Raw genomic sequence first — 122,750 nt, forward strand, 5'->3', positions numbered from 1 at the left:
ACCCACACTTTGGTCCCTGGGTCTGTTCTTAGGGAGAAAGGGACGCTGAGTGATCATTGCGACCTCTCCCTCTCTGCATAATGATCCACAAGGACTGGCATTCTGGAGCTCCGGTACCACGTGGAAGGAACCATGTTCTGGCCATCCACAGGCCTTGAGTCTGCACAGGATGTGACTGGCATTTTTTTTTTTAACATCTTTATTGGAGTATAATTGCTTTACAATGGTGTGTTAGTTTCTGCTTTACAACAAAGTGAATCAGCTATACATACACACATATCCCCATATCTCCTCCCTCTTACGTCTCCCTCCCACCCTCCCTATCCCACCCCTCTAGGTGGTCACAAAGTACCCAGCTGATCTCCCTGTGCTATGGGGCTGCTTCCCACTAGCTATCTATTTTACATTTGGAAGTGTATATAAGTCCATTCCACTCTCTCACTTCGTCCCAGCTTACCCTTTCCCCTTCCCATGTCCTCAAGTCCATTCTCTAAGTCTGTGTCTTTATTCCTGTCCTGCCCCTAGGTTCTTCATAGCCATTTTTTTTTTCTTAGATTCCATATATATGTGTTAGCATATGGTAATTGTTTTTCTCTTTCTGACTTACTTCACTCTGTATGACAGACTCTAGGTCCATCCACCTCACTACAAATAACTCAATTTCGTTTCTTTTTATGGCTGAGTAATATTCCATTGTATATATGTGCCACATCTTCTTTATCCATTCATCTGTCGATGGACACTTAGGTTGCTTCCATGTCCTGGCTATTGTAAGTAGAGCTGCAATGAACATTGTGGTACATGACTCTTTTTGAATTATGGTTTTCTCAGGGTATATGTCCAGTAGTGGGATTGCTAGGTCATATGGTAGTTCCATTGTGACTGACATTTATTATAGTCATTGCTGATATGGAAGGGTGTGCCAGAGCAGATAAACTCAGGTGGGACAAGGAAGGATTTAGAAGGGAAAAAACCACATGTGGGGGAAGGGTTTCATCTTCGGATAGGTCAAGACTTGTCCAGCACAGGGAGGGGGAAGGGTAAGCTGGGACGAAGTGAGAGAGTGACATGGACTTATAAATACTACCAAATGTAAAATAGAGAGCTAGTGGGAAGCAGCCCCATAGCACAGGGAGATCAGCTCGGTGCTTTGTGACCACCTAGAGGGGTGGGATAGGGAGGATGGGAGGGAGACGTAAGAAGGAGAAGATATGGGGATATGTGTGTATGTATAGCTGATTCACTTTGTTGTAAAGCAGAAACCAACACACCATTGTAAAGCAATTATACTCTAATAAAGATGTTAGAAAAAAAAAGCAAAACAAAAAACAAAAAAAAAAATGTTTAATTAAAAAGAAATAAAATAAAATCATATGTCAGGAAATAAAGCGTAAAGAAAATAAAAAACAAACAAAAAAAGACTGTCCAGGAACTCCACAAGACCCAGAGCTAAGACGGAGCTCAGGCTTGGATAAGAGGCAGCTGACCTCTTGGGACAAAGTTTTATGGAGAGCTAGGGCCCAGGAGACCAATGGAATAAAGTGAATTTTCACTTGCACATTTGTCTGTTTTCCCTTTTTACTCAATTTCTAAGCCAGCTCAGCAAACCTGGAATTTAAATTGTGTGAGCTCCAGGGTTATGACTTTAGCCATTGGCAGGGGCAGGATTTACCCTGAAGCCGACGGGCCCCTCCCTTGAGCAGCCCCTTCCAAAGGCCAGGGAGGGGCTCAGGTAGAGCTAGAGTTTGTGGTACCTGAAACTCATTCAATATGGGGCCGGGGACATTCTTTAGAAAAAGAATGTAGTAGTGTGAATACAGATTGCTAAGGTTTGGAGAAAAAAAAAAAAAAGATTAAAATCAGCAAAGGAAAAATGTGCGCACGGCAAGGTCAAGGAGAGACCAGGTGCGAGCTTCCAGCTGCCCTCTCCCAGTGGAGAGTTTAATGGGCCAAGAACTAGAGAAGGGTCAGTGTTGAATTCTCCCAGTAACAACGTGGGACAACATTCGAAGTATTGCCAAGCAGGGAGATCACTGAGCCTTGTGTCCAGAGTTGTACTGGGGGTCAGTCTTGCAGGCATGCGTGTGGCACCCACATGGCTGATCTTAGTTACTCATCCACAGCCTCCCTAGAGGCCAGACTGATACAGTGCGGCCAGGGCCCCCGGTGAACAGAAGCAGGTGGTCACCAAAACCATATCGCTGGCAGAAACTCGCTGGTGGGACCAAGGCCCCAGGGGAACAAAGACACTCTATCAAGAAGGATGTTCCGGGGACTTCCCTGGTGGCGCAGTGGTTACGAATCTGCCTGACAACGCAGGGGACACAGGTTTGATCCCTGGTCTGGGAAGATCCCACATGCCGCGGAGCAACTAAGCCCGTGCGCCACAGCTACTGAGTCCGCGTGCCTCAACTACTGAAGCCCAAGTGCCTAGAACCCGTGCTCCGCAAGAGAAGCCACCTCAATGAGAAGCCCGCACACTGCAATGAAGAGTAGCCCCCGCTCGCCGCAACTAGAGAAAACCCGCGCACCGCAACAAAGACCCAAAGCAGCCAAAATAAATAAATAAATTTATTAAAAAAAAAAAGAAGGATGTTCCGAAGGCCCAGGCATTAGCTCCCTGGAGCTGGTTAAAGCCAGTTCTCTCTTTGGCTTATGCAGGCTTGGAGCAGCCTGCTTTCCGCTTTTCTGCTGAGTTAAGCCTTTACTGCACAGGGCCCCTGCTGCATAGGTGGAGTTAACATGGAACAAGTTCTGCCTGCTGGAAAAACCGCAACTGGGTCCAGCACGACGGCAGGAGGGGATTGCTGCTGCTGGAGTGAAGGGGTTTTGCGGGGGTGACACTCACAGGGACGGGAGCTAGCAAGGCCCTTCCTCCTCCAGCCTCGTAGTCACTCCCTCTAACATCGTCTGTTGTCAGGGTCCAGCGGGACCAGAGTCTCAGCGAGCGTCACACCATAGAAGAGGACAGAAGGGTGGATTTGAAGCTGAAAGACGCTAACTTGATGACGGGCAAAGTGCGCCCTTTGCCTACTCAGCACCCATATACCCCCTCTGTTCACACTTGTACTTCCGTACAACAACAAAAATTACTCTATGGTAACATAACAAGATGAAATGATCCTTCACACAAAAGCAATCTCACCCTCTCCCCCAAATGGGAAGATGAAAGTCCCAACAGTCAGTGCGTTCATCCCAGGAGGCTGTAATAAGGAAGAACCTTTTGTATTCTATTACCAGTTAATCACGGAAGGCACGTTGCCCGTGAATGACTGCAGGGAGGAAGGAATTAACACATCCCGTCTGTCCAGAGGCTGATGGGAACCAGGAAGTGTTTGACTTTACTCCCTTCCCCTTTTAGTATAAACAGAGCCTGAATTCTAACTCAGGCAAGATGGTTCTCTGGGGCACGAGCCCCGCGTCATCTCAGTTTGCTGGCTTTCTGAATAAAGTCGCTATTCTTTGCCCCAGCAACTCTCTCCTATTATTGGCCCGTCTGCGGCGAGCAGTACCCGCTTAGACTCGGTAACAAGGCAAGCACACCCTCCGTCTCCAGGACACGCTAATTTCTCCTCCAGTTCATTCACCACCCCATCTGAAAATTCTGCTACCTAAATTGTAAATTTGACCTCCAGCTTGTATTAAATAATGATAAAATCAGGGAAAGGAGGAGAGAGAAGGAAGAAACATGCATTACAGAGCAGGAACCCAATGTCCCCTTGGTGACCAGTAACCTCAGGAGCAGAGTAACCCCCTTTGCCTGTTGGTTAGTGGGTGGGGCACCCAACAGGGCCAACTCAATCCAGTGACTAATCATGTCCCCTGGAGGAAGCAGTCCCTCCTTAGGAACTAAAGCCTCCAAACCAGCAGAGTTCAGAGTTGCCAGGAGGAGAAGCAAAAAAATCCCTGAGTGGGATATTAGGGGTGATGAGGAAAGCTACTCTCACCCCACCCCTTGATTCCTGGACCCATGTGTTCCAGACATGGAGAAGCAACCCCATTCTTTGGTCCCGGGTTCAAGTGGATACAGCATCCTGAAGGGAGAACGCCATCCTCTCGAGATCATGTCTAAGTGAGTCTTCAGGAGGCCATCCCACTGTCCCATTAGGCAGCTGCTTCAGAGTAGTGTTGTATTTGGTAAAACCAGAGACTTCCACGAGCATAAAGCCATTGCCACACTTCTTGAACTCCTTGAAATGAACTCCTTGATCAGAAGCAATCCTGTACCACGGCAGGAAATGAAGCACCCGCAGAGTCCGCGGATGGGGGCACCGGCAAAAGCAGGATGACCAGAGAAGGCAAATCCATCTCCAGAATATGTGTCTCTTCCAGTGAAAACACCATGGCCACGGTGAACATGAACTCAGCAAGCCAGCACCAGCTGGGGAAAGAGGCCACCAGACATCCACGCAGAAACCCTTTCCTTCACTCCCACGTCATTCCATCCACCTGATTCCTGAAAGCTTCGTCTGCAGTGGGGATGCCCCTTGGGGGCCGTCGGGGTGGTCTGCCCACTCTGAGAACTCCCACCACTGATTTCTTACCCACACCTCTTTGTCACCTCTTCATCACCCATCTTCCAGTTCTGTTCTTTCCAAATCCCTGATCATTCTGCTGGACCAGGGCTCAGCAGACCTTTTCTACCAAGTTCTAAATATTTCAGGCTTTGTGGGCCGTATGCTCTCTGTCACCACTACTCACCTGTGTCGTAGTGACATGAAAGCAGCAGAGACAGCCAGTAAACAAAGGGGTGTGGCTGTACGCCAATAAAACTTGATTTACCAAATCAGACGCTGGCCAGATTTGGCCTCCCAGAGCTAAACCATTAGGAGCTGCCCATGAATCACTGTAGGTCCGGAGTTCTTGTTTTCCATCAGGCCAAACAAAGTGGAAAACTCAATGTTTTGCTTGAATGCCACCTGGAAGGATTTCCCTTCACCATGTTCTTCAGGGCAACCCTGGATGGGGCTACAACGCTGCAGCCATCCACTACCAGTCAATGCCAGGATATCAGGCAGAATCATCTATAAACCAGGTCCGCGATGTTTTCTCCTCGATCAGATGTTCATAAGGCCACAGGTGCAGATCTGGAGAGACCGAATCCGGGGTCAATGTGTACGGAGCCTGACCACCTGCTCACGCAGCGTCCTCGTGGTGGAGCTACCGTATCCCCACTCTAGGGCAGGTGCTGCTGCAGTGCTACCTCCTGGTTCAGCGGCTCTGATGACAGCCAGTTTCCAACTGGATGCTCTAGAGGATGCTGAGCTGCTCAGCAAGGCCCCCACCTCCAGGACTGACACCCCTGTTCCCCAGTCGCAGGGACGGTGCCCTCTGATGGCTTGCAGTTGAGTCACTCTGGGCCTGGCCTCCACCCAAAGACACGGCCCCACCCTGGAGGAAGCCTGCTTCTGATGGCCAGGCCAGTGGAGGGGGACAACAACGCAGCTCCCCGGCCTCAATGTGGGACCTCACTGAAGGGCCAACCCAGTTCCCGAGCTCCCCTGGGACTGGCGAGCCCTCTGTAGCAGCTTCGTCACAGTTCAGTGTCTCCCTCTGCCCAATGCCATCTCCTTCACTCCTGTACAGAGGTTTATTTCTAAGAGTACTCCCCCAAGAAGCCTCCTGCCCACAAATCTCCACCCCAGAGTCTGTTTCGGGGGCACCCAGTCTGAGACAGAAGCTCAGCTGCATGGTCACTGGATGCCCGGTGTTCAGCCTCTACCAGGCCCACGGCCAGCCAGGGGATGTTTCTCAAAAGGAGAACAGGGCGTTGTAGAAGAGGGCGTGGGTTTGCTCCCAAATCCTGGAGGTCGGTGCCATGGCCCTCCTGCCGATGCTTGCCAGTGGCTCCGGCAGCATCCCCGTCCTCACGCGCACCCCGAGCGCCATGGGTCGGCTGGGTCTCAACACGCAAAGGGAGAGCAACTTGCAGTGCAGTCTGGACGTGCCACAGCGTCTTCTCTTAATCTGGTCCCCACTCAAAACTGACACCTTCTGGCTTACTTACTCAGTAAACAATTGGAGTAGCTCAAATGTGGTACATATTGCCTCCGGGTTCACCAAAGAAAATCTCCATCCTTTTAGTAAGGGGTGGTGCAAGGTGCAGCAACTTGTCTTTCACCTTGGAAGGAATATCTTGACGTGCTTCAAACCCCTGGACCCCCCCCAGAAACCTCACTGAGGCAACTGGCCCCTGAATTTTGATGGGGTTGGTCTCTTCCATCTCATTTGCATATGTCTTATTAATGCATCTAAAAAGCACTGGCTCAGGAATTCCCCGGCCATCCAGGGGTTAGGACTCTGCACCTTCACTGCTGAGGACCCGGGTTTGAACCCTGGTCAGGGAACTAAAATCCCACAAGCCGTGAGGCGCAGCCAAAAAAAATAAAAACCATAAAAAGCACTCGCTCCCCAAGCCCAATCAGCACACCGCCATCCAGGTAGTAGACCAGCATGTTGTCCTGTGGATCATTAGAGATGGAGATCTTTGCTGATCACACAGTGGCAGAAAGCAGGAGGGCTGACGTGGTGCTAAGGCAAGACTGGGAAGGGGAGAGGTAAGAGCAAACTGCCACAAGTGGGCCTTGGGAATTGGTATAGAGAAAAAAAGCATCGGGCAGGTCGAGCACTGCATGCCAGGAGCCAGGGGCGTGCTGCTTTGCTCCGTGAAGACACTGTACCTGGAAGAGCTGCTGCGGTTGGAGTCGCCACCTGATGAAGTTCCCTGAAGCATCCAGTGATTCCCCAGGATCCACCCACCTTCCCGGCAGAGTGACAGACAAGGTAAATGGAGGTGTGCTAGGAATCACCTCTCCTGCAACCCTCAAGCCTTTGATCTTGAAAAGCTGCCCAGGGATCCAGCACTGATCTGGTTTACTGTCCCAGAGGCAGAGGAAGCTCCAGAGACACCCATATCTCCCTCCATCCTCACGGCTCTTCCTTCACAGGTCGGAGGGCCAAGGTGGCGCATCCACCTGTCCCCAGGAACATCTCCTCCAACTGTATGTTCAGGAGCCGGGGAAATAACCACAGGAGTCCACGCACCCACTGGCTCCACCGCGATTGGAACTCAGGCCAAAACTCCATTTATCACTTGACCTACTTTAACTGGGGGTCTGTAATAAAGAAAAGATTTTTCAAAAAAAGAAAAGCTCCATAACACAACAAAGAGTGTAAGACTATGCATAGAAGAAAAAGAAAGGACCAAGGTGGGTTTTTATATTTAAAAACCTCACTGGGCCCACAGGAAAGCCCCAGTTCTCAATCCTGGCTGCTACACTCGTCTGAGAAATTTATTAAGATACTGATGTGCTCCCCTCCCCCACTCCCACCCCAGATGGATTCATCAGAGTCGCCTGAAGTGGGACCTGAGCAACGGTATAATTGTGATTCCAATTGCTGCTAGAGTTGGGAAGGTCAGTGGGGAAAGAACCATGGGTGGAAATAGACACTGGAAGCCTGACCCTCTGCTGCAGACACAGGAGGGGCAGAAAGGAAGGCTTCTGCTGCCGCTACAGAGATAACACACATTACTCAAGTCCCAGGAAATTCAGAAGCCCATGGAAAAAACACATTCCTGCCCCAGGGCCTCTGGGAACACCAGCATTCGGAAGCCTCAGCAGCTGATTTGGATCAGGAATATTCCGCGGTGGTCCTCCCGCTTAGACACCTGTGGGAAGAGAGATGCTCAGGCCTGGGGGAATTCCCAAGTGAGCGCAGCTGCTGGAAACCACCTGACCCGGGGGCCGGGGGACTGCAGAAAATCAGGGCCACTGCTCAGGGAAGGGCCTGCTGCACGCTGGGGCGGTGGGTGGGGCCTGTCTCACAAAGAAATAAGAGGTTTCGCATATGCTGAATGCACACAAAGAGGGGGGCGGGAAGCTTTAGGTGAATTCTGGAGACCAGAGTGACTTCACTGCAAACTTTGAGTTACCCAAGAAGACCAAGGTGTCCCCAATGCCGCTCACTCTCTGAGAGGAAGCTGTGAGCCCAAGTGGGTCTGGGGAGCAGGAGATACAGTTTGCCTCTCGTTGGGCAATTTCCCCCAGTGGCGTTTAAATTCATGGCTTATGGGCCCTGGGTCTCCTGGTGAAGCTGAAACATATTTTCTCTTTTCCCTCCCCATTTCTCTGTCTGCCCTCTTTTCTCCAGCTGACACTGTCTCCTCTCTGGCCTGCGGCTGACCACTGATCCAGACAGAATTCCAGGAATGTGTGTTGCTGGGTTCACAGCTGGGCTGATGGAGGGGCTGCTTTTTGTCTTTTATATTTTGTGCGTATGGGGCTGGTGCTAATAACACTTCATGTGTCTCAGTGACTGTGGCTCTGTGGAAAAGTGGGGCAGGTAGGAAATCTAGGATTGGATTAACTTCACTCTGGCAGTGGAGGAGGAACTGTGTCCACTCCAACGGGTGTGGCCAGGTGGCAGCTGCCACCCAGGGAAGCCAACTCCAGAGTGTGGCCCTCGGTCTGGAGCCCAACATATAAGACACCAAAGAGGGAAGGATTCCTGATTCTGATTCACCTGGGCTTTACTTTAGAAGGGAAAGGTGTTCCATTTTTGAGCTTTGATAATGGGGCTTCTTTTTCACATCTGGGCCGTCTGTGTTGTAGGTTTGACATGTTCTCAATGTGCAACTCCCACCAGGGGCTTTATTGAACAATGTCATTTGGCCTAATTTAAGATGGGAAATAGAATAGGAAGTTAATTTTCTTCCTAGGGTGTCACATGGCTGTAGCAGCTAGGAATGCTTTTGGCTGCGACAGAAAATCCACACGGCAGAGGCTGGAACAACAAGAAGTGGGGATGGATGGTGCCCGGTTTGGAGTTCAGAGCTGTCATCCGGGAGCCAGACCCCTTCTGTCTTTTTGTTCCGCTCAGCTTGCAGGCTTTTGGCAGGAAGAAAGAGCTATTCCTCTTATAAAGACAAAAAATATTTCCCAGAGCCCCCCTCCTCCCTGCAGAAATGTCCTTACGTCTATGTGGCTAGAACCACACCACGTGGGCACCCCTAGCTGCAAGAGGAACTGGGAAGGTGAGTATCTGGCAAGTGGAAATCATATGGTCATGAGTGGGGGGCTGGGCACGTTGCCTTCCCAAACAAAATCAGGGTTCCAGTGGCAAGAAAGAAGCAGGACTATCTGTCACCGTGGTTATTAACGTCCTGTGCTGTCATCTTTCCAAAACTTGAGGATCTCAACAATACAAAAGATATAACCCAATCATATATTTAAAATAACACAATTTAAAAATGGACAAAGGCTCTGAATAGACATTTCTCCAAAGAAATGACCAATAAGTACATGAAAAGATGCTCAACATCATTAGTCATTAGGGAAATGCAAATCAAAACCACAATGAGATACCACTGCACACCCACTAAGGTGGCTTTAATCAAAAAGAGAGACTGGGAATTCCCTGGTGGTCCAGTGGTTAGGACTCAGCGCTTTCACTGCCATGGCCCAGGTTCAATCTCTGGTCGGGGAACTAAGATCCCATAAGCTTCGCAGCAGGTGTGGGGGGGGTGGGGCGGCAGGGAAGAGCAAGGGACAGTGGAGAGTCAGTTCTGACCACAGTGTCCAACTTCAGGGACAGTAGGGGCTGCAGGGTCAGGGTGGCACCTGGGGCACAGAGCCAGAGGCTATAGCAGGGCCAGACGTGGTGCCCGGTGTTCAGCGGTGGCCTCGGCAGACAGGTCCTGTGTGTGATTTTGCCCTGGGTCCTGGAGCCCCCATTTCTACTGCCTGGTCCTCTAGCCTCCTGGGAACTTACGCCCAGAAGAATCCCTTCCAGCCCGTGGGTGAGGTCAGGCGCCCCCCTCTTAGTGCTCCCTGGTACCACTTCCCCGCTGCCCTCTCAGCTGCTGTCTTTGTCTCCCCACCAGACTAGCAACCCCTGAGTCAGGGACCACGTCCATCTTGTTCGCTTCTCTACCCCAGCCCCCAGCCTCCAACCCAAGAAAGGCTTCTATTGTTGAATGAGTGTCTGATTCTTTGGAAACAGAAACAACCTGGGAGGGTGTTGACTCAAAGGTCCCATCCTGCAGGGAGACTCAAGGGGTGAAGTGTGCAGGTTTTGAGAATCCCCCAGACCCAGCAGTGCCCAGCACTACAGAGGTAAGGCTCTGAAAACGGCCCCTGAAAAGAAATCAGGGGCTCTGAAAACGGCCCCTGAAAAGAAATCAGGAACCAGATAGGGATGAACTTTCTAAGACCTGCCTGAGATTTGGGACCCTCTGTCCCCTCCCCATCACCCAATGACCTGCAAGAACCACACAGCAGCAAGAGTTCTGGGATAACAGTCTCTCTCCCAAAAAGAAATCCTAAGAAGCAGAGTGGTGGCTACTGCTTTAAAAGGAAAGGCTGGGGGACTTCCCCGGTGGCGCAGTGGTTAAGAATCTGCCTGCCAATGCAGGGGACAGGGGTTCTAGCCCTGGGCCGGGAAGATCCCACATGCCACAGAGCAACTAAGCCCGTGCGCCACAACTACTGAGCCTGCGCTCTAGAGTCCGCGAACCACAACTACTGAGCCCACATGCTGCAACTACTGAAGCCCATGTGCCTAGAGCCCGTGCTCCACAACAAGAGAAGTCACCGCAATGAGAAGCCCACGCACCGCAACGAAGAGTAGCCCCCGCTCGCCGCAACTAGAGAAAACCCGTGCACAGCAACAAAGACCCAACGCAGCCAAAAATAAATAAATAGATAAATTTTTTAAATAAATAAATAAAAGGAAAGGCTGGTCTCCCAGGCTTGTGGGGGAAGGGGGAAGTGGAGGGCTGGCCAGGGCCTGAGTGACACAGGATGACGGTGCACACATGGCCTGAGGTACAACAGGCCTGGCTTGAGCCTCAGTCTTGACCCATGCTGCAAAAGATGAACACTCCCTGTCCTCAGTTTTCCCACCTGTAAATGGGGCTCCGTGAGACCAACCACAGGCTGAAAGCAGATGACATCTGTAAGGTGCATGACATACAGCAGGTGTTCTTACTGCTTTCTGCCTTCAGGTCACCACGAGGTTCCCAGATGGTGCCACCTGAGGAAGGATATGTAGGAAAATCCCACCATGAAGGGTGTGTTTAGCCACTGCCTGCCTGCAGAGAAACAGACTTTGCCAAGAATGCCGACCCCCTTTCTCCTCCTCAAGTTCCCCCAGGCAACTTCCGAGCTATTGCTGGCCTCTGCATTCAATTCCCCTGCCAAGAGGGACTGCCTTGGGCAAATGGCTGCCATTGACTGATTAGGTGGACAGAGATAGCTGCCCTGTAGATTAATGAATTGGCTCTCCAGCCCATAAATCACCTCCTGTGACACGCCTGGTCTGTTCCCAAAAGAATGTCCAGCCTTAGAGCGAGCCACATCCACTGCAGTTTCCCAGACCACATTCCAGGGAACCCTGGTACTCCACAGGTATTCCTGGGAGTCGGGGGCGGGGGAGTGGGGGGGGGGGATCCCTGAGTCAAACAGGCTTTGGGATGCAGGACTTCTCAGAGCCTTGAATATACTAATGAACTTCATGACTTTCCAAGATGGGGCAAAGTAGACAGGGGATGACAAAAGCTTTTTACAGAACATCTATTATTTCTCACAAATACCTTGAACTTTAAGGAACACAGTTTGCAAAGAGCTCATTTAAGGCAGTTTGCCACTACTTCCAGCTGAGGACACTGAGTTTCCACCTCCTGCTGGGAGCAGTGGAGAGTCAGCCTGTTGTCCCCAAGCTGAGGCTCTACCCATGACATGAATTTTGGGAGCCCGCTGAACCAAAACGCAGGCCTGGTGTGTGAATTGGCCTCTGCCTTCTCCTCTGGGCCCTCCCTTGCGTCCCCTTAGCTCCAGCCAGGACACAGAGGCACAGAGCCCCCCAGGCTCCATGGCCACCCACCGACATTCCCCCTCCTCCCAGCCAAGTCCTCTCTCCCATCCTTGCCCTGCCCCCTGCAGGCCACAGGAAGGTCCCTCAGCAGCACCCACTGAAGGCTGGTAAATGAAGAACCCCACCCCCTCGGAAATCCCAACACCATCCAGGGACCTGCCCATCACACCTGAGGATGGGCCAGGTGCAGTGGAAGGAACCCAGCCCCACTCCTGCCTGTCAGCTACCTGCTGGGGCTCCGGGCCTCTGTGCTGGCCAGTGCCCACGTCCCGTCCCACAGCTGGGCCAGGCTTCCTTGGAACCTCTGCCATCGCTGAGCCCACTCCCTCTGCCAGCTACACACATCTGCCAGCATGGGACTTTTTTTAATGGACATAACGTCGTCTATGGGCTCTAGACAGCGCTGGGGCTCTGTGCTTCCTTGGCCATGGCTGGTGGAAACACGGGAGTGGGTATTACACGCACAGTGACTTTGGTCAAGGCGTGACCTAGAATGGGCTTGGGCTGTGGAGGGACAGAATGGACGCCTGTGAGAAAGTCGGGCTTTTTTAAGATGGTGTAGTGGGAGGCAAGGACGCTGAGTAAGCTGTACGTGTTAAATGAAATCACACATCCAAGGCGCTTGGTGCTGGGCCAGGTTCAGAGTTGACGCTCATAGATCAGTAGCACTTTTATTGTATTTAAACAAATATTTTGGTGAATAGTGAGCCCATTTTCCTTTGATGCTAATAGTTTGGAGGGTGGTGGAACATGATAAAAACAAAAAGCTCTGATTTCTTTTTTTCTAATTGGTAGAGACCAATCACCGCCCACAGCATCATAAGCAAGACCCCACCTTAGATTCTCCGTCTATAAAATGAGTATTAAAATAACTCAGAGGAGAGACCAGGCTTTATAAACTGCAGAGAGGTTGGCTGTTATACTTCTGACCCTCGCTGCGTGTTTCAGATCCTTATTATGAGCAATTGGCAAAGGGATGTTTCTGAGGATGGAGTCCTTTGGCTAACGGTAAGCCAAACGGGGCTGCTTGGACTGAGGTAGAAGTTTTTGCTTTAAAAATGAAAGCTGGGGCTTCCCTGGTGGCACAGTGGTTAAGAATCTGCCTGCCAATGCAGGAGACGTGGGTTCGAGCCCTGGTCTGGGAGGATCCCACATGCTGCGGAGCAACTAAGCCCGTGAGCCACAACTACTGAGCCTGCGCGTCTGGAGCCTGTGCTCCGCAACAAGAGAGGCCACGATAGTGAGAGGCCCGCACACCGCGATGAAGAGTGGCCCCCGCTTGCCACAACGAGAGAAAGCCCTCACACAGAAACGAAGACCCAACACAGCCAAAAATAAATTAATTAATTAAAAAAAAAAAAGAAAGCTGTTTTATACCTTTAAATACATTCGGTTGAATTGCTGATTGAATAAGCAAATACAGAACAGACTAAGAAAATTTGATGTGGGCTCCGAGACAGCAAAGAGTGCTGTGAACTTCAAGGATCTTTATGGAGCAGTTGCTGAAACCAGCTTTGCAAAGGGGTAAGTCTCCACCAGGTAATAAGAAGGCTACCACATTGGGAGCCCGGCAGGATTTATTATGTTAATTAAGTTCATCAGATTCCAGCTCCGTGTATAACCCACTCAGCTGTCTGAGGCTATAAATGAAGTCTTTTCCATACCCACGTCTGAATTGCCAAGCATCTTAGCGTCCAGCTGCACACTTGCAGGACCACAGCCCACCTCAGAGCCTTCTCGGGTGTTTCCTGTGTGCTCGGGTACAAGCCCAAACCTGTCTTCCTCCCTGGCCTCATCCTATCTGTGTCCCCTGCTTCTGCTGACCCGCCCTCCAGGAAAGCAGCCTTCCACTGCCAGCCATCAGGGCTGCCCTCCACCATTTCCGTGATGCAAGACTGCTCAGAGTCAGGTCAGGCTGGAGTTGGGGGCAGAAGCGCAAGGCTTTGTGCCCTCCCCAGAGCTGTCCCGTTCTTTGTCACCCAGGCCTGGAGGGGACAGTGCCCGGGCCCAGAGGCTCACCACCTCTCACGGAAACAGCTCCACAGGTCTCTAGCCCCAAGCCCTCCCCTCCTCACTCATGCTCTACTGTTCTTGCCTGCCCCTCCTCTCACTGGGCACTTCTGCACCAAACGCCTTCATTCTCCCCTTCCAATCCTAAGAGATGAAACCACATGTGTGTCCATTCCTACAAAGAGGACCAGGCCAACACAAGCCCCCAGGCCTGCAAAGTGTAGGCTCTGCCTCCCGATATACACAGCCCAGGGACACCCTGCTACATCCACATCAGACTCCTCTTTATTCATGAATAGAGGTGGGAAATTGGTATCAGTTAAGAATTGCACCTGGCTATAAGTAAAGAATCAAAATAACAGCAGCTAGAATAAGATAGAGGTTAAATTTTTCTCTCAGATAAAAAGAAGTCTAGAGGTAGCCAGTCCAGGGTTAATACAGCAGCTCCATAGCCATCCATGACCCAGGCTCTTCTATCCTGCTCTCAGCCATCATTAACATGAGGCTCCCATCCTTGAGGTCACCTCATGATCCCAAGATAGTCACTGCAGCTCCAGATATCATATCCACATTCCAGGCCACAGGGAGTGGAAAGGGGCAAGGGCAAAAGGGCAGGCCTCCCAGCTAAGTGATCCTGCTTTAAAGAGCATTCCCAGAAACCTCACCCAATAACTTTTGCTTACATCTTATTGGCCTCTTTCTGAGAGGCAAGGAAATGTGGCATTATAAAAATCCCATTGACACACCCAACACTATAAGCTTTCTGTTGCTAAGGAAGACAGGGGTGTGGATTTTGGATAAACAAATAGCAGCCCTGGACACACTTTCTTGAGAGTTAAACGAAAGTAAGGGAATAGAGCCTCAAACTAATTTCTTACCTGGTTTCTTGTGGAGGGCCACAGATGAGAATAATACAAGTCCATAAACAGTGATTATGGCATCAAAAAAGAGGCCGTGTTGGGTATTCTCAGTCCATTCTACACCTGAGATGGGACACTGTTTTGTGGTGCTTACCTTAACAATTCTACTACCATATTCCACTGCTAGGTAAGTATTTAAAACAGCAGCTAACCTACTAACACTCAGCTAGTGGTCTACTAGGACCTCATGGTCTTTGTTTCCTATACTTTTTCAGAACTTGTTCCTCCTCATCCATCTTTTGTTCGTGTTGTTTGCTTTTCTCCTTGAAATGACCTACTCAAGGACCCTGTTTCTAGGCTTTCCAGACCACAGTCTTCACATGGTGGTACAAAGTTGTTGACCGGAACGGAAAACTGAGCTTTGATGAGGGACACCGCAATGTCACGTGATGACCGACGTGATTTGTTTCTAAAAGGGCCGCTGACATGTCTGCCTTTTTGAGCTGGTGCATCTGCCTCCAATAAAGAAAGTCCAGAGCTGGCATTCATGGCGCTTCAGGCTCTACAAGTTGAGGCAAGAACCAGATCCTAGGTGCAAAGAAAGCTAAAACTTTTAGCAGAGGGAAGCAAATAAACACACATCTGTTAGGGGGAACCGTCTTAAAGGTAGGAGATAACTTTGGGACACAGTTTAACATTATGATTAAGAGCTTAGCGGAGAGACCTGGGTGCCGGGTCCCACACCCCTGGATGTGGTTGTGTGACTGGACAATTTATCTCTCTGAGCCTCATTTTCCTCATCCATAAAATGGAACAGTAACAGATAATAATAATGTAAGACCTATTCATGAAATGAACTCATCCATGCACAGTACTTGGCCCAGTGCCTGGCTCCTAGTACAGGGCAAGTGCCCAAAACATCAGCAATTACTATCATTTGTCTAACAACAATAGTGATAATAAGGGTATTGACTTGTTCTGTATGGCACGGAAGGTTTTAGCACAGGGCCTGGCACATAAGACTCAATAAATTGGCTCAACATCATAATTACCCTTGTCGGTGATAAAGGAAATATCCAGAAAGTGTCTCCTCTTTCCACAGGCAACAAAAGACACCGCCTCCTGGACTTTCCTGGTGGTCCAGTGGTTAGGACTCCACCCTTCCACTGCAGGGGGCATGGGTTCGATCCCTGGTCGGGGAACTAAGATCCCGCGTGCTACGTGCGCGGCCCAAAAAAACCCAGAAAACAAAAGACACCACGTCTGGATCTGGTTCCCTCCAAGAAGAAGAACCTTCTGGTGTGAGCCTTCAAGCCTCAGGCGGGGGAGAAGCAGGACATGGCAGCCCCTGTGGGTAAGCTTAAGGGGCGCCAAGCTGCGGAGTCCGCTTGTTGTCTGTGACTCCGCCCTACTGACCCAGCAGTGCCCATCTGGGTTCATGGGCTCAAAGGCAGCTTCTCCCGATTCCCTTCTGTGTCCAGCATCCTGCCAGAAGCCTGCCTTGTGACAGGTTTTCTGGAACATCTGTCAGCGAGCAGGGACTGTTGGTCCCCAACGGGCAGGAAGACAACACACAGAGGATGGGGGCAGGGGGCACGGCAGACGCCCCTACCCCACAGACTACCCTCCTCCCAGTAGAGTGGTGATGGCCTGAATTTCTGGCAGAGGATACTGGTTTCTGAGAGCTCCTGCCATAAAATTGGATCTGCGTCCCTACAGAAAATTCCACGGTACAGAAAGCAGGCCCAATGAGGCGGAAAACTCAAGCCGGGAGCACAAGGAGACCCAGCTTTGCCCTTCTGCAGCCCTGTGACCGTGGCTGAGTCCCTTCCCCTCCGTGTGCCTCGGTCTCTCCGTCAGGAAAGTTTAGGGGTTTGGTGAGATCCGTGGCTCTAAACACTGAACGTGCATCAGGGAAGCTTGTTACAAAGGCAGATTCCAAGACCCAATCCCAGAAATTCAGATTCAGCTGGACACAGAGGGCCCAGGAACCCACACCAGCCTCCTCCCAGGGAATGGGGCATCTCAGGCAGCCACTCAGCTGGCAGTTTCAGGCGTCCCAGAGTATCGCTCTGCACATGACTGTCTCCTGAGCCCCAGGGAGAGTCAGAGGGTGTGGACGGTCCAAGAGGGGAGCAAACGGGAGGCAGAGGGTCCCAGAGGCCCTGGCCTGTTGACTGCTGTCTGCATACCACCCGCAGCAAAGCCCGGCCAGGTACCGCCCACCCACCTGCCCCGGCACCAGCAGGGCAGCTGCCAAACGCAGGCACTGCTGGGAGATGCACCTTATTGAAATCAGTCTCCTTGCCTTTCCTGCTGAAAAGTCCTTACCTTTGAGGTTTTCAGAAATCTGAAAAGAACAGCTGTCTGGACTCCATGGGCCCTTTAAGCAAAGAAGCAAGGGTTTTCTTTCAAGAAAGATGTGGCGCAAGACCACACTCACAGGCAGGTGTGCACCGTGCTGTGGGAGCCAGCCTGGGTCTCTGGTTTGGATGGCAGCGACCTCCCTGCCTCGCCCCCAGGGACGCCTCTGCCCTCTGCCGACTCCCCAACCCCCACTCTGCTCCATCATTAGCATTTAGTGACACCTGGGAGGTGTTCCGTAGGCTTTGTGTGTTTCACCCCCATCTAATCCCCACCACAAGCCCATGAGGTAGCCAGTATCATTGTCCCCGTTTCACAGATAGGGCTACTGAGGCACAGAGAGGTTCAGTAATTTGCCCAAGGTGACCCAGCTAAGAACTGGTGGAGCTGGGCTTTGGAATCAGGCAGTGAGGCTCCCAGAGGCTGAGCTCTGAGACCCGTGTGGGCTCAAGAGCTCACCTCTGCAGCCCCACCCAGGACCATGAGACCATCCATCCCGCTGGGGGTCTGAATCCCACACATCCCTGTTGTTAATAAAGCACATCCGGGAACCTGGCGGCGGGGGTGGGGGGGTGATAAACAGGAAGAATAAGGTAGTTGCTGCAAAGCTTCTACCCTGAGGCTATGTGCCTCCCTAGGAAAGCCCGGTGAGAGCACACTCACACTCACACACACACACTCACACTCACACACTCATATGTTCATGCTCTCACTCACATATACTCAAACTCACACAACACACATTTTGCTCACACGCATACACATTCACCCTCACACAAGCTCACGCACCCTCACACTCAAACACACTCACAACACATTCATGGTGCCCAACACACACACAGCCACACACCTGTGCAGACACACTTGCACATGTTCACACGCTCTCAGTGCACACACATCCTCACGCTCACACACATATGTCCTCACATGCACACACACATTCGTGTACTCACACGCACGCGGCTGTGTTCCCAACCCCCACCCACGCCCAGCTGGTTGGCTTGTTCTCAAGCTGCTGACAGTACGGCAGTCGGGAAAGCTGAGAGCCAGACTCACACTGGCTGGTGAGCAGCAGGGGAGGGGCCCCCATCTGGTCCCCACACCAGGGGGAGGCAGGGACCCCATCAGCCCTGGTGGAAGCTGCAAGGAGGGCCCTGGGGGCTGCTGGGCAGGGGCTAGGGAGACTGGAGGGCGGGGAGAGCATCCCCACTGCCTTGCCGGGACATGGGTCCCTGTCGTGGGTGTGCCTGAGCGGATCCTCATTTTCCCTGGGTTCTCTTAATTTCTTTTCAGTTAAGCTGCTGTTTGTGGAGGGCTCACAGTGTGCCCGGTGCCTTGCCAGGGGCCCTGCTGGACACCCCGCGGCTCTCCGTGGTGGGTGCTGTTCTAGCCCCGCTTCACTCAAGCGACAGTGCAGTCCCGGCCCGGGTGAATGACTTGACAATCGCATGGCTCGGCTCCCAGGTGTCCCAGCCACACCCCGCCTGCCCTCACCGCACGCCAACTCCCTGGGACTCCGTGGGGTTCACTGCCACCTTCTCCACACAGACGTCCCCGCCCATCCCTGCATGGAGAGGAGAGAGGGAGGAGCTCCCCACCATCCCGCTCTGGGGCCTCACGTCCCCCCACCATCACAGCCCAGCCAGAATCCAGGCAGAGGAGAGAAGGGCCCCCCTGGTGACCTGAAGGAACTCTGCCGAGAAAAACCCGGGCAGGCAGTCAGGCAAGGACTCACTCGGCTGGTGAGACGCGTCCTTTCATTTTCAAGGAGGCAGCGCGGCTTGGATCTTGCCTGTGCTGCTGCAAGCCATGTAAAATGGTAGGATCTTTCTGAAGGGCAGTTTGAGCATATATATGGAAAGCCTTTAAAATGTGCACGCACGGACACATCCTTTAGCCCATTAATTCCACTTCTAGGAAATGTATCCTAAGGAAATATTTGGACAGGTGAGCAAATATTTGACAGGTAGAGGGATGTTCATTGCATCACTGTTTAAAACAGCAAGGAATTGGGACTCCCCTCGCGGTCCAGTGGCTAAGACTCCACGCTCCCAATGCAGGGGGCCTGGGTTCGATCCCTGGTCAGGGAACTAGATCCCGCATGCATGCCGCAACTGAAAAAAGATCCCGCATGCCACAACAAAGATCCCGCATGCAGCAACTAAGACCCGGCGCAGCCAAATAAATAAATAAATAAATATTAAAAAAAACCAAACAAACAGCAAGGAATTGAAAACAGTCCAAGTAGCCAAAAATAGAGAAGGGTCTAAATAAATCATAATATACCCACGCAATAGAGTATTATGCGACTACAAAAAAAAGTTTCATGTAATTATTGACATACAATCTATTTCTGAGTTTACGACAGGCCATAACAACTTATTTATATTTGATACCATTTCCATTAAAAATCTCTATCAGTAAAACTCAGAAAGTGAATACATCAAAATGTTAACTAACACAGATTATCTATGGAGAGTTATGCCACCAATTCGTTTTCATTTTTTCCTTTTTGCATTTTCTGATTTTTTTCTAAAATTGACATTCAGTGATGGTGAATTTTTTCAATCATATGTACATATTATTATATTGGTTTGACTATACATGAAGTATTCCTGAAAGACTACATAAGAACTGGTAACATTGATGCCTCTGTTAACAAAAGGTTGGTGGCTAAGGGTCAGGATGTATGGAAGAAAATTTTTTTCACTATGTACCTTCGTAGCCTTTGAATTTTGAACCATATGAGTTTATTTATGGAAAAACCCAAACAAACTTTTTGGCCAACCCAATACAAATATAAACTAAATTTAAATTTTGAAACAAACAAAAGATTTATGGGGCATCTTCGACATTTCACAAACCACATTTTTGTGTAGCAGTGAATGTGGAAGGAGACTATTTATATGAGAGTTGCAGACTCAGATACCTAGAGGTTTCAGGAAGATAAATGAGGGACTGAGCTGGTATGGGCAATAGAGAGTGGTGGGGACTGGGGCCAACCAGAAAGCAGGGGCCCTCTCTATGTGGCAACACGATTCTCCTTTGGCTGATCAGGCCATCAATAAAAGTCAAACATCCAGGCCCCCAAAAAACAAGTCTCTATAGGCCAGGCACTGGCGCCAGTTTGCAATCCCTACTACATTATTGTGGAATATTCTTGTTGAGAGGTGCAGGGGATGTTAAGGAGGGGTCAAATGGTGGTTGCAGGGCACAGACTAAAAGCAAGCACCCCGACTTCAGTTCTAACAGCAGCTGGTTAACAATGACTTGGAGGGAGGTGAATGTTTACGGGCTGCCAGGCCTTCTCAAGGGCATCAGCATTTTAACAGAGCTGGGAGCCCGAGCCTACCCTCTGAGACCATTTAAGAGTGGAATTAGAGGCTCAATGCAGAAAGGTGAGCCCTTCCAGCTCTCCCGGAAGAGACAGCCTCCACGTAAGGCTGGGCTGGTCAGAGACCAAAGTCAAGGTGTAGAAGCAGGCTGCCAGACCTCAGCCCTGATCACTTGCCTCTGGGCTCCCCACCTCCCTGCCTGTGGCCACCCTCTCCCCGCCCACTCTGCTTGGTCACACTCCGTCCAGCTTACAGCCCAAGTCTCATCTGTCTCCCCTGCAGGTTCCCTGACCACTCGGGGTAGAGGCAAGACTCAGATCAAGGCTGCTCATTCCTCTGAGCCACAGCCCCTTCCATCCAACAGTCTCCCTCCTTGGGGTCACTCCCATCCTCTGAGTCTCATGAAATGAGACTAGGAAGACCTCTTTCTTAGGGTGGCTGTGAGTTATGTGGGATGAAGGGTGAGGAAATAGCAGATAAGAGACCACTGTTTATCCATCAGAGTAGCAAAGGTTTTAATCACTGAGTGATAACACTCAGTGCTTGTGAGCATAAAATGAAATGCTACATTTTCATACCCTGCTTCTGAGACTGTATGCTAGTATATTTGTGAATGGCTGTTTGAAAGTATATTTAAAAGTATATATCAAAGTATGTAGGCAAATCTACAAAACAGGGTTTAGATGATGGTCGTCTAGGGCTGGAAGGTCCAGGGGGAAAGGCAGAGTGACTGCCAGTGGGCACCGAGTTTCTTTTGGAGGTGAAAAAAGTGTTCTAAAACTGGACTGCAATGATGGTTGTACAACTCCGAATATTCTAAAACTCATTGGGGAATTCCCTGGCGGTCCAGTGGTTAGGACTTGGCGCTTTCACTGCCCGGGCCTGAGTTCAATCCCTGGTCAGGGAACTAAGATCCAAAAAAAAAAAAAAAAAGGCGGCCAAAATATAAAATAGCTTTACTGAGATATTTTTAATTGAGGTATAATTTATATACCACATTATTCACCCATTTGAGAGGACAATTCGGTGATTTTTTTTTTTTTTTTTTTTTTTGGCCCTTCTGCGCGGCACGGCTTGCAGGATTTTAGTTCCCCGACCAGGGATTGAACCCGGGCCCCAGCAGTAAAAGCGCCAAGTCCTAACCACTGGACCGCCAGGGAATTCCCTCAATAAAGCTATTTTTAAATTTTTATTTACTTATTTATTTTGGCTGCGTTGGGTCTTCATTGCTGCACGCGGGCTTTCTCTAGTTGCCGTGAGCTGGGGCTACTCTTCGTTGCGGTGCACGGGCTTCTCATTGCGGTGGCTTGTCTTGTTGCAGAGCACAGGCTCTAGAGCACAGGCTCAGTAGTTGTGGTGCAGTGGCTTAGTTGCTCCACGGCATGTGGGGTCTTCCTGGACCAGGGATCGAACTTGTGTCCCCTGCATTGGCAGGCAGATTCTTAACCACTGTGCCACCAGGGAAGTCCAAGCTATTTTTTAAATGCACAGATTTATGTACAAACTTGTCTCCGCATCATTTATGATAGAAATAAAGTTTTAAACATCCAGCCTTGGGGTAAAATTAAAGCCCATCCTCACTACAGAACTCCTATGGTTGAGGGAAGTCTGGAATCAGACCACCAGGATGGAAGGCACTTCTAGCTGAGTGACCTTGAGCAAGGTGCTGACCTTCACTGAGGCTCACTTTTCCCCTCTATTAAATGGAAATGGTGTTTTCTTCATCAGCTAGTCGTGGGGAGTCAATGAGATAAGCCGTGTAGTGTTCAGGGCAGTCCCTGCACACTGGAAGACCTCAGTAAATCCCAGTAAATACTTGGTCGTTAAATGACCCCACTCTCACATGTGTTCATTCTCTAGTTCATCCTGACAGCCATATGACTCCCTCTTGACCAATGGGGAAGCCTGGGACTGTTAGGTGACTTAAGTCACACGATCAGTAAAACAAGAGTCAGAATCAGCGCAGCTTTCCCCTCCCCTCCCTCCGACCTTCTCCTGGGCACCCCTCTCCTCCCTCAGACCCATAGGATGGGATACAGTTGGGTGTTCCCACACCCCCCCGAACTGCCCTTGATCCACACCCATGGGGTCCCACCTGCCCACCAGGCCCACCTGGCTTTGCCCTGACTTCAGCATCTGTGGGGCCCCAGCTCCTGTCCCCAGGCCTCCAGTTACCTCCTCTTCTAAGAGGCAAACCTCAGAACAGGAGGGGAAGGTCCACCCTGAGATGACCCCACAGGGTGGCTATGGGGAGAGAAGGCCTGGAGCAGCCCAGAGTAGTGTCCAGGCAGGGGGTTGGGGCTCTCAGGACATCTGCACTATACAGACAAATAGCCCTGACCTAGGGGGGCACAGAGGTGCTCAGGCCAAACGGCCCTATGGGCACAACCACCCGGTAGAGATCACACAAGGGCAGTCTCACTCCCCCTGAGAGGGGTACGCTCTGATCACTGCCAGAGCCATGGGTATGAGCTGCTCCCCTTCTGCTCTCCCTCCCTGACAGGAACCAAACCCTGTCCAACTGACCTCTCTCTAGGGACCACCCCTTCTCCTGCTCTCCACCCAATGAGCTTGCAGAGGGGAGTCTAAGATCCAGATCTAAGCCAATCAGCACACTGCATCCCTGGCCACAGTGATTGATTCAGGGTAGGCACTTGACCTAACTGGATCCAATTGGAGTACATCTCAGGATTCCTGCCAGGAATGCTAAAACAAAGACTCTCTTTATCACCAGATTTCAATCTGTAGTCCCCTGGAGCACCTGCCACCCATCTTGGGGCCAAAAGGAGAGTCCTCCAAGTCTGCAACAACACCAAAAAAACCCACAACAGGATAAAAAGCCGAGACTGGGGAGCTGAGTCCTGATCGTATGTTTGCATCCTGATCAGGTCTTGCCTGAAGCTACCCCTGGGTTGTGTAGTTCAAAAAGCCTAAAAATCCTGTTCTGCTGAAGCAAGCTTAGGTTGGGTTTTCTATTACTTACAACCAGGAGAATCCTAAATGATACATGGCAGAGGTGTCAGATACACACCCAAGATAACTGTTTGACCCTCATGTCAAAAGCCAAGGACAAAGGGTACCATCTTACCCAGAAGGGTCTGCCCTGTCCCTCCTCTTTGAGGTCTCAGGCCCCGTTGGCCGGAAGGTAGCCCCAGGATCTCTGCCCATACATACCCCCAACACATACACACACACATGCCACACACAGCACTGGGTAGACTTTTATTTTAAAGTCAAAGGCACAGCCTGGATGGGCTGAGGCAGTGACTGTGGATGCCCACCCCAGACCCCCAAGGCGCCACCCCCAGCTAGGGGCAGCTGTGCCAAAGAGGAGGGGATGGGTGAGAAGGGGGCCTCCCCTTTTAGGGGGTCGTCTACCTCCTTCCTTAGCCTCAATAGGGGGAAGCAGGTGACATGAAGTGAGGCAGAAATGCTTCAGGGGGTCCCCCAGGGCCTCTCACTGAGCACCCCCGACACAGGTCTTTGGTGGACGTAATTGCACAAACAGTCCATAAAGTGACAGCTTGAGGGGTGCCCCCTCCCAAGAGCAGGACCTCAGGGGAGGGCAGGGGAGAGGTCCCAGTTTCTCCCTGTGGCAACTCAGTGCTTAGAAATGGAGAAGGAGCCCTTCCCTGCCAGGGCAACCCCCTGGGGGAGAAGTGCCTTCCACCAGATGAGGCAGCATCTAGGCAGAGGGCCCCCCACTCCACTCCTCAGCAGGCCCCCTCCCTCCCTGCATCTCTAACTCTATCTGGTAAGACATTAAAAAAATTCTCTGCTTATAAAAATACTTCTGCTCTGTCTGGGGGTGGGGTGGGGGGAGGGGAGAGAAGGGTAACAATCCCTGGGGATGGGGCGGAGCGATGCAGGAGGCCTGGGGGCAGTGAGCCGGCCTCCTAGAACACAGCCCCGACTGGGGAGGGGGTCACAGTGACGGGAGCTAGGAGGGGGGCAGGGGACCGTTGGCTCGTCGGGGGGCTCCCTTGGCGGCGGGTGCCCGGCCCGGGACGGCGGGCACGGGGGAGACGCGGCGGGATGTGGCGGCGCTCCGCAGCTTCTGTTTCCGCCGCTTGGCCAGCGGCGCGTTTTCCACGCTCTTCAAGAAGAAACCCTCGCGTTTGCCCCGATTGAACGCCTGGCGGAAAGGAGGCGGTAAGTTCCACCGGCCCGGCCTCGACTTCCAAATCCTAGCTTTGGCCCCCATCCCAGGCCTTCCTTCCCATACCACTAGGTCAGGGCCAACAGGTCTTTGGCCTCCAGCCTCTCAAACGGTCAGGGTCCCGACAGGTCAGAGGCCTGGACTCGGCTGAACTCAACCTTTCAGGACTCTGCGGAGTCGCCTGCCGCAGGCTCCGCCTCTCCAGTCTCGGTCCCCCACCCCTCGCAGGCCCCCCCCCCACTCACCAGAAAGGTGGCGTTGAGCCCGGAGCGCACAGCTGGCCCCGAGGACTCCAGCACGTCCGGCGTCCGTAGCGGAGGCGAGGAGCGCGCGCTGCCGTCCTGCAGCCACGAGCTGCCCCGCAGTCCCTCGAGCTTCAGCCGCTTGGTGGGATCCACAGTCAGGAGCCCTGGAGGCAGGACGGGGGAAGTGTTGGGGGGCTGTGTGTAGAGGCTGCGCCCCAGAGACATCCTAGCAGCCCCACTCTCCTCCCCACAAGTCCCCCACCAGGACACCTGACCCAGTTGCAATCCCTGTCCCATCGTGACCCCATGGCCTCCCCCTCCCCAACCATGATCTGTGACCTCCGGCTTCGCACCTCGGACCAGCTCCTTGGCTTCCTCAGACACGCCTTGCCAGGCCTCCCCGTCAAGGGAGAAGCGCCCCTCGCGGATCTTGCACATTATCTCCGCCGCCTGGCTCTGCCCGCCCTGGCCTGAGGCCCCCTGGAAGGGGACCTGGCCTGACAGCATCATGTACTGGGGGGTGAAAAGTGAGACCAGTCCAGACTAGGGGGCCAGTGGAGGCCAGGAGACTGACTTAAGCCACTGCAGGACCATTCACCCTCTCCAAGAGGCTAACCCCTGAGGCCCATGGGTTAAGAACTCTGACTTCCAACTCCTAAAACTAGGATGCCCGGACCCCAGCACCAGAGAGACCTCGCCTCTGTATTAGGACGACTTCTGACCCCAGCCTCAGACCAAACCCTGCCACCCCAACAAGAGAACTCCTGTCCCTAGGCTCGGAGGACCCTGACATCTCCTCGGAGACCCCGTCCCATACCAGAATGACGCCAAGGCTCCAGAGGTCGCAGGACTCGTCGTAGCCCTGCTGCGCCAGCAGCTCGGGGGCCGCGTACTGCAGCGTAAAGCAGGGTGTCTGCATGGGCCCCGCTGGGCTCTGCGGGCGCAGACGCGCGAACCCGAAGTCGATGATCTTCACCGGGGCTCCGGGCGTATCATCGGCGTACAGGATGTTCTATGAGGGCGGCGAGGCGGCCGTCAGAGACTGGCCCTCCGCGCCGAAGCCCTCCCAGTCCGCTGAGGCCCCGCGCCCACCTCGGGCTTGAGGTCGCGGTGCACCACCCCCGCCTCCTCGTGCATGAAGCTCACGGCCGACACGAGGCTGCGCAGGATCTGGCTCGCCTCGGACTCGCTGAAGTGCCGCTTCTTGCGGATGTGCTCCAGCAGCTCCCCACCCTGCAGTAGCTCCAGGACCAGGTACGTGTGCAGCTGCGGGCGGCGCGACGGGCCAAGGTCACCACCTGGGTTACTGTCACCACCTACCCAACCGGGCCGGGCCCCACCCGCCAGCCAGATCCTGCCCCTCGGTCAACATCAAGCTCCGCCCCCGGCTTCAGGCCCCGTCCGTGTTCGAACCCTGACCTCAAGACCACCCCAAGAACCACCTTAGGACTCGCTTCAGTTTCTACCCCGTACTTTTTTCCAGGCCCCCGTCCCTTTGGCCACCTTAAAACCCGCCGCCCTAAATCCTCCCCCTGCCCCGTTCCCTTGGCCATCCTCAGCTCCGCCTTCCGGTCCTCAGGCCCTACTCCCCTGAAATCCCACTTCCCTGACCTCCGGGTCCTCAGGCCCCCGTACCTATCCTCAGGCCCCGCCCATGGCGCTCTCAGGCCCCGCCTCCTGTCCTCCTCCCCGCCCCCCACGGGCAGGCTCTAGCGCCCCTGCGCTCCGCCCTAGCCCAGGAAGGCGTCACCTGGTCCTGATGCACTTCGTGCAGCTTCACCACGTTGGGGTGCGACTGGCACAGCCGCAGGGCGGCCACTTCGCGCTGCGTGTTCGCCTCCAGCCTGGGGGCAGGGCAGGCAGGGTCAGGACAGCTGACCTCCGGCCCCGCCCTCCCCGAATCCGCTCAGCAGAACCCCGCCCACCCCGGGCCCGCCCACCTGCGGCTGAGGATTTTGACCGCGAACTCTTGGCCGTTCTGTAGCTGGCGGCAGCGGCGACACACGGAGAAGCTACCCTGGCCCAACGCGGGTTCCCGCAGGTCCAGTTCGTACTGCTGGAAGAAGGGCGAGTCCTGGGGGCAAAGGGGACGCGTCAGAGGTCCTACCGGGAGCCTTGCGGCCATGCCACGCCCCAGTTCAGAGAGGCTACGGACCTCACCGGAGCCACAGCGTGCGCCTGCTGAAGCCAGATCTGGAGTCCCCAAGCCCAGATGCCCCCAAGCCCACTTCTCCCCACCCTGGCCCAACCCACCTGCATCATGGCGCTCCTGGCCAACGCTGCCCGGCCAGGCCGGTCTCCAGCAATAGACGCTTCCAGCACATCGGTCATCACCGCGTTGTTGTGGTCAAACAGGATGGACGGTGCCACGAAGGAGTATCCCTGGCGGAGGAGGGGTGTTGTCAGGGGTGGATGGAGGTGCAGATGGAGTCCCCGAAGGCCCACACCCAGCGGGAAGGAGGGCGGGGGCAGAGGAAAGACCCAGGAGTAGAGGATGTTGCTTTTGCATCCTGGTGCACAAAGGATGTGTGGACATTTTATTCCACCTTGTTCTATGATCTCTTGGGACCATGTCTGTCCGCCCACCAGTCTGTGACTCTACCTTTCTCATCACAGTGATTCCCCCCAAGTGCCAAGGGCATCATCTGGCACAGTGTAGTGGCCCAGAATATGATAGGCTGAATACACGAAAGAACTGTGGCCTGGCGTCACACACATACTTAACTTAGGAGAATTCAACTCTACCCACTCAGGACAAAAGTCTTTATTCCTTCCCTTCAAATCAAACTGTGGCCTCCTCTGCAAGGGGGGCTACTGAGGAAACGTAAAGAGAAACCAAAGTTAATTCTTTGCCTTTCCTAACAATCCACATCCTGGCAATTCAAGGGACTCTCAAGGGTAATTTTAACAATGTGTTGTTTTCTCCTAAAAATGCAGCGCCACTGTGCGCTAGAATGCAAGCTCCACGTGGGTGGGATTATTGTCTGTCAAGTTTATTGTTACGTCCCCAGTGCCCAGGTCAGTGCCTGGCACATTGAAGGCACTCAATACATATTTTTGAATCATTAAATGAATGAATGAAAGGAACCACTGATTCACAAGAAAACTTGCTCATTAGGACTGTGAGATCGAGGATGCATCGCAGTAGATCGAGGGATATTCAAGCACAGAGCTGTCCCTTGTGAGAGCTTCATACAGGGGAACTGATCCGTCCATACTTGATATTGGCCTATTCTTATTTAATATTTATGGACCATGTCCTATAGGCCAGGCCCCCAAGCTGGACTCAGGGACACAGAAATTACAAGCTGGACTCAGGGACACAGAAATTAAACACGTAGTCCCTGCCCTCTGGGAGCTTCAGACCAGGTGAGGCAGTCTCAGTCAGCGTCGGGATAAAACCTGACAAACTGTTTAGAAGGAGATTTTGTCTGTAGCGGGCTGGTGCACAAGGAAAGGGTGACCCAGGGCCAGAGGAGCAGGGAAGACTTCACATGCGGACAGCACTGGACAGCAAGGCTTGAATTTTGCCAGGTGAGCTACTATTCCCTCCAGGTTGAGGGAACCACATATGCAAAGGTACAGAGGTGTGTTCTGGAACCTCTGAGCAGTTCAGAGGTGCTAGAGCACCGAGTGGAATAACAGAGTGCTGAGGCTAGGGCGCTGAGCAGAGATCACATCATGCAAGGCCTTGTATGCCGGGCAAAGGAGTTGGGACTTGTCCAACAGGCCTAAGCTTCTAAAACTGGGTGGAGGGGGCCTATGCCCCCAGGAATGTGATATGGTATGCCAAAGGGACATGCAAAGCCGCAGTATAAACAAGGCATCTCTTCCTAAGTGTCCCCTTAAGCAAGTGAATAATTTAAAACAATATTTTTACATAACAATAAAGAGATATGATAGAGACGAAGGGAAATTAACATGAAATTTCAAGATAAACCAGGAAATTCAAAGGCATGTCCTGCCAAGGCGGTCTCTATGACTGACAATTCTAGATTCTGCACGAGTGGAGAGATCTAGAGGAGATGTTGAGTCCTGATCAGGACACGGGGCCTATGCAGTGCCCATAGGTCAGCCAGGACTGAGGCTGGCAGCAGCATCCTGCCTCCCCCGCATCTGTGGTTCTATGAACGCTCACTCACCTGGAAGATGCGAGGATCCCCAGGTGGGGGGCTTCCAGGGGGTGAGTAGACAGGCTCCAGCCGGGTAAATTCCTCTGCAAAGTTGCCCACATCCAGCTCTGAGCGGATCTGGGGTCGGAATGGGGCTGGAATCTTCCTGGCAGCCAGAGCAGCCCATTCCAGACCCTGGAGAAAAGGAATGAGAGATAGGGGGTCAAAGGGCAGGAAGTGGAAACCCCTGTCCACTCAGGCCACCCTCACCAGGCAGCTCCTCAGTGAGGCAAAGGTCTCACTGGCATTTGTGTGGGAAGCTGTTCTTCCTGCCTCCTCAGCTTCTGTTTCCCTTCCTCTGATAACAGAATCCCTATTTCTCTTGGAGAACCACCCCTCCACCACACTCAGCCAATTCTGGGGCTTTTAATAGAATTGATGTGCAAAAAAACCCAAATCTCTTTCTCCTACTGGACTTAAATCTGGGAGGATATGGGCCTGGAACTGCTGGGGACCCCCTCAATATCTAATGATGAAGTACCTGTGCAGAAAAGCAGAACCCAGAGACAAAGAAAGAAATTCCTGATAACATAGATTCAGCACCTGGATTCAGCCTTGCCTGAAGTCAGACCACTTTTCCTTGGACTTTTCATTTATGGGAGCTAACACATTCCTTTTTATGTTTAAACTAGTATGGCGGAGCCTGTTCGTTGCCTGCCCAACATCCATTCTCCTGGTCTTCCTTAGTACTATAGCCCCAATTTTATTTCAGGAACCAATGTACACAACTGAAAAATAGTATTTTATAAACTTCCTTGCAGCTCGCAGTGACCAATTACTTGTAAGCAAAAATTACGAGGTAGGAATCCAGGGAAAGAGCCTGAAGAGGAGGGTGAACGGTTGGTAAGGTGCCCTTTTTGCCCTTCCACTCCTTCTTCTTTGTGCTTCCCACCTGGAGAGCAACCTAGATAGCAAGAGCTCCAGCAGTCATCTTGTACCACGAGGCAACCTTGGGGACAGAGGCTACGTGCTAAGAATAAAGGAGCATTTAAAAAGAAAAAGAAAAAAATTGAACTTGGCTTCATGAAGACACCACAGCAGCCCCAGCCTGCCAACTTCTGGATTTCTTTTATGTGAGAAAATAAATAAATAAATAGACGTCTATCTTGTTTAGACCACTATTCATTCCTATCTCTGTTCTTAGCAGCCAGGCTCTGTTCCACAGATTTCACCATCTTGAGTTGGACTTTTTGTCACTTGCAGCCTAGAGGCCTGGCCTGGGCTTGAAGGCCCCAGTTCTGGCACCAGGGACCAGAGCATTGCTATCACCAAAGAGGCTGTCTCAAGAGAAGGGGGAATAAGGGCACCATCAGGCCTCGAAAACCTTGGGGCGCCTCTCCAGTGTGACTACTGGCCCACCTACTCCCAGCACCTAGGGCCTGGCATGTGCTCAGGGTGGGTTGAGGAATTCACTTAAGGAAACTGACACTGTTCAGTCACTTCGGCCACAAAGGGACATCTTCACCGCAGAGACTTAGACTCCTGTCTGAGAAAGCTTCTCTGAGGGCCCTTCCAACCAGTACTTGCTGGGAAGATTCAAGGAGATGGCGCTCATAGCAAGGGTAACTGGGTGCCTGGCCCACTATAAGTGCCCAGAAGTGGATGCTTTTGTTTCTACGTCAGACAAGGCAAATTTAATACCCACATGTAAACAGAACATAACAGTTAAGAGCATGGGCCTTCAAGCCACCCAGTTGCGGGTTTAAATCTGAGCTCCATCACTTAGCTCAGTGATCTTGGGCAAATTACTTAACCTCTCTGAACCTCAGTTTCCTCATCTGTAAAGATGAAGATAATCAGGAAGGTTCTGAGGCTTACATGAAATAATGCAAGCAAGGGGCCAAGACACAGGTGCTCACTGTTACAGGGCCCTGCTAGGCAATGATGCTGGCCAGGCACAGTGCCTGAGCCAGTGAGGTCTCACAAGGACAGAATTCACTCTGCACTGCACCCTAAACTGTGTGTGCTTTTAACAAGTGAACAAAACCCACGTGGTTGATTCAGACATGTCCATCTGAAGAACAGGCACACAGCCTGTACAGGTACAAAGACCAAAACCCTGAGTGGATGCAAGAGTCATAAGATTTGGGCTGACAGCAGACCTGGGATCTGTTCCCAGCTCTACACTTTTACTGTGTGATCTTGGGCGAGTCACCTTGCTCCTCTGAACCTGTCCAGTGAAAGGACTGATGAATTCATTCTCAAGTCCCTGCCAGCCCTACCAGGCAATGAACCTAGAATGCTTTCCTGCAAGAACACATCTTCCAAGTTTCAATAGAGACGGCTGAGGAGACAAGCCTGGTTTCTTTATCTGAGAGGTTTTCCACATCAAGTGAAACTGGCCAGCCTCAGACCATCCCTCCAGTGTCCCCCAGCCCAGAGCAGTAGCCCGGCCCCGGTGTGTGCAGACAGGTATGGGGGCGAGCCAGGAGCCTCACCTGGAAGAAGGGGTGGTTCTTAACTTCCTGCGCCCCCTGGTGTCCTGCACCCAGCCGCTTCTTGGGGTCCTTGCAAAGTAGCCGCTGCAGTAGATCCTGTGCCACTGGCCCAATCCGGGGGGGGAAGGGAGGGGAGCACTTCAGGATCCGTCTGGGAGGATTGGTGGGGGGGCGTCAGGGGCAGCAAGCCCCCCCCTCCAGCCCTGCCCAGGCCCCTCGGCCGCCCTCTGCTTCCAACCCTGCTCACCGAGACACCTCTGCCTGCGTGTTCCTCTCGCCCTCCAGGGTGAAGGGCGAGGCCCCCGTCAGCAGCTCGAAGAGCAGGATGCCCAGGCTCCACCAGTCCACAGCCTGCGGGGCAGAGGCGGGTGAGCGCCCGCGGCCACCCCTGCCGCACCACACCCACCCCTCCGCTCCCCTGCCAACCCACCTTGCCGTGGCCCGACTTGCTGCGGATAATCTCAGGGGCCATGTACTCGATGGTGCCACAGAAGGAGAAGGTCCGCTCTTTCTGGGAGGGCAAGAGGACCCGCCCAAGGCTCAGAGTAAGACTTGCTGGACTTGTGAGGGTCGGGGCAGTGGGAACTCCCCGAAGGCAGGGCCTGGATCTACTCACCTCTGCACCCCCAAGAAACGCAGAGCCAGGCATGGAGCAAGAGGCGGGAAGGGAAGGCCGGCATGGGGGTGCAGGAGGCCGAGACTGCCCTTCACTCACCTCCTCTGTCAGGAACTCCTTGCTAAGCCCGAAGTCCGTGAGGACGATATGGCCCTCGGAGTCCAGGAGCACGTTCTCCAGCTTCAGATCTCGGTAGATGATGCCCAGCTGGCAGGAGCAAGAAGGCACTGAGGGTCCCTCCCCCGACACCCTCCGCTCCTGCAGCTCCTGTCCCTGCACCTGGTCCCTGGGGAAGGGGACCTCCAGTGCTGGTGGGGGGCCGGGGTGGGACTGGGCCATTGGATAGGAAAAGCCATTTAAGATGTAAAAGCAAGGAAGGAGGACACCGCGGAGAGGCCGCAGGGGAGCAGGCCCCAAGTTCCCAGGGAGAGGAGCCCCATCTCATGACGGCTTTGGGAGCCAAGGCATGAGGTCTCCGTTTGCAGAAGTTCTGTGAACGTGGCCCCAGGAAGCAGCCTCGAGTTCCCTGTGAGAGGAAAGCCCCTTCGAGGAGACCCCACCAGGCAGCACCGAGGCCTTCCTTCCAGGAGGCCTAAGGGAAGCAGCTCCCGTCCCCACCAAGGCCACCAGCCCTCAGAAAGCCCAAGGCCGCTATGTTCACAGGCCCCTTCTAAGGCCAAGGCCCAGGCCCAGTCCCCACGGCCACAGCCAGGTGGCCAGGTCCTCACCCACCTTATGCAGGTGTTCCAGGGCCAGCACGATCTCGCCCCCGTACACGCGCACCTCAGCCTCCTTGAAGTACTGGCGCTGGTAGAGGTGGGTGAACATTTCGCCGCCGTTCACATAGTCTGGGGGCGGGGGGTGGGTGAAAGTTGCGAAGTAGCCCCCTTGGGTGGCCCCCCCGCCTCCATGGCCCCCAGGGTTGGAAGGTGTCTGCCCTTACCCAGGATGAGGTGCAGCTTGGCGTCCGTCTGGAAGGCGTAGTGCAGCGTGACCAGGAAGGGTGCCTGGCGCACCAGCTCCAGCACGGAGCGCTCGGTGCGCGTGTGCTCCTGCGTCTTGGCTCGCTGCACCAGCGCCGCCTTGCGCAGCACCTTCATGGCATACAGCTTCCCCGCGTCGTGCCCGCCTGCCTTCCGCACCAGGAACACCTTCCCGTAGGCTGTGGGAGCAGCGGGTGGGCGGAGGGTAGGCCATGAACAGGAGGGTGGTGCAGACTGGTGAGGGTGGGCATGCGGCCAACCCAGGAGGGTGTGCAAGTCGGGGGAGGGAGCTGGGGTGAGAGGCAGGTGTGCAAAAACTGGCAGAGCCTTCTAAGGAAAAGGTGTGCACACCCCCGGCAGGGTGCTCAGCAAAACCAGGGAGGGGACGTGCGAACCAGGCTGGGGGGCACACAACTCCGGGAGGCCTGCAGCGGGGGTGGGGGTGGGGTGGAGGGCGGGTCATGTGCAAACCTGTGGAAGATGAGACAGATGCAAGAGGATGCAAAGCCAAGGAAGGGAGGCAGAGGTACATGCAGACAGGGGAGGGACGGTCAAACCCGAGGAGGGGAGTTTGCAAAGTGGGGGAGAAGGCTCTCACATCTCGCAAGGGGAGGAGCTGTGAATCACACAGGAGAGCTGCAAGCCCCCAAGAGTGTTGGCAGATCCGGGAGGACCTTCCAGGGAGGAGCAACGTCAACGTGGAGCAGCCCTGGGTGTTGGCATGCAAACCATGGCAGGGCAGGGCAAAGCAGGCAAGGCAGGGAGAGGCTGGGGGGCACTGCCGGTGGCCTGGCCCAACCCAGGTGGGTGTGCAAGCGGGAGGCCCGGGGCACCATGCCTGGGACACCTGCCGGTGGATAGGGTTCCTCACCTCCCGTGCCCAGCACCTTGAGCAGCTGGAAGTTCTCCACTCCCACCTTCTCCTCGTGCCCGGTCAGGTTGGCTGCGGGCACAGGGGGCAAATGAACCCAGCCAGTGCATGAACCCTCCCAGCCGGCCTGGGCAGCCATCACCCAGCCTGCACCCCGGGCCACCGCTGCCCCACCTTCGGTGATCTGCAGCTCCACCGCACAGCCCTCGTCCTCGTCCTCGTCCCCCATGGCCGGCGGGTCGCTGGGGCCCGCGAGGCTCAGCTCCGGGCGGCGCCGGTTACATGGCGGCTCCGGCCGGGGCGGGAGCTTCCTGGTGCCGCCTCCGGGGCTGAGGCGGGCGCCGGCGCCGCCTCCCGGCTCCCCGCCCCGCGCGGCCTGAGTCAGGCGCTGGAACGTGACAGCGCCAGGCTGCGGGCGGGCGGGGCGGCCCCATCTCCCGCAGGCGCAGGGGGCTGGTGCTAGGGCTGTGCGCTCTGGGCCCCCAGGCGACCATCCTGGGGACCTGGGAACACCCCTTAGGAGCCATGCCTGGGGTCCGTGGACAACCTGGAGCCTCTGTGGGGCGGACACTCCCAAGCCAGGTTTGGCCCCAGGGCGGTAAGTCCACATCAGGCTGTGCCCCAAGGGGGGTGGGGGTCCTACTCAGGTACTTTAGAGCCGCCTTCCCCTCCAGGGTGCCAGCCCTAAGGGCAGCCAAGCAGCTCTGTCCAATTCTTAGCCGCCAGCGAAAGTGAGGGATTTCCTAAAAATCACAACCCACTTGCCTCGTTTTTGATCACTCCTTGACCTCAGCAAATAGGGGAGGGGATCTGTCCGTCCCCTTGACAGATGAGCAGCCTGAAGCCACGCGGCCACCCTTGTCCAGCTACTGCCAACACAGCCCCAGCCCTGCACCTCTCACTCAGCGTGCCTCTCGCTCTTGGTGCTGGGCAGGCTAAGAGGGTCCCAGAAGCCGCCCAGCCCAGCCCAGCTCCCTGTCTATACCCCCCCACAGCCAGCAAGACCCTCTCCCCTGTAGACTTGCCTTTGCCGGGGAGGCCTGGGGGCACAGGCACCCTGAGGACCAAGCCCTGTCTCTGGGCTCCCCTTACCTACAAGGGGCACCGAGAGGGAGCCCAGCCCGACCCCCAGCAGGGAGGGACAGCCGATTTTCTGACCGAATCTCTCTAAAGCAAGCGGACCTATAAAAGCACCTCAGCCCCCAGCCACCCTCCACAGCCCACCCAGTGCGCGCACCCCGATGTGGCTCTGCCCCCTGTGGTTCCCCAAGCCTGGCACAGAGTAGACCTCGAAAAGGGGTGTCAGAGCCACATAGGGGTGGCCTGCTCTCCCCATCAGGCCCGGAGCCTTGTCCCCCTCCCTGACAACTGACAGGGGCCACCAATAGGGTGGGGCAGCCATCAAAGCCCCCCGCCCCGAGGCCTATAGGAGGGGCTTCCGGCTGCTCAGCCCCACTGGAGGCCAGGGGGGTCCACTCCCATGCCACCAGCCTCAGAAACTCAGGCTGAGAGGAGGCAGGCAGAGCGGTGGGTTATCCCCAAGGGGAGGGCTGTGGAAACCCTGAGTCAGGCTGCAGTAGGTCACCCTGGGGAGGCTGGCCTGGCCACCCCTCCCAGCTCTTCCCACCCCCAGATTCAGGTTGCCTCACCTCAGCCGGGCAGCCCCACCCTCCTCTGGGCGGCCCCAGGTGCCTTGACTCACATCCTGCCGCCCAGTCTAATGGCCCCCTTCCCGGGCGTCAGTCATCCCAGAGGCCCTGGTCAGAGACCCCGGGCGTCCTTCCCACCTCGTGTGTCCCTCCACAACAGCCCCTGGCACCAGGCGACACCCCAAGGGCGGTAAATTCCCTGGGGAGGGGCTCAGCCCCAAAGGCATGGAGGAGAGAGGACGAAGAGGCAGGAAGAAATAAAAGGAGAGAAGAGGGTACAGGGGGCAGGCGCAGGCCCTCTGGGTACTTCTCCTGCCCCACACTCGGGAGCCCAGACCCCACCCACTCTGCCGTCTACCCAGAACCTCCGCCCCCTCCCCCCACCACTGGGACATCCAGGCCAGCCCAGCGGGCCCCTGCCCTGAAGAAAGCCCTTTGCTGCCCCATGAAGGGCAAGGAGGCCAATGGCCACAGGCCTCTGCCAGCAGAGAAGGATTCCAGGCCACATGTGTCCCTGGCACCTAGTGGCTCCTAGATGCGGCTGGTAGACACAGAGCACAGATTCAGGTGGTTGCATCCCAGCTTTATTCTCGTGTCCCTCACATCCCAGCTAAGGCTCAGAGATGGGCCCGGGCCACAGTCCCCAGGAAATGGTCCTTGGCTCGCCGTCTGGACCGGGCAGGGGGCTCTCTTGCCCACTCCTGCCTGCCTCCTTCAGCTGGGGGGTTTCCCAGAGACCACCTCCTCAGCAAGGGCCGCATGGCGGAGCCCCAGGCGGGAGCTGTTTGTGGGGGCCGGCCATCGCCCCTGTCCACAAAGTCACCCCAGCTCCAGCTCGGGGCCCCAGTGCAGGCTGTGGAGGATCTGGGGGCCCAGGCCTCCTTGTCCAAGGATTCGCCACAAGTGCCCTGCCTCCCCAAATTCTTGGGCTGCCTGGGGCCTCCGGTGAGACTCCAGGGTCGAGAAGACTCCACTCCCAAGCTCCCCATCCACGCGGTGTCACTGGCTGAGGGAAGGGGCGAGAGCCCGTTTCTCCGATTCCTGCACCTCGACGCCTGGAGGGAAAAGCTCAGCTCAGGCTCACTCCCTCGGGGGACTCCCGGCTGCCCTACCAGGCCTCAAACATGCCAGGCCTTCGCTTCGGCTGTTCCCTCTGCCTGGAAAGCCATTCCCCAGATATGTGGACAGGACATACTCTCACCTCCAAGCCTCTGCTTCTGCTTCACCTCCTCCTGGAGACCTGCGTGAGCGCCCTCATTAAAACTGCCACCTGCCCACCCAGTGTTCCTGGTCTCACTCACCCTGCTCTCCTTTTTTCCCAGAACACTGTCACCTCCTAATATCCTAGGGCTGAGCTGCCCAGTGTAGGACTGGGCACGTGAGATGTGGCCGGTCCGAACTGCAATGTGCTTGGGTGTAAAATACCATTGGACTTCAGACTTAGTGTGAAAAAAATAATATAAAATACCTCATTAATGACTTTTACACTGACTACACATTAAAATGATAATAGTTTAGGCATACTGAGTTAAACAAAATATGGTATTAAAATTAATTTTACATGCCTCTTTCTACTTCTCCTGATGAGGCTACTTGAAAATTTTAAATTACACGTGGAGCTCACATCAGGTTTCTATTGGATGAACTGTTGTAGGTAATTATTATTCTTATGCATATTATTTGCTGTCTCCCACCTCCCCACACCAGAATGTTCCCTGCTGTATCCCCAGCTAGCACATCACCTGGCACGTCGTAAAGGTTCATTGTCAAATGAGTGAATGGGTGACTGAGGCCTGCCAGGGGCCCCAGGCAGGGCAATTACCCGCCCTCCGTCCCAGGCCCCCACTCACCCTCTCTGTTGGCATCTGCTTCGCTTTCCGCCAGGGTCTCGACAGAGCCATCCCATCCCACGCCAGGTCCTGGGGGGGGGCACAAGGCAGCCACTGGGCCATGAGGACCAACACAGAGGCAACAGGGCTTGTGGGGAGACATGGGAGACAGGAAGGAAGCCCCCTCCCCCATGGAGCTGGTGGGTCCACAGGGAACCGGGGGGCTAATGGGAGGAGGGACCCTTTCCCTCACCTTTGCCATGGGAGCTGGGTGCCCCCAGCGGGCCTGGGCGCCTCTGTCGGAATCTCTGCCGCGGGGTGTCCCCGGGGCTGAATGACTCAGAGCTTCGCCCCACAGGGAATCTCGAGCTGAGTTTCCGCCGCTGCCCACCTGCCAGGGTCTCATCCCGCAGGCACAGGGAGCTCTGGGCCCGGCGCATGGGTGCCGGTGAGGGGGACCCTGCAAGAGGCACAGGCAGGGAGGGTATCGGAGCAGTGCCAGGAGGGGCTGGGCAGAGTGGAGGGGCCAGCAGGGAGAAGCTGCACAAGGGCCACAGGGGACAGGCGGCTGCAGACGTGGGGGCAGGAAGGGGCGCAGGGTTGGGTGAGTGAAGGCGGCGACAGGAGGCTGGACCCTGTGCTGGTTCTGACACTAACTCACTGTGTGACCTTGGGCAAGGTGCTTCCCCTCCCTGGGCCTCAGTTTCCTCATCTGCTGACTGGGATAAATGACTTCTCACTAAAGTCCCCTGCTGCTCCGAGGTCCTAGGTACCGCTGTGGTTGGGTAGGATGGCGTGGGTGGCAGCGCAGGCAGAAGGGAGGTGCCAGCCAAGAGGGACACAGCAGGGATGCAGGGCAAAGAGCTACTGGAACCATCTGGGGGAGTGGGGAGAGGGTGCAGCAGGGAAGGCCAGCGGGGAGCACGTGTGCAAGCCACGCAGGAAGACCAGAGGCATTGGCAAGCCCTGGGGGCAGGGGGTAGGGGACATGGGGTAGGGACCATCTTGGTCACCTGACCCCCAGACCCACCTGTCCCATCTGCCTCCCTGCCCTCGGAGAGCTCCGTCTCTGGGGGGCCCCCTAGGCTCTCGGTGCTGCCAGCCCCATCGGCCCCCAGGCGCGGCCCCCCATGGGGGCCCCCCTCCCGCCGGGGCCGCATCAGCCTCTTCACCTTGTCTGCCAGCCAGCTGCCCTTCCTGGGGGCAAGAGGGCACAAGAGGGGGTAAGGCCAGGGAGGAAGGAGGGACAAGAGGGCCATGTCTGGGATGGCAAAGGCCAGGCAAACCCTCACTGGGGCCTGGACCTGGGCTGGGCCAGGGCTCGAAGGGCAGGGCAGGGCAGGGCAGGGGCTAGGTAGGGAAGATCCCAGGCCCACCAGGATGGAGGGGCTGCTCACTTGGTCCGGGGCAGGGGCCCAGGCTCCAGCACGCGGTACTGGTCCATGATCTTCTCCACCAGCTTCTGCTTCTCCCGGCGCAGGGCATTGAGCTGGTCCCTGGGAGGATGGGGAGGGAGGAGGTGGGCTTGAGGCCTGGGCAGGAACACGGGGTACACCCTGGTACAACCCCACCCGTTAACACAGCCTGACATACCCCAGGATGGGCTGATAAATCCCCACTGCCCCGAGCCCCTGGGGGTCAGCCTCCGCCTTTTCCCAGGCCCTCCCAGAGCGTCTCCCCATAAACAACCCAAGGGACAGCCACGCCGGCCCCCGCGGCCCCTCACAGGTACTCGCGCTGCTCGCGGTGCAGGTGGTCCCGGCTCTCCAGGCTGCGCTCCAGGAGCTCCCGGTTCTCCCGGCTCAGAGCCTGCACCTCGGCCAGCAGCTGCCGGTTCTCCTCTTCCTGGGCGCTCCGGAGCTCCGTCAACAGCTGTCAGGGGCAGGCATCAGGACAAGCGGGGGGGACTTAACAGGGCTCAGGGCCGCCGCCTTCCACTCCCTCCACGCTCTTGCCAGCCCCCAACGCCCCCTCCAAGCCACCCTTCCTCCCCAGCCACCACCCACCCCTCACCACACCTCACACTGTGTGGCCAGCCGGCAGGCGCTCAGGTCCAGCTGCTGGTTGGACTCTCGCAGTCGCAGGCTCTGCGCCTCCAGCTGTGCCCGCTCCAGCTCCAGCCTCGCCAGCCGGCCCCGCAGCTCCCCGCGTTCCCCCTGCAGCTCACCTCGCTCCCGGGACACCTCCGCCAGCAGCATCTGAGCTCTGCAGAGGCAAGGAGAGCTGCTCTCCAAGGGGACTTGCCCCACCCCACCCCCAGGCCCCTCATGAGGGCCAGAGGAGCCTTGACGGGGAGAGGAGGCAAAGCAGGACCCCACGGGGAAAGCGACCAACTCACCACCAACCCACTTCACAGATGGGAACACTGAGAACTGGCCCGAGGGGCGAGGGGCTGTGCCAGGGCTGGTACCTGTCATGCTCACTCTGCAGCCTCCGGAGCTCCTCCTCCAGGCCCCGCTGCCGATGCCCGTCCTGCATCAGGCGTTCGCGCTCTGCCAGCAGGGCCACCTCCTGCGCCTCCACATGGGCCCTCTGGGCCTGCAGCTGCTCGTGCCTGCAATGAACAAGGAGCTAAGAGGGCTGCAGGGACCGAGGCCAGGGCGTGTAGATAGCTGGACCGTCTGGACCTTAAGTCCGTCGTCTCCTAAGCATAAGCCCCGGGGCAAAGCCACAGGGCAGAATGCTGTGCCAGGCGCCCACCACTCCCGACCACCGATGAGCCCCAGGGTGAGCCCGCCCCGGAAGTGTAGAGAGCCCAGCCACACAAGAGGGCACAGCAATGGAGCTGGGTCCACTGGTGGCAGTGCTGCCTTGGTGGCAACAGACCCACCCAGGGAATCTGCTCTGGGCAGGTAGGGGGTGCCCAGGAGAGGAGCTGGGAGTCTGGAGGAGGCTCACCGGCCCTGCAGCTCCCGGTGGGCCAGCTCCAGTGCCCGCATGTTGGCCTTGAGGTCACGGTGCCGGGCCAGCAGTCCCTCTAGCTCAGCCTCCTGCCGCCGCTGCAGCTGTGCCAGGGCCTCGTGATCCCGAAGCAGGGCCTGCTGCTGCCCACGGGTCTCCTCCTGGGAGCGCCGCGCCGCCTGCACCTCCTCCTCCAGCACCCCCAGCTTCCTGTGCAGCTCCTGGCCCTGCAGCTCCAGTACAGACTTCTCAGCCTAGGCCAGAGGAGGGAGCAGGGGCTGCTGGGTGACGTCCCAGGCCGGAAGGGGGGTGAGGGACAGGGGCAAAAGGCAGAGGGCAGGGCAGAGGAAAGGAGAGAGCGGTCTAGGGATCCGAAGGCAGAGGCAACCGTGGAGGGGAGGGCAAGTGGCACAAGGCAGGGATGGCACAGATGGGGCTGGGGTCGGGACAGGGAAAGCAGGAGGGGCTAATGGATGGCTGTGGAGGAGAGGGCTGGTGACGGGGTGAAAGGGCACTGACGTGGGGGCTAGAGGCAGGCAGAGGGGGTACGGACAGGGGGAAGTGGCAGGGTCGGGGGAAGGGGCAGGAAGTGAGCAGCGACGGGGCAGGGGACAGGTACGCAGGCCGTCACCCACCTGCAGGCAGCTGCTGTGCTCCTGTGCCCGCTGACTCTGCAGCAGCAGCTCCTGGGCGCGCCCCTGCAGGCTTCCCAGCTGCCCCTCCAGGTGCTGCAGCTGCCCCTGCAGAGCGGCCTTCTCGGCGGCCAGCGTTGCATTCTGCCCGGCAGGGAGGGGGTTAGCCGGTGCCAGCCCTCTGGGGCACACCCCCCAGCCCCGTGCCCACCACAGCGACACTCACACTGCGCTCCACCTCAATGAGCCGCGCGCTCTGGGCCTCCGTGACCCTCGGCTCAGCCTGCTCCTCAGGCCCCTGTCCCACAGCACCCTGGCGCAGCTGCAAGGACAGGGGGAGTGGCAGTGGCCTGGGCACAGCGCAGCGGACCCTTACCCCCTTTGGCAGCCCTCCCCCGTCACACTTCCCCCCACTGCCCCGAATCCCGCCGCCCTGCCCTCCTTGCTCCGTCACTCTCCACCCTGCCCTTTGCACCTTCTCTCGGTTCTGCAGCAGAGCCCAGCCTCTGCCCGAGCTGCTGTTTCTGCACACCCTACTCCTCCTCTGGGCCCCAGTTTCAACACTGCTTTCTCCAGAAAACCTCCCCCGATCAATCCCACACCTGCCAGCTACGCAGTCTGCTGAGGGCCCGCTGGCTATGGTCGCCTGTGTTCTTGCCTCTGTCCCAGGTGGGCAGTGAGGGCGGTGGCAACCTGGTAGGGGGCCGCGCCAGAGCGGCGCTGAGCCCGCGTGCAACGGGGCTATCAGAAACGATTCCCCACTTAGGACAATAGCCGTTGAGCTCAGGAAGTGGCGGAGCCCACGCGTGAGGGACACAGCAGTTGCCCCAGAGTAAAGCCGCCAGGCTCTGCCCATTTGAGGAATGGGGGAGACGAGGCCCGGGCAGAGCTGCCTGGCTCCCAGCACAGGGCCCCCTCCTCCAGGCCCCAAATCGGGGCACAAGGCGAGCAACTGGCCAAGACTGAGGGGCAAGACCGAGGGGGCGCTCCGAGTGCGCGCAGCCCTGGCTGTCTGCGTGCAGGATGGAGGGAGGAGCGGGCGGAGGCCCCGGCAAGCTGGGCAGTGGCCTCACCTGGAACAGCTCCTGCTCCAGCTGCAGGGCCCTCTTTTTGAGTGCCATCAGCGCCGCCTCCTTGCTGGTGGCCGCCACCTGCAGCTCAGCTTCCAGCCGCTGCTCCAGGCCCTGGTACCTGCCAGGAGAAGTCTTGGCACCCAGCCCTCCCCAAGTCCTCGCCTGCCCCTCTCTGCCCCTCGGGCAACACCCCACCTTTGCTGCTGGAACTCCTGTTCCCGCAGAAATTCCTGGTGCTCCAGAGCCGCCCGTTCCAGCTCACTCTGCAGATGCTCCAGCCGGGCCCCCAGCTCCTGGCCCCGCACCGTGGCCTTCTCTAGCTCCTGAGGGCAGGCAGAGAAGCCTCAGGGCCAGAAAGGCAGACCACCACCTTCACCCAGGCCTGAGAGTCAGGAGACCCGGCTTTCTGTCCTTGCTTTGTCACCCTGGGCAAATATCTTTAACCCTTTGGGGCTCTACTCCCCCATCTGTAAAATGGGAACAAGGCCTGGTCGCCTTGTAGAGTGGGTATGAAAGAGCTGGGGATTATAAGCCTGCCAGGGTGTGAGGGAGGCCCCTGGGCCAGGAGTCAGAGACACTCGCTGGGCAAACGTCTTCACCTCTCTGAGCCCATGGTTCCTCACGTGCCCAGTGACAGTTGGATTCACCCTACGTTCTGAGGCCACACAGGCCATGTGAGGGAAAGAGGGGCTCGGAGGAGCTGGGTCTGGAGAGTACCCTCAGCCACAGGAGGGTGGCCACAGAGGGCAGGAACTTGGTGAAGGCCAGGCCTAACCACAGTGGGAGCTGGGAGCGGGAGGGCCAGGATGCCGCTGGCCAGGCAGCCTGTGGCGGTTGGGCCATACCACTGCGGAAGTGGATAGGAGACCCACTCTGGCCTGTGGGCCCCGCGAGGTAGGTCAAACCATTCTGAGGTATGGGGGGTGGGGGCCCTGGCAGGATGAAACCCTGGGGAAGGCCCGACCATGACAGCCACCCGCCAAATCCTGCCCTTGGAAATGGGGTCTACCAACCCTTACTCTGATCTTCCTGGCTTAGCAGCCCCACCCGGACCACCGCCCAGGGTCACTGCACTTCTAGACAACCTTGGCCACGGCCTCTCACTGAAAAACTAAGAGTCTCATGAGTCCCTGCTGCCTGCAGCCAGCAGCCACAAGAGCCCCAGGGCGGAGAGTAGGAAGAAGAGTGGTGCCCAGGAAGACCTGCATCTTGGGCCAGACCCCTGCCCTGCCCCCTGCAGGCTCTGGCCATAGCCTTCAATGCCCCATCCACCGTGCCTCCTGCCCTCCCCCTAGCCGGGAGGCCCACTTGGACAACCCCCTTGGCCCCTGGTTCCCTGACCTCCCTCCCCTGGCCAGCCACCCCCGCCTGTACCACACCCAGTTACCACCAGAAACTGCTCCACCAGGAAATCTCACAAAATTCCCCTTGGTCCTCAGCCTCTTCCACCCTCTTGGTCCTCAGAGCCGGCTCCTGCAGCCGGCCAGCCCTACCCCTACCTTCACTGCCCACCTGCTGGCATTCCCTCTCTACGGATTAAGCCCATACTGAGTGCCAGGTACTGCCCCAAGCTCTCTACGTTCATTACCTTACAGGATCCTGTGACACAGGTATTGTTTTTATTCTGGTTTCAGGTAAAGAAACTGAGACTCCGAGAGGTTAAGTAACTGGCCCCAAGCCACACAGCTGAGTAGGGGATCTGAGATATAATCCAGGTCCATCTGACAGCATCTCTCAATCACCTCCTACAAAGTGGACCCCAGAGACAACCTCTTGGCCTTACCCTCTCACCCACACCTCCAATTCTCACACTCCCCAGGCCAAGCCAACAGCCTGTTCCTCACTCCTCTCCATCAGGAGGCATCTCGGAGCAAATAACATCCTCTCCGGATCTCAGTGCCCTCCTCTGTGCAACAGGGATGAAACTGGAAACTGCTCAGCCAGAACATTTGATTCCTGATCTGCAGCACACCTTCCCCTCAGCACTGTGCCCCACTGGCCCGAACACCCATCCCATTGCCTTGTGGTCTCCTCTGCTTCCCCCAAGGGGCCTTCAGACCCGCAGACCTGACCACTCTGCTCACTTTAAACCCTCCAGTGACTCCTCATTGCCCTCATGAAAACAGCTGCAACTCCTTCCTTTGCTCATAAGGAAGACGAAGCCCTGCCCTATAGGAAACCTGCTTAATGAAGTCTTAGTCTCACCTCCCTCCACTCCCCGCCTCACAATCCACCCCTACAAACTCGGGCCTGTACCTCCTCCTGGCTCACTGCCGTTCTCTCTCCTCCTCCAGGAAGCCTTCCCTGACGTGCCCCAGCCTGAGTCCAGTGTGATTCCTGGAACCCCACGGCTCCCCGCACGGTCCGGTCTCCACCCCAGACTGTGAGTGAGCGTCTCCCGAAGGACACATGCACTGGCTGCCTGGTACAGGGCCTGGTGCTAAGGAGATGCCCGCAAACATGCTTGACTGAATGAATAGAGGGGTTTCCAGGTCTTCTCTCTCCTCCATCCAGCTCCAGCCAGCCTCACCTGCCACCCTTTTTTTTTTCTGGCCGCACCACGCGGCTTGCAGGATCTTAGTTCCCCGACCAGGGATTGAACCTGTGTCCCTGCAGTGGAAGCGTGGAGTCCTAACCACTGGACTGCCAGGGAATTCCCTCACCTGCCACCTTGACCACTGGCACTGCCTCCTTATGGCCCCAGGTTCCCCTGTACACCAAGGTGACCCTCCCCGAACTCATCCTCACACAGGTCTGCCCACACCCTTGGGTGAATTTCCCTGCCTGGGGATGGAGTACCAACACCTACAACGCTGGTCCAATGTACTTCTCCACCTTCCCCCACATCTCCTGGGCCCCTGAGCAACTCTAATGCCTTCAAGTCTTTGCACATGCTGTTCCCTCTGGATGAAATATCCTTCCCCGCTTAGCAAAATCTCGATCTTTCCTTAGAACGCTCCCCGAAGCCTCCTTGCCCCGACCCTGGCATCAGCTCCCCTTCCCATGGGGCTCCCAAAGCACTTTGCCTGTAACAACCAACGTATCTTGAGCCTTTGCCCCGCATGAACTAGGCTCTTCACACCATTATCTCCCTTGGTCTTCCAAAGACCCGCTGAGGCAGCTACGAAGAGCACCCCCATTTTACAGAGGGAGGCACCGGGGCAGAGCTGAGTAAAGCACCACAGTCAGAGAGCCAGGATTTGCACCCAGGCCATCTAGCTCCGTGCCCACCTGCTACAGCCACCCCATCAAAGGCAGGGGACATCTGCCCCTCTCCCAAGCCAGGCATGCATTTGGGAGGCAGGAGGGGACTTCGCATTTCTATTTCTGGCCCCAGCTCAGTGCTGGGCACTCAGCAGCTGCTGATGGAATTAATAACCCAAAACCCCAGCAACTGGCCTGGAACCCTGTTTCCTGACCCTGGCTACGAGCCCCGACATACCTCCTGGAGGGCCTGCCTCTCCCGGCGCTCCCTCTCGGCCTCCTCCAGGTGCCGGCGGCTCTCGCTCTGCAGCACCTGCAACCGCTCCTCGGCCGCCTCGGCCGCCTCGGCCCGGGCCCGCAGCCTGGGCGCCTCTCGCTCCCACTGCCTCCGCTCGCGGCCCGTGGCTGCCAGCACCTCCGCCAGCGCCTCCCGCTCCCGCGACGCAGCCTCCAGCTCCCGGCCAGCAGCCTCCACCGCCTCCCGCAGCCGGGCCAGCTCCCGGGCCTGGGCCTCCACCTCCTGGTGGGCCTCGGCCTCTGCCCTCCGAGCCTGAGCCAGCTCCTCGGAGAGGCGGGCAGCCTCCGTGCCTCGGGCCTCCAGCCTCCAGGCCTGGGCCTCCAGCTCAGCTCGAAGAGCCTCAGCCTCTCTCCTCAGCCGTGCCATCTCCTCCTTGAGGGCCTCCTGCTCTGGGACACCACTGGCCAGGATCTCCCCTGGGATCCTCCCCTCCCAGGTCTGGGCCTCAGGAGCCCCTTCCAGCTTCTGCTGTGGTTTTTGTTGGGCTGGGTCCCCGACCATTCTCTCCAACTTCTGTTCATGCTCTCTGGCCTCTGCTTGCCCCTTGGGTAGGTCCAGCCTCTGGTCTAGGGTCTCCTGCTCCTCCAACCGCCCACAGAGGCTGGGCTCCAAGAGTCCGGGTTTGCTCTCAGGGTCCTCCTGTCTCAGCCCCAAGGCCTCGGGCACCGACTCTCCAGTCTCTCCTCCCAGCGACAGCTGGGCCTGAATTTTGATCTCTGGACCCTGAGGTGGGGCCACAGAGGCAGGGGTCTGGAGAGGGGCTCCAAGGCCAGCCTTCTTCAGGGACTCCTGCGCCTCTACAGCGGGGCCTGACTCCTGGGCCATCGTGTCTACAGGCGCCATGATGGCCGCCTGGAGGGGCCTCTCCACCACCTTTGGGTCCAAATCAGATGCCTGAGGACACTCAGCTAACCCGTCGGGGGCTGAATCTGACGCCAGGGGAGCCGGGTCCAAAGCCTGGGGGCCTTCATCCCCTGCCTGACCAGCCAAGCCCTGGGGGCCATGGTCTGAGGCCAGCCGAGTCTGGGGAGCTGAGTCTGGCTCTGGAATCACGGAGTCCTCGCTCGGCTCCTCCAGCAGGGGGGGCTGAGGGCACATGAGAGGGATGGTCAAACCCAGAGGAGGATGCAGGAAGGACGTGCTGATGCTTGGGGGAGGGGACTCACCTGGCCGCCGGGCTGCCCCTGCAGCGCCCGGAGCAGGCCTCGAAGCTCCTGATTCTCCCGCTCCAGGGTCCGCAGCCGCCCGGCCTCTGCCTCCCTCACTTCGTCGTGCAGAGAGAGAGCCGCTCCTGGCAGGGGCGCTGGGGTGTGGGAGATGAGGTCAGGACCCCTCTGCTCCCTTATGGTTCCTCACCCACACACCCCACCCCCCGACACACCCGGGGGAAGGGGATGAAATCAGAAGCTGTCCCCACTAAGGTGCAGGAAAACACAGGCAGCCTCCCACCCACAGCCCCTCCACTGGGGTCCCACTCACCCTCCCCAGGAGAGCCCGGGGCTGGCTCCAGGCTCCGCTGAACCTCCAACTCCAGCTCCACGTTCTCCTCTGCCAGCTGGTCCACCTGATGCCGCAGAGAGTCCAGCTCCTGGGGGGAAGAGCAGGGTCAGAGAAGCCCTCCCCGCCAGGGCCAGGCCAAGTGTGTGGGCTAGAGGGTCACTAGAGGAAACAAGGAGTAGGAGTCACAGGGATCACCAAGGAACCCTGGGGACCACTGGGGTCACAGATCACTGCGTGACCAGGGGTCACTCTGGGAATCTCACCGCATGGGCCTCGCCCAGCCGGGTCCGCAGCAGCAGGTTCTCCCGCTGGGTCTCATGCAGCCGAGCACAGCGCTCCTGAGCGGCCTCCAGCTGCTCCTCCAGCAGCGCCTTCGAGGCTTCCAGAGCCCCCGAGAGCACCCGCTCCTCCTGGTGGGGGAGCAGAGAGAGCCGGTGGTGCGATGCCCCCAGCACTCCGGGGCCACAGACCCTGGCTCCCCTCCCCCAACTGACCCTGCACCCCTGTTGCTCTCCAGGCCCCGCCTCTCCCCTCCATCTGCCCCTCCCCCTCCAAGGTTTCTCCAGGTACCACTTCCCTAGCACCTGGCCCCGCCCTTCTCCTATGTAGGCCCTGCCCCTTCTCCCCAGGAACTGCCTTCCAAGGTCCTTCTAAGCCCCACTTAGCCCCGTTGCTGGGTGCTCTCTCCAGACCCTGCCTCCCCTACAACTGGCCCCACCCTCCTCTCCAGGACCTACCCTTACCTACAGCCTCCACCTCTCCCCTCCATCTGCCGCATCCTCCAGAGGGCCTGTCCCCAGACACCACCTGACCGCGTTCTCCGAACGATGCCTATTCCCTCCATCAGGCCTGACCCTTCCCTTGGCCCAAATTCGCTCCTCTCGAGGCCCACCCTGTCCCCGGCAGGCCGCGCCCCCCATGCCCCGCCCCCTGCAGCCGCGTCTCCCGCCTCACCTCCAGCTGGCCCTTGCAGGCCTCTGCTGCCTGCAGCCGCTCCCGGCAGCGTCGCAGTTCCTCCTGCAGGCGGGGCAGGCGGCCGGCCCGCTCCCGCAGCGCCTCCGCCTCCTCGCGGTACAGCTCGGCCCGCTTGGCCTGTCCCGACAGCGCCTGGGCCTGGGCCAGAAGATGCGGAGCTAGGAAGGGCCACCCGCTGGCCAGAGGGATTAGGACGGGAAGGAGCCGGGTTGGGGGAGGCAGTAGGCTGGGGAAGGTGCGGGGAGCGGGTTAGGGAATGCGGCCATGTTTGGGGGCATCTGAGCGCACCTCCTGGCGGAGCCTTCGAATTTCGGCCTCCAAGCCCTGCACCTCCACCTGGGAATCTAGCAGCAGCTCGGCTTTCTCCTCCCTGGAGGGAAGGGACGCAGGAGGGGTCTGGGGACCTGCACCCTCCAGCCCTTGCTAGGCCTGATCCCCATCTGGACCCCATCCAGACCTAACCTGCGCTCCCTGCCCGCCCCCCCACCCAGGTCCTTCCCAGCCAGCGGCGCTCACAGCTCCTGCCGGACGCGCCGAAGTTGGGCCTTGGTGTTGGCCAGCTGCAGGGCCAGGTGGTGTGAGGCGCCCTCCGGGGGAGTCCTGGAAGGAGCCTCAGGCAACAAGGGGGCCGCCTGCCGCTCCAGCAGCAGTTCAGCCAGCCGCTGGGGGACATCAAAGGTCAGGAGTCAGGAGTAACCCATCCCAAGAGCCCCACATCTGCCCCCAAGCACCACAAGATGCATGTGACTGTTGCAGCGCTCCACCCCCAACCACACCTCCGGCACACGGCTGGGTCCCCGTGGTCCTCCTCTTCCTCCTCCTGCCGCCTCTTACCTGGGCCCCCACGTCCCGCTCCCGAGCCAGCCTCAACAGTGTCCCCACCAGGCTCCGGGACAGCATCTCCAGCTCCGGAGGCGCCAGCTCCCCAGGCTCAGGCCCAGCCAGCGCCAGCACCAAGCCGGCCCCGGGCTGGGTCACCTGGAGGCACAGGGAGAGCAGGTCAGCCAAAGAAGTAGGGGGCAGGGTGTCCCAGACGGCCGACCAAAGTTGTACCTCCTGGATGGCGGCAGCCAGCTCACTCTGGACCTCGAGGCTGAGGCCCTGGATGTGCCGGATGAACAGTTCCCGGTGCTCACACTGCAGGGGGACGAGGAGCAGACGGCGAGGCTCACCCCGGAGGCTCCCACCTCTGCGGCCAAAGCTGGACCCTGCCCTTCCCTCCCCCGCTCACCTGCACCGATGCCCCCAGCAATAGCCTAAGGATGCCTTCCAGCTCCTCCACCGCCTCCTCTGCAGGGCACAAGCCACAAGGGGTTAACGGGCAGGGATAGGGGGAAGAAGGAGGAAGGGGTGGTGGGAGAGAGCACCTGAGAAGGGGTCAAACCCCAGCGCCTGGAGGTCTGGGGGTGGAGACAGGATCAGCAACTGCAGCTCCTCCTGGGGCGGACGGGGTGGGAGATGTGAGAAGGGCCTTCCCGCAGGGGGCTCCCAGGCTCAGCCTCCCCCTCCTGACCCCTCACCTGGTAGAAGTCCCTCAGTCGGCCCCACAGGTGGTTCAGGTTCCACACCCGCCAGGCTGCGGGACCACCATGGCCCCTGATCATTCGAGGGCCGCCTCGGGAATTGGGGGCACTGTGGGCACAGGGGACGATAGGTGGGAGGGGTAACTGAGGACCCACCTCCCCTAAACCAGGCTCTGCCAACCACCCCTCAGGCTCTTCCCACCAGGCTGCCTGGCCCCCCTCCCCTCAAACCCCTCCGCAGCTGCCCCGGGTCATCCTCTGATGCCCCTTACATGATGCCCAGCACCCGGAGGAGCAGGGCCCCGTCGCTGAGACGTGAGAACCTCTTCTCCGGGCAAAGAGGCCCCTCTCCTTCCTCCTCCTCTTCCCCCTCTGGCTCCTCCGCCTCCCCCACCAGCCCGGCCAGTCCCAGCGCCTGTGGGGACACAAAGGAGTCAGCTGGCCTGGGTGGGAGGCCCGCAGCAGCAGAGTGAACCCTGAGCCCCTCTGACCTGCCTCCTGAGCCCACGCAGCCCCCTCCTCACCAGTCCCCTGAATGCCAGTGGCCACGGGCCTGGACCCCTTTTCCTGCCGCACAGCTGCCTGGACTTCTCCATCCCCACCTGAGCCCGCCCCTCCCCTCAGGCCCCAGCTCTGCCCCCTCTCCCCCCACCCCACACCAGCCCCTCCCTGCTGCTCATTTCCCCTCCCCAGACTCCCTCCCACTGCCCCCTCACCCAGGTGGCCAGGCTCCCACTCAGGAAGTCTCTGATCCTGGGCCCCTTGCCCCCATCCATGACGGGGTCAGGGTGTTGGTCCCACTGTGGCGGCTACACCTGCCCTGAGAGGAAGAGGAAGTCCCCGAGTGGGCCCAGGCCCAGCCACAGACACCCTGTGCAGCTTCCTCCTTCCGGGTGCTGGCAGGCCCGTGCACCCCCGGAGTCCTGCCTCAGCCCCCGCTTCGCCTCCCCGCATCCTCCCAGCATCTCGGGCAGGGCCAGCCCGGAGGTTAGCAGGGGAAGGTGGAGTCAGGGCCACCCAGGAGCAAGGCCCACAGCTCTCCTGGCTCGATGGACAATGGCAGGTGAGTCCTCCCTGTCTCTGGGCCTCGGTTACCCAACTTGAAACCCAAGAGGGTGACCTCGGCCTTGTACCTTCCAGGGCCTCAGAAGGGGCCTTACACGGGGCATCTAGGTGCCCACACCTGCATCTTCTGATTTGCCTGGCTTCCCTTTCCCCTTGATGTTTCCCAAACTTACCCAAATCACCCTCCCAACCTATGAGGCTTGGGAGGTGCCGCCTCCCATGTCAAGCCTCCTCTGAACCCCGACCAGAAGTGAGTACCCCCTCCTTGGACCCCCCCCCATACTCTATATACACTGGACTGAGACAGGACGTCTAGCCCGTGGGCTAGTGACCTCACAGGCCTCAATTTCCAGTCTGTGAAAGAAGTGAGTTAGAATCCAGCCTCTGAGGGACACAGTTCAATGCAGAGACCAGCGACACGTGTCTCGTAGATAAACCAGGAGGCCAGGAGGACACCCCAGTTCCCCCACTGCTCACTACTGGGCTCCGTGTGGGACACTGTTGGGTACTGAGATGTAGTAAAAAGCCACATAGTCCCTGCCCCCGTGGGATGCACAGTACACTGGGGAGACAGCTACGCAGAAAATCACACACACACACACACACAAAATGTAACATTGCAGCTGTACTACGTGCATTGACAGGGAAGGGATTTGACTTCAGTGGGATGATCAGGAAAGACATGGGGGGTGGGGTCGGGGGGTGACCATGAAGCTGAGATCAGGGATAACTGGGTGAACTAGGCAAAGTGGGGAGGAAGGAAGGGCATTTCAAGCAGCCGAGGCAGAATGTGCAAGCGTCCTGTGGCAGCTGGAAGCATGGCCTGTGTAAAGTTCAGAAATTATTCATGTTTCATCGATTCCCAGACCCTTTGTTTCTCACATTTAAATCTCTAAAGTCAGGTTACGTGGTAGAGTTGCTGGCTAGCCAGCAACAGTCCTGACATCATTGTCATTGCCTGCACGTGCCCACACTTCAGAAGCATCAAACCCTGCAGGAAGGGCGTCAGCAGCTTGGGAGAAAACCCCAGAGACAAGAGCGGAGCATTCTTAACCCCAGGCCCCAAATGGTGGGAGCTCCCAGGGGAGAGGAATCAGACTTATCAGCAACGCTCCCAAAGCAGAAATCCAGAGTCAACTTGCTCTGCAGTCCTGCAAAGTTGGCTTAGGACTCTGATGGCTGCTGGTGGCTTCCGGTTGTCTTATGAATTTCCGGGGGGAGCACCGCTCTCCCGAACTCTTGACTCCTCACAGGAGGGGGTGGCAGGGAAACACACAGACATCGCGCCTCTGTCGGATTCCAGATGTGAAGGAGTTTTCTGAACAGCGTAAACGATTTATTTTGCTTATATTTTCCTTTTTATGTGTGCATCAGAATTATGTATGATGAGAATCTATGTCTAAGTCAAAAAGAGCTCCTTCGGGAAGTATAAAATAAAGAGTCTAGTGATGAAAGAGCCTTGGGACATAGTTAACTGGCAGCATTCCTCTTTTAGTGGCATTTTCTTTAGTGGCATCTTTTACAATCGTTGACATCTTAGATTTGCTGAAAGATAGGGCAATATTGCAAACACAGGCTTATCATGAGCCAGTCCTGGTTACCAATGCTTTACACTTACTAACTTATTTGCATAGGACTAGGTTATGAAATAAGGACTATGGGTTATCTCCAATTTATAGAGAAGGAAACCGAGACTCAGAGAGGTTAAGAACTTGCCCAGAATTACACAGCTCTGAAGTGGTAGCCTGACCAGGCAATGGGAAGCCGCACGGGGTTGTTAGCAAAAGAGCACATCCAGTTGTTTAAGCCTCCCTAGACGCATCTGGAAATGCAGATAATCCTCTCAGAGGGTTGTTATGAGGATTCCACAAGCTGGTGCCCGGCTTAAGCGTTCATTAAATGGTCTCTAGTGTGGTTACTATCTTTAGTATTAATAATATCAAGGGTCCGTCCAGATTGGACTCTCTGCGTATCTTACGCCTATTTCCATCCCCACCCCCACACCCCGGGATTCCAGCCCAGGAAGTACTCCGGAGAACCCGCTCTGGGTTAGCGAAGAGTGGTGACAGGGCCTCACCTCCCAGCAGCCAAGGGCCCCTGCCTTGCTCCGTGGCTTCCGAGTCACGCCCTTCCTCCAGCCTCCTCGGAGGCCTGGGCCGTGTCGCCCCATTGCTCTTGCTGATTGCTTTCACATTCATCACTCCAGACATGCCCGGCTGCACCTCAATCTCTCAATCTGGTTCTATGACTTGGTTCAGCTGAGTCAGGCAGAGGGAGGCTTGGTGGGGGGTGGGGGGGGGGGGGGAGGCTGGGGAGGGGCTCCCTCATCAGCTGACACCAAGATGCTGGGATTTCGAGGCTCAATTAACTATTGAGGGATGTTCATCAGGGGCTGGCAGTGGTCCCTATCCTTAGGCTAGATTTTTTCCTTTAAAAAATTGTTCAGGGACTTCCCTGGTGGCACAATGGTTAAGAAAACGCCTGCCAATGCAGGGGACACGGGTTCGAGCCCTGGTCTGCACATGCTGCAGAGCAGTTAAGCCCGTGAGCCACAACTACTGAGCCCGCGTGCTGCAACTACTGAAGCCCAAACACCTAGGGCCCGTGCTCTGCAACAAGAGAAGCCACCGCAAAGAGAAAGCCCACTCACAGCAACGAAGACCCAACACAGCCAAAAATAAATAAATAAATAAATTTATTTTTAAAAAATTGTGCAGATGCATGATCAAAAATGTCAAGAGTGCCTAAGGATATAGAGAAAAAATCAAGTCTCCCCCTCTTCAGTCCCAACCCCAGTCCCCAATGCCATGCCCTGTTAGCATTTTCTGTGTCCTTCCTGAGTTGCAGCTGCCCAAGTCTGTCTGTCACAAGTGGTTGCAACCACACACACACACACACACACACGTTACGTGTGCATCTCCATGCTTTGAAATATATTTCACAATCTGCTTCATTTCTGTTCAGAACCATTGGCCTTGGCCTTTTGAATGGCTACATCGTATTCTACGGTGCGCTATCCCATCATCACTTTGTCTCTTATTGACAAAGATTTTAAATATTTGCATCTTTTGCTATTACTACAGTGCCATAATGACTGCTCATCTCAGAGATCTTTTTCTGGAAGTTTTTAAGGTGGTGATGGGGGCGGGGGGGTTGGTGCCCATTGCTGCCAACATTTGGATTCAGGAGGCAGGCAAGAAGCAGAGAAAGACAGACAGACAAATGGACAACGTCGTCAACTGCCTGCAGCCTCCTACCTCGGGGCTTAGCTTCCCCAGCTGCACAGGGTGGGAGCAAGAAGGACTCCCACTTCCCTTCTGGTTTTGAATTCTCTGGGTAGCCCTAGTCTGACCCCAAAGACCAGAGGCAGGAGGGCTCTGGGGCTCCGGGAAGTAGAGTCCAGGGAGGCCAGGGCAGGTGGCAGCTGGGTTCAACCAGAGCCCAGGACCAACCAGGACTGAGTCAGACAGTGGCTTTTTCTCCCTGCCTGCGGCAGGCCCCACCTGGCACCCCAGCGGCTTGGCTGGGGGCCAGCTCCCTAACTAGATGGTTCAGGGCCCCAGGCTCAAGAACTAAAACCCTAAAACAGCCTCCAGGGTTTTCTGGGCACCTGACCCTCTGGCGCTGGGTCTGAGGGACTCCCTCCTCCCCACCCAAGTGTCTGAGAAGGGGTGTTTCTCCTACTTACCATTTGGGGGTGGAAATAGCCAGAGTTGGACAAGAGCAGAAATGCTCAGCCCAGTAGCCCAAACGAGCTGCCCAGGTGGGAGGAGGCAGTGGGAAGCCAGAGCCAGGGAGGGTGGGGCCCAGGGCCATCTGCCGAGTGCCAAGCCAGGTGCCCAGGGGCTCAGGATGCGGCCTGCAAGGCCTGGGCCCAGCACTGAAGAGGGCCCAGTGCGGCCCAGCCGCCACTACCTGACACTGGGCCGGCTCTCCCTTCCTGCTCTCCCCAGGGCTCCCCAACGTTCCTGGGAGCCCTGCCTCACCCCAAGCCTCTCACTGAGCCTGGCACCCCGGCACCAATCCTTCTCCTGGTGGCCTCCACCCAGTGCCCAAGGAGTTGTTTGGAAACATTGACTGACTCATGACCCTTCTGTGCTTAAAACCCTCCAGTGGAGGGACTTCCCTGGCGGTCCAGTGGTTAAGACTCCACACCTCCAATGCAGGGGGTGCAGGTTCAAGCCCTGGCTGGGGAGCTAAGATCCCACATGCCTCGCAGTGTGGCCAAAAACAAAAAACCCTCCAGTGGCTTCCCCCTGTACTTTGAATCAAGTTCCAACCTCTCACCATGACCACCCAGGCCCCGCAGGACGACCCAGGCTCGCCACCTGACCCTTGCCCCCCACACACACCTCCTCAGCCTCACACCCCCTCCAGCTTCCTCAGTCTCTCTTCTGCCCTCAGCACCTTTGCATTTGCTGTTCCCCAGCCTGGAACACCCTCTCCAACCCACACACATGCACAACCCGCCTCCCCCATCTAGCTCCATCTCACCCTACGGGTGTGCCTAATGGCCTCTTTCTCAGAAAAGATTTCCGCTTTTTTTTTTTTTTAAATAAACCTGTAGGTTACTTAAAGTTTTGTTTTGTTTTTAATTTATTTATTTTTGGCTGTGTTGGGTCTTTGTTGCAGCGCGCCGGCTTCTCATTGCAGTGGCTTCTCTTGTTGCGGAGCACGGGCTTTAGAGGCGCGGGCTTCAGTAGTTGCTGCATGCAGGCTCTGTAGATGTGGCTCGTGGGCTCTAGAGCGCAGGGTCAGTAGTTGTGGCGCACGGGCTTAGTTACTCCGCAGCATGTGGGATCTTCCCAGACCAGGGATCGAACTCGTGTCCCCTGCATTGGCAGGCGGAGTCTTAACCACTGTGCCACCAGGGAAGTCCAAGATTTTCCCTTTCTAAAGGAGACTCCAGTCCTTCTCCCCTCTTAGTCTTAAGCCACTCTTCATCTTCCCTCTTTTGCTTCATCTGCTCCCCACTAGAGTGGAAGCTCTGTGAGGGCAGGGATGCTGTGGGGTTGTCCAGGGCTGCAGTCTGGGCCAAGGAAACCATGAGAGTGACACCGACACCGTATGCTGACCACTTGCCCATGCCAGCTCTGTCCTTCACATACGTTAGTCACTCAATCCCCTCTACAGCCGTAAAATACAGGTACTGTTATTACCATCTCCCTTTTATGATGAAGAAACTGAACACAGAGAGGCTAAGTCACTTGCTTCAGGCCACACAGCCAGGAAGTGCTGGAGCCACGATCCAGAGGCAGCTGAATTAGTGGTTTTGAACAGATGAATTCCTACTTCAGGGAATTCCCTGGTGGTCCAGTGGTTAGGACTCTGCACTCGCATTGCCAAGGGCCCGGGTTTGATCCCTGGTTAGGAAACTAAAATCCCACAAGCCACGCGGTGCGGCAAAAAAAAAAAAAAGAATTCCTATTTCAGAGATGAGGAAAGTGAGGCTCAGAGGGGTATGAGGGTAAATAAGACAACTGAGGGTAAACCCAAGTCCTCGCTCTGAGAGCTGCATCTCCTCCCGCGGTCCCCACGGCCTCTTTGCTGCCTGCTGGGAGGGTGAGGCTGGAGCCCAGAGCCCGGTTAGCTAGCATGGGGAGACCCGGTGCCAAGCCCCGAGGTTGCCAGCCTCTCTCATAATTAAAGACACACATCAAAGACAGCTCCGAGGTCCATTAAAAATCCATTAAGCGAGCAAAAAATAAATCCAGAAGGTAAAACTCGGGTTGGCACACCGTGGGGAGAGGAGCACATACACATGTCCCTGATGGCCCTTAAAACAGCCTCAGGGTTTTCAGACACCAGTAAAACCGCCAGCGCCCTTTGACCCAAGCACTCTCGGCATTTGGGAACACGCCCTGAGGAAGAAGCCCAAGAGGAAACAAAATCAGAAATGTGTCTGAAGCTGCCCCTAGCCAAACCGTGGACATACCCAGATGTCCACCGGGAGAACCCAATCGTGCTGTGGCTTGTGGACAAAATCCCCTCTCTGCCCTCACCTGGGCTGCTCAGTCCATTCTCTCATCTGCCTCACCTTTAGCCTTTACACAGGCTGTTCCCGCCACCTGGAGCACCCTTTCCACCTCTGCTCACCTGGCTATCACCTATTCATTTCTCGGCCGCAGCTAGAAGTCCTTTTCTCCCTTCCTTTCCCCCATGGGAGTGTGGGGTAGTGGGCAGGGTCCTTCTTCTGTGATACCCCAAATGACCAACCTGTGCTTCCTCTTCACATCTTCACCACACTGATTGTAAGCACTCATGCGGCGTCTGGCGCCCCCACTAGCCTGGGAGCGCATGGAGGTGGGACCAGAGCTGCGCTGGTGCTGCCCTGGCCGGGAGACCCGTGGCGCCCGCAGGGCCCATGCCCAGCGTATTCACTGCTGTGTCCCAGAACCCCGCACAGTGCCTGACGCGTAGATGACTCTCAGCCAACAGCCGCCGGATGCAAGATACTGATGTGACTGTGGGAAGCGGAGCCCCCGGAAGTCCGAATGAGTCTTCACAAGCACAGGACACGCGCACACGCATCGCAGTGCTGGGCGAGACAAGCAGCAGCCTCCTCTTGGCAGAGGTCACTGAGATTAAAAATCCACCTCAGGGACGCCCCTGGTGGTCCAGCGGTTAAGACTGCGCGCTTCCACTGCAGGGGGCCCGGGTTCCATCCCTGGTCGGGGAACTAAGATCCCGCGCGCCCCTTGGCGCAGCCAAAAAAAAAAAGAAAATCCATCTTAGTAGTGGTGATGGCTGCACAACTTGGTGAATACACTAAAAACCACTGACTTGTTCACTTTTATTTATTTATTTTTAAATTTTATTTATTTTATTTATTTATTTTTTACTGCGTTGAGTGTTCGTTGCTGCGTGGGGGCTTTCTCTCATTGCAGCGAGCGGGGCTACTCTTCGTTGCGGTGCGCGGGCTTCTCATTGCGGTGGCTTCTCTTGTTGCGGAGCACGGGCTCTAGGCGCGCGGGCTTCAGTAGTTGTGGCGCACGGGCTTAGTTGCTCCGCGGCATGTGGGATCTTCCCCAACCAGGGCTCGAACCCGTGTCCCCTGCACTGGCAGGCGGATTCTTAACCACTGCGCCACCAGGGAAGCCCTGACTTGTTCACTTTTAAAGGGTGAATTTTATGATGTGTGAATTGCATGTCAAAAAAAAATACTCCATCTTTGATGAAGCCAAGGGTGCAGTCCACATGGACTGGTTCAGAGAAGGGACCAGGAATGGACTGTTGTCCTCAGCAAATGGGATGGACGTGGAGTCTCGAAGGTTAAAATGACTTGGGCAGGGGTAGGAAAGGGACAGGCATCCCAAGTAGTGAACATTGCTGGGAGATGCTGAAGAGGCAGGAGCTTGGAGCACCCACAAGCTAAGGAATCGGGGTGACTGCGGAGGCCAAAGTGGCAGAGACAGAGCTTGGGGATGTGAGGCAACCACACAAGGATCTGGGACGGCTTAGTATGTGCCCCTGCCAACACTGATGGGAGCAGCAGGGAAGTGACACTGTCCCTTGGGAGGCCGTGGAACCCAAGGAGCCATGGAGCTTTTTTTTTTTTTTTTAATTAATGAATTTTTATTCTTGGCTGTGTTGGGTCTTCTTGCTGCGCACGGGCTTTCTCTCGTTGTGGCGAGCGGGGGCTACTCTTCATTGCCTTCAGTAGTTGTGGCTCGCAGGCTCTAGAGCGCAGGCTCAGTAGTTGTGGTGCACGGGCTTAACTGCTCTGCGGCACGTGGGATCTTCCCGAACCAGGGCTTGAACCCGTGTCCCCTGCATTGGCAGGCGGATTCTTAACCACTGTGCCACCGGGGAAGTGCCAGCAAGTCTAGTTCTAATTCAGAACCACTATGGTCAAGTTTATGCTGGAACAATGGGAACCAATATCCAAGAAGCTGGAGAGAAGATAGCTTTCTGTCTCCCTCCCTGCACTTTTTACTCCTTCCCAAAACACATGTTGAATATTTCCCACATTCCCTACCCTGAGCAGGGCACCTTACCTGTGTTAAGAAAAAAATATGATTCCCAGCTCAAGCAGGCAGAGTTGGTGCAAATATTAATAACATAGCAGATTGATATGCATGTTTATTAGCACCAAAAATCTGTGCATTCACACAGATGCTACCCAAACTTCTCTAGCAGTTATACAAACACATGTATGTACACACACACACACACACACACACACACACACACACATACTTTCTCCGCTGTCACTCCTCTATGCCTGTGCAGCCAAACCCAAACCAAGACCAGCAGGGTGTGTTCTCCTGGGGCCAGCAGCCTCCAGGGCTCCCAATCATGGTGCCTGCATGGCTGCAGCCCAAACCTAATCTAGGCCAGAAATGCTGGGACCCCTTCCAACCCTCTCTTGCTCTCAGAAGCCCAGATTTGATTCTCTAGGAGATGACAGAGATTCCCCTGGAGATGTCTTCCCAGCTCGTTCGGGTGAGGCTTTGGGTGCCGGACAGCATAAGGAGATCCTTGGAGCCTAGAGACATTGGATGATAAGAGAATCACTAGCCCCATTACACTGATGTGGAAACTGAGGCCCAGAGGGGCACAGAATGGGAATCACCAAGGACAGGTCTGAGATTTGGCCTCTCTCCTAACTCCTAGCTCTTTCCCTACCAACATGAAGGCTGCATGGTGGAGAGCAGGGGTTCTTATTCTTTTTATTCCAGCCGTGTATTGGGCACTTACTGAGTTCTAGGCACTGCCAAATGCTTTACACAAACTGTCTCATGCATTCCCCACAATGACCCTATGAGGTGGGTTGGATTATTCTCACTCTAAAGATGAGGGAAGTGGGGACAAGGAAAACCAAATAGCCTACCCAAGGTCCCCAGCTTCTTAGTAGCAGGCTGGGACTCACAGTCTGGTGGTCTGAGCCCGAAGCCTGGCAACCCCACTCTGCTATGATGCCTCCCAGGTCGGGGACGGGGCTCACCTGGAACTCTGGTAGGACTTTAGGAGTTCCTTGAAACTTTTAAAGAGCATGTAGGTGTCCATGTGTGTGCACACGTATTCAGACATGCATTTTCTAAGGAAAGGGGCATTGCTCTTAGCAATACTTCAAAAGAATTTCTGACCCAGAAAAGGCTCAGAATCGCTGATACTGAGCAAGAACCTTGACCTTCTAGGTAGAAGTTGCTGTGGCCTTGGGCAGGTCAGGACATGCCGAGGAGTTTTACTTGCAGATGTGTCGGGTGAATGTTTCAGGGTTGGTTGATTGATTTTAATGTTGGCCCTTAGGCCACCAACAGCCGTCCAGTGCTCTGTCATGTGTAGCCCCAGGCCTCCAGAACCTGCTGGTCCAGGCCACAGTGGCCTGGCCTGCCCTTATCTATAGGCCTGAAATCTGACCTGTCCGCCCTGGAGGGGGAGATCTGCCAGATGCTCTTACCATGAGATGGTTGATCTTGGGCACTCCAGCACCTGGAGCAGCTCACAGGACACCCAGCACACCAAAGCTGAGCCACACGGCCAGCATCCAGGGCCACTGAGGCCAAAGGCCCACCTCCACCCACACCCAACTCCCATCATGCTGTCCAAAGGGGCCACCCCGACCCTGGAAGCCCCCTCATCCTGCCCTAAAGGCCCAGCCAGTGGCAACAGGACCCTGGAGGGGACACTTCCTCTCAGAGGCCTCACTGGACTTCAGCCAGCCCAGACATGAGGCCAGGAGCGGAGGAACAGAGGCAGCTGGGTGGCATGCATGGAGACGGGGCTTGTCCTGAGAGTGGGGAGCTGCCAGAGTGGCCCAAGTTCGGCTGGGAAGAGGAATAAGGGTGCCAGCCCGCAGGGGGCCCATTTGACCTGCCGTCTACGCTGGCAGACACCAGGCTCTGAGAGCCCAGCTGCTGACTCCGATGCTCCCTCTACCTGGGGCTCCCAGGGGCTCCAGACCACTCACCGGTGTGCGCACAGGTGACCATGGGGGAAACTACATACGCCTCAGTTTCCTCATTTGTATGATGCGAGGATTGAGAGATGGTGTCCGGGAAAGAAAGGGCCTTCCCACCGTCCGGTCCAGGACAGCACTGTGACCCAGGGCTTGGCAGGGGCAGGTTACAAGGGCTTGGGAAGCTGGAGGGATGGTCAGCCCCCTGCCCCACCCCAGCCCAGGACCCCTGAGGGGTAACAGACAGTGGGAGAGAACTGAAAGGACAAAGGTCAGTGGGCTGGCCATCTCAGACAGGCTGAGCAGCTGGGACCCCTGCAGGGAGGCTGGCCCCCTGCTGAGGGCCCACCCACGTGGACACCACCCCTTAGACCTCCAGCCGAGTGGTCCCCTGGACTCACCCTTCCCTCCAACACCCACAGGTCCCCCCGTTCCAGCACCCACCTCCTGGACGTCACTCGGTCATCAATCCTGCCCCGCACTGGCCTCTCCCCTGCTCCCTGCTCACCCCGCTCCAACTCTACGTCCACACAGGAGCCCAGGTAGGAATCTGACCGGTCACTGCCCTGCAGACATCCTTCACTGGCCTGAGGGGCCCGCAGGGTGAAAGGTAAGCAGCTTACAGGGCTGCCCTCCCGGCATCCTCTCATTCAGCTGCCCCAGCACTGCGGCACCTTGGGGCTGTTCCACTCTCCATACCTGCGGTCACATTGCTCCCTCCATCTGGAGCACTGGTCCCACTGCCTCAAGGGCTGTCCTCCAAGAGGCCTTTCCTTGACCTTCTCTGAGACCTCTCAGCCCGCCCTAGGCAGCTCTGCACCTGCCCTGAGCCTCCGCAGATGGCCAGGCAGGGCACGGAGGGCCCCTCGGAGCCTGGTGCTGACAGGGCACATGGCAGGGCGGTGCCACTCGTGAGTAAAGTTCCCAGGGGCCAAGTCCAAAATCCTCTGAAGTGGCTGCATGAGCCAGGCCTACCTACCTAACCTCTCTGTGCCATAACACAGCAGTAAGAGCTCACACCCCACAGGCGAGGGGTCGTGGCGAGGATTTGTAGTTTAACTCGAGTACCTGCCTCCCTTAGGCTGTGAGCTCAACGCGGCAGGTGTCTAATAATCACTGTCTGCTGCCAGACACAGGGCTTCCCAGGGACAAGAGGCAGAGGCCCAAGGGGGCAGGGCCTGCAGACGGCCGTGGACCTCAGCCCCAAGCCCCGCTGGCCTCCCTGACCCCCAGCCCCTCACAGTACACCCACTGCTGGGCAGGTCTCACGAGCATCTCCTCCCCTCTACAGCTCACCTAGACTCTGGTCCCAGGAAGCCCCCGGACTCAACCGGCACTGCCTCCACTGACGGAGCCCTTTCTGCCCATCAGATGGTCCCACGTGGCCAGGGGCCCTTCTTGGGATGTGGGTGCTCCCAGAAGGGGTTCAGCAGGATCTGAAAGAATGGTGGGGCTGAGGTTTGGCCCAAGTGTTGGGGGGGGGCGCTTGGGACAAAGTTTCTACCCTGAGGTCTACAGTCAAAATGAGATCAGCCATCACCCAGATATCAGATGCAAAAGGTCACGGGCCCTAGGCAAGCCCAGGTCTGCCCAGGGCCTTCCCAGGTGAGCTCCCCCTGCACAGGTGAGCGCCTTCCCTCACTCTTCAGACCACTGGCCCTTTCTCAGCCTGCAGATGGAGGCTTCATAACACCTCCTTCAAGGGACTTTCTCTGACTACCTCCTAAGTTAAATCAGGGTCCCCTACTAGTCCCCCCTTCAGCACCTGCCCACTACCCTCACAGCTTGACTGTCAATGAGGCCTGGCCCTGGGAAAAGCAGGAATTCGAAATGAAGGAGACAGACATGAACCAGAAGTGTTTATTACAGAAATCTGGCCCTAAGTTCCAACTGAGTAGCCCCAGCTGAGGCTAGGCTGGCGCCCTCTGCCCAGGGCTGGGCAGATGAAATAGGAAAGAATAGAAGGAGTACATCTGGGACCGAGGCCTCAGAGCTGTGAGATGATGTTGGAGGCCAGACTGCAGGTGAGGCCCGTGCCATCTGGCTCCACGTTCAGGGACTTCACGATGCCATCCTCTATCACCATGGAGAACCTGCCAGAAAGAAGGGCCGGGCCAGTTGCAACAGCCTGGGCCTGGAGGCTGGAAATGGAGACAGGCAGGGTAACAGGGGAACCGTGCAGGAAACCCTCCTCCTTTTACCTCTTCAGCCGTCGATTCCCAAAGAGGGACACCAGTGAATCATCTAGTAACAAATCTGTCTCCTGAAAGGAGAAGCAAAGGAAAGGTCAGGAACTCCCAGACCTGGCTGGTCCCCACACTGGCCATGTCCCTCCAAGTCCCTGCTTCCAAGATGGAGGCTAGGGGGGGCGGGTGCACTCACCTTTCCAAAGGCCCCAGTGGGGTCGGCCAGGAGCCGAACCTAAGGAGAAAGTAAGGTCACAAGAAAAATCTCCTGCTTGGCCCCTGATCCCCCGCAGGACCAACACCTCACCTTGCCTTCTGTGTTGTGCGCTCGTCCCCACTCTTCAGTCACAAAGACATCATTAACGCTCAGACACGCCACCACCTCGATCCCCTTGGCCTTCAGAGTGCCAGCCTGCTCCACGTACCCTGGCAGGTGGGTCTGGGGAGGGGAAACAAAGAATCAGAAGATGGATAATTGCCTCTGCTCCTCAGCCTACCCTTCATCTCTAGGCCCTCCTCACTTCTCTACTTCAACAGCTCTGATCAGACAATGAGAACTGTGTAAGCCACAGTTCCTTTTTGCCTTGGCCACTAGGAAGCTCGGATCCAAACTTAAGTGTTCCTTGGACAAGACCGTGAGCTTCCCATGGGCAGGACTATGTCTCATTCACCCAAGTCCCAAGTTCCTTCCACAGTGCCTGTCACCCAGCAGGATCAATGAGAAGTGTTGGATTTCATTGCATCACCTTTTCTCCTACATTCCTGGTACCTGTTCACAGCCTCAACTTATTTTTTAAAAACCCAATAACGGTTTTTTAACTGTCACATCATCTACATCCTCTTGGTACAAGCTACCCCAGGACTATGTAAAGGACTAATGAACAATACAAACATGTACACAAGATCCCAATTGCTGAGCCCCAGAAGGGCAGCCCTCACCTTGGAACAGCCGGGGGTAAAGGCCCCAGGGACTCCAAAGAGCACCCCCTTCTTGCCCTTGAACAGCTCTGCCAGGTTCACCTTGTTCCCAGGCTTCCCTTCAAATACCACCACCGATGGGATGGCATCTCCCACCTAGAGGGAATGACACCAAGGTAAGGAGTGAGGGGGGGTGCAGGAGGCCAAGGCCAGGGCAGCAGCGGGTGGTGGATGGCACACAACGGGCCAAGTAGCCCTGCCTGGTCCGGTGGAGCCAGGGTTGACACCCAGCGGGAAAGTCCAACCCTGTCAGAGTTTCCAGAGGTCCCTCCCCAGCAACCACCTGGTTACCCCACATCCTCCAGGTTTCAAGGTGGCCCTATTCCTCTTAAGGGCCAGTTGGTGACCACAGAAAACGGGAGAGTCCTCTCCAGGTGTCGCAAGAGGTTGAGTAAACAAGCTGAGTTACAGGAAAGGGCTGGGGTAGATGGGCAGGAGGAGGAGGGGAGGAGGAGGCCCTGACAACACGGAGGGAGGGGATCCCGACCATGGCTGGGTGTCCCACCCTCAAGAAGAGAAAAAGGGAAGGCAGCAGAAGGTGGGAAAGTTGGGGAGTGGGGTGCAGGTTCCTACATCCAGAGGGTAGAGAATAAAAGAAGGAATCCCTTGAAGGGGGAGGGATCAGTCTACCTGGGAGTGTGTGAGGGCTTCATGGGGCCAGAGAAGGTAGAGAAAAGGGGGGAAAGTCAGGGGTGAGGGGAGTGCCTCTGAGAAACCCCGCAGTTGGTTGTAGGATGAAGCAGAAGGAGGGGGGAGATCTCAAAAGACTGTGGGGCAAAGGGGACTCCCAAGGAGCTGGGGATGGTTCCAGAAGATGAGAAGGGTGAAAAACTCAGAAGTGTGGGAATTGGCCACGAGTGGAGTGCAATGGGGGTGGGAAGGTATGGAGGAGGGCACGTACGGGGATTGAAAAGGGTAAAGGAGATGGTTCCATAAGGTGGGGGAAGCCACGGTACTCAATCAATCTCCTGAAAATGGTGAAGACTCAACACAGGTGTCCCAAGGTGGATGCGGAAGGGAGACGAGGAGAAGGCCCAAAAGCCTTGACTGTCGCAGGAGATGGGGCACGAGGCCCCTAAAACTGGCGACAACGTTGCAGCCACAGGGTCTTGATGAAGGAATGAGGGGGGACAGACGGCGGGAGGAGCCTCTAGGGCAGCGGGGAGGGGTCCGGAGGGTAAGAAAGAGGGTGACTCTCCCCCAGACAAGCGGGACGAAGGGGCTTGGGCAAACAGGCGGGGGGCCGGGGGGGCCGCGAAGAGGTCAGGCCTGGCTGGGCCAACGGTCACCTTGATCGGGGCCATGCCTACAGCAGCGCTTCTGAAACCTCGGACCCCGCCAAGCGTCCACTCTAGGCCTCCTTTCACGCACCCTCCAGCTCCCGCTGCTGCCGCTGCCGCACACTCAACGACGGCCACCCGAGAGACCGCCGAGCCCGCTCTACTGCCCAGGGTGCACAGCCACGCCAGCCGCATACCGGGCCTCGAAGCCACAATTGCCCCGCCCCTGCCTCACGGCTAAGGTAGAAGGCTGGGCGGGACAAAGGTGCTACCACGCAATCCTGCAAAAGGCGGAGCAAAAGGCGGGGCGTAGGTCGCCCCGGCCCACTGCGAGGCGCCTCCACTGCGCAGGCGCGGGCGCCGCGCTCAGGGCAGAGTCTTCGACACGGCTCGGCTCATCTGCATTAGGGACTGGATCACTTGCGCACTTGCAAATGGGCGGAGCTTTCGGCTGCCGGGCAGCTTATTTGCATGCAAGGATAGGGTGCTGCTGTTTTGATTGGCATAATTTACGGATTGGGGCAGTATTTCCGTTCCTTAACCGAGGAACGATGGTGTCAGGCGCCTGTGTAGGAGTAAAGCATATTTACTTTGCATTCCACGAAGGCCCCTGCATTGCAGCTGTTTTACATATTTGCATTGTACACGACTTGTAGCAATTTGAGGTTTGCCTCAGCCAAAACCACTGGGCCTGCGCCGTAGCAATCCCCTGCCAAAACGCTTCCGGGAGCAGCGCTTGATCCCATCCGACCTCCGCTCCGGCGAGCACGGGAAGTTTAGTAAGTTCGCCGTTTCCGCTCCTCCCAGCTGTCCAATAGGATAGAGCGGAGCAGCCCCGGAAATGACGCGAGGGGAATCTGGCCTCCTTCCGGTTCCGGCTTTGCGAGAGCGCGTAGCGTCGACATGAAGCTGCTCACCCACAACCTGCTGAGCTCGCATGTGCGGGGGGTGGGGCCCCGTGGCTTCCCCCTGCGCCTCCAGGTACCGGCCGGGGGCGATCTTGGGCCCCTCTCCTGGGGGCGGCGGTAGGAGAACCAAGATCTGGTCCCTGCCTAACTAAATCTCTCCACCGCGCAGGCCACCGAGGTCCGCGTCAGCCCTGTGGAGTTCAACCCCGACTTCGTAGCTCGTATGATACCCAAAGTGGAGTGGGCGGCGCTTCTGGAGGCTGCCGACACCGTGAGGACCCTCGTTTTCTCCCGTGCACACCTTGGGGGGGGGGGGGTCTCACCGCAGCCCTTTACACCAGGCCAGGGAGCCTGGCCTCAGGGCGAGTGACGGGGATACCCAGAGATGATTTAGGCCTCTTGCCCACAGTTGCATCTGGTCGAGGTGCCCAAAGAGCCGATTCAGGGATATGAGCATGACGAGAGATTTCTGAGACAGATGCACCACGTTCTGCTGGAGGTGAGAACCGGCCCGTTACTTGCTTCCTGGCCATACACCCACACCTGGAGGCTGTCAGTGCTCAGCTCTCTTCCCCTCTTCCCGCAGGTGGATGTGTTGGAGGGCACCCTGCAGTGCCCAGAGTCGGGACGTCTGTTCCCCATCAGCCGTGGGATCCCCAACATGCTGCTGAGTGATGAGGAAACTGAGACTTAAAAGCGTGCCAGGCCCGTTTTTCATTTTGTGAGCGTGTGTATCTTTGTTTACGTATATCCTGTTTGCTACTTCTATCCTGTGTATCCCCAACCCTTGGTCCAGTGACACACCAAACACACGGTGTTCTTGAGCTCGGTATTATATTTTTTTTCTCATTAAAGGTTCAAAACCAAAAGCGGTTTCTCTTTGCAGCAAATATACATTAAAATAGAGTCTCTGTACAGCCGAGGGCTCTGGGCCCTGGCTTGCCCCATGTCCCTGCGCCTCCCTGGCCAAACCCAAAAATAAATATAGTGTTATTGCTCTGCAGGGCATAGAGACAGTGCTCTCCCTACCCCGTGAGGAGGCTGGGTGGGAGCTGATGGGGGCGCCCTGGCCACCCCAGGGGCCCAGGGGCCGGAGCCTGCTTGGAGTTATTGCTTCAAGGGGGGGGCAGTAATGCCCAATGCAAATGATGAGGAAAGGAGCGAAGGGAGCAGGGGCCTTTGCTCTCCAAATCCCTCTCTGTTCTGGAGAGGAAGTCAGATTAAGCAGCAGCAAAAGCATCACCCACTGGGAGACTGTGGCCTCCACTCCCTTCCCTCCCTGAGATCAGGCTTCTGCCCCCCACCCCCACCCCCACCCCCACACGCGCACACACACACACACGTCCCCTACAGCCCCCTATGGCTTCCGCAAGGCCCCCTACACCCTGGGGGCACGTTATGGCTTGCGAGGGGCAGCACTGTGCCCAGAGCCTGGGCATGCACGTTCCCAGCTTCTGACACCCCCCTGGGAGGGGGGAGGGGAGGGCGTAGGGCCTGCTCCGGCTGATGGTGTTGCCCTGGCCCTGCCAGCAGGCTGTGGCACTGCCCAGACCCCAGCTCTGCCCCACTGGGGCTGACCCCGTGCTGGGCGGGTCCTGCCAGCACCCCCACCCGTGCCCAGCCCTCGCCTCAGTCCATCATGGCCTCAAGCATCTCCAGGAACAGCTTGTGCATGGGCACCTTGCCCTCCAGCTTCACCCCATAGAAATGGGCCAGCACTTTGCCTGCCGTCTGGCGAAGGAGCGGTAGTGTAAGCAGCAGCCTGCCTGCCCGCCTCCGCTCAGCACCCCCTCCGGGGCCCGCCCGACCAGCTTCGTACTCCAGCAGGGCCTCGTGTAGCGCTTCTCGAAGCTGCTCCACAGCCTCAGCATCTTCAATGTGCACAGAGTCTGCAAGGAAAGGCGAGAGAGCTGTTCACATGGGCCGTCTCCAGAAAGGGCAGAGCCGCATCTGCCTGGGCACTGCTGGATGGGTCCCAACCAGGAGCCAGACAAGGATTTGCTGAAGCACCACCCACTGCCCCTGCCCATGAGCCAGGGCCCACCCTTTCTCCCTCGGCTATGGCCACCTCCCGTCCCCATCACCTTTTCTCTCACTAAATGGTTCACCTTTCCACAAATGGAAATGGACACTGGGGCTCAAAATGCTGCATGCAGTTCTTGGACCTGTCCTTGCCTGGCCTTGTGACTTTCAGGAAGTCACTGTTCTTCCCCTAAGCTACAGTTTTCCTTGTCTGCAAAATGGGACTGTGCCACCATCAGAGTTAAAAACCAGAGGGCCTTATAAAGAGACCTGTCGCACTTGGCCAGGCTCACCTGAGTTGGCGAGGGCCAGGGCCTTCAGCAGGACGTACTCCTCGCGCTCCAGCCGCAGGGCCTGCAGTCGCCGCACCAGCTGCAACAGGGCAGCCCCCAGTTCCCCCAGGCCAGCTGCTCGAGCCCCCTCTTCATCCAGGACCAGGTCCTCGGCAAAGGCCAGCTCATCCTGCAGTGGCAGTGAGCGCTGGGCCACGCCCAGCACCAGGACCTCCATCCACACGCTCTGCAGAACTGACATCTGGTCAGACAGCGACAGTGACGAGAAACCTGGAGGGCAGTGGGGGGCAGAGCTGGCTGAGCAAGCGCACCAGAGCAGGCATGGCCCGGCCTACCCAGGGAAGCCCCACATCGCCTGGGCCCTTTACCTGGGATGCTCTTGGCCCAGCTGATGGTGACCACGATCTCTCGGTCAAAGAGGTCACAGAGGGTAGCCACGGCTGGGAGGTGTCCGTCAGGGCCCGCCGGGTCGGGCATGGCATACAGCTTCTCAGGCTCAACCACCAGCAGGTGGGACACCAGTGCATTCACCGGGGCTGCAGTGATAGTTGGAAGAGGCACTCGGATTCATCACCTTGCCAGCCCTTCAGGGTCAAGCATCTTCCCAGAGTCAGTCCCCCTGTGGCCTTCCTCAATAGCCACTGGCCAGCCAGGCTCAGACACCTCTCTCCGGGAAGGGCCGCACTATCTCCCAGGGAAAGCGTCTGTTTGTGGACAGGTTCTGAGCGTTAGAAAACCTTCCCTGCTCCCAGCTGTACTGCTCAAGGCCTGACATAGAAAAGGGTATTTTTGTAAATACTTCTTGGGGGAAATGAGTAAACGAATAGATGAAGGGAAGATTTGGGTCCCAGTGCCCAAGATAACGATTATCCCGGGTGAATGACGTCAGCCAGGTCTCCCATGTCCGAGCTCCACCCCAACCCCAGAGCCCCCAAAGACCCCACTGTGCTCTCACCTGTCTTCCGAGGGCCTCCAGCTACCGCCAGAGGTCCAGCAGGAAAGGGGCCTGGGAAGGGCAGCGGGTCCACCTCTGGCCGCCGCTTGTACTTCTGTCTCCCACCCCGGACACGGTCCAGACGTACCCCTTGAATTGTAGGACAGGGCTGTGTTCATGGGGCTGGGGCTGGCCTGCTCTCCAGAGCCCACCTGCCCAGCCCAGTCCGCCAGAATTTCTCAGGCCTTGCCCAGCCCGACCCCATGCGCCCAGCGCCCCCGCCTTGCCCAGGACCCCGCCAGCGCTCACCCTCCTTGAGCATGCCCACCCGCAGGCACTTGGTGAAGCGACAGGCCTGGCAGGCCTTGCGTCTCCGCTTGGTGATCTCGCACTCGTTGGAAGCCGGACAGCTGTACTCGATGCTCCCTGCCAGGAAGAGGCAGGGCTCCAGTGGCGGCCTCCCGGGGCCCAGAGGAGGCCCAGTGGACAGGAGTGCCCTGACTCACCCCAGGTAAGCACAGGTCTGGGGAGATCAGGAGTGCTGTGAATGGGGCAGGGAAGCCCGAGCACTGAAGGGAAAGGCCACTGGGCTAGGGGCCCCGGCCTGGGCAAGGGAGGGGCTGGGACCAGAGGAGTCGGGCTGCACCTGGCCCAAGCTTCTTGTCAAGTCACGTTTCTGGGCTGTGCTGCTCTCATCAAGGGCCACAGCGGCCTCCACATTGCTACATCAAGCGGTCAGTTTTCATCCTTATGTCATTTGGCCCAATGGAGCATCTAATGCCATTGATCCCTCCTAGAAACACTTTTCTTCTTTTGTTTCTAGGACACCACACTCCCGGCTTTCCTCCCACCTCACTGCCACCTTGTGGCTTCTGTGCATCGGCCCGCGCTCCTTCCACTGAAGACCCCTAGGGTGGCCCTCCGACCTGTCTCCACTGACTCACTCCAATGGTGACCTCACCAAGTCGTGGGCTTTCAAATCTCCGTCTCTGGCCTAGACCAGCCTGAACTCTAGACGTATCCCACTGCCTCCTCCTGCGTGCCTGGAAGACACTACAAACTTAACCAGTTCTAGATGGAGCCCCCAACCTACCCCTCCAAAACCTGCAACCCCATTTGTCCAGCTGCTCAAGCAGAAATCTAGGAGACATTTTTAATTCCTCTCTCACACCCCAAACCCAACCCACTGACAGATCCTGGTGGGCTTCACCTCCTAATATGTCCAGAAGCGCCCCTCTTCTGCCCCTGGCAACTGTTTCTACCCTTGACCAGAGTCACTGTCACCTCCCCTCCTGCTCTGTCTTTGCCTCCTTTGGTTACTGTCAACACAGAGGCATCCTATTAAACCTAAGACAGGGAGTTCCCTAGCGGTCCAGTGGTGCATTTCTCCTCACAGCCTGCTTTCTCCTACACCCTACCTGGGCTTCTTCAGCTCAAGACACCTCTTTAGGGAGGCACTCTAGAGTCCCAGACCCAGCCAGGTTCCCTGGCACACACCCTGCTCCTCGCCCTCCGGCACTCACCACAGCTGTACTGTAACAGCTGTGTGCGGTTCATTGTTTCCTCTCTCTCGCCTCTGCTGGAATGTAAACTGCTTGAGGACAGGAGCGATCCTGCCTTAGTCCCCGCTATGCCCCCACACCTGGAACAGTGGTCAGGACAGCAGAGCACAAGTTTGTGAAGAGCAAGGATCCTGGAGGCTGCCACTTACCAACGGTGTGACCTTGGGCAAGTCCCACACCGAAGCCCTCGAACCCTCAGTTTTCCCATCTGTAAAACTGGGATGATTAAAAACTACTTCTGGGCTTCCCCGGTGGCGCAGTGGTTAAGAATCTGCCTGCCAACGCAGGGGACACGGGTTCGAGCCCTGGTCCAGGAAGATCCCACATGCGGCGGAGCAGCTAAGCCCGTGCGCCACAACTACTGAGCCTGTGCTCTACAGCCCACGAGCCACAACTACTGAGCTCACACGCCACAAGTGCCAAAGCCCGCGCGCCTAGAGCCCATGCTCCGCAACGAGAAGCCACCGCAATGAGAAGCCCGTGCACCGCAATGAAGAGTAGTCCCCGCTCGCCGCAACTAGAGAAAGCCCGCGCATAGCAACGAAGACCCAACGTAGCCAAAAATAATAAACAAATAAAATAAATAAAATAAATAAATAAATATAAAACTTTATAAAAAAAACTACTTCTTACAAAGGTGAGTTGTGAGAACTAAATGGGAAAATCAAGGTAAGACATTTAACACAGCTCACAGCACCTAAATGCTCAATAAATGATCACTATTTATGGCTAGTGCTCGATAAATATTTGTCAACAGAGAACGAAGCATTCCAGGGTGGGTAGGAGACACCTGGACCCGGACCTGGACCTGTTGGCTCAGGTCTTCGGGCCAGAAGGGAGCACAGAGCTTTCAGACCAGCGGGTCTCAGCCAAGTCAAAACTTGCTAGAATGTCACAATCAGTCGTGAGGCATCTGTCCAAAGTTCAGTTATTAGTAATAAGCAGAGGCAACAGTCTGGCCTTTACGAGCTTAGCTCTGGACCTCAATCGACCCAAGTTCATATCTTGTTTCTGCCATTTTTCTACCTGTGGGACCTGAACAAAGTTTTGAAAACCTCTCTGGGCTTCAGTTATAATAGTGCTGGCACCTTAGAGATTGCTGTGTGGGTAACTGAGAGCATAATGTACCAGGGCACAGTGCCTGGCACTCAAGAAATGTTCTCAAAAAGGCTACATGTTATAACCCCCAAGTAACCAATGGTTTATATAAAAATATAAGTAATGGGCACATCCCAAATAATGCTTATTACATCACCGTCTTGCTCACTCGTATTTTGATATGCTTTCCTGAGTGAGAAAAATTCAGTGAGTACTATTGGCAGGGATGCCTAATAGTCTTTTTAAAGTTAGGTGCTGAAATATGACGTAGCCACTCTCAGTTACCCATAAAAACCTGCCTTGTGCTCGTGCTGCTTTGGGGAAATCAACACAAAACGGGGCATGTTCTCTGCTGGTGAGAGGGCAGCAGCTGCTGGAAGCAAGAATAAAGTTTAGGAGCAGGCAGAGGCTGCTTTGAATTTTTCAGAGCCGCTGTGGAAGGTGCTGGGCCTAGAGTACCCAGAAACTTAGGAGGCATCTTGAGTCCCACTCTCACACCCCACATCCAATCCATCAACACATCCTGGTGGCTTTATTTAACGCTTAAGGGAAAGGACGTTCCTGGGAGGTAGGAGGGCCTGGGAACTCCAGGCTGCCAACCCCAAGTGGTACCACGGCAGCCTGGGGGCCTACTGCCACCCAGCAGTGCACCAACTGGGGAGCGCCAGGCCCAGAGGGCGAAGGGCACAGGAGCGGGGTGGGGGCTCACCCTGGATGGTCCTCTTGAAGAAGGCTTTGCAGGCCTCACAGGATGCCACACCATAGTGGTAGCCGGAGGCCACGTCCCCACAGACCAGGCAGAGGCGTTTGGGCAGGGAGCTGAGCACCAGCTTCCCACCACCCTGCTCGCCAGGCCCAGCCCCCTCCCCATCCTCCTCCTCCTTGTGGCCTGGGAGGCAGCGGGTGGGAGCTGGGCCAGGGGCCAGGGCCACGGGGGGCTCAGTCTCAGTCTCCGAGGAACCCTTTGGGCTGTCAGGACTGGCTGGCTCTGCCTTGATGTAGAGAGGCTCAATGCCCACCACCTGGCTGGACATGGCGCTGGTCACCTGCGGGAAGAGACCCGTCAGGTCACAGGGAGGCACTGGGATGGGGGATGGAGACACCCTGTCACCCTGGTTGCCCAACCCCGGGCCTGGGGCCAGGCTTCCAGGCTCAGCAAGAGGGTGGGGGGGACAGAGTCCAAGGAAGGCTGCCCATGAAGAGCCCCCCCCGCTGTTGCCATGGAAACAGAGTCTCCAGAGCCAGTAACTGACAGCAGGTCTCCCACTTGGGAAACTGCAGGAGGCCTGGAAACCCCCTACTCCCACCCAGGCCAAGGAACAGGGTAACCTAAGTGCCCAAGCAACCTTCAACCCCGTCTGGAATCCCCAGCCAGGAGTGAGATACCTCTCAAATTTTCTCCAGATGTTAGAGAGCTCAGTGATCTCCCCCACACCTGGGTATCCTCAGTTCAAGAGCGAAACTAAACTGAGGCACACAAACCCAAGGGCAGTTGATGTGCTCACACATGCGTGTGTGTTTACACTCTCACACTCCCACTCACCTGGGTCCTCAGGTGTCCTCACCTGCGCACACACGCTCACACAATCACTCTCCTGGGCAGGTTCACACTCACACATGTCCTTTCCCAAACCCCAGCTCTCACTCATGCTCCCGTTTGCCTTCGCACATTCCTACTGCGGTGCACACCCCATAACAAAGTCACACCCAAGGCTCATAATCACACTCTCGCTCACACACTCTTACACTCACTCTCACCATGCCCCCACACTCACACACACACACAGGCATAGTCCCTTGTGGAAACACATTCAGAGCCTCTCACACCTGACACATCGCCACCTCCTGCCCCAGGCACACCAGCGGGCGCAGCTCCACCTCCTTGCACCCCCTCCAGCACATTCGCTCTTACACTCCAGCTGCCGCAGAGTCCTCCACCACGGGGCGCCCCGCCCCCCCAACCTGCGCACACCTACGGGAAGTTGCCTAAAGTTGCTGCGCCTCCCCTCCCCCTCCGCCCGCGGGGGACCTCTATCAGGTTATCAGGAAGTAATGGGGGAGCGCCAAGGAGGAGGAAGTTCTCCCCTGCCAGTGCGATGACCTTTGACCCAGAGAGGAGGGTGGCCCTAGGCCCCTTCGAGCGCCCCCACGTGGTCTTCAAAGCCCCTTCCCCGACAGGGAACCCTTCCCATCTTCCAGCCCGGCCCTCCCCTGGGACTTCGGCATGCTCCAGGTGCCGGATTGAACCCTGCCCTGGGACTGGATCCGAAGCCCAAGCCCGACCCTGGTCTCAGGCCGGCGCCCTAAGACCTGGACGCCATATCCCGCCCAGACCCTGACCCTGTCTGGCTTTCGACCGGGTCCCGACCGTGACCCGGGCCGGACCCGGAGCCGGACCCCGCCTGGAGCCCGCCCCCCGCCCGCCTCCCTGCCCCGCTCGCACATGGCCCCGGCGCACCGCCCGCCCACCCTCCAGCGGCGCTCCCCTCCGCCCCCGGACCTGGGGCCCCGGCAGGGCGGGCGGGCAGGCATGGGGGCCGAGCGGCCCGGAGCGCCGGGGTGAGCCTGGGGCCGCGGGCGGCCCCTCCTCCGCCGCCTCCTCGGGCCGCGCCGCCCCGCCGCGCCGCGTCCCCTCACTCGGCGGCGCCGCCGGCGGCTTGTAGGACACAAAAGGACATCGCGGCCGCTTCCTACTCCGCTTCCTCCAGCTGACAGCGGGGGCGGGGCTGGCCGTGCGCATGCAAAGCAGGGGGCGGGGCCCAGCGCCCTATGCTAATCAGGCAAGTGGGCCGAGCAGCGCCTGCGCGCCGGGACGTGTCGGGGCGGAGCCGGCGAAGCCAGCGGGCGGGCCTTCATGAAGGCCTCGCCCAGCCGCCGCCGAGCCACAGCGGCGTGCTTGCTTGCGTATGCGGCCGCTGAGAGGGCGTGGCCAGAGGAGACGCGGAGAGGCTACGGGAGGGGGTGGGGCCAGGAGCGCTCTTACGTAAAGGAGGCGGGGTGCGCTGTGCGCAAGGGAAATGGGAGTGGTAGTTCAGCGGCCGCCTCGGAGAGTCCGGGAGACGATATACATATGTAAATGAGGGGGCGGGACCAGCGCGGGGGCTAGGGTATCTGCATATGCATGAGGGGCGGAGCCTAGCAGCCCAAATTAGAAAGGAGGTGCTGTCCCTTTCTCTTTTCCGCCTTCCCCCAAGATAACACAATCGGGGCACTTGAACCGCTCACCCAATATCCCCACAAAGCTGCTGAACCCGGAGTGGGAGAAGCAGACCTAATGCATGCAGGAAGTCCTGGATTTCGAATCCCGGGAAGGCGGAGCCGATAGGGCCCGAACCGAGAACGCTCAAGGTCACTGCGGTGACCGAGTGAAGGTCACAGGGAGAGGCGGGGCCACGTGCGTCCGCCTCACGCGGGCAGCCACGCATTGACTCACGGACCATGTACAGAAGACTCTTTTATTTCTCTAGGGCTCAAAATCCACGTGGACAGAGTCGGGCTTGGATCTGGGACCAGGGCTGGAGTCGGGCGGTCACTCGAGCCCGAGGCGGTGCTCTCAGATCACCTTGACTTGCAGCCTCTTGTTCCGGCGCCTCTTGAGCCCCTCGATGTATCGCTGCAGCTGCTTGGTCAGGAAGTGGTCCCGGCCGATCTCCGATCGGTAACCTGGAGGGCAGAATTCCACTCAGGGCAGTGAGCAGGGGCATGGCCTCCCCAGCAGCTGGTCTTTGTTCTTTGGGCAACTTTGGATCTCCAGGGTACTGGGACCTGCCTGTTTTGTTTGTTTCGAATGGTCAAGTCATAGACCTGTGCTCCACAGATGGGGAATTCAGAGTAGGATGGGGGTGTTGGAGTGGAGGATGGATGAGGAAGGCAAGTTTAGAGATGTTGCCAGCCTGAATTAGGGCACTGGGAGAAGGCAGCTTTTGGGACACCGCTTCGACCACCCAGTCTCAGCCATTAGCCCTCCCCACCCCACCCCCACATTCATAAGGTAAGCAGGGCAAACCAAAGGAAGTTTACTCAAATAATCCACTGTCCAAAGGCTCCTCACAGCTACCAGGGAGGGGCCAAGGCCACAGAAAGGCTGTCATCCCCAATGGGCAAGTGAAGAAATAGCCTTAGAAAACCTACATCAGGTTGAGGGGGGCTGCACTGAGGCTAGAGCCCAGGCCCTTGACGGTCACCCCATGCTGTCCCCATTGGGTCTCCCTGTGCCCAGTCTCCTAACTTTTTACTTTTCATGGGGCTTCTGGAATATTTGTGGGTAGTAAGGGAATCTGACAAGGCAGACACATCCTGAAACCCCACTCCCACAGGCCGAAGCCCTGCAAAATCCCCCACGGTCTCTTGCTGGAGCTGGGGGGATGGGGAGTGGGGAGGCTCACTCCGGAGGGCTTTGGTGAGGATTTCCAGAGCTTCATTCTCCATGAGTTCAGTCAGGGGCAGGGGCAGCTGGAGAGGCAGCAAGAGACTCAGATGTACAAGGGACTCCAGCTCTGCCCGCAGCTGAAATGCCCCACCTGCTCCCTCCAGCCCCAAGACCCTCAACCGACCTGCCTGCCCCCCCCACCCTCTCACCCCTGAAACCCCCAACCTGCCCATCCCCCACCCCCCACTAAACTCCCCAGTCTCCTTGGGTGCCTCCAACCCTGCTTTGCTGCTCCACCCAGTACGCTCGATGGGGTGTGTGCTTCGAGATATTGAGCGATGACACTGAGGAAGGCTTTTCTGGGAGAAGAGAAAAAAGGGATCAGTCATCTGCAGACTGCTGAGACTTCCCTGGAGCAAAGGAGATGTATGGGTAGGCATGTTGGCCGGGGGTGGGGGTGGGGGGGCTTCAGAGACCAGCTCCAGGTTCCACTTTAGTGGGAAACAGTATGGGACAGTGGTTTAAAGCCTGGGCTTTGTTGTCCCACCCTCCAAGGTTCCAGTTATGACTGCCCCACTTTGTGAGACTTAAGGCCAGTGACTGACTTTCTGACCCTCAAGTTCTTCATCTGTACAATGGGATAATAAGAATGGCCCCATATGGAGGTTGTGAAGTTTAAAGGTGATCATGCAAGGGAAGCCCAGTGCCTGGCACAACAGCTAGTGCTCAATAAATGGCAGTTGTTATATTGTTGTATGTTCCAATTCCCTGATGAAGGGCTGGAGAGCAGAGGTGGTGGGGAGAAAGGGGAGGCATGTCCCAATCAGCGCACAGCGCAAAGTAGGAAGTAAATACTTAAAAATTGTAACCAATGACTTAATGAATGAAAGACAGGCACCTCCTCAAGCAGCGCAAATCCACTGAAAAGGCATTAACTCCCTCCTTTCAACTATCCGGGTGATTCCATTAAAAGCACAGGTCCTACCGCGCTGCCTTTGCGCATTTTCCTGCTAGTCTCTATGACCCCAGGACTTTGTACGACGCCTGCCCGGTAGGGGGCGTTCCTAGAAGGTCTGGTTGATTTAAGGCGTGGAAGATTAGCGTTGGCGCCCCTTCCAGGGAATCCTAGAAACTTGGGTCCCACAGTTTTCCCCCATTTTACAGCAATAGAAACTGAGGCCCTGGCCATCCCCCTGCCCTGTGGGCGCCCACAGCCCGGTGAAGCCACACTGACCGCTGTCGGTCTTGGAATCGTCCTCCTCTAAAGGGCCTCCCAGGGAGCTGCCGCGGCGCATCTCCAGCTCCATCAAGGCGTGCTCGTCCAGCTCCTCTGGCTTGAAGTTGTCCTTGTCCTCTCCGTCATCCGATTCTTCCCAGCCACCGTCCGAGCCGTGGCCAGCCTTTTGGTTGTAAGACCAGCGAGTCTTGCCGCCTACGCTGCTGCCCTCCAGTTCCGAGTCCTCACGGACAGTAGGCAGCGGCACATTCAGCTTCGGCTGCGACAGCGTGGCCGTGGTCCACAGATTCCGGATGTCGTGCGGGCTCGACTTGCCTGAGCCACGGTGGCCCGAAGACTTGGCCAACGCCTGTGGGCCACATACACCGAGGGAAGCCAAGGGCCGTGGAGAATTGGGGAGGGAAGGAAGAGCAGGCTGGGGGCGGGGATCCTGAGCCCATCCAGGGCCGAGACTCAGTTGCCGGGGTGGGGATGGGGAGGGGGTGATTGTTGGGAGCTGCCCTGAGCCAGGGCTGAGTGAGAGGATAGCCAGGGGCCCAGGGTGGACCTAGGATGAGTCTGGGGGCTGACAGGGTGAGGAGGACCAGGAAGAGTTCTTACTTTGAAAGGCTTTTCCTCCATGGTTCTGCCCCAACGGACCCAGTCGCCAAAGGCCTCGGGGCGAGGAGGAGGGGTCACGCTCCAGGAAGGGGGAGGGGCAGGGTCCCGTCCGGAATGGCGATGGGGGTCTCGCGCGGGAAAAATTCAAGCTACAGCCCTCCACACTAGATGCCATTATGTCTCCCCATCCCTTCCCCCATAGCTGTACTGAGGATGGACGCACCGCCCATCTTGGCAGATTCCCATGCCAGACCCTACCCTTAACCTCCAGGCAGAGACACCTGTCCAAGCACAGCCAAGAGTGCCGCGCCTTGACCGATGGGTCGGAGGGGGGGGTAGGGTTTGGCCTGGGGGTCGTGGGGGAGGCCTGACTTGCCCCGGAGGTGGCCCGACGACGCAAGCACTCGCACACCCTCTCGCGTCCCCGGAGCTCCACGCCCGCAGCGGTGCAGACTGTTTTCGTTTATTGATGCAGGCTTTGAGGCACAGTCGTGAGATGTTGTGAGGGACAGGCCCAGACGGACAGCGAGACAGAAAGCCTTGGGGTTCTGGAAATGGATGAAGTGAGGAGAGGGCCAGGAGCAGAGAGTGGCAGACAAGCAACCCGTAGCCTCCTCCCCAGGTTTCAGTCCGGTCGGTCGAGAGAGGGCTCTTTGGTTAAACAAGCAAAGCATGCCGGGGAGAGAGCAAGAACGGAGCCCTTTGAGAGGCCCGGGCAGGGGTCTTGCCCCTACGCGGGCACGCCTTTGTCCCGGGGGCGCCCCGGGCCGCGGGGCCGCGCGGGCTTCCTGTGGGTGTTGAGGGGGCGGCGGCTGCCCCGTGGAGCGCGGGGCAGTGCGCAGCCGCGCTCGCTCTGCGTGTCCGAGGACTCGTCTATGAAGGCCAGATTCTCGCTGGGGTAGTCCAGCGCGGAGGCCGTGGGCGGGGTGGGCGGCGTGGGCGGCGTGGGCGGGGAGGGTGGCTCGGTCTTCTCCGGGGCCGCAGGGGATAGGGGCCTGCTGGCGGGCTGCGCTGGGCACGGCGGCGGAGGCAGGGGTGGCCGCTCCTTCTCCGGCGGCGGTGGTGCCGTGGGCCCGACTCGCTGGGTCACCCGCGCGGTCACCGTGCCGGTCCAGCTGGCAGCCTGCGCCGTGAGGCCGCCCATCTGCGCGGGGAGGAAAGGCAGTCCTCGACCAGGGCTCCTCGACCGTCTCCGCAACCCCGGGAGCCTGCCCCTTCCCCAATCAGGCATTGCCCCTCTTTTCCGCCTCGTCTTCCTGCCTCAAGAGTGGGAAAAGGCCGGAGGAGGGAAAAGCTCATCACCCAGCCACATGCTCTCCCCTCCTCCATCTGCGCGGAAGTGCCCTTTTCTCCAGAAGAAAAGACCGACCGGATTTTATTTCAGCTCTCCCTCCCTTGCCCCCAGAGACCTTTGCGCCTCCACCCGCTCCACGGCCGGGAGCAAGGAGTGGGGCTACAAAATATTTAGAACAATAAATAAAAATACAACAACAAATAAAATTTTAGTGTAAGTATGTCCCATGCAATATTTGGGACATTTATACTCAAATATTATTTGCAACTTATCCAAAATTCACATCAACTGGGCTTCCTTCATCTTTATTTGCTAAATCTGGTAACCTTATCCATGAGAGTAGAGATGGAGTCACCTGCAAACCTGTCAGAGTTTATCGCTTTGTTCCCGGCCGGTGCACACTGGGGCTCCCTCAGTCCCTGCCTTGGGGAGCCCACACTCTGGAAGGGAGGCAGACTAGTCAACCTGCTGCTGGTGAACAGTGCATCAGCGCCACGGCGCAGGCGCGGTGTCGACGCAGGGGCGCCTACCTCTGCCCGAGTGCGGCGGGACACTACTCGCAGCCAGTTCCCGATGGTGGTGAGCACTGAAGCGAAGTAGGCCAGGCCGAGTAGGATCCAGAACCACACCAGCGGCTGGTAGGCTGCAGAGTTCTGGTTGGGGCTGGCTCCTGGGACGCCACGGGGAGGGCAGAAAGAAGTTGATTGTGAGACACGCCTTGAGCCTGTGAGTCTCTGGTTCACTGCCCCTCCTCCCAACTCGTTGAGAGGATCCGCCCTCCCCAGGACAGTGGGTATGAGCTAGAGTGCGCGAATGGATGCAAGAAGATGAGTGGGAGTGACTTGAAGGTGTGCAAGAGAAGAGTAAGCGGGGTGCTCACGTTCAAGAATGTGAGCATGTGTGAGGGGTGCACGTGTACAAGAATGTGGCACGTGTGAAGGGGTCACTTAATATATGTGAGCATGCGTGGGGTGCAAGCACGCGAGAATGTAAGTGGGCACGAGGTGTTGCATCCCTGGAAAAATGGGAGGGTGCATTCAGTGAGTGGATGTAGGGATTGGAGCAAGCACGTGTGAGCGCACAAGCGCCCTGTGGAACTTGGAGGGAGAAGCAAGATTGCAGAGTCCCTGGGCAGGAATAAAGTGGGTAGGGAAGTGCAACCCAAGAAAGTGGCCTCACCGGCCACATAGTCCCCGAAGCCCACCGTGGTGAGCGTCACCACGACGAAGTAGATGGCCTCCAGCTTGCTCCAGCCCTCCACGTAGCAGAAAACGAACGTGGGCGTGAGGACAAAGAGCAGGCAGCCGAGCAGCAGAAAGAGCACCGCCGATAGAATCCGCACCAGCCCCGGCGGCACGCGCCACTTCTGCAGGGAAGGGCAGTAGGCAGGGCCGAGGAGTCACCAAAACCTCCGGCTCTCACACCCCACAACCTTCTTCTGGGAGCCCGTGTCCGAGGTTCGCGCGATTCAGGCGCCCCCCGCTCACGTGCCGGGTGGGTGTGTAGGGAAGTGTATCCCGAGCCCAACGCAAGGGCGCGCAGGGTGTGGAGCAGCTCACCAGGAAGATGGCTTCGATGTGACCAATGCCGCGGCGTAGGGAGGAGCCCAGCCGGTCCCCGACCCCTGCCAGCAGTATCCCGAACAGCGGGATCCCCACCAGTGCATAAAAGATGCAGAAGAGGCGCCCAGCATCTGTGCGCAGGGCCGCGTTGCCATAGCCTGGGCAGAGGGGCCGTGCAGCAGCTCTAGGGGTTGCCTGGCACCCCCCCTACCTCCCCCTGCGCCTTCGCCAGTGAGAAAGCCCAGCCACCCCGTGCCCCCACCCCCACCCCATGACCAGTCCCCTCCCCCACCGATGGTGGTGATGATGGTGCCTGAGAAAAAGAAGGCGCTGCCCAGGTCCCAGGCTGAGTGGCTGCTGTTACTGGTTGAGTTGGTGTCAGGGTTTGCACCCCCTCCCAGGGCATCAGCCACCTCCTGCAGGACAAGATGCATAAGGAGGAACCTCAGTCCTTCCCTCCCGTCCTGGCCAACCCCCTGGCCCTCCAGTCTCCAAGGTGTTTCCCTCCTTACCCCTCCCAGCTCTCCCCTGCCCTCTGGTCTCCCTGAAGGCAATCCCTTAGAGCAGACATTGCAAATTAGAGAGCCCAGTTTTGTTTGACCAACACATTGTTTTAGAGACATTTGAATTATCGGCCCCTTAATTTCATATAACAGATTTCCAGTTTTACAGTGGTCAGGAGCACAGACTCTGGGACCAGACTGCCTGGGTTCAAATCTTGGTGCTAGGTGAAGTTGAGCTGTGCCTCAATTTCTGCATCTATCATTTGGGGATGGTGATAATAGTACCTACCTCATAGAGTTATTGTGAAGAGTTAAAGCACTCACATCAAAGCAAGCACTGTGTGTTTGTGAAATTAGTCCCCAGGTAGAGATCATGCCCAGTGAGTTCCAGCTTTCCACAGACCCCACCACTCCCACTGCCCCTTTGGAAGCTGAGTTTGAGTCCCTTGCCTTTGAAAATCTGATGAAAGTTAGGGACCCTCCCTCCAGGAAGGTTCACATACCAACAAATTTTGCATCCAGTTTTAGGTGGGTCATGGATACATAAACCCCTGCCCACCCTGCTGAAGTCCAAACCAAACCCTGTGCTACATAGTAGGTGCTCAATAAACATGATTAAATTAATGAAATGGACATGTGTCTGCCCCTCTTGCCAACCAGTCTGCCTCCCTCAGAGGCGGAGTCTGTGTTTTGAGAGTGACTGCCCTAAGTGATGGAGGTCAGAGCATAAAGGGAAGGGGGTGCAGAGGGGCCCTTCCCCAAGGAGCACAGAGCCAAGACACAAGTGGTGTGAGGGAGGTCATAAACCACCTTCTTTCTCTCTGACTGCAAGTCCTCATTAGCAAGACACATTCCAAACTAATCTTCCTAAAGTGACTGCCCAAAATCTCCGTCGCTCCCTGCTATCTGCAGAATAGAGTCCAAACTCCCCAGCCCAGCCTGTAAGCCCCTTCTCAATCCGGTCCCACCCTCCCTTTCCCCAGTCTTCACTCCTGGGACTCCCATTTTGGAATTCAAGTTACAGTGACCTTATCCCCGGATTTTCTGAGATGATTCCATTTCCTGAAATAATTGTTTAATAAAGCCAAGAAGTGAAATGTATAATTAAAAGTGATTTAATTTTATTTTGCAACACTTTTCCAATAAATTCACTACTTAGGGGAAAAAATCCTTTGTCATTTTGTGTGTTCTAATTTTTGCTTCAAATGACTAGGCATCTGTTAAATCCAAGAACTGCAAAACACTCTGAGCTTTCCAGCCTCCACGCCTTTGCCCATGCTGTTCCTCTGCCTGGGAGTCTCTTTCAACCCAATCACACATCTCTAAATTCTACCCATCTCACCTGCTTCATTTCAATTACCAGCTCTTCCCAAAGGCCCCTGGCATCTCCCTCCTTGCCCCCAGCACCTAGCCCAGGGCCCAGCATACAACAGGCATTTAACAAAGAAGGAAGTAATGAAAGCTCCTTTTCTACTAAATCCTACAGTGAACTTTCCATGGATTTGTCCCTTCACCTAGATGTAACATCCTCTAGGGTAGAGTCTGCATCTGTTCCACCCCAATATCAATTTCCCTGCTCACCCTATGGTGTACAGCACAGCACCTAGCACATAGTAGGTGCATAATTGCTGCATGACTAATTATGGAACAGAAATAAAGCAGCTGTTGCCCTCCTTGCTTGGTTCTGCCCTTCCTTTTCTTCTTCTTCTTCTTCTTCTTCTTCGTCTTTTTTTTTTTTTTTTTTTAATCCAGGAAAAAAGGAATTCCTTTGTGAAGATAAAATAGGTCAGATTCCCTCCCTCCTCCTGCCCTGTGGTCTGGCCAGACACTCTCCTACCCAGGCCTCTCGGAGCTTTGCTGGGCATTCTGGAGGTGTCAGAGACAATGTCAAGCTGCCTGTGTCCTGGACCCACCCCATCCTCATCTCTGCTCCAGGTCCTGCCACCTTGGGAATCAGCTGGAACACCGAGGCTCCGTGTTGATGGCTCCTCCCTCCAAAAGAAGGGACAGGAAATAGGGGTGCCTTTCAATAAAATAATAAACATTAATGTATTAAAGTTAAATGTTACTTTATTTTTTAAAATATGACAGTGGCTCAATCAGAGAGAGAGCAGCAGAGGTGCTTGCCTGACAGTAGCCCAGAAGGCTGCAACCCACACTTTCTTTAGTCACTGGTCCAAAGTTGACCCCATCCCTGACTCGCCCTCCCTCTAGCCTCCGCATCATAAGCATGTGTCCTGGTGGGAAGGTGTGCTCAACCTGGCATCCATGATGGCATGGACCAGCTTGGGGGATCCTGAAATCCTCCGAAACCATCAGTACATGTTTATATGTGCACTTTTCTGGAGGTAGGGGGTGGGGAAGTGTTCACAGTGTTCTTGGGTTTCTCTGAGGCATCTGTGACTTCAAAGAAGCATAGGAACTAGTGTAGGGTTGCCAGATTTAGCAAATAAAAATACTGCATGGGACATATTTATATTTTAAAAGTATTCATTCTTTAGCTGAAATTTACATTTAACTGGGTATTCCAGACTTCATCTGGCAACCCTAAACCAGTGAGTTAGACCTGAGAAAATGTAACATATCTCATCTGCTACAGCCATTTATTCATTTCTTCCTTCATGCGTTCCTTCATTCAACCACTATCACACATGGAAGGAGCCATTTTAGGAAGAGAATCCAATGCCAGGCACAGCAAGGAAAACAAATGCGGCCCTGGCCGCCATATTGAAAACACAAAGACCTGGATCCCAGCCTCTGCCCTGCACCCCCCAGCTGCACCCTGCCTTCAGGGGTGCGGGTCTGGAAGCAGCACTCCAGCACAGGGTCCCAGTGGCATGCAGCTAGTGTCAGGGGGGTCATGGGTGACTGCTGAAGGAGCTCTCCCCCACCCACGCACCTTGATGAAGAGCCCCAGGTCCTGGTCGCTCACACATGGATGGGCCCTCAGGAACTTCTCTCGGACCTCCCCCAGCTCCCTTTGGGCCTGCTGCTCATGGGGCTGTTCCAGGGCCTGGAACACCAGGGCACCGGACACCAAGTAGAGCAGGACCACAGCCAACAGTGCCAGTAGTGTGGTGCTGCGCATGGCGCGCCCAGGGGCCCGGCCAATTCCACGGCCCGCCTGGGGAGGCCGGGCAGGGGGCTCCTGGGGAGCTGCAGTCACTGTGGGCAGAACCAGGGATGCTGGGATCAATAACCTGACCTGACACCCCTACACCCTCCTTCTCCAACCCCTACACACCCAATGGCCTTAGAGCCCCCCCAGCCCTACTACCCACAGACGTCTTCTCCTCACATCCTTCTGGCCGGACACTTGGTACCAGGACACACCCAGTCCCCCCACCTCTGTCCTCCCCCTTACCTCCACTGCCCGGCCCTCAGTCCCCCTCCGGGGACTCCAGGGTGTGAGAAGATAAGAGGGCACCGGGAAAGGAAAGGAAGGAGAGTGGAAGGGGGAAAGAGAGACCGAGCCTGCCGAGGGAGAGGCAGGACGAGCGAGGAAATGTTGGGGGCCTGGAGGGGGCGTGGGGAACCCGCCTTCCAGTTGGAGGCTGAGGGGGCACAGAGGACTATGCAGGGCGGGGACGGGTATGGCGGATCCCGGCTCGTCCGCCGGGGCTGCGGCAGCATCTTCGCGGCTTCTCGCTCCCCTCCTGCCTCTCCTTGCTCCTCTTCTAGACGCGATGGACCGGACGGGGAGCCTACAGTGTCCCCCAGCGCCCCGCTGGGCTTTCGAGGAACCCTGGGGCGGGTCCCGATCGCTGCGCAGAGGCGAGGCAGGGCGGAGGGGAAGGGAGGGTACTGGGTTCCGGGAAGCAGCGCGGTGGGGGCGACCAGGGCCGGACCAGTGCAGCATCCCCTGGACAGCTGTCAGCCCCGGGACAGCGGGCGGCGGCGCCCTCGCGCACACACGCGGCACAAAGACCCGCGCGCCACGCTCCACCCTGCGGCTCCAGGCGGCCCCTCTGCCCGGGCTGCGCGCGCACACACACACCACCTGCACACTCCCCGGCCTCTCGGGCACACCGGACCCTCAGGGCCGTGCGCGCCGGGCCAAGGCCCCCAGAGGCCCACACACTTGTGCGCACACACTCACATACACACATACCCAGACCGCGGGGCCACCGCGCAGCGCCCACTGCCCAGACACCGCACCCCCGCCACTCGCTCCCACGGCCTCCCCGCGTCTTCACGCCGACGCCTCGGAGCGTGACGGGCGGCGGCTGGATGCACGGCCGCAGGACTCCCAGAGGCGCCCACGAGCGGGGAGGTGGGCGCCTCTGCCGGCCGGTCGCCCCCTGCGCGCCCCAGCCCCGGAGCCCGGCCGGCGCCCTTCGCCGCCCCGCACTCCCTCTCCGCGCCAGCGCGCCCGCCCTCTCCGCCCCGCACTCACTGTTGGCCACGCTGCGGCTGCGGCTGCGGCTGCGGCCCGGGCTCCGGCGCGGCCTCGCCGGTGCCTGCCGGCTGGGCCGCGGAGGCGGCGGCAGCGGCAGGGGCGGAGCGGGCGGCCGCCGGTGCTGGGACCCCCCTCCCGCCGCCAGAAGCCCCCCTCCTCCCGCATTTAACCTCTCCAGCGCCGCGCTTCCCTCTGCTGTGCCTCGCCCTCGCCTCCGGCGCTGCTCTCCGCAGACCCTTACCTGCGGCTGCCCAGCCCCCCAATCCTGGCCGGTCCCGGGAAATGAGTGGCAGAGGAGCCCGGGAGGGGTCGCCGTTGGGTCAGGCCTGGAGTCTTAGACCGGGGCCCTGGTTCTGCCCTGTTGGCCAGCCACCGTGGCCAGCGGCACGGCCCCAACTTGGACATCAGCCGGCTCACCTCTTCGGACAGCCTCCACTCTAATCTCCCAGCATCTTCCAGGCCCACTACCAGGTGGGAAGGGCCCTCAGCTCCCCGCCCCGAGGGACAGCCTGGCCCTTGGGCTCTGCACTCATGAGGGAGGAGATCCCAGGGGACAAAGGGGTGGGGGATCCCCTGAGGCAATCTGGAATTGGCCAAGGTAGGGTTGGGACCAAGCTCTGGGAAATCAAGGTGGGGCACCTCCTGCATCCCCATCCCTTGTTCCTCACTTCCATGCCCATCCCAGCCTGGAACTGGTGCCAGCACTCCCTCCCCCACTGTCTGAACAGCAGGGCCCTGGCAGGTCCTGGAACTCAGCTCCTCTCTGCTCTTACCCATTTCTTTACAACTCTGATCTTGCCAAAGACCCTCCTCTTGCCTGGGGGCCTCAGCCTTCACTTGGGTGGTTTTAAGCATGGGTTCTAAGGCTGACCATCCTCTACCAGTAGGGGGCCTAGACAGGTTACCAAACTCCCCCTACCTCCCAGTCCCCACTTACAGAAAAGGGATGACTATCACCTCAGGCTGCTGTTCTGAGCATTAAAGTGGTTGGTATTTGTAAATGCTCAAAACAGAGCCTGGCACTCACAGTTAAGTGCCCTACAAATGTTGGCAGTTTTCCTTTCAAAAAAAGTGATTGTCCAGTTTCGAGCTGATTCTCTGAGTCTCGGATGCCCTCTCTGGGGGCCCTGAGGCCTGCTGCTCAGGAGAGTCCCAGGTGAAGGGTTTCAAGACAGGCTCAGTGCTAGGCCCCAGGAACTCCAAGGAGCTGGAACAAATGGCCACACACATGGGCAGGAGACGGACCCTCTGATAAATGACTCCCGGCCATGCGACAGATGACAGATCTGTAAGGGCTGTGACTACAGAAGGCAGTGACTGCACTATTAGGGGCCCCCCAGGACCACCACAGACTGTGTGGGGGCAGCCCAACCATCTGGCCAAATCCACACCTGCTAGGGAGACGGGGGCTGCTCAGTTACTGGCCACCTCTTCCTCCGCAGGCCTTGGACTAACTCCTGGACCTGAAGGCCAGGTTGGGCATAATGACAGGAAAACAGGGTGTCTAGAAATCCCTATCCACTAAGGGTAAGAGGCATAGTAGCCATGCAATCACTGTGCCAAGGGACCCGGGAGCGGGGGGACACAGTTCCCTGAACTGGAGATGGTAGGCTTCATAAAGGAAGTGAAATTTGAAGCAGATCTTGAGGAAAGAGTAGAAATCATTCAAGCGGCGAAGGGACTGGAGTGGAAGCAGGGCCCTTCTGGTCTCTCTTCCCCTCAGACTGCAGGCTCCTCCGTCTCCTTACCCACCAGTCTCGGGGGAGGTAAATGGCCCCTGCCCAGCCCAGCAGCCCCCTTCAAGGGCCAGTGTCTGATCAGCCTTAGACCAAACAGGCAACGGTGTGAGAAACACAAGCAGACAACTGACAGACAGAGAACAGACTCGGGGCACAGACACTGTTTATTGAGTGGCAGGCGCAGGAGAGGTAGCTGGCTCCGGTGTAGAAGCAGAGCTGGTAGATCATGCCAGGGTGCTATGAGCATCTGGCAGCCAGGGCCATGCCCCCCATCCTAGGGGACAGCGCAAGCTCACTACAACAGGAGTAGCAAGGAGCCGGCCTGGGAAAGAGGCAGCCACAGCCCCCGGGATCCCGGGCAAGAAGCGGCAGATGAACTTGGCACAGGGGCCTGGGGTGGGAGGGACTGGGGTCTGGGTGTTCTGGGGGGAGATGAAGGGGAATCACGTCTGTGGGGTAGAGTAGAGACTGTGATGGTGGCTGCCTGGTCCCAGAACCTGGGAGAAGAGCAGAGGAGTGGTCCGCGTCTGGCTGCCCCCGCACCAGCCTGGCTCCCGCCCGATGGCACCGTACCAGCTGCTGGAGCCTAGGCTGCCTGACATGCTGCAGGCAGAGAAGCAGGCTCAGTTCCACGGCAGTCACCAGGACCACGGCCACAAGAGTTGGGGGAGGGAGAGACACCTAGAAGAGCCCAGTGACCCAGACCTCTCTGACTATGGCAAACTTCATCTTGGAGAGAGAGGTGGAGGCTTTAGCAATAGCAAACCAGAGGGGACCTCACCTGGTACAGATCGTGGCACGGGTTGGGGTGTGGGAAGGCCCAGCTGTAAGTCCCCATGGCTCAATGGGGCAACCCGGGAGCCCAGGGGTCCTGAGGTGGAACCGGGACTCCTACCTGGTGCTCTCACCCCGGCTGTGCTCCCAAGAGCAGCCCTCATCCTCGCAGTGTGCCCGGTCGAAGAAGTAGGAACGGGAGCCAAAGACCTGCCCGTTGAGGATGCGGCTGGTGCTCTGGGGGAGGGAGCCACCATTGATGCTTCCTCCTGCCCCCCACTGCCCTCCCCCAACCCCCAGAACCCAGCCCAGGTACCCCCAGTGCCGCCCCTCTCCACTGGCCCTCACCAGGTCCTGTGGGGGCCGGTGCACCCGGAAGAAGCCCACCAGCAGGGTGGTGGGCAGCAGCTCCCACACAAAGAGGATGAGGCCAAACACCAGGTAGCCTTTGTTCCCCAGGTCGTTCACCAGGTCCGCCTGTGGGGAGGTAGGGGCTGTGCCAACCTGCAGTCGTGCCAATGGGGCACCCAGACAGGGCCCAGGCCAGCTTGGGGCCAAGAGCCACAGCTACTGAGGAGGCGGCAGATGTGCTGAATGCCCACCTGATCAGAGACGTTGTACCAGTCATAATCGAAGGCGTCCAGCCGGCTCCGGGGGGCCAAGGCCAGGGCCGCCAGGTTGTAGCAGGCCCGGCTGGCATAGAGCAGAACCATGGCACCACCCATCGCAGCTGCCTGGCACACACTGGTCCCCTGGCACAGATGACAACAGAGGATCCTTAGGGAGGGTAGGTTCCAGCTTTCTCTCTACTCTGAAGACCCCAAACACCCCAAAGGACACCCAGGCATCAGCACTTGTGGCCCTACCTTGGCCTCCAGGTAGATGCTGGTGGAGGGAGCCCGCCGGGCGACAAGGCAGAGGCAGGCGGCAAGAGAGAGTGCGCAGATAACAAACAGGGAGTCGCTCACCAGGACGCGCACCAGCAGGAGGGCCCAAGGCTGTGCCCGGCGCCGGCGGGACAGCACTGCACACAGCACATTCACCAGCAGAAAGAGCAGCGAGGCCCCCACGAAGGCCCCTCGGACGGCCAGCCTGCGGCCCACAGCACGGTCAGCCCCAGAAGACCACCCTTGGTGCTCCCCAACCACCCAGCCTCCCCCAGGAGACCCCGGTGTCAATCAGAACCTCAGGTCATCCAGTCTGAACCCTGCTCCTCTAGTTTTACAGATGAGAAAACTGAAGCTAAAGAGGTCAGAAGATGACTGACGGCTGTGGTACAGCAGAAAGAGCACTGGATTGGGAGTCAGAAATCTGGGTTTAAGCCCTGGCTGTGCCTCCTGCCAGGTATGTGATCTTGAACATGTTGCTTTACCTTGCTGGGCCTCAGTGTCTTCACCTCTCAAATGGGGATAATAACAGCTTCACAGGTAAGTTGTAAAAATTAAAGATGTTTGTGAAAGCTCTTAATAAACTGTGAGATGTTATACAAATGACAAGAGTATCACTGCCCAAGGTCACCCAGAAGTGCCCTTTGGCTTTGGAGTTTCCAAGGGCTGGAGCCTCCAACTCTTCCTCCATCATGGATGACATTGGTACCCTCTCCCTTCACAGTATCTCAACTGTTTCTATTATAGTTGTCCTTCACATATGCAATGCGCCTCTGCTGAGCCATCTGCACCAGATGCCTAACTCTTCCAAGCCTTTCACAAATATTCTGGGCTGTCCTCGCCTCAGACCTACCAGGGAGGAAGGAATGGACACCGGGCTTCTCCCTGCCCCTGACCTGGAGGCTGAACCCACCAGTGTCCCGAGTACTTACAAGCCTCGGCTCATCTCTGGCCGACGCTTTGCCTTGGCCTTGAACACCACCTGGGAGCAGAGACGCCCATCATTCTTTGGGGCCCTTGGGGCTTGCCACCCCACTGCCCACCCCCACCCGTCACCATGGTTACCTGGGCAAAGTAGAGGTTCATAAGCGTCAGTGTGAAGAACTGGAGGCAGACAGGACAGCAGTAGAGAAGCCAGAAGGGCAGTGGCCCCAGACGGTTGGCTCGGGGTGTATCTCGAAAGTAGAAGGAGAAGAGGGTGGTACGCAAGGCAGCCCAGAGCAGACAGAGTGCCAGGAACACCGTCTGATAGCTGAGACGCTTGTGCCCATACAGGAGCACCAGCCAGAGCTGGGCATAGACGGAGAAGAAGAGCAGGGCATACAGAGTGGTGTAGGCCGCAGTCAGCCCCAGGGTCACGGCGGGCGGCAGCGCAGGCACCAGCCCAGCAGCAGGCACCAGGCCAGACAGGTTACTCTCCATGTCAGGGAGGGAGGCCTGAATCCCGGAGACAGAGATGGAGGGGCTGGCAGGGGGCCAGGGAAATAAATACGGAGGGGTGGGAGTTGTAGGGTGCAGAGACAGAGATGGGGAGCTCAGGGGGAAAGAAGTTGTGGCTGGCCAGGCCCTCCCCCCCTGAATAGAGGGACCCTTGCCTTTGCGGGGCACAGGCAACCTGGGTCCCTCACTCAGGGGTGTGGAAGGACAGCCTTTCCTCTCCAGGGCAGAGGGGGATGGGGAGCACTGCTCTCTGGGCCAGCCTCAGAGCCGGGCGTGGGGAGGGGGGTGGAGGTGCAGAGGCTGAAGAAGAGGGGTCCCTGGCCTTGGTCGCTGGAGTCGTCCTGGCAGGAGGGGGAGAGCCGGCCAGCGCCAGTCTGCTCAGGGTAGCGGCCGCTGCTGGGGACGCTCAACGCCTGGCTCTCCCCCTCCCCAAACTGGGGGACTCTCTCCCCTCCAACAATCCGGATGGGGAGGGCCTCTGCCTTCCGTCCTCGGGATTCCGGACGCTGCCCCCACCCCACCCCCCACTGCGTCTACTCTCCAGCCGCGGGGGGCGGGAGGAGGCCGACGCCGGGTCGTCAGGCCGCCGCTGGGGTAGCCGGCTCCGGTCGCTGGGACGCGGGGCTCCGGCTCCCCGGCTCCCGCTGCTCCACCCCCTCCTGCGCCTGCGCGGCCGCCGTTCGCTACGCAAATTGCTCAGAGTCCGGCCCCTGCTACGCAGAACCGCGCCGCGCCCGGCGCGGAACCGTTCGAGAATTGGCGCGACTTGCGCCGCTGGCGGGCGTCAGGGGTTACAAGAGGCGGCGAGCGGCCGTGACGCTCGGGCTGCGCCGCGTCCGGCCAGTGCCCGGGTGGGCACTGCCCGGGGCCAGCGGCCCTTGCTTCTTTGGGGGCCCGGCAGTTCCCATGCTTCTCTTCCCCATCCTCAAATCGAAATCATGCCGCCCGACCCGGGGCGGTAACGACTTCCCTTCAGCCGGTCTCTGAACGAAACTTCCGCCCTCAGCCAAGATGGCCTCCGGGGCCCGCCCCCGGGCCTTAACCCGCCTGGCCCCGCAGCCCGCGCTAGCCGGCCCGCGCACTCCCTGGGTGGCGGCGGTTCCCGCTCACCTGGCCCGCCGTCTGCCAGGCGCGAGGCTCCGCGAGTCCTATGGTCACCCTCATAGGGGCCCCTGTCCCTTCTGCGCCGGGGCAGTCATCCTGCCAGGGCGGAGGCTCCCTCGCTTATCTCGAGTGCTCCCGAGTTGGCGCAGGGAGTGGCGCCCCTGATGCGGGCGGTGCGAGGTTTCCACCGCGGGGAGGAGGGAGGGGGACTTCCCGAGCCGGCCACCCGGTTCAGACGGAGCAGTGACAACAACAACAACAGTTGCATCCGACGGCTGAGCTTCAATTACGGCTTTGCAAAGTGTCTTCACCCACAGTAATCACCACTCAGTTTACAAGGATCACCGACTCCTGAGGGAGGTGTCATTATCCCCATTTTACAGGAGTGGGAATTAAGGCCCAGAGAGCCTGAAGGACTTGTCAGCAGGAGCTGGCCCCCAGATGGGGACCCCAAAGAACCCCTCATCTGCTCCCACACACGCCCAAGGCATAAGGAAGTCGGGAGCTGAGCATCCGGAGACGTAGAAGGGACCCAGGAGGAAGGTGGTGGGCGGGGCCCGGGCCGGTAGTGGCCCCGCCTGCTGGCCAGTTAGTGACACTTCGAGAGCTGATTGGGCCGTGTCGGTGACAGTTCCCGTTGCCCAGGCAACTAGGGCCGGACTCCCTCGGTGCTAGAGGGACGCGGCGGGCCCGGGTCAGGGTCCTCGAGACCGGGCTTGGGGTGAGACCTGTGTGCCGTCACCACGGGCGGGTCTGGCCGAGGCCTGGGTAGGGGCCTGGGGCTGCTCTACCGCCCCAGGGCTCTGAGAGATTTAGATCCTGGGTGGGTAGGTTGAGCCTCCTGCTGGGCCAGACTCAACGGACAACCAGGGGCCTGGGAGGCAGGGTGGACCTGGGGTTCTGAGGTGGGAGAGGGAGCCAGGGATGCCTGCGCCGCCCCCCCCCCCCCGCCAACCCCTGCCGGCCCCCGTTAGCCCCAGCTGTGCCCTAACCGCCTACCATCTTACCCCCGCAGCCCAGAGCATGTTCCAGATCCCAGAGTTTGAGCAGAGTGAGCAGGAAGACTCCAGCCCTGCAGATAGGGGCCTGGGCCCCAGCCCCACAGGGGACAGGCCCCCAGGTCCCAGCAAGCACCCGCAAACGGCCCCAGGCCTCCTGGGGGAAGCTGGTCACCAGCAGGGACAGCCAGCCAGCAGCAGCCACCATGGAGGTAGGCACCCCCGCCCCAAGAACAACCACCTGCTTGTCCACCTGGCCTCCAGCCCAGTAGCTCCCTGCACCCCAGCCACATCCACACTCACGGGGTGGCTTTGAGCAAGTCCCTAACCTCTCTGCACCTCAGCTTCCTCCTCGGTAAAACAGAGCAATTAGTCGCCACCATTGTAGTGCTGTGGGGATGATTAGCAGGAATACCTAAGAAGCACTTAATTATAGAGCTGGTGCTTAGTAAATGGTCAAAGTATGTAGCTCTTAGCTTAGGGCCAGGACAGAATCACTGAGAGGCAACTTGCCTTAGATCACACTTGCTTGGCATTTCCTTGGGGCTAGAAGACTTGGTGGTGCCCTGCCCCAGGCTAGCACTTTCCCTGAGATCCTGGGATCCAGCCTTCCAGCCCCAGCTGTGTTCTCTTCCGCCCTGTGGCTCACACCCACACGCGGGCTGTCCTTGCCAGTTGCCAGGGCCAGGTGACCCCAAGAGGCAGACAGCCCTACCAGGCAGCGGGTCTGTGTGGGGCTGGGGAGGCATGGGCTGTCCTCCACACCTACCCAGGGGGACCCAGCGTTGAGATGGAAGGATGGGCCCTGGAGGGCAGTGGCCATTTCTCTGTAGTCCCCACCTCCCCAGTGCCCAGCACAAGCCTTGGCACCTGGAACAACCACAGAGATCTTCTGAAAACAAAACTCATGTCCCTCGCCTGCAGAAGCCGAATTGACGCCCTCCCATTTTCAGGAGCAGAAAGGCTTATTAAGACACTCTCCCCAGGGAATTCCCTGGCAGTCCATTGGTGAGGACTCAGCGCTTTCACTACCTAGGACCCGGGTTCAATCCCTGGTCAGGGAACTAGGATCCTGCAAGCCACGTGGTGCAGCCAAAAAAAAAGAAACAAACAAACAAAAAGGTTGGTATTCAGTTTTCAGTCAGGGATATAATCTCTAAAACAAAAAACAAAACAAAACAAAAAACCCTCCCTAGCCCGCTGTCTGTCACACCGAACTCCGCAGGCTTTCTTTAACTTCCAGATTTTTGCACTTGCTGTTTTTCTGCTTGAAACAGCTTTCTACCCCCCCACCTGGCTGTCCCTTCCCATCTTCTGTGTCAAGTGCTGAATGTATGTTCCAGCTGCCAGGGGTTCATCAGTGACCAGAAGAGAGAAACCCTTGCCCTTGTGGTTGCCCACATTCTAGTAGGTGGGGGGAGACAAGCCATAAACAAAGAAACAAAGTAGTGAGTGATATAATGCGTTAGAAGATGATGCACTACATGACACACTCTTGACTTTCTCATTGGAATCCAGAACACTGGGGGGCCGGGGGAGTGATTTTAACTGAGGTGGTCAGGGTGGGCCTTGGTAAGAAGCAACATTTCAGCAAAGGCTAGAATCCGTGAGGGGTGAGCCAGGCAGAGGTCTCTGGGAAGACAGATGCAGGCAGAGACCTGCAGGCGGAGGGAAGGGCACATGCAAAGGCCCTGAGGGCAGGACACAGTTCAGGCTAGTGAGGGGAGGGGGGGTTGGAGACTCATCAAGAGTTAAGGGAGGAGGAGGGGCCGATGGGCAGGGCCTTGAAGGCCCAGGTAAGGACTCTGGCTTTCACTTTGAGTGAAAACCTGGAGGGCTTTGATCCGATTTGGACCTCGAGAGAATCACCAGGGCCCCTGTGTTGAGCCGGGTCTGCAATGGGCAGAGGCAGGGGCGGTGCCACAGGGGAGGATGGTGGCCTGTGCCAGGATGGTGGCGGTGGAAGTGGTAAGTAGATGGACTCTGGGTTTCTCTTGAAGGTACAGCTGGCCTGATTTGCTGGCGGACAGATGTGGGGTATGAGGCACAGAGAAGATGGCTGCAAGGGATCTGGCCTGGGCACCTGGAAGGATGGAGTGGCTCTTAACTGAGATGGAACTGAGATGGCGTGGGGTGAGATCAGGAGCCCTGTTTGGCCCAGAGCAGGTTAGAAGTGCCTTTTGGGCATCCAGGTGGAGACTTCTAGCAGGGATAGATACACGTAGAAGTTGGCAGTCGCTGAGGTAGTGTTCTGTGGGCCCTGGGAGCCAGTGTAGACAGGGGAGGACCTGGACTGATCCTGGGGATCCAGCCTGCAGAGGGCAGCAGGAGAGGAGGAGTCAGCACTGGGGTCTGAGAAGGAGGGAGCTGTCTGGTAAGGAAAGGGAGAGCTGAACCCGTGAGGCTCCTTCCAGGGCCGCTGGAGGAGGACTGGGAGTGGAGCACTGGACTCGACACAGGGCCAGTGCAGCTTGGGTGGCAAGTGGGGAGGGTTGATAGGAAGAGAAGTGGAGGTAGAAAGGAGAGCCCACCCCCTCTTGGCAGCTGAGCTCTGGCAAAGAGGAACAGAGGAGCGGGTGGCAGCTGAAGGCCCAAGGAGAGTCAAGGAAGAGTTATTTTATTATGTCTTTTACGATAGAAAGGGAAAAGAAAAGAGCATTTTGGGGGGGGGGGCATGCTGCACAGCTTGTGGGATCTTAGTTCCCCAACCAGGGATGGAACCCATGCCCCCTACAGTGGAAGCATGGAGTCTTAACCACTGGACCGCCAGGGAATTCCCAAAAGAGCATGTTTATAAGCTGATGGAGTAATCCAGGAGCGAGGAAAATACTGGAGGATGCAGAAGAGAAGGGAAGCTTGCTGGAGAGGTGTCCTTGAGTCGGAGAGAGCAGTCTGGTGTGCAGGGGAGGGGCGGCTCAGCTAAGAGCAGTGGAGGGCAGGGGGAGAAACCTCGTGGGAACTAGTAGAAGTCTCTCTCGTGGGTGCTTCCAGTTTCTTGGTAAAAGGAAGCCAGGTCTTGAGCCAGGAGTGAGGGTGGGGAGAGGGATGGGGGCTGAGGGGGAGAGAGGAACAGGTTGGAAGCGGTTGTCTTGGCCTAGAGGATGGAGTGTGGAAGTTGTGCTGGGCAACATCTAGGGCGCCACTGGGTCTCGTGACCGTGAATTTGAACTGAGGTGGCACGGCTGTGCTCTCCTCCAGCCCCACTGGCCAGTCGGCTGCCTGTGGGAACTGGCAGGGAGTTGGCCTTAACCAGACCTGTGCTGGTCTCAGCCCAGTGAGAGAGGTGGCTGGGGGCTTAGCTCGTGTGCAGTGTAAGCTGGCCAAGTGTGAGGAGTCCCAGCATCATTAGAGTTGGGGTGCCAAGGCAGGGAGCTGGGAAGGACCACTTCGGTGCTGTGAATGAATGAAGACACGAGCGGCTAAGGGAGTGGCTGGGGAGAGAGAGCGGCAGGGAGCTCCAGTAATCTCCTGCACCCACGAGGGGCCCACCCTGTGGGCGGTGGGTGCTTGAGGCCCAGAGCGGGAAGGGTGGCACAGCCCAAGAAACTAGATTTGGGGAGGAGGGAGTGAGAATGGTCTGAAGCAGCAATAAGTCAAGGGGATGACTATCCCAGCTCCAGGTCCAGCCATAAGGAGGCCTGCACGGGAGAAAGTAGCCACCGTGTAAGAGGACCGCACTGGATTCCTTAAACTTTTTTTTTTTTTTTAATTAATTAATTTTTGGCAGCATTGAGTCTTTGTTGCTGCGCGCAGGCTTTCTCTAGTTGCGGCGAGCGAGCGGGGGCTACTCTTCGTTGCGGTGCGCAGGCTTCTCATTGCAGTGGCTTCTTCTCTTATTGTGAAGCACGGGCTCTAGGCGTGGGATTCAGTAGTTGTGGCTCGTGGGCTCAGTAGTTGCGGCTCACGGGATCTAGAGCGCAGGTTCAGTCGTTGTGGCTCACAGGCTTAGTTGCTCCGCAGCATGTGGGATCTTCCCTGACGAGGGCTCGAACCGATGTCCCCTGCATTGGCAGGCGGATTCTTAACCACTGCGCCACCAGGGAAGCCCATCCTTAAACTTTTGACTTAGTTTTCGATGTCTAAAAAGCAAGTGATTTTTCCATAAAAGATCCACAAGTGCCAGTGACCTGCCAGAGCCACAGGGCCACTGCCCCCTCCAGATGGGCAGGGTCCTGTCACCCTTCATATTCCCTGCCTCCACACCCCTGCTGTAGTGGACTGCGTGTGTCCCCAGGGCAGGCCTGTGGCCACCTTGTGTGCTGTGACAGCTCCATTGCATAGCCTGGTGCCTGGGGCGGCTGGTGCGTGGATGATGGAGAGGGGAGGAAGGACATGCAGTGGGAGAAGCAGCCCGGTGCTAGGCCCTGGGCCAGACTGCAGGGTTCAAACTCAGCTCTCCCCTCTATTGGTAGGTTGAGCTTGAGCAGGTTACTTAACTCACTCTGCCTCAGTTTTCTTTGTTTTTCCTTTTTTTAAAATTGAAGTATAGTCGATTTACAATGATGTGTTAGTTTCAGGTATACAGCAAAGTGATTCAGTTATACATACGTATACATATATATATTCCTGTTCAGATTCTTTTCCATTATAGGTTATTACAAGATACTGAATATAGTTCCCAGTGCTATACAGTAAATCCTTGTTGTTTATCTGTTTTATGTATAGTAGTGTGTATCTGATAATCCCAAAGTCCTGGGAATCCCCTGGCAGTCCAGTGGTTAGCACTCAGCGCTTTCACTGCCATGGCCCAGGTTTGATCCCCGATCGGGGAACTAAGATCCCACAAGCCGAGCGTGGTACGGCCAAAAAGAAAAAAATATCCTCAAATCCTAATTTATCCCTTCCCACCTCCTTTCCCCTTTGGTAACCGTAAGTTTGTTTTCTATGTCTGTGAGTCTATTTCTGTTTTGTAAGTAAGTTCATTTGTATCATTTTTTTAGATTTCACATATGAGTGATATCGTGATATTTTCTTTCTCTGACTTCACTTACTATGGTAATCTCTAGGTCCATCCATGTTGTTACAAATGGCATTATTTCATTCCTTTTTATGGCTGAGTAATATTCCATTGTATATATATACCACATCTTCTCTATCCATTCATCGTCAATGGACACTTAGGTTGTGATGAACATTGGGTGCCTCAGTTTTCTTGTCCGTAAAATGGGACTAGAACTAGTCCCACCTCATAAGGTTGTTGTGAGAATCTGATGCATTAGTATAGGAAAAGTGCTTAGAAACAGTGCCTAGCACAGAGGAGGGTTTGCTGTTCTTACTATTACTGCAGTTGTTGTTGTTACAGCGATTTGGCCCAGGCCCTGAGGAGACCTGGGGACTGCTGTTCATTCAGAGGGGATAAGAGACATGAATAACCAATGCCCCTCTGATGGCAGACAAGGAAGTGTAGGTTAGAACCATAATGTAAGGGCCTTGAAGGCCATGCCCAGGAGTTTGGAGTTTATCTCATAGGCAATGGGGAGCCACTGAAGGGTTTTTTTTTGTTGGCTGTATTAGGTCTTTGTTGCTGTGCACGGGCTTTCTCTAGTTGTGGCGAGCGGGGGCTACTCTTCGCTGTGTTGCACGGGCTTCTCATTGCGGTGGCTTCTCTTGTTGCGGAGCACGGGCCCTAGGCGCGCGGGCTTCAGTAGCTGTGGCACGCGGGCTCAGTAGTTGTGGCGCATGGGCTTAGTCGCTCCGCGGCATGTGGGATCTTCCTGGACCAGGGCTCGAACCCGTGTCCCCTGCATTGGCAGGTGGATTCTTAACCACTGTGCCACCGGGGAAGTCCCAAAGTAGAATAATATTTTCAGTGTCCCAAATACAATTTTGGTGGAATACAGCAATGCACAGCCATGTATATATTGTTTCTGGCTTCTTTCAAGCTGTGACTGCAACGTTGAGTAGTTGTGACAGAGACTGTGTGGCCTGCAATGCCCAAAATATTTACTATGTGGCCCTTTACAGAAAACATTTGCCAGCCTCTGCTTTAGTGTTTTCTGATTTCCTCAGCTCTGAGCAAGGTGGGGGTATGTTCTCTACAGGACAGTAAGGGGCTTTTGTACCCCAAACGGCTTTGGGGACACAGGAAGCCTGGGCCAAGACACGACAGGCAGCGCGCCTGCTCAGGGAGGAATGCCACACTGCTCTCCTGCCGGGGGCGAGCAGTAAGTGAACCACCCACATGTGGTAGAGCAGGATCCAAACCCAGCCCTGCCTGATGGGAAAGCCTCACTGCCTCGAACTGTCTGGAACACCACTGTTTTAATGAAGTGTGCAAGGATGCTCACAGAAGCATGAACATGGATGTGTCCAGCCCCATGCACGTACCCAGAAGCCCAATGGGTAAAGAACTTAAAGCCTGGGGTGGGCCTCGGGGCACCTGCAGCCCTAGGCCCCTCCCAATTCCCCACCCCAGCCCCAGGCAGGCTCTCTGGAAGGATGGTGTGAGTGGGCAGGCCTGGGCACCCACCCATGCTCACAACCAGACAGGAGCCACACTCCCTCCCTCACCCTTACCTTCCCCAGACTCAGAGAGGCCACCTCTGCCCTGCCCCGGGGCATGTAGGGGTGAGAGCTGATTGAAGGTTGGATGCATAGGGTGGGAGGGGCATATCCACTTCCCCCAGGGAGTTCACAGAAAATCCCTCAGGTTTTTTCCTAGTAAACAGAAGGACACTTAAATGTTCAGTTTACACTTAGGAGTGTCATTTTGACAATGGCTGGCTTGGCATTGCTAAATCCATGGCTTTGGTAAAAATCCCCACTCCTTAGGGTAGGCCCCTGGTAGAGCTGGCACTTACAGAAGGACCAGGGGTGCCTTCCCAGACCTGAGCCCCCAAGGTGGCCCGTGGTGCTGCTGGGGGGAGCCGGGGGCATGAGAGTTAAGCACACAGGCACAGGAGCCAGAATGGTTGGGTTGGAATCCCAGCTCTGCCATCTACTAGCTGTGTGACCTTGGGCAAGTTACTTACCCTCTCTGTGCCTTAGTTTTCTCCTCTGTAAAATGGGAACAGGGAGTAACCTCCTTCATAGGATGTGATGAGGACGTAAGGAATTGATACACATGAAGCACACTTCCAACCTGACACAGCGAGTGCTCTTCTGCTTGTTCTGATTCCTAGGCGAGGGTGCAGTGCCCAAACCAAGTGCCCACCTGCCAATCACTCATCTTCTGACCCTTGGGCCTTGCATCTGTCAAGTGTGGAGGTGTGTGGATTCTTAGTGCTGGTAAAGGAAAATAATAGCTGATGGTTCCTGAGCATTTAAGTGACCGGGCAGGGTGTACCAGCTGTGCGACCCTGGGCAAGTTCCTAACCTCTCTGTGCTTCTACTTCCTCAGGTGTAAAATAGGGAGAACTTGGCCTCTGCCTCACTGGGAAGCTGGGAGCCTTCAGGACACGCAAAATGCAGAATAGGGTGCTCTCCCTGTGTCATTTGTTCTCGTGGAGGTCCTGGGGTCTGGGGTCCATTTCACAGAGGACTACACTGAGGCCCCAAGGGATTAAAGGCCCCAGGTCACAAAGCAGGAAGGTGGTGGTGGGGACCCGGCCCTGCTGCCCACGCCCCACGGAACTGGTCAGCGCTCTGCAGATGGGCCTGTTCTCATCAGGGGTCTTGCTGCTCTCGGCTCCTTAGCCCCCACCCCCAATCCCGACTGCTGATTTAGCTGCCCGTTCCCCACTGCCAACTCATTCCTCAAAGGCTTTATGGTCTCCCTACCTACCTGACCTCAGGCTTTGGTGAAGCCCAGGAAGCTCTGATCACCCGCTTAGCCTAGGCCTTTCTGGATCCAGCTCCCTCTTCCCTTTTTGGCTTTCTCAGCCATGTGTCTGGAGATGGGACCCTTGGAGGCCCAGCAGCCCTGGAGCTGACCCACAGGCCTTTTGGGGAAGGATGAGACAGTTACCCCTGGCTTCAAGACCTGGTCTAGATCTTACTTTCTCCAAAACGCCTCCCTGTGGACGCTGGTCCCCTGCACTTCTTCCATGCCTGTCTTTCACTCTATGCTTAGCTCTGGATTTTTTTTTTTTTTTTTTTTTTTATTTATTTATTTTTTTGTTTGTGTTTGGGTCTTCGGTTGGTGCGAGGGCTTTCTCTAGTTGCGGCAAGCGGGGGCCACTCTTCATCGCGGTGCGGGGACCGCTCTTCATTGCGGTGCGCGGGCCTTTTCACTATCGCGGCCCCTCCCGTTGCGGGGCACAGGCTCCAGACGCGCAGGCTCAGTAGTTGTGGCTCACGGGTCCAGCTGCTCCGTGGCATGTGGGATCTTCCCAGACCAGGGCTCGAACCCGTGTCCCCTGCATTAGCAGGCAGATTCTCAACCACTGCGCCACCAGGGAAGCCCTTAGCTCTGGATTTTTGCTCCTGGGAGTGTTCTAGGTCTTTGCTGGACTGTGTATGGGGGTGGGGTTGGCAGGAGTTGGGGGGATGGCACACAGTACAAAGGTCAGACAAACTCAGGACACACCTCTTTGCATAATGATCCATCACACCCTTTCAGCTTACAAAGCACTTTCCCGCTCTTTATGTGACCCTTATGCAGTCACTGGTAGTAAGGACTAGGTTTATCCCCACAGAGAGGTGAGGACACAGGCTCAGGGAGTTGAAGGGCAGTTGGACAAGGGAAGAAGTGTAGCTCAATGGATAATCATTGGACTCTGGATTCCAACAAACCTCTAGGGACTTCTAGCCTCAGAGCTTCACAGCTGTGTGACCCTGGGCAAGTCTTAACCTCTCTTAAGCCTCTGTCTTCTCATCTGCAAAGTGGAAGCAATGTTAGTACTCACCTCCCAGGATGGTTAGGAGAATAATGAAGTAATGCCCAGGGCCTACTAGCACACAGTAAGTGCTCCCTAAGTATTACCTAAAGTCAACAGATCTTTCTGGACAATTTCTCCAAAGTGGGTGCTGTGAGAGGTACAGACACGCTGCTGACAGGCTCTTGTTCTCTGGGGGCCCAAGGTCTCCTGTAGGCCACAACAGTGAAACAAATGGATCCCAGCAGGTCAGCTGCAGGTCGCCTGGCTGGGGCGACCTCCTCGTCCAGGGGACTGGTTTCCTCTGCGGGGGAATGGAGCTGAGGAAAGAGCTACCGGCCCAGGGGGTTGCTGGGAAGCCCCAGCGTCTCGCACTCGCAGCTCTAACTACTAGTTCTTATGCCCTTATTTTGTGCCAGGCACAGAGAAAAGTCATTTTATACACTAAGGGCCTGGCCCATTGTTGGGGCTCAATTAAGATTTGTGGGATTAAGGAGAAGTTAATTCGAATCTTCACAAAAGCCCCATGAGCTTCCTTTAGGAGGGAACTGGGGCTCTGAGAGGTAGAGTGATGTGCACGCAAAGACCACAGCGGGCCGACGGAGCTAATGCTGAGGGCTTCGGCAGGGCTGGGGGCACAGAGGAGTTGAGATTCACGTCGTCCCCACCCCCTGACCTTCTCTGCAGGCACTGGGGCTGTGGAGACCCGGAGTCGCCACAGCTTCTACTCCGCGGGGACGGAGGATGAAGAAGGGACGGAGGAGGAGGAGCCCAGCCCCTTCCGGGGCCGCTCGCGCTCGGCGCCCCCCAACCTCTGGGCTGCACAGCGATATGGCCGCGAGCTCCGGAGGATGAGCGACGAGTTCCACGGCTCCTTCAAGGTGAGCTCTGGCCGGGGCGCGCGAGGCACCGTAGTCCCGGAGCATGCCGGGACCTGTACTCCCGGGGCTCCTCCCACTGGGCTGTTCCATTCGAGTCCCACTGCATGTCGGGATTTGCGGTCTCGGGACTCCTCCCTCCAGCCTGTCCTTTCCCGAGTCCCAGGGCGTTTCGGGATCTGTAACCCAGACCCCGCTCCGGAAGGCCAAGGCTCCTGGGTTCCCCAAATCCTTTGAGCGCGGGGCATGCTAGCATCTGTGCTCCTGACCGACCCCTTTCGGATATCCGGGTTCCTGGACCTCAATTTCGGAACCCCTTCTTTAATTTTCGAATTACGGACCCATCTTCCAGGTTCTAGATCTCCAGCTCTGGCGCTTACAGGGTCCTAGGCATCCTCTCTTACCGCCCCCGGCATGGAGGATCTGGGATCTAACCAGTCCATTCCTAAGGGCCCAAGCGATCTCATGCTTAGTAGTCAGGAGACCCCTTGGTACAGGGCCTGGTGGGAGCTATTGTCTTTATCTCCCCCGGGATCTCACTTGGCGGTGGGATTCCGGAAGCGGAGGGGCCAGACTCGAGCTGCCAGGATAAGCTAATTCACTTAACCCTTTCCTCCTCCCACCCCGAAGGGACTTCCTCGCCCGAAGAGCGCGGGCACAGCGACGCAGATGCGACAAAGCCCCAGTTGGGCGCGCTTTCTTCAGTCCTGGTGGAACCGGAACTTGGGGAGAGGAGGCCCCGCCCCCTCCCAGTGACCTTCTGTCCCACATCCCGAATCTCCCAACCGTTGCTGGCGGCCATCTTGGGAGTGGGCGGAAGTCTCTTCTGCAGGCCTTATGCAAAAGGAGGCTCAGTTTCGTCCCTTTCAGAAGGAGGCGGTCTGACCCAGAGCCCAATTCCCTTCCGGTGTGTGCGAGGACCGCGGAGGGGCTCGGCCCCCATCGGAAGTTTTGAAGTTTTTCCGCCCTTAGGTGCTGGAACTGGCCCTGTGACCCCGCCCCCGGCGCTGGGCTACCACAGTCGCCTGCGTCAGTTGCGAGCCGGAATTAACCCTAACTTCGCCAGAACCCTTTCCTCCGCGGTAACGCTGCGGGCCGATGCTCGCTAGAAATGTGCTAATAAAGCCCGCGTCTGTGCCGTGGAGTCTCCTATGTCCGTCGCTTGGGGCTTCGCGGGCAGGGGGAGCGGTAGCACTGACAGAGTTTCAAAAGATGCCCCCGTTTTATATATAAGGGAAACTGAGGCTGTTTCTGAGTGACATCATGGGACCGAGATCAGAGAGGGGTTGAGGCGGCGAGCAGAGCCACGGCTGCTTGGCCTCCGGGAAGCGGAGCGCGACCGGACCTCGGGGACGCCTAGGTCCTTATCTCTAATATGGTAATTGGGAACTGCAGCCCGACTGGCCGCCGGAATTCCACGCACTGCAAACCGTGCCGCAGTCCCCCAGGGAGGGTCATTTGTTCCTATTTGGGTCAGTCCTTTTGAGCAGCTACTGTGTGGCCGGCCTGGGGCCAGCGCTCCTCAGGGAACTGGCTGGACGCGTAGGGCGGGGGAGGGGGTGGAACGCTCGGCCCAGGGCTGTGAGTAGAGTGATCGCTAGGGAACCCGAGAAGCTTCACCAGGACCTGGGAGCAGAGCTCAGAGCTCAATTTCAGAAAGATTTATTGGCGCCCCCTACAGACCAGCCAGCACTTTGTACTAGGTACACAGAGATGAATTACGCCACAGCCCCTGCTATCCCAAGCTTCCTGGCAAGGGGAAAGCCAACCTCTCACAGTGGAGTTACTGTCAGCCAGTGCTATCACAGGGGCCTGGAAGCAGGGTGAGGGCGGCTCCCTCCGGCATGGTAAAGTCAGGGACGGCTTCAGGGAGGAGGTGAGCTAGAGCTGAGACTTGAGGAGATGGGGGAGGGGGCTGTCATTCCCAGTGGAGGAAAGAGTAAACCCTCGGAAGGATGGGGGAGCTGCAGAGGCCAGGCTTCTCAAGGGTCGGAATGTCATGCCCAGGAGCTTGGAGTTTAGCCTGGTCTTTGAGGACCTGTGGACTGACGTGTAGTGTTTATATGTGGAGTCAGGAAAATGGGAGTCAGCTGCTCAGGGGCCTGGACGGGGCAGTTTTGGGGCTAGGACCAGAACTGACCACAGAAGCAGGGAAGGCCCGGGCAATGATACTGACCCTAAGGGAGCAGGGCCCAAGGCAGAGGTCCCCAGCCCTGGGAAGGCCCCGCTCTGGAAATCCTGTTTCTCTGGCCTCCCCACCCCATCTGTTTGCCTGAGGTTGCAGCAAAAACAAAGAAAGAAAACACTCAATTGGCAGGAGATAAGCTCAGATAAGAGGCTGCCTTCCTCTAGAGGAGGGAGGCAGCCCGGGAAGCGCCAGGAAGCTGGGAGAGGCCTTGAAGAAGTGCCAGCCTGACCCTGCTGCAGAACCCAGCCGCACCCTCGCTGCAGGGTCTCTGCCACTCCACGCTGTCCCAGGGCAGGAGGGGGAGGCAATGGAGCAGGTCCTCCAGGCTGGCCGAAGACAGTCTGCCATAGAGGGTCCAGGCCCACCCTGCCTCCAGGTCAGGACGTCTTGACTTAGTTGTGGCCTCAGTTTCCTCATCTGCAAAACAGGCATAACGTCTCCCTCACAGGGATGAGGGGGCTGCTGCGTCTCCTAGCCCCTGTGAGTGTCTGTGACTGTCAGCCTCCCTTCACCCAAGGGTCACTTCCAGGCTCATCCACTTCCCACCTATTGCTGAGAGCAACCAGGTCCCCTGATGTTGGGCAGGTTCTGAGCTGCCCAGCTCCACCCCTAACAGGTCCATCCCCCAATACAGTCAACTGCCTGTGTGGCCCGGAGCAGCCTCAGCGGAAGATGCTGGGTGCTTGGGTCATATCAGGCAACAGGAAGAGGGTGCAGGGGAGGCTTCCTGAAGCAGAGGCCTGAGCCTCTGTGAAGGGAGGACAAAAAGAGCCTGGGAGGGAGAAAAGTAATGGGTGGGGGTGGGGTGGGGGGTAGGAGGAGAGGGGAGCAGGAGTGGTAGCCCAGGGCAGAGGGCATAGAGGCAGGAAAGCCTGGGGGAGGCCAGAGGGCCTCTGATGTCAGGTCACTGGGAAGATCTGCAGGCAGTTCCTGGGCAAGGAGGTCTGAAGGTTGAAACACAGCAACCCTCTGTTGGGGGCCTGACCTCAATCCCACAATGCCCACAATCCCATTTTATAGATGAGAAAACTGAGGCTCCAGAAGTAGCAGAGCCAGATCTAGGGCCCGAGTCCTCTCCAGTACTGCCCCACCCCAAACCACGCTGCACACAGGGTCCCTGAAATCCACTTTTATTCATGTAAAAAAATCCCCAAAGGATAGAGAAAGAATGTGACCCCAACTTCCCAGAGCTCGAAGTCTCCACCCACTGTTCCCTGGGTAAGTGAGGGAGATGAGTCCCACTCTAGGGTGTGGGTGTCCTGGGGGCGAGGCCCTTCTGGCCCAGAGTGACCCACCCAGCACCTTCCCTAGGACTGAGGGCAGGAAGGAGGGACTGGGGATTAAAGGGGCCCCAGGAGGGTGAAGGAAGGGAGTTAGTGTGGGGTGCTCGCCCCAGTTTAAAAAAATAAAATTTCTAAACATAAAAAGTTTTTTTAAAAAAAAAAGCATTTAGTGTCTTAGCCTCCTGCCCTCCTCCCAGTGCCCACCCTGGCCTGGTGGCCACCTCTTGCTCAGCCAGTTCAGAGCTTCGTAGTCTCCTCTTGGCTCTCCAAATCAGCGCCAGACAGGTGCCCACTGCTCCCAGGCGCGTGACCATTGCTGGCACAGGCCACCAGATGCCCGTCCCCCAGTCCCTCTGGCGTCTCGCCCAGCAGGCTCCAGCGGATCTCCTGAGGCAGCCTCTCCCGCTGCTCCTGACACTCCTGGGCCAGCTGGGCCAGCAGCTGCAGGAAGAGGAGTATCACAGGCAAAGCCAGGCCACCCGGCGCTCTGCCTACCTGCTGCCTGCCTGCCCCTCACCCAAGGCCTCACCTTGGGCTCCTCTTCTGTCAGCTGTTGGAGAATCTGCTGCTGCGTGGCCACAAGGCGTTCCTGCCGCTGCTTCTGGGCCTCCTCCAGCTTTGGGGGGGGGGGGGGCAAGGGCTCAGCCAAGGGTCTCTAAGGAAGGGGCCCGGACCCCAGGGCTCTGCCTGGGCACAGAAGTCAGGCAGGCATAGGCTCCCGGAGTTGTGTGGCCAGGGTCCTGAGATGACTCTTATAGCAAACCTTCCAGACCCAAAGGAAAAGGCTCTAGAAATCCCCCTAGGGCAACGTAGCACCAGGCTGGCCCCCAGGATACAGGTTTACGATGACTGAAGGAACAGGGGTGGGCTAGGGTGGCACCTGAGCTTCACTCACCCGACGGATGGAGTTGACCGACTCAGTGATGTGCCGACGGTTAATCTCTGTCAGTTCCCTGCATAGGAGCAAGGCAGGATGGGCTCAGTGCCCAGGCACCCGGCCCGGCCTGCCCAGCGCCCAAATGGCTCCCGGCCCTGATGCCCTTACGCCTCCTTCTTATGTTTCTCCCTGGTCTTTGCCTCTGAGATACTGTTGTGGCGCTTCCTGTCCAGGATCTTCTGCAGTTCCTTCTTCTCCCTGGAGGAGCCAGTGGGGGAAGAGAAAGGCTCAACGGCAGGACTGGGGTCTCTGCCCTCCTCCTGGCACCAGGGAGTATCCCGCGTCTGCCCATGAGATCCCCTGCCTTCACCTCTCGTTCATCTCCTTCAGTCTCTTGAACTGAGTGGTGTGAGCATCCATGACAATCTCCCTGAGCTTCTGCTGAGCCTATAGACACAGGTGGCCAACAGGTGACACAGGCTGTGACAGGCCTGTCCAGGAGGCAGTCTCTCCCCCACTGCCACACGTCCCCCTCACCTGTCTCAGGTGCTCCAGCCTCCGCTCGGCCTCTGTGTCCGCCTGGGTCTCCCTCAGCTCCAGCAGACACTGCACCTGTTTCTTTTGGAACTCTTGATACCTCTTCACCTCTTCCTCCTCCTCCCTCTCGTCCTCCCCGCCTCTGTGGGGAGAACCCCTCTGGGTGATGCTCAGGTCGTCACATGGACTTGGGCTGGGAGGGCAGGGGGACAGGGCATACTCCAGCAGGCAATGGGAGATGCCAGCCCAGAGGGGTGGGATCTGTTACGCCAATGAGGAGGCCCGTTAGCTCCACCCAAATGTTGGGAGCCTGTTTGGGCAACAGTCTCTGGAAACACGCTCTTACAGGGACTTCAAAAAAGGTATCGCTCCCTGGCGGAAAGAGGATGGGACCCAGACTCCTCTGTCTTCCTTGCACCAAACCCTCCTCCCTGGGGTCAAGGGGCAGTGCTTGGCCGTCCCTCCACGCCCACGTCGTGCAAAACCCCATGTGCACACACATCCTCATATTCATATCCATGCACGCAGCACACTTGCACACAGGCAGGCTGGACACTCACAGGACACCTGGCTGGTGCCGGCACCTGCTCTCGGCCTGGGCCTGGGCCAGGCTGTCGAGCAACCGGCGTGTGAGGGCAACCGCCTTCCGCTGATGCTTCTTGTGCAGCTCTCGAAAGTCTCGCTCTTGCCGGCTCTGGAGCTTCACCAGGGCCTTGTGGCCTCGGAGTTCATCCAGCGGAGCCGGGGCCACCTCTGTGGGCAGCAGAGCAAAGATGGGCCGGGCCAGGCTGGGCTGGGGCAGACCAACCCTGCAGGAGCACCCGCCCCCTCCGGGAGTAGCCCCGCCCCCAGAACAGGCCTGCCCCCTACCTGAGAGGATGCTGGCAATGAGGTCATCGCGCTGACCTGGAGAGCAGAAGCAAGTCTGTCAGAAGCTGGAGGAGCCAGCAGCAGAGCTATGCCCCTGCGCCCACTCCAGGCCGCCCCTCACCTGGGCTGCTGAGGGAGGTGCTGGTGGGGCAGGTGACAGGGCCTGGGGGCCGGCGGGGGGAGGTGTCCAGTGGGCTGGGTGTGGGGTTTGGGGTCAGCTGGGACCCTGGCTGCTGAGACTGGGTCTCCTGGCTTGTCTCCGGGCCAGCCTGAGCCTGTGGGGGAGAAAGTAGAATGCTCTATGCTCTTTCCAGAAATGCTGTTCTCTCCAGACCCTTTTTTTTTTTTTTTTTTGGCCACGTCACGTGGCACGTGGGATCTTAGTTCCCCGACCAGGGATCGAACCCAGGCCCACAGCAGTGAACGTGCGGAGTCCTAACCACTGGACCACCAGGGAATTCCCTGTCTCCAGACCTTTCTGTCCTTCACAACCTCCCTCAGCCTGCCTGGCCCTGGACTCCTCCTCTGTAATGTGGGGCTGCTGGGACAACTCCATGAGAACGAGAGGTATAAAACAAGCATTTCTAACCTCTCTTTCCACGTGAGGCATGAAGAAGATAACGTGAGGTCATGTCTCTAGGATGCCAGGCCTCATTGCATATGCTTAGGAACTTCCAGATTGCTCCGGAAAGCCTTGGCCCAGCCCCGTTTCCTCCCCTCTCCAAGTCCCCCTCCACCCTTGCCCACAGCTGCTCATCTTTCTCGTTGCTTAGCTCCTGATTAAATCAATGAAGGAAGTGACCGCAGAGTGGGCACCAGCCTCTCCCACTAACAGCTCTAGGCAGCCGTCTCTCTTCCCTGCCCACCGCGGGGCCCCGTGAGACCGGGTCTAGATCTGCGGCGAGCCTCTGCTCCTGACCCCTCCCCGCAGAAGCCACTGCCCGGCTCCCAGGACCCGCGTTTTAAAAGCTTTCAGGGTTTCCAGCTGCCCTGGTGAAGCGGCCATGGCTGAGCCCTGAACCCTGGCTTCGAACCCGCTGGCAGCAGGAAGAGTTCTAGCCCAGGACTATCCTGAAGGCCTTTCTCATGCAAAAGGGGTGGTTTCCACCTCCTTAAAATGTGGAGAGTAACCAGAGACGGCTGAGCCTATTGAACAAGAGAGCCCTGAAGCCCCACGCTGCCCAGTACCAGGGCAGAAAGGCCAGCGTTGGAGGCGGAGCCCAGGGTTGGAGGGACGGTGTGGGTAACTGCATGAAGTTAGCGTCTGCAGCAGGCAGAGAACAGCCCCACTTGGGGAGAAGAGCCAGACCACCAGCTGGAAGTGGCATGGGACGGTGCAGGTGGAGGAGAGCAGAGAAGGCTGCAGGGTGCTTCTCCACCAGGGCTGGGCCCAGAGGTCAGCCCTCACCACCCTACCCCACCCACACCCCGACCCCCAGGGGCCCCCAGGGTCCAGGTGAGCCTGAGCCCTGCTGCCTCCTGCCTGCCCCCGACCTGCCCTGGCTCACCTCACTCTCCCCAATGAGGGCGGCCAGCTGCTTGGCCCTCTGGTCCATCAGGCTGACGTGCTTGATGGGATTGATCAGGGCCTCTGCGTAGTCTGGGTGGGAGCAGAGGGCAAGGGTCTCAGAGACAAAACCCCCGGAGCCAGCCTCCGGACCAGCCTTCCCCAGCTCTGGTCTCACGGAGGGACGGAGGGAGCACAGAACCCACCCTCAGCTCTGTTTACCACCCTCAGTTGGGGCCACCAGTCCCAGCCACTCCCAGGCCCTGGTGGTGTCCTTGTCCCCACCCTGCCTGGCCTGGCCTGCCCCGCCCCAGCTCCCTCCAGCTCACCCTGGTGGTCATCGGGGATGTAGTCAGAGGCCTCAGTGTAGATGAGCAGGGCCGGCAGGCACAGCGGCTGGTTGGCCTCGTTCCGCAGGCAGATGTAGTGGTACCCTGGGAGGGCGGGAGGGCAAGGTGGCTGCGCCCCAATAGGTCCCCACACACCCTGCCCCCCACGCTGCCCAGAGCCCAAGTGGCCTCACCTGAGCGGATGGCAGAGACAGGCAGGATCCGGTGCCCCACGAACTTGCCACCCTCCTCAAAGGCCGCGATGCGCAGCGAAGCCAGCGTGGGCAGCACCACCTGAGGGCCCAGACTGGTCTGAGCTGCAGCTGACCACAGCCACCAAGGCTGACACCCAGAGTGGGCCCTTGGACAATCTGACCCAACCACTGACCATCAGTCACCATCGCCACTGAGCCAGTGGTGGACCCACACCTCTGTGACCTCGCCAAAGGGATGACCAGCTTCCACCAGAGCCCTGAGTCAAGAGAACAGGCAGATGGACCCCTCCAGGCATCGCTATGGTGGGACAGGTCTGGTCACTGCCAGCTTAGAAACTGGAGTGAGCCATGCGTCTGGGCCTGAGGCCACGCCCCACCCCAGCAGGCTGCAGAGGGCCCATCCATTTGGGGGGCAGGGAGAAGCTGGGGTGAGCTTGGAGCAAGTCCCTCCTGCCTGGGAGACGGGGTGGGCGGCACCCACTCCCCGCTGTGGGACCTCCTGCTGGCTCAGCTTCCTGTCCTCTCCTCTCACCCCACAGAGGGAAGGGAGTGTGAGCCTGATGCGGGGACCTGCAGGACCCGGGGTGGGGCCTCGAGGTGACAGGCCCAGCCTTGAGGTGCCGGGGCACGCCCACCTTCGCATCCCCAACCGCCACCGGTGCTCCCGGTTCCCGTCCCCCCACTAAGAGAGCCCGGCAGGTCTGGGCTGCAGCTCCCGGCGCCGGGGAAGGCGCAGGCGCGGGGCTCACCTTGGGGAAGTCGAAGGGCTCCTCATCCCACACGGGGTTGAACGAGTTCCCCTGAGAGGTCCGAGTGCGGTACTTGCGCCGCGTGTCGACGGGGAGGCCGAACATATCCACCTCCACGTAGATGCCCACCTTCCTGTCGGACAGGAACTGCCCCGAGATCACCTGGGGGGCCAGGAGGGTGAGGAGGCTGCTGAGAGTCCCATCCCCAGGACACCCTGGCCTGAGCCCTCCCTGGCCCCACCTTGACCCGCACGGCATTGGCCACGATGCCGTCCACGATGACCTCGGTGAAGGGGTCAAAGGACTTGTCCGGCCGCCGCATGAACTCGGGCTTGAGTAGGTAGCCACTGTGCCCGTTGTACTCGAACACGCCCACGTTGAGCTGCATGGCCACGTCTGGGGGCAACAGGGGGAGGGTGAGGGTCAGCAGGTCAAATGGGGTCAGGGGTCAGGAAGAACAGTGCCGTGCAGAGGGGGGACCAGGAGTCGTTCAGGTCAGATCAAATGGCATCAAGGATCCAGACTCAGGAAAGAATGGACAAGGGGAAGGGTCTAGGATCAGCCAAGGTCAGGAGTTAGGGTCAGCCGAGGTCTCGGCTGGGTTTGGGGATCTGGGATTAGACAGTCAGAGGCCCGTTCAGTCAACAGTAACAGGGTCATGGGGCAGAAGTCAGTGAGGCTGGGGGCCAGGGGTCAAAGGTCAAGGCAGGCCAGCACTCACCCAGGGTCTGGAAGTTGAGCGCGACGAGCTGGCAGCCCACGTTCCAGAAGAGCTGGGGCATGTAGTTGGACGAGTCCACGCGTGTGCCCTTGGGGTAGATGCGGCTGAGCTGCTGCTTGTTGTATCTGAGGTTGGCAGTCAGGGGCCACGCTGGGTACTGGCCCCGGCGGGTAGTGGCCCCGCCTTCTGCCTCGAGCCCAGTGCTCCAGGCCCATCCTCAGCTCCTGTGAACCCACCTCCCCGCCTTTGCTCAAGCTGCCCCTTCAGTCCCCCGCTTCTCGGCCTAGGCCCTACACAGTCTCCCAGGCCTGCTCAAAACCCAGAGCGGGGTGCTAGAGCATCAGGATCCTGCGCAGGTGCTACGGGTGGGGTCAGAACAATCTGAGCCAGCCTCCAAGTGAGTAGCCCCACCCCGCCAGCCCTAGCAACGCGGAAGGATACTCCACAAACTCCATGGGGCTCTTGGTCAGTTGCTCCATGGCCTTGGTCTCCACAAAGGATGACATCTCAAAGCACTTGTTCCTCTCTGGGGGGTGGGGAGTGGGAGGGGGTCAGGCCTGGCAGGGCCAGACCCCCTCCCACTCCTCCACCTCTCACCCCACTCACTTCGAGCAGCCTCGAAGGACTTGAACTTGACGGGCTCGATGTAGTTGACAAGTGTCGACATTTCCTCAGTGGCATTGACCTCACTGCTGGCAGTGCCCTGTGGCCCCCAAATGCAGGGTCAGCGGTCCCATGGCCCCCAGCCATCAGTTGGAAGTTCCCTCACCTGCCCCCCCACCACAAAGGAGGCACTGACCCTCCTCCCAGCCCTGCAATCACACTGCCCAGTTCTCTCAGCGAAGACCCCAACCCCAGCCTGGCCACGGCCTGTCAGTCCAGGTCCCATCTGCCCCGCAGCCTTCTCTCTGGGCCTCTCCAATGTGCCCTGGACCCCACCTTCCTGGCTTGCCTTCTACCTCCCTGATCCTTAGAAGCTGGAACTCCCCACCCAACCCCAGGGGTTCAATTATTCACATGCAGCTGAGCCCCAAATTTCCATCCCCAGTCTCATTTCCAACCACCACCTGCCATCTCCTCTTGGGTGGCTCACAAGAGCCTCAAGCTCAAGCCCTGCTACCTGAGCTCGACCATGGCTGCCCCCACCCTTCCCCACTCTGGGCCCCTCTCAAACCCAATCTCATGATTGACCTTCTCTGTCACCTTCTCTCCTCAAAACTCAGCGCTCCCTCGTCTTGCACTGCCCCCTCCCCCTGCACTCTCTGGCCCTGCCACAGGGCCTTTGCACAGTGCTCCCTCTTCCTCAGGTCTGCTCACCCAACGTCCCTGCTGAGGTCCGACTCCCCCTCCTCCCCCCAGTTCTGCACCCTAACTCACTCCTCCCGGCCCACGTCCTGAACACAATTTCACACTAGCTTCCGTGCCTGTTTATCTAAGACCCCTCCCCCACTCCACACACTCCCCCCTCTGAACTCTGGGAGCGCAGGGATAACATCTGATCGCGAGCGGACCCAGCACCCGGTGCTGTGCCTGGCACAGTCAGGGCTCAGCAAACACTTGGGAAGTGAAGATGTGCCACCACCCCCTCTTCCTGCCTGTAGGCCTGACCTCGTCGGTGGTCGGCTTTTTGGGGTCCGTCTGTTCCTCCTCTTCCTCATCCTCTTCCTCATCCTCACGGTAGGCAGATCCAAGAGCATCAGGGCCCCGCTGCAAACTCTCCTCACCCAGAGACTTCTGAGGCTCCAGGCTGGGCTTCTCAAGGCCCACCTCCTCCCCATTGCTCAGGCCTGGGCAGCTGTCAGAGCTGGGGGACCCTGCAGAGGACGAGGCCACAGGAGGTCGGGGGTCAGGGCACACACAGACACACAGGAGCCAGGAGGAGTTGTGCCCAGTGTGTAGAGGCGACTCACGGAGTCAAGGGGTACCCTCAGAGCAGTGTAGCTGGGGGACGAGGGGAGCTCAGGAGCTGGATAGGATCAAACCGAACGATGGTGTAGAGGAATCAAAGGTCAAAGATCAGGATGCAGAGTTATATCCAGCAGGGAGGTAGGTAGCGTGGCTCAGAAGGGTGAGAACTGGGGTACAACAGCCTTGACGGTGGGGGTAAAGGATGACAAGGTGGGGTTCCAAGTCAGGGGTCAGTGAGGGCCACAGCCAGTGAGGGCGCGTAGTGAGGTGAGCACTCAGGGGTCGGATGTAAGCGGGACCTCAGTAAAGTGAGAGGTCCAGGGTGAGCTGAAATTAGAACCAGCTGGGTGGGTAGACTCAGTAGGGGTCTCAGGAGAGAGGTGGTTTAGGTGAGAGGTGATTGAGGTCAGAGGTCAGAATTCAGAGTCATAACCTGGTTGAGGGGGAGGGCTCTGTGAGGTGCGAGGTGGAGGTTGAGATTGAGGGGTCAGGAGGCGGATGGAGCCAAATCCAACTGGGGTGAAGTTCAGTGAGGTGAGCACCTGGGGTCAGGGGTCAGAGGTCCCATACTCAGCTGAGCGGTGGCGAGCGGCTTGGTGAGGAGGGAGGTCAGGTTGGGAGCAGAGAGAGCATCCCCAGGGAGGGCTGAGCTCGGCGAAGTGGGAGGCTAGGGTCAGGACTGGGGTCGAAGGTCGGGCCAGGGCCGTACCGAGCTGGGGCGAGGAGGGCTCGGTGGCGGCAGAGCTCTCGCTCAGGGCCGAGTTGCTCTGCTCTAGCGGCCGCTTGCGCACGGAGCTGTCGGGAACGCCAGTGCTGGGCCGGTGCCGCTTCTTGTTCTTCACCAGGATGCGGCCCATCAGGTCCTGGGGGCTGGGCAGGGGGATGCCCGGGGCCAGCTGGTGGGCACGGACAGGTCAGGGTCTGCTGGGCGCCCTCACCCCCATGCCCCGCCCCGGCTCTGTGCCCCATACCGGGTACTTGTCCAGGGGGTCGATGAGCAGTGCGTCCCCAAAGATGGAGCGGCAGTACTCAGCCATCTTGGCCTGCTGCTTTGCCCTGTGGGGCCAAGGTCAGAGGTCAGAGGTTCTTGGGGGTGAAGCTGAGGTCCCCAGGGTAGGTCAGAGGCCGGCAGGGTCAGTGAAAGATCCCAAGGTCAGAGGTCACAGGAGCAGTCCAACAGTGCCATGGTGAGGTGGTTGTCTCTGGGTCACCAGGGGTCCCCAGGCCAGGATCGGGGTCCCAGGGTCAGGGGCCCACTCACGAGTCCACGTGGTTCTCAAAGGAGAGGATGACGGGGTAGGGCGAGGTCTTGAAGGCGGTCTCCGCAATGGCCTCCAGCACGTCTCGCAGCGGCACCTCCGTGGTCATGGTGAAGCCGTGGGTGATGAAGGGCTCCTCCTCAGGCGGCCGCCCTTTCCACACGTCCAGCTCCACGCAGCGGCAGCCCCACAGCAGTGCCTGCCGGTACATCTCCACCGACGAGGTTCCCGCCAGCTGCCCCGCTGGGGGCGAGGCTCCGTCACCACGGCCACCCCGCCAGCCTCGCCCTCTTCCCCAGGCCTGCGCTGAACCGGGCCATGCTGGGGACGCAGAGCCCTGGGGGTGGCCTGGCCCTGGCACGCTCTGTCTGGCCAGCTTCTGACCACTCCTTAATTCGCTGTGGAACCAGCACCATCTCTCCCCGAAGTCCCAAAGCCGGGTAGAGTCGGCATCCACCAGCACCGGCTGACAGGCTGGCTCCTCCTCCAGGTCTCACCCTCTCTCCGATAAACACCCACCACCCCCATCCCACCAGCCTGAACCGGGGAGTCAGCCCCAACACCCCCATGGCCCCTCACTTCCCCTTCCTCCCTCCACCGCTGCTGCCCTGGAACAGCCTCCATCACCTCCTCCTGGGGACAGCAGGCCCCTCCCCGCCTCCCATCCAATCTCTGCGAAGCACCTGGCATCATCCTTCTAAAAACATACCAGGTCACGTCACCTCTCCCTGCTAAACACCTTGCAAGAAGCCTTCCCACTCACTTAGGATCAGCCCAAATTCTTCCCATTCCTTCTGTGCCCCCGGGGTCCCTCTCATCTCTACCTGCCCCAGTCCCCGCCCCACCCTGCTCCACCCTGCCCCACCCCACCTCTCAGCCTCCTTTCTGCTTAAGAGCACCAAAGGGTCTCCTGCTCCCAGGCCTACGCACAGGCTGTTCCTTCCCGGGGCAGATGCAGGCCTCAGCCCTTCCCCCAGGGAAGCCTCCTGGACCACCCCGAGAAACCCATGCACAGAAGCCCACTCCCCAGGGCAGGCAGTCTGTTCCCGGCGTGTATCCCTAGCAGGGGCCACCCCAAAAGGAGGGAAGCAGTCTAAGGGCCAGAGGGCAGAGGGCAGAGGTCACGCTAGGATGGGCTTGCTCACCCGTGAGATAGGTGTTGTGTGAGGAGTTGATGAAGTAGGCACTGAGCGGCTGGGTCATGTCTGTGCTCAGATCCAGGGCCTCTAGGGGCAGGATGCCGTTCTCCTCACCTCCCAGGTAGCGGCTGAAGCCCTCCATGGACATCTGGTCTGGGGGCGGGGTGGGGTCAGCAGGGGCAGCTGGGGCCCTCCCGCCTTGCCCCCAGCTCCCACGCCGGCTCACCTCTCTCCAGGAATTGCTGGTTGGGCTCATACTTCTCGATAAGCAGCCGGGCCTGGGAGGGCCGCAGAGGCGGGTACAGCACTTCATTGAGCCTCGGGTCCCGTTGCTTCTGGTTGATGAAGTCCATGAGCTGCTCCAGCGTCAGGTATGGTTTGCCCTTGGCGCCTCTGGAGAGGGCGGGAAGTGGAGTCAGGCTGGAGCCTCACCAGCCCCTGCTCCAAACCCTCACCCTGTGAGGAGTCAGAAGGCCGTGCCTGGCTCTAGAACCCTCTGACTGGGACTTGGGCAAGTTGCTGGCCCCTCTGGGCCTCAGTTTCCCCATCCGCTCTCCTAACCATTTGGTGCTGCCATTGGTATCAGCAAGGGCTTTGGAAGCCAGCAAGGGCTTTGGAAGCCACCAAGTGCTTGGCCCACCACACCACGCTTCCAGGTCCTGGACCCGATCTCAGCTCCAGCCCTCACCGACAACACATCTGAGCCACTGGGTCCTCAGCCCCAGTGTGTGCAGATGACAGCAACCCCGGCCAAGGGTCAGCATAGAACTGTCCACGACAGAGCCCCAGGCAAGGCAGCTCTGAGCACAGGCACAGCTCCAGCACACAGAGACCCCGACAGCTCCACTTCCCCTCCCTTGAACTGGAAGGAATGCCAGCAGAGGCCAGACACGGTGTATGGGGGGCTGGGAGGCAGGCCCAGCCCTGCTCACATCTCCAGCAGGATCTTGTCAATGTCCGGCCGCAGACAAAGCTTGTTCAAGAACCGCTCAAAGATTTCCAAGGAAAACTCGTCAGGCCGGATGGACTCGCTCTAGGGGCCAGGAGTGGAGGGTGAGAACCCAGGGACAGCCAGCCCTCAAAGAGCAGGCGCCCACCGTGACACCCCCCAACCCTGGCCCCTGGCCCCAGCCCCCTCACCCGGTTGAAATTGAGGCCACAGGATTCCAGCGCAGTTTCTACCCGCTTCTTGTCTGCTGAGAACATCTTCAGGATGCTGAGCAGATGGGAGGGGTTAGGGTCAGTGGGGGCAAAGGTCACCAAGGTCAGAAAAGCAGAGAAGGTGCTGAGGGAAAGGGGTGCTCACTTCTTGACAGGGATCCGTCCATCCTGGTTCACCTGAAGTTTCAGCTTCGTGTACCTGGGGACACAGGTGGAAGGGTCACGCCCTGGGAACAGCTACCTGAACCCCCCCCCCCCACCGTCCCCGATGCACCCCCCCCAACCCGGCCGCCCCGGGGCAGGCCCAGGGCTCACGCTTTGCGCAAGAAGGTGTTCCGGGAGGCGTTCTGAGCCAGGATGTTCATAGCCAGCTTGAACAGCTCCTCGGACCAGACCTGAGGGGTCAGGATCCGGGGGGAGGGGGTGAGGGGGGCACAGAGGGGCTGGCCCAGCCACAGCCCATGCCCAGAACTAGGTCTGGCACGCACTAAGTGCTTAAATACCACTTTGTCAGAGGATGATTAAAAACAGGGGCAGAGATCAGCCTAGTACACAACAGGTGCCTACTAAGTGATGGCTGACTCAGCAAGTGAGGCTGTAGCTCCCCCAGGCCGAGCCATCAATCCTAGCCCACCTTGGCTGTGTCATCCTGCACGGCCATGAAGTTCAAGAATGATGTATTCACCGGGTCTGGCCCGGCCACCACTGTTATCAACTTCTCCTCCAACCGGGCATCAGGGCCCCCAAAGCCCAACACCTCCCGAATCTTGGGGTCCTGAGAAGGTGAAAGCCAAGGGTGAAGAGGGTTGTCCCCATCCCCCACAGCCTCACTCCCATCCTGAGTCCTGAGCCCCCATCACTCACCTTGGGTAGGCGGGCATAACGGCCTGTCCTCGTGTCCCTGATGGAACTGATATCCAGCGTGTCCACCTCCTGGGGAAACCAGATGCCAGGGGAGGTCTGAGAGGCTACAGGGTGACAGTTGGGAGCCCCCAGGCTCCCCACCCAGGCCAGGGAGTGTCCACCCCCTGCTGGAGCCCCAGCCTCAGCCCCCGCCCTTAGCACTTCCTGTCCAGGGAACCGTGGGAGAGGTCAGGCAGCAGCGGGGCCCCACCCCCATGGGCGGGGGCTGGGGGTGGTTTCGGGGGTCTGGGGTGGGAGCCCTAGACCTGAGCAAGCTGCACCAGCACCCGCCCTCACCATGTTGGGTCCTGTCCAGTACAGGAAGAAGCCACTGGGGTCCACGCGCAGAGTTACCAGGTTCTGACTGGAGGCCTCCTGGGGACGAGATGGACGGCAGGGGTCAGGGGGTGAGGGCCGCCGCCCAGGTTTGGTCCCTGGACCCCCTGGGGCCATACCTTTCCCCCCCGCCCCAGTCTTTCTCTCAGTGAGCGAAGACGAAGCCTCAGCCAGCCCATAGGTCCTCTGTGGCTCCCTCGAGTCCTCAGGACAAAGCTGAGGTCCTAGTCCCCTCCCAGCCCCACTGCTCTCTTGCCCTAAGACTCTGTCACATGGACCACTAACTACCCTTTCCCCACCTCCAGTCTTTGCATCATTGCTCCTTTGCAAGGATATTCTCCCTTCCTTCTCTATCCCCGAAATCTGACCTGCCTCCTTGGGGAGGCCTCCCCAGACCCCAAGCCTGGGCTCAGTTTCCTCATAAGGTCTGAGAGCTCCCTGGTGGCTGAAGCCCTCACAGCCCCCTTGGGAATATTTATGGAATGAAAGAAGAGGGTTTGGAAGCCTGACCCCCACGGTCCTTCTGTGTCCCTCGGGTCCCCATGAAGACCAGCCGCCCCTTACGTCTGCTTCAAAGTCCATCACCCCCCCCAACCCTGCGCCCCACTGGAGCCTCACAGCTTCGAGGCTCGTCCCATCCTACAGAGCACAGACTAAGTCCCCTCGGAAGGGGACTCACCCTGCCCTCAGGACTAGACAGTGAATTCTGTTCTCGCTCCAACAGCCCTGGCTGGCAGGAGGGTAGAAAGGGGTGCACTGGCCCCATTTTCTGAGGAGGGCCACCCTGTGTGACTCAGGACCAGCAGCAGTGGGGGAGGGGGTGGTGTCATCAGAGGCTTAGACTCGGCCAGGGCCCAAGTGACCACGTGGCCCCAGGTAGAACTCTCCTGCCCCAGGCCAAGAGAAGACACTGCCTCACCTTGGTGCCACCCCAAGCTGCTGCTCACTGGTGGACGATCCTATGGTCGTAACAACAGCTCACCCTGACGCCGCCCCTACTGCTTGCCAGGTACGGGTCTAAGCGCTCAATATCTAGGTGCTCACTTAGTCCTCCTAACAACCTACGAGGTTTGCACTCTTGTTCTTCCCATCTTACAGGTGAGGAGACTGAGGCACAGAGAGACTACCTAGTTTGCCTAACGTCAAGAAGAGGAGCCAAGATTTGCATGCAGGCAGTATGGCTCCAGAGTCCCGAGGTTTGGGAAGCAGGGAACCAGGACCCCTGCCAGACTCCCAGCTCCTGACCTCAGCCACAACCCCACTGTGGGGCCTGGGATTAGCCTCCATTCTCCAGACTCAGTTTTCATCTTCTGGAGAACGGGGACTGCACTAGCCCCGCCCATCTCAGCCTTTACTTACAAAGGACAGGAGGTTGATCTGGGGGCCGAGGGGATAGGAGGCTTGGGAACTGTTGGGATGCTTGGGCCTCCCCACCTCACTGTGCTGACACCCATCCTCAGCCCCTCTCTGGGATTACCAACCCTGCCCTGGGCTCAGGGCCCCCCAGGAGTGTGATGAGGGGGGAGTTCTGTGGGTACTGCCTCCAGGGCCTCCCTCTCCCCCTCCTCAGGGGTCTGGTCTTCAAAGGCAGCCCAGGCCCCAGGTTCTCAGGCCCCAAGTCCCTGTCAGCAACCCCCACCCCACCCCCAGGGCCCTCTCCCTGTTCCCACTTCCTTATTTGGGTTTATCACACTGGAAGGAAAAGGAGAAACTTTTCCCTTCAAGCCGGCCTGGGGGGAGGGGTCTCCCCTAGCCCCAGGGGCGCCGGGGCACCCCTCTATGGCACACCTGTTACCTCAGGCCACGCCCCCAGCCCCTCCCCCCAGCTCCCACGCCTACCCGCCCCACCCAGACGGAAAGGAGCCGAGTCTTCCAGGCCTCCGGCCTGGCTGGGAAGGAGCAGCAAGGCAGCTCCGGCAGCCGGGGGGGAAAGCCCCGGGGAAGGAGGGGCCCAGGGGGCAGAGAAGGGGGCGGTGTGAAAACGAGGGTGAGGTGCAGGACAGCTCGCAGAGCCGCAGGTGGGAGCGGGGCCTCTGGGAAGCTCCAGGGGCAGGTCAGGTAAAGGGGGGGGGAGGGGGAGTCAGGATCTATTGGGGTTCAAAGTCCCGATGCTAAGAAGTGGAGAGCAAAGTTCCCCCGGGGTGGAGGAACTTGGGGGGGGGGCACAGTCTCCACTAGGGGGGTGACTTGGTGCTCCCACCTGAGCAGCGAGCTGGGCTGGGATCCAGAAGCAGGGCAAAGGGGTGCCAGCCAGAATAGGGTGAAAAAGTGATGAATGGAGAACAATGTTCAGACTAGGGCACTGGGAAGAGTAGGGTCCCAGAGGCACCCACTCAGAATGGGGGTACACTGAACCAGACTGGGGGCTATGGTTCTTGAGCCAGACTGTCCAGTGCCGGGCAGGGGTCTGGGGACCAGGCCAGGGTTGGGGGAACCAGAATTAGACCGGCCGGGAGAGGTGAGAAGAGCCAGAGAAAAGTGGGGGGCTGGAATTTACTGGGGTTCGAAATCTCTGGGCCAAGGAATGAACGCCAAATTTTCCGCAGATGAGGGACTGGAGTGGGGGGTGGGGGACAGAGTCTTCATTACGAGGACGACTGGGGACTCAAGTTTCCGGAGCGCAGCCAGGCTGGGATGGGGGGTGGGGGGGCGGTGGCCAGGTCAGTCTGGGCTGGGGGTCCCCGGCGTCTGGCGGAGCTGGGGTGAGGGAGTCCCCGGATCTGGGCGGAGCAGGGGGCCCCTGCACTTACCTCGTCCCATTTGATGAACTTACTCCCGCGCCGCAGGGTCTCCACGACGGTGGGCGGCTCCAGCTGCAGCGCGTGGACGCCGGGCCTGGCGCCCGCCATAGCTGGGCCGGGGGCGGGTCGGGGACCCACGGAGCCCCGACGGGGACCCGACGGCGCCGCTGCTCCCTCCGCGCGCTCCCGCGCGGCCCGCTCCGGCCCGGCGGCGTCACCGCCCGCCCGCCAGTCTGTCCGGGACAGACCAGAGAATCGGCGGGGCCCGGCCGGGGCGGGGCGGGGGCGGGGCCGCAGCGGCACCGCCCCCTCCCCCGGCGTCGGGCCCGCCCGCCCCGCGTCGGCTCCCCCTGGCGGCCGGGGTGGCGACTGCAGCCAGAGGAGGGATGGGGCAGAGGCACGCCCGGACCGGGGCACTTCGCTGGGGGTGGCTCAGCTGAACCCGCCCCGGGTTGGAGGAAGGCGCTTCGGGGCGGGGAGGCTGTTGGGGTGCAGCTGGAGGGACTGCGTGCAGAGGGCGCTGCCGAAGACCGGCCGGGGTCGGCCCGCTAAGGTTTCTTAGGGGCAGGGGCGGGGGGTACTACCGGAGAGCAGGACTTGGGCCTGGGGGCGCAGAGACCTGCCACCCACCCCACTCCTGCAGCACTTAGCTGAGCGCTGGAAAAGACACTCCCACCCCCTTCTCTGCCCTCACTTCGCCTCACCCCCTTCTGCAGCAGCTCGGTACCCGCCCCCCCCCCTCCCTGAGAGCAATTAGCAAGCTAATGGGCCTTCCGCCGGCGGGCGCCCCTCCCCCGTCCCTAGCCCGGGGAGGCCCGGCGCCTGTCGCCTCCTTTGAGGACCCAAGCACCCTGGCTTTCCAGAGCGAGCCCTGGAACAGCGCCCTTCTTGTTCCGCAGACACCCCCCACAGCTCAACCTGGAGCCTGTCCCTGCGGGGCTCTCGACTGCAAACTGAGAAGGGGACAACTGGTCGTCTGCCCAGAGGGGTCAGAAGCCTCCTGGGTGTCCACGAACAAGGAGGGTCGAGGAGGGGCTCTGCCACTCCTGGCCCACAGCAGGTGCCCTGAAATCTGCTGCATGCCAGGGACGGGAGCGGGGAAGGCGCATGGGCACTGAGATGGGTGGGGGCTGCAGCCCCTCCCGCAGGGCTTGGCTGGGGGGGCTCCTGCCTGGGGGCCCCTGTGGGAGCCCCCCCAATACAGAGACAGTAGCAGCAGCAGGTTTAAAGTAGAACTCATCCAGAGGGGCCAGCCAAGTCACCTAGAAACCCAGAAAGAGATGGAGCTGCTTCTGGGGGAGGAGGGGTCAGTCAAGGAGGAGCCAGCCCTACAGGCCTCTTTGCCCCAGGCTCTCAGACCCCCAAGGGGAGCCCTGCCTAGCACTGGCCATCCTCAAAATCCCCACCATGTTGGGTACCAACTCTAACCTAACAGATCTCCTAGCCTTCGGCTGAGGCCCTGTGGGGTGTGATTATTATCTCCACTTGAGGCGCAGAGAGGGGAAAGGACTTGCCCAAGGTCACACAGCTTCATAGGAAGATTGCAGCCCTCTGTCTTGAAGGCCGGTTTATGTCCTGCCTTTACTCCTTGCCCTTGAAGAGACAAAGAAAGGGGGACAGGACTTGTGATCCTTGTCCTCTCTCACCAGAGCAACAGAGCCATAGCCCTCAGAGACTCAGGGACTACGGGGTCTCTCATTGGGCAGAGCCATGCCGGGTAGAGATTGGCCTCTGCTCCCGCTGACTTGG

The 122,750-nt window shown here is 57.9% G+C and overlaps 10 protein-coding genes and 2 long non-coding RNA genes across 24 annotated transcripts; 3 read left to right on the plus strand and 9 right to left on the minus strand.

Annotated features, from left to right (window-relative positions):
* Positions 1-23,646: 23,646 nt before the first annotated feature.
* RPS6KA4 (ribosomal protein S6 kinase A4) lies at positions 23,647-34,262 on the minus strand. Of its 2 annotated transcripts, none has more exons than XM_082344030.1 (17): positions 34,102-34,262; positions 33,928-33,999; positions 33,017-33,235; positions 32,806-32,921; positions 32,173-32,280; positions 31,888-31,968; positions 31,705-31,808; positions 31,458-31,608; positions 28,990-29,154; positions 27,101-27,229; positions 26,788-26,921; positions 26,598-26,691; positions 25,994-26,113; positions 25,665-25,859; positions 25,201-25,360; positions 24,848-25,011; positions 23,647-24,578 (listed from the first exon to the last, which is right to left on the minus strand). In XM_082344030.1, the coding sequence occupies exons 1-17, from the start codon at positions 34,154-34,156 to the stop codon at positions 24,384-24,386; spliced, it is 2,262 nt and encodes a 753-aa protein (XP_082200156.1). In that variant the 5' UTR covers positions 34,157-34,262; the 3' UTR covers positions 23,647-24,383. The 2 variants fall into 2 exon arrangements, with proteins under 2 accessions (XP_082200156.1, XP_082200155.1); XM_082344029.1 differs by having other exon boundaries at positions 25,940-26,113; positions 34,102-34,261.
* A 2,190-nt stretch (positions 34,263-36,452) lies between these two features.
* On the minus strand, positions 36,453-55,100 carry CCDC88B (coiled-coil domain containing 88B). 4 transcript variants are annotated; one of them, XM_082344018.1, is made up of 27 exons: positions 50,228-50,391; positions 49,784-49,926; positions 49,509-49,620; positions 49,356-49,425; positions 49,220-49,278; positions 49,042-49,125; positions 48,823-48,966; positions 48,505-48,650; positions 48,277-48,358; positions 47,968-48,126; positions 47,277-47,423; positions 46,993-47,101; positions 46,680-46,816; positions 45,454-46,599; positions 42,207-42,334; positions 42,012-42,129; positions 41,165-41,260; positions 40,942-41,082; positions 40,304-40,560; positions 39,816-39,959; positions 39,424-39,610; positions 39,132-39,277; positions 38,803-38,901; positions 38,436-38,602; positions 37,659-37,865; positions 37,427-37,495; positions 36,453-36,631 (listed from the first exon to the last, which is right to left on the minus strand). In XM_082344018.1, the coding sequence occupies exons 1-27, from the start codon at positions 50,285-50,287 to the stop codon at positions 36,576-36,578; spliced, it is 4,413 nt and encodes a 1,470-aa protein (XP_082200144.1). In that variant the 5' UTR covers positions 50,288-50,391; the 3' UTR covers positions 36,453-36,575. The 4 variants fall into 4 exon arrangements, with proteins under 4 accessions (XP_082200144.1, XP_082200143.1, XP_082200142.1 ...); XM_082344017.1 differs by lacking the exons at positions 36,453-36,631; positions 50,228-50,391 and adding exons at positions 36,655-36,816; positions 54,265-55,100; XM_082344016.1 differs by lacking the exon at positions 36,453-36,631 and adding an exon at positions 36,655-36,816.
* Positions 50,497-62,447, plus strand: LOC309606748. The gene is made up of 2 exons (XR_014232038.1): positions 50,497-50,574; positions 60,900-62,447. It is a non-coding gene; the product is annotated as an uncharacterized lncRNA (long non-coding RNA).
* On the minus strand, positions 62,324-65,230 carry PRDX5 (peroxiredoxin 5). Its single transcript, XM_082344198.1, has 6 exons — positions 64,931-65,230; positions 63,603-63,737; positions 62,971-63,102; positions 62,860-62,898; positions 62,679-62,740; positions 62,324-62,570 (listed from the first exon to the last, which is right to left on the minus strand). Exons 1-6 carry the CDS (start codon positions 65,114-65,116, stop codon positions 62,465-62,467), a joined length of 660 nt encoding a protein of 219 aa, XP_082200324.1. The 5' UTR covers positions 65,117-65,230; the 3' UTR covers positions 62,324-62,464.
* A 411-nt stretch (positions 65,231-65,641) lies between these two features.
* TRMT112 (tRNA methyltransferase activator subunit 11-2) lies at positions 65,642-66,698 on the plus strand. The gene is made up of 4 exons (XM_082344226.1): positions 65,642-65,902; positions 65,999-66,100; positions 66,239-66,328; positions 66,416-66,698. Exons 1-4 carry the CDS (start codon positions 65,825-65,827, stop codon positions 66,521-66,523), a joined length of 378 nt encoding a protein of 125 aa, XP_082200352.1. The 5' UTR covers positions 65,642-65,824; the 3' UTR covers positions 66,524-66,698.
* ESRRA (estrogen related receptor alpha) lies at positions 66,647-74,455 on the minus strand. 2 transcript variants are annotated; one of them, XM_082344144.1, is made up of 7 exons: positions 74,239-74,455; positions 72,448-72,784; positions 69,388-69,504; positions 69,100-69,228; positions 68,513-68,680; positions 68,145-68,414; positions 66,647-67,718 (listed from the first exon to the last, which is right to left on the minus strand). In XM_082344144.1, the coding sequence occupies exons 2-7, from the start codon at positions 72,770-72,772 to the stop codon at positions 67,459-67,461; spliced, it is 1,269 nt and encodes a 422-aa protein (XP_082200270.1). In that variant the 5' UTR covers positions 72,773-72,784; positions 74,239-74,455; the 3' UTR covers positions 66,647-67,458. The 2 variants fall into 2 exon arrangements, with proteins under 2 accessions (XP_082200270.1, XP_082200271.1); XM_082344145.1 differs by lacking the exon at positions 72,448-72,784 and having other exon boundaries at positions 74,239-74,365.
* Positions 74,456-74,502: 47 nt separating this feature from the next.
* On the minus strand, positions 74,503-78,009 carry CATSPERZ (catsper channel auxiliary subunit zeta). Its single transcript, XM_082344196.1, has 5 exons — positions 77,945-78,009; positions 77,342-77,693; positions 76,387-76,466; positions 76,124-76,190; positions 74,503-75,401 (listed from the first exon to the last, which is right to left on the minus strand). The coding sequence occupies exons 1-5, from the start codon at positions 77,963-77,965 to the stop codon at positions 75,292-75,294; spliced, it is 630 nt and encodes a 209-aa protein (XP_082200322.1). The 5' UTR covers positions 77,966-78,009; the 3' UTR covers positions 74,503-75,291.
* A 665-nt stretch (positions 78,010-78,674) lies between these two features.
* Positions 78,675-85,966, minus strand: KCNK4 (potassium two pore domain channel subfamily K member 4; the record flags this gene model as incomplete). 2 transcript variants are annotated; one of them, XM_082344147.1, is made up of 7 exons in its annotated part: positions 85,944-85,966; positions 84,203-84,468; positions 81,093-81,216; positions 80,798-80,958; positions 80,418-80,604; positions 79,769-79,908; positions 78,675-79,088 (listed from the first exon to the last, which is right to left on the minus strand). In XM_082344147.1, the coding sequence occupies exons 2-7, from the start codon at positions 84,389-84,391 to the stop codon at positions 78,675-78,677; spliced, it is 1,215 nt and encodes a 404-aa protein (XP_082200273.1). In that variant the 5' UTR covers positions 84,392-84,468; positions 85,944-85,966. The 2 variants fall into 2 exon arrangements, with proteins under 2 accessions (XP_082200273.1, XP_082200272.1); XM_082344146.1 differs by lacking the exon at positions 85,944-85,966 and adding an exon at positions 85,700-85,773.
* A 1,621-nt stretch (positions 85,967-87,587) lies between these two features.
* On the minus strand, positions 87,588-92,165 carry GPR137 (G protein-coupled receptor 137). Of its 2 annotated transcripts, none has more exons than XM_082344148.1 (8): positions 91,653-92,165; positions 90,168-90,539; positions 90,035-90,084; positions 89,082-89,307; positions 88,818-88,967; positions 88,564-88,692; positions 88,337-88,452; positions 87,588-88,044 (listed from the first exon to the last, which is right to left on the minus strand). In XM_082344148.1, the coding sequence occupies exons 1-8, from the start codon at positions 91,704-91,706 to the stop codon at positions 87,885-87,887; spliced, it is 1,257 nt and encodes a 418-aa protein (XP_082200274.1). In that variant the 5' UTR covers positions 91,707-92,165; the 3' UTR covers positions 87,588-87,884. The 2 variants fall into 2 exon arrangements, with proteins under 2 accessions (XP_082200274.1, XP_082200275.1); XM_082344149.1 differs by having other exon boundaries at positions 87,893-88,044; positions 88,350-88,452; positions 91,653-91,957.
* Positions 92,166-92,216: 51 nt separating this feature from the next.
* BAD (BCL2 associated agonist of cell death) lies at positions 92,217-103,417 on the plus strand. Of its 5 annotated transcripts, none has more exons than XM_082344203.1 (4): positions 92,217-92,367; positions 92,662-92,856; positions 102,088-102,281; positions 102,909-103,417. In XM_082344203.1, exons 2-4 carry the CDS (start codon positions 92,670-92,672, stop codon positions 103,032-103,034), a joined length of 507 nt encoding a protein of 168 aa, XP_082200329.1. In that variant the 5' UTR covers positions 92,217-92,367; positions 92,662-92,669; the 3' UTR covers positions 103,035-103,417. The 5 variants fall into 5 exon arrangements, with proteins under 5 accessions (XP_082200329.1, XP_082200331.1, XP_082200330.1 ...); XM_082344205.1 differs by having other exon boundaries at positions 92,307-92,414; XM_082344204.1 differs by having other exon boundaries at positions 92,316-92,469.
* On the minus strand, positions 93,776-102,081 carry LOC309606744. The gene is made up of 3 exons (XR_014232033.1): positions 101,112-102,081; positions 99,616-99,868; positions 93,776-96,723 (listed from the first exon to the last, which is right to left on the minus strand). It is a non-coding gene; the product is annotated as an uncharacterized lncRNA (long non-coding RNA).
* A 507-nt stretch (positions 103,418-103,924) lies between the features above and the next one.
* PLCB3 (phospholipase C beta 3) lies at positions 103,925-121,261 on the minus strand. Of its 2 annotated transcripts, XM_082344021.1 has the most exons (32): positions 121,011-121,261; positions 118,222-118,299; positions 117,886-117,954; positions 117,656-117,796; positions 117,337-117,416; positions 117,167-117,220; positions 117,001-117,076; positions 116,793-116,893; positions 116,087-116,253; positions 115,867-116,013; positions 114,724-114,964; positions 114,434-114,518; positions 114,172-114,358; positions 113,163-113,368; positions 112,161-112,257; positions 111,996-112,080; positions 111,555-111,679; positions 111,075-111,229; positions 110,834-110,995; positions 110,064-110,163; positions 109,870-109,974; positions 109,542-109,633; positions 108,155-108,308; positions 108,034-108,069; positions 107,724-107,916; positions 107,164-107,305; positions 106,997-107,073; positions 106,795-106,884; positions 106,645-106,702; positions 106,279-106,365; positions 105,971-106,190; positions 103,925-104,883 (listed from the first exon to the last, which is right to left on the minus strand). In XM_082344021.1, the coding sequence occupies exons 1-31, from the start codon at positions 121,107-121,109 to the stop codon at positions 105,987-105,989; spliced, it is 3,693 nt and encodes a 1,230-aa protein (XP_082200147.1). In that variant the 5' UTR covers positions 121,110-121,261; the 3' UTR covers positions 103,925-104,883; positions 105,971-105,986. The 2 variants fall into 2 exon arrangements, with proteins under 2 accessions (XP_082200147.1, XP_082200146.1); XM_082344020.1 differs by lacking the exon at positions 103,925-104,883 and having other exon boundaries at positions 105,581-106,190.
* Positions 121,262-122,750: the final 1,489 nt, after the last annotated feature.

The sequence above is a fragment of the Balaenoptera borealis genome (assembly GCF_965194805.1).
Source record: "Balaenoptera borealis genome assembly, chromosome: 11".
NCBI lineage: Eukaryota > Metazoa > Chordata > Mammalia > Artiodactyla > Balaenopteridae > Balaenoptera > Balaenoptera borealis.

Excerpts from the sequence above, each read along its gene's own strand:
- RPS6KA4 (XM_082344029.1), bottom strand. The coding sequence starts at position 34,156 with ATGGGGGACGAGGACGAGGACGAGGGCTGTGCGGTGGAGCTGCAGATC. Across the intron at positions 31,969-32,172 it reads AGGAGTTCCTGACAGAGGAG|AAAGAGCGGACCTTCTCCTT; the intron begins GTGAGTGAAGGG and ends TTGCCCTCCCAG. Across the intron at positions 31,609-31,704 it reads ACGCAGGCAGAGGTGTCTCG|ACGGATCCTGAAGTGCTCCC; the intron begins GTGAGCAGGGTT and ends CAATCCTCCCAG.
- CCDC88B (XM_082344016.1), bottom strand. The coding sequence starts at position 50,287 with ATGGATGGGGGCAAGGGGCCCAGGATCAGAGACTTCCTGAGTGGGAGC. Across the intron at positions 48,651-48,822 it reads AGCGGGACGTGGGGGCCCAG|CGGCTGGCTGAACTGCTGCT; the intron begins GTAAGAGGCGGC and ends GATGTCCCCCAG. Across the intron at positions 42,130-42,206 it reads CAGGAGTTCCAGCAGCAAAG|GTACCAGGGCCTGGAGCAGC; the intron begins GTGGGGTGTTGC and ends TTCTCCTGGCAG.
- PRDX5 (XM_082344198.1), bottom strand. The coding sequence starts at position 65,116 with ATGCGGCTGGCGTGGCTGTGCACCCTGGGCAGTAGAGCGGGCTCGGCG. Across the intron at positions 62,899-62,970 it reads CGCACAACACAGAAGGCAAG|GTTCGGCTCCTGGCCGACCC; the intron begins GTGAGGTGTTGG and ends CTTTCTCCTTAG. Across the intron at positions 62,741-62,859 it reads CCACTGGGGCCTTTGGAAAG|GAGACAGATTTGTTACTAGA; the intron begins GTGAGTGCACCC and ends TTCTCCTTTCAG.
- TRMT112 (XM_082344226.1), top strand. The coding sequence starts at position 65,825 with ATGAAGCTGCTCACCCACAACCTGCTGAGCTCGCATGTGCGGGGGGTG. Across the intron at positions 66,101-66,238 it reads TTCTGGAGGCTGCCGACACC|TTGCATCTGGTCGAGGTGCC; the intron begins GTGAGGACCCTC and ends TCTTGCCCACAG. Across the intron at positions 66,329-66,415 it reads TGCACCACGTTCTGCTGGAG|GTGGATGTGTTGGAGGGCAC; the intron begins GTGAGAACCGGC and ends CTCTTCCCGCAG.
- ESRRA (XM_082344144.1), bottom strand. The coding sequence starts at position 72,772 with ATGTCCAGCCAGGTGGTGGGCATTGAGCCTCTCTACATCAAGGCAGAG. Across the intron at positions 69,505-72,447 it reads CTTCAAGAGGACCATCCAGG|GGAGCATCGAGTACAGCTGT; the intron begins GTGAGCCCCCAC and ends TCTTCCTGGCAG. Across the intron at positions 69,229-69,387 it reads GGTGGGCATGCTCAAGGAGG|GGGTACGTCTGGACCGTGTC; the intron begins GTGAGCGCTGGC and ends CTACAATTCAAG.
- CATSPERZ (XM_082344196.1), bottom strand. The coding sequence starts at position 77,965 with ATGGAGGAAAAGCCTTTCAAA. Across the intron at positions 77,694-77,944 it reads TGGAGGAAAAGCCTTTCAAA|GCGTTGGCCAAGTCTTCGGG; the intron begins GTAAGAACTCTT and ends TGTGGCCCACAG. Across the intron at positions 76,467-77,341 it reads CGATTCCAAGACCGACAGCG|AAAAGCCTTCCTCAGTGTCA; the intron begins GTCAGTGTGGCT and ends CTCTTCTCCCAG.
- GPR137 (XM_082344148.1), bottom strand. The coding sequence starts at position 91,706 with ATGAGGGTGACCATAGGACTCGCGGAGCCTCGCGCCTGGCAGACGGCG. Across the intron at positions 88,693-88,817 it reads GGTACAACGTCTCTGATCAG|GCGGACCTGGTGAACGACCT; the intron begins GTGGGCATTCAG and ends ACCTCCCCACAG. Across the intron at positions 88,453-88,563 it reads ACCGGCCCCCACAGGACCTG|AGCACCAGCCGCATCCTCAA; the intron begins GTGAGGGCCAGT and ends TCCCTCCCCCAG.
- BAD (XM_082344203.1), top strand. The coding sequence starts at position 92,670 with ATGTTCCAGATCCCAGAGTTTGAGCAGAGTGAGCAGGAAGACTCCAGC. Across the intron at positions 92,857-102,087 it reads CAGCAGCAGCCACCATGGAG|GCACTGGGGCTGTGGAGACC; the intron begins GTAGGCACCCCC and ends CCTTCTCTGCAG. Across the intron at positions 102,282-102,908 it reads AGTTCCACGGCTCCTTCAAG|GGACTTCCTCGCCCGAAGAG; the intron begins GTGAGCTCTGGC and ends CCCACCCCGAAG.
- PLCB3 (XM_082344021.1), bottom strand. The coding sequence starts at position 121,109 with ATGGCGGGCGCCAGGCCCGGCGTCCACGCGCTGCAGCTGGAGCCGCCC. Across the intron at positions 107,917-108,033 it reads CATTGCCAGCATCCTCTCAG|AGGTGGCCCCGGCTCCGCTG; the intron begins GTAGGGGGCAGG and ends TGCTGCCCACAG. Across the intron at positions 106,885-106,996 it reads CTGAAGGAGATGAACGAGAG|GGAGAAGAAGGAACTGCAGA; the intron begins GTGAAGGCAGGG and ends TGGCTCCTCCAG.